This window comes from Enoplosus armatus, chromosome 15 (genome assembly GCF_043641665.1).
Source record: "Enoplosus armatus isolate fEnoArm2 chromosome 15, fEnoArm2.hap1, whole genome shotgun sequence".
Classification (NCBI taxonomy): domain Eukaryota; kingdom Metazoa; phylum Chordata; class Actinopteri; order Centrarchiformes; family Enoplosidae; genus Enoplosus; species Enoplosus armatus.
Window position 1 is genome coordinate 6,217,932 of NC_092194.1, and position 144,179 is coordinate 6,362,110.

The following is a 144,179-nucleotide window of genomic DNA, read 5'->3' on the forward strand; positions in this document are numbered from 1 at the left end:
CAAAGTGACTGTTTACTTACTATTAGCTGTGAAACGAGCTAAAGTGGTTTAAGCTGCTGAACATGAATTAGTCGCCGCACAGTGATCCCCGAAGGGACTCAAAGAACGGAACAGGAAGTAACAAACACCCAAGGCCGGTTCCTGCCCCTAAAATGCCAGGTAACGGTGGAAAATGATGTAGCTGGCAGGCAGTTTTCATGTTAGTTCACAAACCTACAGACTAACTCATTAGCATCCCAGGTGGCAGAACCAGCCCAGGGGCTGGACTCTGAGAAATGCTTAAGGATGGCAGAGGTGTAATAAGGTGGTACAAATCAGTAATATCTCCCCACAGGCGCAGATGGAAGCTGGAACACCACCCTGCTAGCTTTCATGCTCTCTCAGTCTCAAAGCCCCGGCTGTCTGCTCAGGTGTCACACTGTATCAGACTGATTCAGCTGACTGGGGTCACAAGCGTTGGGCAGCTAAACAGGTTACACTCGTAGACTGCACAATCAGAAATGTACGTATATCCACACCAGAGACAGCAGCTGGGCCTATTTAATACTGAATGGTATTGTTTCAAAAAATGTGTGATCACCTTGACCACAGCCTGGATTACCAACTGGGGCCAAAGGCTGAAGGATCACTGTGAGGCAATTGATTTTTTTTTTGTATTTAGTGAATTGCAAGTTATGAACAAATTATGCAGCACTAAAGCACAATATGAACTGAACCTTGAAGTGAGTTTAAGTCCAATCTTTCTCTGTATCAAAAACTAGCTTTGTGTGTATGTGTGTGTGTGTTTGTTTGTGTGTGTTCACAATATATCTGTGTTGTGAAACAGCAGCTCGGCTTCTTCTCCTTGACTGCACTTTCACACACACACACACACACACACACACACACACACACACACACACACACACTCCCAGTGAGTTCTCTAATGAACGGAGATATTAAGGAGTTGTCACCTTTCACACTCCTCAGCATGTGACAGACAACTAGCTGTCACTCTGATCATCACTGGGCTAAAGACACACACACACACACACACACACACACACACCAGGGACACCATCCATCATGGCTCAAAGTCACCCCCATCTCTCAGGGTGAGGCTGACTGTGTGCCACCGCGATGAGAGAGAGTTTATGAAGACATCTGTCTGGTGTTTCATTAGAGCTGACTCTCATGTCATGTGGATATTTAAGGCCCGCGGTCACGGCCAACGTCCCCTCTCGTCGTCCCTCAACATAGCGCAGTCATACGGGGGGAGAGGAGACGGACAAAAAGTGACCGGAAGCTGCAGGACGTGAGGACACTCAGAGAGATGGTTTAACTTTGTTTTGCAGAAAGCTAAGGAGACATAACAAGGGCATGTGGGGTTTTTTTTTTTAAATTCCTCTCCCCACCTTGTTGCAATCTCCTGCAATCTATATGTAATCAACTTTCTTTATCATTTGTCTCCTATTTAATGTCGGCGTCTCAGAGAGATCAAAGTCTGTTTTCCAGGAGAGACTTAAAAACAATAATTCACTTACACACTCCAACAGGCAGTCAGCAGTATATACAATAAAAGAAGGAGAAAACACAATAAATGCTTCGCTCTACTACACTACAGAGAGTTACAATGAGATATCATTATTTTAAGATCATCCAGTGGAAAAAGAATTTCAAAGGGCTTTGCAGCAGGCAGCTCCATTTTAAGGAGCAAAGAGAGAAAGTACTCTCACCAAGATCAGACATTTAGAGGCTTTATTGAAAGCTAACCAGCTCTGTGCAAAATTAAAGGATTTAAAAGACATGAGGTGTACAGAGCTTCACAAGTAGAGCCGCATAGGTCAGACTGCTGTCAGGCGATTATTGAGCAGAGAGAGGGGTAGAGTGACACCAGACTGATTCTATTATCACGTCTGGAAGATAATGTTTTTTTATGCTATTCATGTTGTCAACAGACGTCATGTTAAAAGTCTTTGTCTTCTCTTTCTTTTCAGTGTATTCTTTAAAGAGGCAGTCCACCAATTTTACAAATGAAGGTCAGAATCAGAATCAGAAACTGTTTATTGCCAAGTAACATACATTACAAGGAATTTGCCGTGGTCTGATGGTGCTATTGTTTTGATAACAAATAAGTAGAATATAAAAGCTAAAATAAGAATAAGAATAAAAATAAAAATAAGATAAGATAAATAACAAACAGTGCAGTGACCAGAATAAAGTAAAGTGTCCAGGTAAAGTGTCCAGTAGGGGGTGGGTGCGTTAATGTAACGCAGGGGGGACAATATAACGTATAAGTAGTGTTTGTGTTCGGGGGGGGGGGGGGGTCAATGTAAGTTTGTCAGGTTGACTGCAGAGGGGAAGAGGGGAGGGGGTCAATCAGATGGTGTCCGGGGTGGGAGGGGTCAGCAGCGATCTTCCCTGCTCTCCTCAGGGCCCTGGAGGAGTACAGGTCCTGAAGAGATGGGAGGTTGCAGCCGATCACCCTCTCTGCAGAGCGGATGATACGCTGCAGTCTGCATCTGTCCTTGGTGGAGGCAGCAGCGTACCAGACGGTGATGGAGGAGGTGAGGATGGACTCTATGATGGCGGTGTAGAAGTGAACCAGCATTGTTTGTGGCAGGTTAAACTTCCTCAGCTGCCTCAGGAAGTACATCCTCTGTTGGGCTTTCTTGATGAGGGAGCTGATGTTCAGCTCCCATCGGAGGTCCTGGCTGATGATGGAGCCCAGGAAACGGAAGGACTCCACAGTGTCCACTGGAGAGTCACACAGGGTGATGGGGGCGGGTGGGGCTGCGCTCTTCCTGAAGTCTACAACCATCTCCACTGTCTTTGAAGCGTTAAGCTCCAGGTTGTTGTTGTTGTTGCACCAGATCACCAGATGGTCAATCTCCCACCTGTAGGCAGACTCATCCTCTCCAGAGATGAGTCCGATGAGGGTGGTGTCGTCCGCGAACTTCAGGAGCTTGACGGACTGGTGACTGGAGGTGCAGCTGTTGGTGTACAGGGAGAAGAGTAGGGGAGAAAGAACGCAGCCTTGAGGGGAGCCGGTGCTGATCGTCCGCGAGTCTGAGACGTGTTTCCCCAGCTTCACGTGCTGCTTCCTGTCAGACAGGAAATCTGTGATCCACCTGCAGGTGGGGTCAGGCACGTTCAGCTGGGAGAGCTTGTCCTGAAGAAGAGCCGGGACGATCGTGTTGAAGGCAGAGCTGAAGTCCACAAACAGGATCCTGGCATAGGATCCTGCGGAGTCCAGGTGCTGGAGGATGAAGTGTAGAGCCAGGTTGACGGCGTCGTCTACAGACCTGTTGGCTCTGTAGGCGAACTGCAGGGGGTCCAGCAGAGGGTCTGTGATGGATTTGAGGTGGGACAGGACCAGGCGTTCAAATGATTTCATGACCACAGAGGTCAGGGCGACGGGTCTGTAGTCATTTAATCCTGTGGGCCCTGGTTTTTTAGGGACGGGGATGATGGTGGAGGCCTTGAAGCAGGCTGGCACGTGGCATGTCTCCAGTGAGGTGTTGAAGATGTCTGATCAGACATGAGACAGCTGATCGGCGCAGCGCTTCAGGCAGGATAGGGAGATGGAGTCTGGTCCAGCAGCTTTTCGCGGGTTTTGTCTCTTGAAGAGTCTGTTCACATCTCTTTCAAGGACAGACAGAGGTGTCGATGCTGGAGGAGTGGGGGGGCACTGTGGGGGGCAGCTGTGGTGGTAAGAGGTGTGAGAGTTCAGTCAGGTCAGTTAACTAGTCATGAGGAGCACTAATATAATACACACATAATGTTTTCTGTGGCTCTGCAGGAGCTTCGTGGAGTCTGAGAAAATAACCCTGATGATGACAATGTTTAGAGTTGGTGTATAACCCGCTTCTGGAGAGCTGCAGTCTAAAGTCTAAAGCTAAGCTAGCTGCTAGACGGCCTGTAGATCCCTCCAAAACGAAGGCCTGCGCAATTACTTTTTCAATTAGTAATGTGTAATGACTCATTGATTCCAGTTTCAAAGTAACCTGCCCAACACTGATGACCACACAGTAACTACCTCACTGTAATATTAGAGTAAATATTAGAGTTAGCCGCCTGATCGTTCTGTTTCTACCTGCTTTTAAGAGAGGATTAACCGAGAGATAATGAGTTTGATTTTCTTGAGACTCCCGATTCTCAGGAAACAGCAAACAAACAGCAGACAGTAAACAAAAGCAAAGCCACTTTAAACATCACAGTCCCCGCCGATGGGGCGATGCAGCAGGTCTCCATCCTGTCATCGACTGTTAGGCCATTCATCAAAACGTCACCAGCAGGCGGGAGGAAACGTAACACCGAGGCCTGCTTGGATATGGTGTGCTAAATCTGAATGTACAGTATGTCAGTGTGTACACAAGTGCTACAGCAGCCCATCATTTTGTAATTACCAGCTGTGTGATTTGTACCCGTCGAAGGGAAAGTGAGCGTTAACCTAGTCAATAACTCACTGACTGCATTTGGTGGGCTGAATTAGATTTATATCCCATTAAAGACAGAAGTGACCACGTCTCCTCGTCCCTATTCATCTCTCTCAGTCCTGCTTCACATTACAACCATCAATCAATCTCAAAAGGCCACGATGAGTCTTCTCATGGTTCAGTGTGACACAGGGCGCAGACTTCATGGTTCAACAGTTACAATATTTGTAACTAATTTCAATGAAATCAAATTGTGGCAGCAGTCAGCTGGACAGTCAGAAACCGCTCTCCGCTTCACTCATTCCACTTGTTCCCTGCATGCTAAACGCTTCAAGGAATACAGTGGTTCGACATTTTGATAAATGCACTCTCAACTAACTCTCTTGCCAAGAGTTAGATGAGAAGATCAATACCACTCTCATGTATGTACGCTAAATATGAAGCTGCCGGTTAGCTTAGCATAGCTTAAAGACTGAAAAACGGGGAGACAGCTAGCCTGGCTCTGTCCAAAGGTGACAAAATCTGCCTACCGGCCCCGCTAAAGCTCACTAATCAACATGTTACATCATGTTTGTTTAGTCTGTACAAAATATTATGTGTGAAAACAAGAATTTTTTAAGTACCAGATTATTTCTTGTCCCGGGCCAAGAAGGTCCAGCGTAACGCGTTATGTCTTTTGTTTGTTTATTCCATACAAAAATCAAAGGACATCTGATAAGCTAAAGGCAGTGCATTTCACCAAATGTCAAACTGTATCTTGAATAAATGATTCAAGAGTGAAGAGATTTAGGACTGTGCTGTATGAATCATAATTTTGTGACAGCTATTTGTTTTTACAAGCAAATCATTTTGTCCACACAATTAAAACAGATAAACAAAAACTTTTAATATGTCTTTGGAATTGAGAATGAAGGAGACATTAAATATAAAAAGCAAATGTCTGAACTTAGTTCGCCACAAATCCGAATTGAAATACAGCATCTTAAAATCAACTGATTTTATATATTGATTGATTCTTTCCTGGCATTTCTTTCAGAAAATCAGCATGTCAACATTTTCAGACAGCAGTTCAGACCTCTGACAGTTCACAGTGTTAATAAAATTAAGTCAGGCATTAATCACATCTCAATGGAAACAAATAGTACACTTTGGGAGTCATAACTGATTAGAAGTTATGATCTATTTCTAGCTCCATGGGTCATACCGTCATGTTTTTGTGTCATAAAATATTGAAGTATATTGTTACCACCTGTACTGCAAGGCCATGGTATCATGAGGCTGACGGTGAACAGTCCTATCCATAGTTGTTGACACAGATTACACTTTTCTGATTTTTGTCAGAAAAGAAAACATACAGAAGATGAGATGGTGTGAGCAGTGTGAAAGAAAAATCCATTTCACTGATGTTCCCTGATCTGCACACGCTCATTTGAGACTATTAGTTAGTGTGTGTGTGTGTGTGTGTGTGTGTGTGTGTGAATGTGTGTGTGTGTGTGCAGACTGGAGCAACACGTACAGTAATTAGAGTTTTATTCTGCAGCAACTGAGGCCACCAAAGTACACATGGACACACACACACAATCTCACACTTAATTATACAATGAAACCAAATCATTATCCTCGAATCTCGTAGCCTGTGACCCTGCCTTCTGTTTTCATTTAATTGTACTTTCAATTCAGAACTTCCCAAAATCTTGACACAGGTCAGCCACTGCACACTTCCAGGAGAGAGTCAGCAGTAGATTTTAATGAGGACTTTCATCATAAGCTATGAAACATCAATTCAAGTGAGAGTGAGATCGATTGATCAAGCAATATTACTGTCTTCTGTCTACCATATTACCACCAGGAGGTCTCACAACTCACAAACAAATTGCAGCTTAATGTTTGCAATGTTACACAACTATTCAGATCTGTATATTTCAGTTTTATATACTAGGATTTCTCACACTGTTTTAATTAGAGAATGAATTTGGTATGTGCTAATACTTTTCTTTTCTTTTTTATATATAATGTATTCTGGCATCATCCTTGTTGTTTGTTCATATGTTGCATTTTGTCTGGCATTAAAAAGCTCTGTCTACATTAAAAATACTGCGGCAATGTTCACTTGGGTTTGCAGGAACTAAACCAAGTGCAGAAATGGGAGCTTTTCCAACAAAGGTGTTTGGTCTTTAAATAGTTTGAAATCTCAGAAGCCATTAGGTAAGCTCAGACAGACAGACAGACAGACAGACAGACAGACAAAAAGAAAATGGCAAATCCAGAGTGCAATAGGGAAAGATTTCATTGCTTTTCATTGATGCAATTATGGTTGGTTGACCTCTGAAACTGTGCTTTTAGAAATCCATGCATGCCATACTGAAAAGAAAAGTTTTGAATGTCTAAGAGATGTGTGTTGAATGGCAAGACTTCATTGATCCATGAGGGGAAGTTCACAAGAAAAAAAGAAACTACATTTTTACGTTGCAAACATTTCACAGCAAGCATTACAAGTATAAAACGGTTAACAAGACTAAGATTCTGCAGCCATGCTAGCAGCTCTATGAGGATGTACTTAGGCACAGCAGTGCTTTGACGTAAATGCTAACATCAGCATGCTAACATGCTCACAATGAAGAACATGCTAAGCAGGTATAATGTTTACCATGTTCACCATCTTAGCTGGGCATCTTAGCATGCTAACATTTGCTAATTGTCACTAAACATAAGGTTTGGTCATAAACCAAAAGTGTTGCACAAATTTAAATGTTGCATGATGATGGTGTTAATTTCATGACAGGTGAGTCTGGTTTTACCTCACATACTGCACTGATCCTGTCACATCATGCATACTGTGGCATTGGGCAGTACCACTGTAACACTGAGCAATTGTTTTATGTGTCTATACTCATCGAATCCACCTTACATAAAGGATTCAGCTGGTGGCCATTTCTGTCATAGCGGAGCTGAACTTCTCATTTGCTTCACACCGCAGAAGATACAACAAGCTTTTGTTTCTCTCTCCATCTCTGTCTGCAGATAGCTTGTCGCCTCCTGTCAATGTGACCATCAAAGCGGTGAAAGCAAACTCTGCTGTGGTGACATGGGACATCCCCGAGGGAGACCCCGTCATTGGCTTTGCCATCACACAGCAGGTGAGCAACACACATACAGTACACATGGATGGATGGATATATATATATATATATATATATATATATATATATATATATATATACACTACCGTTCAAAAGTTTGGGGTCACCCAGACAATTTTGTGTTTTCCATGAAAAGTCACACTTTTATTTACCACCATGAGTTGTAAAATGAATAGAAAATATAGTCAAGACATTGAGAAGGTTAGAAATAATGATTTGTATTTGAAATAATAATTTTTTCCTTCAAACTTTGCTTTCGTCAAAGAATCCTCCATTTGCAGCAATTACAGCATTGCAGACCTTTGGCATTCTAGCTGTTAATTTGTTGAGGTAATCTGGAGAAATTTCACCCCACGCTTCTAGAAGCCCTCCCACAAGTTGGATTGGCTGGATGGGCACTTCTTGCGTACCATACGGTCAAGCTGCTCCCACAACAGCTCAATGGGGTTTAGATCTGGTGACTGCGCTGGCCACTCCATTACAGATAGAATACCAGCTGCCTGCTTCTTCTCTAAATAGTTCTTGCACAATTTGGAGGTGTGCTTTTGGTCATTGTCCTGTTGTAGGATGAAATTGGCTCCAATCAAGCACTGTCCACAGGGCATGGCATGGCGTTGCAAAATGGAGTGATAGCCTTCCTTATTCAAAATCCCTTTTACCCTGAACAAATCTCCCACCTTACCAGCACCAAAGCAACCCCAGACCATCACGTTACCCCCACCTTGCTTGACAGATGGCGTCAGGCACTCTTCCAGCATCTTTTCAGTTGTTCTGCGTCTCACAAATGTTCTTCTGTGTGATCCAAACACCTCAAACTTCGATTCGTCCGTCCATAACACTTTTTTCCAATCTTCCTCTGTCCAATGTCTGTGTTCTTTTGCCCATATTAATCTTTTTCTTTTATTGGCCAGTCTCAGATATGGCTTTTTCTTTGCCACTCTGCCCTGAAGGCCAGCATCCCAGAGTCGCCTCTTCACTGTAGATGTTGACACTGGCGTTTTGCGGGTACTATTTAATGAAGCTACCAGTTGAGGACCTGTGAGGCGTCTATTTCTCAAACTAGAGACTCTAATGTACTTATCTTCTTGCTCAGTTGTGCAGCGAGGCCTCCCACTTCTCTTTCTACTCTGGTTAGAGCCTGTTTGTGCTGTTCTCTGAAGGGAGTAGTACACACCGTTGTAGGAAATCTTCAGTTTCTTGGCAATTTCTCGCATGGAATAGCCTTCATTTCTAAGAACAAGAATAGACTGTCGAGTTTCACATGAAAGTTCTCTTTTTCTGGCCATTTTGAGCGTTTAATCGACCCCACAAATGTGATGCTCCAGATACTCAACCTGCTCAAAGGAAGGTCAGTTTTATAGCTTCTCTAACCAGCTAAACTGTTTTCAGCTGTGCTAACATGATTGCACAAGGGTTTTCTAATCATCCATTAGCCTTCTGACGCAATGAGCAAACACATTGTACCATTAGAACACTGGAGTGATAGTTGCTGGAAATGGGCCTCTATACACCTATGTAGATATTACACCAAAAACCAGGCATTTGCAGCTAGAATAGTCATTTACCACATTAGCAATGTATAGAGTGTATTTCCGATTAGTTTAAAGTTATCTTCATTGAAAAAAACAGTGCTTTTCTTTCAAAAATAAGGAAATTTCTAAGTGACCCCAAACTTTTGAACGGTAGTGTATATATATATGTAAATGCAAGTATAAACTAGACACACACACTCATTTAATTAAGTTGTGGTTCATCTCTGTTTTTTTGCTGCCATGTCCAGTTCTCTTTATTGTATCGCCCCCCTTGCTCGGAGTCAGTATGCATTATGGAATTATCACAGGATGCTGGATCCTGTTGGACTGCCTGTCGGCTCTCCGACAACAGCAGACTCCGACAGCTCTATGAAAGGAGGAGAGCGATATTATTTGCTGCCATCGTGCTCACATAAACATACCAAGTCACACACACATTACTCGGTTCACACACACACACACACACACACACACACACACACACAGATATTAATCTCATTACTTTACAAGGTGACATCTTGTGACTTTACGGACACAAACACACACATACACACTCATTCACAGGAGTTGGGAGTGACAGCTGCAGGGTCAGCGTGGGTCACTTTCTCACAGTGGTACCGAGGTGTGTGTGTGCAGAGAAAGTAGAAATGCTGTAGAAGTGAACAGTGATGTTCTAAAGGTACAAATAACACAAAAAAATTAGCATCAGAAATATACATCGGCGGATATTGTGATTACTGTTGATACATTATACTCATTTCTTTTTTCTTCCCTTCATCTGACCTTACTGTACCTGTTGAAATGTATTTTCACCACATGAGAGTGGTGTTTATCTTCCCAAGAAGGCATTCCTAAAATGTTGAACTAGTGCTTTAACAGTGAGGAGTTTATGTATAGCCGTCTGACAACAGTAGCATTTCTCTCAATGTCAAACTATTTTCATGTAACTAGTGTAACTTTTATTCAACCAGGACTTTTGTCCGAGTAGGACACTTCAGAAGTGTCATACCAGAAGTGCCCATAAATGCCTTTTTTATTTTATTTTTTTATTTGTTGTAAAGCTTGATGACAGAACACAAAATATCTGTCCTCCGGCGGTAAACCATGTTCACCATCCTCTCCCGCGTCATACCCCAACAGAAGAAAGACGTGCGCATGCTGCGATTCATCCAGGAAGTCAACACCACCACACGCTCCTGTGCATTATGGGACTTGGAGGAAGAGACAGACTACATTGTGCATGTCCAGTCCATCAGCATGTCTGGGACGAGCCCGCTGAGCGAACCCCTGCGCTTCCGAACGCCGAAGGAGGCCGAGACTCAGGCCTCTAAGGGTAAAGGTAAAGTGTCACACAGACAAAACACACACACACACACACACACACACGAACACTTGCTCAGTCACACTTAAAGACAAAAAACGGCACATTTCCTCACTCTGTTTCTGAGTGCAGAGGGGACTTGGCCTTTTGACAATATCTTGACTGATTTTGTCTAAAGACCAATAAAAATCAATAGACACACAAAGCGTGAAATGAAATTTTACAACAGAGTGCTTCTGAAGCCCCCCCCACTGACCACTACTCAGGAATGAAGCGTCCGAGGGGGGTGCATACTTCATTGTGTATTGACGTGCCTCGACGGGCCTCACCCTGCATGCACCCACCAAAACTGCACGGTAAACCAAAATGAGGAAAGGCATTCATCAGACACAGAGAGGAGGTAGTCAGAGCTGCGAGGGGTGGCGGATCGATGTGCTTTTGGCTGCAGCCGCGCTCCATCTATCCCTCCTCTCGTTTACACTCATCTCTCATGTGAGCTGCTGCTATACTTCCATACTTCCCGGGCTGTGGAGCCAGAAGGAGTCTGAACTTCTGTTATGGTGGCGAGCGCGCCAGCAGAGACATGTGGAATATAAACACAAACATTGCAGAGCACTGAAGACGTGCTCTTCTCACCACTGAGGTCTAATTAGCACAGGAAGTGTTGTTTCTGCGAGGGGGGAAGAACTTACAGAAATCAATAACTGCACTGGATTCAGATAAACAAGTTTTTTTTTTTTTCAGGTTTCATCCTTTTGTGTACACGCACATGCTTGTTTTCTTTGAGGTTGCAGATATGATTCTCTCTCCTGCTGTTTTCAAAAGCCGTAAAGACAGAACTCGCGCACAATGTACAGAAATAAACACAAGTGCCTCGTAACCACAGACACACTGGTGTGGTAATTCATTTTTTATGAGGGATAGTGAAGGAAAAGGAAAATGATAAACTCCTTAATGAAAAGGTTTGGCTCTTATGTCCGTACGCTACCGCTTGTTTGACTTAGCGTAACTTTAACTTAGCTTAGCATACAGACTGAAAAGAGCTAGTCTGGCTAGGTTACGAAATCCACCTACCAGCACCTCTAAAGCTCACTAATTAACAGGTTAAAACCACATTTCTTGGCCGGGACGAGAAAAAGTCTGGCGCCTACAATGAATAATTGTCGTTTCTATACGTCTTCAGATTCAACAAACGTGATATAATGTGTTAAGTAGTGAGCTTTAGAGGTGTTTGAAGGCAGATTTTTTTTACCTTTAGACAGACTGCTTCCAGTCTTTATGCTAAGCTATCATAAAGTCAGCCGGCTGCTGGTGGTACCTTTGTACTTAGCGTACACATATGAGAGTGGTATCATTCCTCTCATCTAACTCTCAGCAAGAAAGCGAATAAGCATATTTCATAGAATGTTGAGTTATTCCTTTAAAATGAGCAGGTCGTGGCTGTGACCTTCCTGTTTTTTTAAATGAGGCTGTTGAGTCGAAGGCAGTAGATGCCTCTATGCATGTTTGTTTGCTCGTTTTATTTGGATGGCTGTTAGAGGAAGCAGTGCTCTGCCTCAGTTCACTCATCCATTACCCAAAAATGTATGATTTCCACATATTGGCAGGCTCTGCACACACACACACACACACACACACACACACACACACACACAGAGCGAGTGTACGTCCCTATTCGCTGCAAGGCAAAAAAAGATTTTCCTGCTTCTCTACACATTTCCCACCTTGCACACGTTTCACAAAGCAAATCTCCGCAGAGAGCAGGTCTGTGCTTCATCATCCTTCGCTCGTACTCAACAACGGCTCCACAGTTTAGCTCAACAGCACACATCCCTCTCCATCTCATCAGCAGCGCTCGCTCAAGGATGTCTGTTTAATTAGCTTAGCGGCGTTGAAACAAGGAAACCTTTTGATGACAGATGAGCAGATGTTCTTCAAGTCAACATTTTGTAATGCAGTGGAAACCCAGTGTTGTTAGGATTCAGGCTCCACCACAGTGTCAAAATGAATGTTAGTTCATTTTCCATATAAAAGCAAGACAGTGATGTGTTTAAATCCACCGGGATATGTTGGGTTTTTATACTGAAGGGCTTTATTTTACATGATTTGCCCATTTATTTTCCCACGAGGTAGAAAAACAACAGCTACTGCACAGTTGATCACTAATCATTTCCTTCACTATTTAAGACCTTCTTAAGAGATTAAAATGATGATCCCAAACAGTGGGGGGCTGTGTGGTTAGTGTACAGGACTGATGCTCAAAATGAGCCAGAAAGAGAGAAATAGAGTTACTGCAGATAACTGCGCAGGGTAGAGCGTGTGGGAGAGAGAGCCTCTCAGTACAGCTGTTAGTCCATTGTCTCGACATGACAGGCGAACGTCCCTGGAAGAAAAGGGAGGTTTTCACCATCCTCGCTCAGCTGCTCAGCTCTTGTGTTCTGCCGTATCATGCTGATCTCAGTGGAAAGAGCAAAGGATGAGCCCCGAAATGCTGGATTATGCCACGTTTCTTCTAATTTCCTCTTTCACAATGGCTTTAAGCTTCGGGAGATCAAAGGAAGCGAGAGAGATGAAAGAATAAAAAAACAACCTGTGCACAAAACAGGAGGAAGACTCGGGGGGGGTGGGGGTAGACAAAGGGAGGAAAATAAGAAATCCTGTCAGTGAGCAAAAGACTATTAAATTCTACTGTGAAAACACACAAACATGGAAGATTAAAAAAAGTACAGCAAACAAGGCTCACTGGTCTCCTCAGATCTGATAAACAGAGAGCTTTCCCTTTCTGGCCCACAGGAAAAATCTCACAAACAAGGACGGAACAAAAGTTTCTCCTTTCTCCTGTCACACAGGAGTTTGATATGCATGTCAAAACAGTGCTGCGGCAAATTACTGTAAGACATCTCCCCAAACAGCATCCCTCAGCTCTGCTGCATCCCATAGGACGAACAAAGCCACTCCTGGGTTTTCTCTCACACGCTGTAGCCTCTGAAGTAGAAGTTGCAACATAAAACACAAAGGAAGCATCCTATACCTTGAAGGTACAGCTCAACAGCTGGGAAATACATTCATTCGCTTCTGCTGTATACAAAACTACAAAGGAAAAATATCCAAATGAAAGGAAACCTTAACAGAATGTCCAGGTCTGTAGGTGGAGGGACGTCTTGGACTGCCCGTTTCAAATTGATACTTTGATACAGTAATATGACATCAGCTTTACAATGTCATGATGACGACACATAATTCAGTAGTAATGTAGGTACATCCTTTAAGTACGAAAACTAAATATCAGATTATAAAAGTGGCAAAACAGCGAAACAGTCTCAGCAGCAGTGTCTTTTTTTCATCATATCAGAAATATTCCAGCGCTGATACAAACCTGGAGCCTCTTCTGGGGAACGGTCAGTGTGCATCAGAGGTGTTACAGCTGACCAGTTGGCAACAGTGTCAGGCGCCTTGGGCTGTTGCGCTTTGATTAGTTAATGCTGGGTAACAGAGGCCAATCGATCAGCAGAATTGCTTGTTGCTAAAAGCTACTGGAGCGTGGGGTTCCTGCCACACCGGGCCCTCCAAATGTCACCCGCTGCGTCTAATAAAAGGACAGGAGTGCTCTCTACGCTGCGGTGAACTTTAGATCAAGCCACTGACTTCCACAACACTCAGCAGTGCAAGAAAAAAGTTACTGCATGTTGTTGCTTTGTTTGATAGAAACCCGTGGGCATCTGCAGGCAGACTGCTGGACGCGCAAACAACGAGAAAACACATACGTCTCTCTTTGATATTTTTCTCCTGACGGTCAGAGATTATGGTGGAGTTTTATTGAGGCTGAGGTGAATTGATCCTGACTCCAGTGATTAACTTTTTTCATTGCTTTATCTCACTGTGATCACGCTCTAGCGCAAAGGATCCCCAATGGCCTTAACTATTCTCTTGATGTTCTGCCTCTCTGTGATCTTTTGACTCCAGCAGCCGCTCACAGAATCAGGCCTATTAGTGATCACGCAAAACACATCTCTATAGCTGCTCGTGTGCGCGGCGCGTCTGGCTGTGTTTGTGTAGTTTAAGATGAAGGCAGTCTTTTGAAAATCACCACTTCTTTTTCCTGCTGCAGCCAAGGTCCTTATCAGCACCTGTGCTGCAGCTCCCTGCCACCACTTGGCTGCACCTGTAATTTAAGACATAATGGCGACGGGAGAAGTGCCAGCATTCCTTATGGATGTACAAAGTATTGACTGAGATCACTGAGATGTGAGGAGGTTCAAGATCTCAGGAGTTAGAATATAGAGCTGCAGCTGTCTGAAATAAAAGAGTATGTCGGAGCAGAATAGTTCAAGTCTGCTGTTGCTCTACAGCAACATGCACTGAGAACGTGGACGGCAGAATCTTATCCTCACAGGAACAGCAGAAAGCAGGGGGTGATGGGGAAAAGATTACTTTAAACCATATTTGTGGAGATGAGGTGGTTCCTCCAAAGTTGTTAGAGTAGCCCCTACAAATATTGACCAGTTAAATAAGTACCCAGTTTGCAGACTTCGACTCCACTACATCTCTCCATCACGCTCTGTTCTATATGATCTTACAGATTATGATGCATTGCTGTAGATTAAACTATATCAATATATAAAGTAGTTCAAATTACCACAACCTGATAATACTTACTTACTTTTACTCAAATACGGTTTTTAATGCAGGCGTTTTACTTGTATTTTCACAGTGTGGTATTAGTACTTGTACCATGTGATAGCTGAACGTTACAAACCCCCTCTCTGATCACAGCACCCAGATCTGTCGACCGTTTTACCTCTGAGGAGATGGTTGACGCAACGTCGTTATATCAAACACAGGGTTTGTGTGCTCATTCTGGGATAGAGCAACCTGGCAATTCTTATCACGAGAGACCTGGAAACACAGCGATGCTGACTGAGTTGCCTCCAAGCTCACTGTGCTTGAAGTGTCAGTCATTAGACTCGGTGAAAACCCCTGATTTTGAAGCAAAACATTTTGCTGATATGTTGTATAATTGTGCTGTTTTTGCTGCCAATTAGCTCCTCGTCTTCCAAACAACGACTTGCCTGAAGACTCGGGAGCACTGCCGCCTCAGTGAAGGCATAAAAGAGGCTGCGATGATGCAGAAACTTTATGACAGACCAGTGAGCATAAAAGGGAAATTATCCAAACCCCAGGTCAGGAGAGGCCACCTGAGACAGTGAGACAATACAAGAGAGAATAAAATTGGAAAAGTTGCTCTGACGAACATCAGCAGCACATTAACCTTGTTTCTTTTATGGTTTTAATCAATATATGTGTCTCGTGCAAACATGCTACATGTTAAGTAATTGCTAATTTCGCCATATAATACAGAATTTGACATTTTTGGTCAATCCTAATCCACTCCCAGTAACAGTCAGATTAACATGTCGCCCCTTGACTCCCTCAGACGAAGTGACGATGGAGGAAGTGGGCCAGACCACCCAGCTGAGGGCAGGAGAGCTCATCATCATCGTGGTGGTACTTATCATGTGGGCAGGTGAGGACAACAATGTGTCCTGAGCCAGGATCAGATATCTTCTCGCACGGTGTCATAATCTTACCCCAAAATAAGAGAAAATCCTGCGCTTTGTGTCCAGAGGATGACCATGAATCCGTTGTGTCTCTCCTCCCAGGTGTGATCGCTCTCTTCTGTCGTCAGTACGACATCATCAAAGACAACGAGCCCAACAATAACAAGGACAAAGCCAAAAACTCCTCAGAGTGCAGCACTCCTGAACATCCGACGGGGGGGCTGTTGCGCAGTAAGGTATAACCCACCCCCCTCCTCCTCCTCCCCCCGGGTGCCTCCCCCTCAGCGGAGCCGGGCAGGTGAATGGTCCCGGCCACTTCTAGACTTTTTCCACTGACGCCTCATGCAAAATCATAGTGTCATCTGAACCGCAGCCTCAGGCCTCAGCTAAACACCGCTTCAACATATGCATGACTCTCAAACAGCTAACACACAAGTCACGGCTTCTGATAAGTTCTGCACAGAACCCCATACCATATCCATTTCCTGTGTTCAAACCAGCGCAGGCAAACAAAAAGTCAAAACAGATCTTTATTCCTTTCACTCTCTTGCTCTAAACCTCAATAAAGCAAAGTACAGAGGCATCCTCATGCTCATTGAAGAAGCTTATTGTGTGATTCCTGTGAGTCCTCCAGCCGTCTCATACCTGTCGTCTTCCTCTCTCCTCCCACAGTTCCCCAAGAACAACAACAACAACAATAGGATGCCATCTGTCAACATCATTGAGGTGTGACTGCCAGGACGTCTTCTCTTTATCCAAAAGACTTTGTGTTCTCACAGACAAGCGGGGCCCCTTTTTAAGCCCATCTGCTTTGTCAGGATGAGGCTGGGACTCTGGACTCCCTCCCTTGGTGGCACTTGCTTTGGCACGGGGGGGCCTGGAGCTGAAGCGAACCCAGCAGGGCTCCAGGGGGGTCAGACATGGGCCTGGCCGGTGCAGGTCTGAGAGCAGAGTCGGCCGTGGAGTGAGTGCGGTGAGGGATCGGTGGCTGCACCGTGCTCAGTAACTACTGTGCCGTGGGGCAGCAGAGATCAGGGCCGAATGGCTCCGGCGGTGGAGAGACTGCAGATAAATCAACCCCAGGGACCAAAGCCGAGGAACAGACCCATTTTATCTCTCTCTCTCTCTCTCAGTCTTTCAGTGCATTATCATTGACCACAAACCTGGACATTTCGAAATCATCCCCTGTACTTTAATCTCATCTTCTACACATTACTTTCTTCACAGCATCCTGTTTCCTACGCTTTCTTAATTGAAGGTAAACACTGTAGATGATTCAAGTGTATCGCTGTAGATTTACTTATTTGACTTTTGACAAGGTGCCACCAGAGCAGTCCTGTTGTTCTGGTATCCGATTTTTATTTTTATTTTTTTTAAGATCCTTCCCTCAGGCAGAAACTCTCTGCCGTCCTGTGGGAAATGTTTTCATTCTGGCGAGCTCGTCTCGCCCCACCACCCCCCACCCCCACCCCTCAGGGAATCCAGACTCCACCTGGCTCCTTTAGGAAGCCATTTCTTAGATGTGCTGTGATGACGCCAGAGCAGCTTTAGAGGGATCACTCGGCTCACCACCAGAGCTGAATCACACAGTCCTGTCGGAAAAGACCGAACCTCATTTGCTCATATTGAAAGGCGTCTCCTGATGTGGACACATACATGCAATGAAGTCCATAACAGGCCAGGTCACATTTGCTTTTGTCCTCTTAACTTCTTTCATGCTTTCATTTTAGAATTCTGAAATGTTACATTCCACATCCAGGATGAGCCCTTTAGTATTTCCTTGTGTCTTTCTCTTTGAGGGTTCTGGGGAGGAAATAGAGCAGTGCATTCATCTAATTAATGAACCTTAAAAGGCACTGGACTCTGGAGGAGTGGACTTGCCTCTGTAGAGACACTGAAGAGATCCCTTATATCAGCAATAACGGCCTTCGGAGAAGCGCGGAAAGCAAGGACTCAAACTCTGTAGCCTCTTCGTCCAAACCTCGACCTCCCAGCATGCAACGTTCAGATGGATGAACGAACTGCACATCAAATATGAGGGAATTCACCCCGAGCCTCATTTGCAGGTGGTCCCTCTCCTGAACTGTCAGAGAAAAAAGTTTCAGTGCTGTTATAAAAACTTTCTGATGGAGAGCATGGGGGGGAGAAAACTTTTTATGAGCCCAACCTTCAACCCTGAGACATTCTTATGACATCCTGAACAGAAGGGCTTCTATCGACACTTTTTTTTTTCACAAATCAAACTACATGTTGAAGAGGCTGAAAACAAGGAGAAGGGATCAGCTGTCGCCATACAGCACTGTGCACTGTGCACTGTAAAGGGAACTTGTTTTAAAGAAAGCAAATGGTGTATTTGAGGGCTGATTCAAACTCAGTAGTGCTGCCTTAAAAATAATTGTATCTTATGATTTAACCCTAAGACAGAAGGCCCCCCCGTATCTCACATTTGTGTCAATATTCATTAGCTTTCACATGATATTTAAATGTGCGTGCAAAGTAAAAGGAAACTGAGGTACATCTGCAAGAAATGGTTGGCATTTAATGTGTAAATACATTTTATATTTCATTCTTGTTTGTTGGTGTCAGTTTAGAGATCCTTTAATGAAATATGACAAAGACTAATGTGGAAAATGTATAGACTCCTGATGTAAAAGGGTACTGGTGAAACTGTAGGTGATGTTTGTGTTAATTCATAACACTCCTCTATTATGTATTTCTATTACATTATGTCGCTGTGCTGTTTATGTGCAATGAGAAAATACTCCTTTTTTCTGCTGAGGAAAAGCCCTGGGTGTTTTAAATAAGCATCCAGTCATAATGGTTGAGAGCCATTCAGCTGCCGGAAAATCTGACAGGCAGCATGACGAACACATCAGCTCCTCTTGTTCTGCGCGGCCTCCACCTCGGCCCGCGACACTCCTGACTAGTCATTCATTGTAAAGCCAGACAAATACATGTGTGCACACAAACACAGCAGGTCACAGCTGCCGTAGCCTGGAGAGAGAGGCAGTAAAGGGCGGTTAAGAGAGAGCAAGGAAAGATGACTGGCGCAACGGCAGGCTTTTATCACCCCCTGCCTAAATGAGGGTGGAGAAGCTCCTCCAATAAGCCAGTCCTCCGTAAGTAAAGTCAGAGTGGGAGAAGGGACTGATTAACACAGACGGCGAGCTGTTGCCAGAACAAACTTGGTGAAGCCCAGAGTGATCAGCACTTCACCGAAAACTTTTGCAGCTGGAGGTTGAATCCATTTTTTCCCCAGGAACACTGCACCAGTAGCCGGCTCCCCAATCGACAGGCATTCATCCACACAGTAATGGATAAGGATGATTGTCCCCCCTTGGATGATTTCTTTGAACTAGGGCCATATCTTGAAGTTTGGCAACAGTATATTTCTCAACGGCACTCCCTGTAGGCATATTTTTTATTTACTTTCCTCAGTTGCTTAAATGAGCAGAACTTCAACATCAGAGGTTTATTTTTAAAGCCGACACAGAGGTTCCCTCTCATCGTCAACTCCAAATGATGGTACACTCCTCTATGTTGCCATTGTAAATATTGTAGTCCCTCTTACTGATTTAAATGTAGGGCTATTGTAACCATCCACTTCTGCGGCAGGTTGTTGTCCAAATTTACTGTTAATAGTTTTGGGACATTTTGGGAAACACGTTTACTCACTTTTGTGCAGAGAGTTAGATGAGAAGATTGATACCACTCTCATATTTGTACGATAAATTCGACGCAACAGCCGGCAGCTCGTTAGCGTAGCTTGGCATAAAGGGTTTTGTTACCCTTCCAGTCTTTCTGCTAAGCTACCAAGCTACTACTGTGCTAACCAGCTGCTGATTTCAGCTCCATAGAATACATATGATATTGATTTTGTCACAAAAAAAAGTCTTGGCACAAAAGGAGCATATTTCCCAAAATGTCACAGTGTTAAGGGTTGCAGCGTCTGCATATGAGGTTCTCCTGCACAGAGGTGATAATCCAGCAGCCTCAGTTTGATGGAAAACAGCTGTGGAATATGATTTGACTTGACATGGATGTAGGTTTGTTCAACTACACAGAGATCTTACATGTTGGGGGAATTAGTGGAAGACATCGTCTCTAGTTAGTGTCCACACATTTCATACCTGGTGGTGGAGTGCAGTCTGTCATACGTGGAGCTAACTGGCCCTACTGCTAAAGACACAACCTGTGGTTTCTAGCTGTAAGGACATCCAGCCACTGCTGGTGTTTCTGGTTAGAACAGGTTAAGCTGTCAACCACAGATGAAAAACCTTTTTCCTTAATCACACTCCACTAATGGTGACGACTGTAAGAACTCGACATTCCTCCTCAGCCCCGTGGTGGCAAACCGCTCTTTTAACAACACACTGAGGGCTTCCTGTCAGTGTGAGAGGCCCACGGTGTTTTCTCATGCTACTGTATCTATCATACAGTGCCTGAGGAATACTGTATGCCTGACTGCAGTAATGGACGACTCTGCGTCGAGACAAAAAGGGCAGTAAAGAAGACACTGGATTTTTCAGAACAACTTGCACAATGTGTATTTTGTACGAGACTAGAAACATGCCTGGAACCTGAAACGCATCATTGTGATAATACAGACAAGTCTGACTATTATTTGAAACATCGGAATGAGACCCACAAAGAAGCATGGTTTAGAAAAATGAACTGCTTTATTAGTGCTGTCATGTTTATATTCATTGTATGAAGTGTACAGCAGTCATTGCTTAATGAGGGCTAGCATGGTTTAACTATTATGCACAAGGTTACACAACTTCAGTTATGAAGACTATGGTGTATGCTTACTTGTGTATGCTTAAATAAAATAATCTGATTTTTTTCCACAAAACTATGTGTTTGATCTTAATTGGGAACAATAACATTAAGTGGTGACAATCAAAACAAAACAGGAGATTGTCGAAACCTTTCTGGAGGGTGGTGAAATATTTTTTTTTCCAAAGAAAACAGTTTTACAGGACGACAGGCTCTCTCTCTCTCTCTTTAGTGAATAATACATGAATCAGACTTCACCAGGCTTTAACTGTCAAGAGTTTCCTCCATCAAAAAAAAAAAAGCATATAGACCTACAACTGCCATCTCACTGTTACTGGGGAGGAAAGGAGTTCTGCCTGAGAAAGACATGATCCCTCCTGATCAGCTCACCCCAACAACGTGGTTTCAGGCTGCTGCGTTTACTGTCGATTCAGCAACCTGTGTAAGGAAACGTGGCAGAATTTGCAATGACAAAATCAATAGCAAAACACAACAGATCACTTGGATCTTACTCAAGCCCCACATTAGACTGTGTTTGTTTGTTTGTTTGTCTGTGCATCAATACGAGAGCAATCGTTGGCTTGACTGCTTGGCTGAGCAGCAGAAATGACTTCCATCGCTTTTGTTTTGGGTCGTGCAGTCGGTGTTTGACAAAACCCAACACACACGCAAGAGAACCGTGAGGCACATCCGGCGAACACAAGCGGCGCAACGTTGGAAGGTGTAGAGAGGTGCTGTGGCTGCACACGTGCCCTTCAGTCTGCACAGCGTTGCGTCACGAGGCCTTCACTGACACCCACACACCTCTGCCTTCTGGGTGGCTGGCCAGGGACAGGCTGCCCCACTATCTGTTCAGACAGGATTACTTTAACAGCCTGCATTATTCAGTGGATGGGACCCATGCTGATGAGTTCCATGTATTTGGGCTCCCCGGGGTCACTTCTGTCAGCCTGTACCTGTACCTGTGTACAGCGCTCAGATGCTGCAGAGTATAGATTCAGGATAAAGCTGACAAAGATGCAGCAGAGGATGACAACTGTAGTGTAAGCTGAACAGGCTAGGCTTTATTATGTGTACTTCATCAGCAGCATCCTCTCGCCCCCACACAAACCCTGCTGACTCCAGGGACGGAGTTCTCCACTCAGCGCTGGTGGCACTTACACTTTTCTTACACCGTTTAACCCCAGTGCAGAGAATCCTCCAAGCAGCTGAGTTACACTGTGGTCACTGCTGCGCTATAATTAAAGGGTCAATTCACACAAATCACTAAAAGCATTGTACCATTTAACCCCTTGTGGCAGTGTTTAAATCACTGGCCAAGTTTTTGAAATATCCACCAGTGAGACAGTGAAAAAGGAGGTAAAATAATGGTAAAAAAAAAAAAAAATTGTTTTGAAAAACTCAAGAACAGGGTTTCTGGGTTATGGATAATTCACAGCCCAGCTTTCCTATTTTACTCCAAAGGTATAATGTCCAGAGGTCTGTGGATAATCCATATTAGCCAGGACCTTATAATGGATACATTTCCCCCATTACAACCTGTAAGGGTATGGCTGAAACATGCTTATAAGAGGATGTGGGTGAACTGACCTTAATAAAATATCACTTCCAGGTGACACTATACTTATCTATTTCTGCCTGCCTAAAACATATTAAATCACATTATAAATTCAGAGTTGTGTTGCCCGTCATGTCATAAAAAGAGGTTATCCAGTATTTCTATCAGTTTCCTCCATCTTGAGCTATATGTGCAAGGATGCCTGTTTACATAAATCACCAGAGGTTTGTATGCAGGGCTGGACTAAAACCTCTCAAACATTTCCAGGCTTACATAATATATTTACATAATAAATTACTTTGCCCCGCACTCTACCTTAAACCAATTTCTACCCCTCTGATACATACAATAGGCTTGATGTTGCAGGGTGGACAATGTAACAGCAACACTTAATATAATGTAATCCAATATGTCTGCTAAATTTGTTCAGGTTTATACGTTTATTTTCTATTCTGCTAGAAACAGATGGGAGGCTATCATGGGAAAGAAATGAACAACAACAGATAAGAAACATGCAGTACAGGCAACAACTGTTCTTATGAATGGTGAATACCTTTGGAGTCACAACAAAAAGTACAACATTTCAAACGGCTGAAGTACAAAACGTACTTAAATACACATTAAAACAGGCATAGTTTCAAATACAGTAAAAAGGCAAGACATTTAAAGGTGCTTGAAACCCTCAAGTGCTCGTTCCTTAGCATCATTTCCAAAACATCAAAACCCCTTAAAACATGCATTAATTTTCTTATACCAGGACATGAATAACAAAAAATAGAGAGGAACACCGAAACTGACAAACCAAAAACACACACCACAAATTCAAGAAAGAAAAACAGTGCAAACATTGATATGGGGCCTCTTTGTACCTGGTACAACATTACATTTTTTTTCCAATTAGGACCAGTATGCTGAATTCTTTTAAGGTTAAGTGGAATCTGTTCACAACTCCTAATTTAGGGAAACAGACTTCTTTCAAAGATTTTTGGGACCTTGGCAAAGCGCTTGTGTGCTGTACGATTCTTGGCCTGCCATTCATGGAGGGCCATTGTTGGCGTCTCGTTTCCAAACCGTCTTTGGTAGTTCCTGTAAGTAAACACAGATCCCGGGCCACATATTTTTACGTTGGTTGAAACATATCATCGCCACACCTCTTCAAAACTATAAAGAAACCCAATGATAATGATGTACCTGCGTGTGAGATCAGAGGGGTGCTGCCACTGTCTGCCATTATTGTCTGGTGTCTTGTCAGCCACATGGGTCATCAGGTTCAGCAGCTCAGTCATGACATCTTCAGGAAACACAAAAATGCTTTGTACTCTCACATTGCTATGAAAGGCTGTCTCAGAGTGGATCTCAGGGTCGTACCTTTTTCTGCTCTTGAATTCTCATTTATGTGTCTTGTGACCAAATCGACATACAGTCGTTTCTCACGCTCCCAGTCCACCTCCCTGTCGAATATCACCGGCCTGACAAAAAAAAAAGACAATATCTCTATACAAACACTCTTAATCACATTCCATGCTTCAGACACAAATCTATAAGCATAGTGAAAGCACAACCATGCTCAATAAATATGAGCCTACAGACACAGATGACACAGAAAGGCAGACCGGTAAAAAGATGAGACTATTATCAAGGACAGACACAGTTGCCCTTACGCCAACTTCCACATTGTGTTTTATATGGTCCTACTGCTCCCCCTAGAGGTAATAGAGGCCACTACAGTTACCTTTGTCTCCTGGCACTGCTGACACATTTGGCACTCTGGGAACCTCGGTTCTCCTTTGGGCTTGGCTTGTTGGGCTTAGTGTTCTGCTCTGGCACAGGAAGTGCTACTGGTTTACTGCTGGACGTGTGCTGACTGGGAGCCACCACAACTGATTTCACCTTGAAAAAGCACAGAGGTTGTGTGTGTGAACATACAGTGCACACTATATACTGTACAAAAGGAACTGAGAAAGCAAACACAAATGCATGTGTGCAGAATCACATCAGTTGAAACAGCTTACCTGTACATTGAGAGGTAACGTAGTTTCATAGCTGGTGTCCAGGGAGCCTTCCTCTGCAAGTGTGGTTTGACACTCATGGATAGGCTCAATCATACCTCCCTGCACCTCCTCTGACACCTGTCTACCCTGCTCACTACTAGCATTAACTGTGACACTGTGACACACTGATGATTCAAACATGGGGGGGCCAATACTCCACACCTCTTCAACATCACCGTCTAAAGGCTCTACAGGAGAGTTCACAGACTCCGATAGTGGCGCATTTAAAATAGGACACAAATCACCAACTGTGAAGGAAATGTGCTGTCCAGACAGCGCAGCTTGTTTATGACAACCTGGCTCAGATAAACCTTCAGGATGGCACTCATCCTCTGGAGCCTCAACCTTACCTATCCTGAGCAGGGGGCTAGGGGCAGCTGGAGGTACCAGAGGGTGTACTGACTGAGAGGGGTCCTTTCCTGTTTTAAGGTCCTTTATGTAGGACATGGAGAAATAACCCTTATCCTCTTCTACATCTCTTACATTCAGAGACATTTCTTTCTTCAACTCCTCTCGTCCTTCCTCCACTTGCCCATCTCCTCTTTCCAACTCTTGCCCGTGTGCCACGGAAACGATGTCTGGCTTATTTTGAAATGCGTTGCTACTTGGACTTTTGCAGCTCTCTTCATCATCAGAATATCCTCCAGCAGTAGAAGCGCCAAAGGGATTGAGGCACAATATGTCATCAACGTCACAGTCAAAGGCAGGTGCAGGATTTAAGAGGAAGTTCTTAATCTTTAAACTGTGTGGTGCAGTCCCCTGACCACCCTCTAACTCTGTTGAGGACCCACATTCCACATGCTCGAAGTGTAGCTGAGAGCTCACAGTTTCTTTTTTTCCACTCCTAATAGCTTGTGTCTTATCCAACAATGCAGGCTTAGAAATGGCAAAAGGGGACACAGAGTCCTTTCTTGCGAGGGGGCTACAGTAGTCCATGAAACACCCAAGGTCTGGGGACAAAGCCTGTGGACTAGAGGCCATTTTTGCTGGAGTCTGACAATCATCATCGTGACTGGAATCATCCAATTTCCTTTTTTCAGCGCTATTATTCACAACCTCAATTTTAAAATTTATGAACGGACTAGGAAGCTTAGTCAGGTAATGCAGACTAGCATTTTGGTCACAAGTGATCATCCTTGAAAATTTTGACAGAGGTTTCAAGTGTTGGCATTTGGGTGGATTACGCCTATTGAAAATCATGTCTGTTGGAAGAAAAAAAAAACACATATATTGGATAATTAGTTAGCTCTTAATTAAGTATTTCAAGAAAAGCAAACATATTTCTCATTCATTAGATCCTACATAAGATCCAACAAGATTCTGCCCCTATTCACCTTGGACTGTATGCTCCATGTCCACCACCTCTTGCCTGGTGAAGCCACTCTTAATTCCTGTCAAAGCCCCGTGTCTGAAACAGAGAACACAAAAGTCTCTCACAGCACAGCGTCGAAGAGAAAGGGTCTTTAGCGCTTCCTCAGAAAGGCTTTCAGATAACACTCAGATGGAAATCTAGTATGGTTTTGGAACAATGTTCTCTCTCAAAAGTAAACATGGTCACTTTAGGTTCTAACATCTTGTTTTGACTTTGTTATTATTCTAATGCTGATTGAGCAAAATACCCTGCTGGTTTAGGTCACCATATTTACACAGAAATGTACCCATTGCTTGGAGGCCCATTAGTAAGAAGTACATCATGACAAACCCAAACACTAAACCCACTACCCACAAAATGACACTTGTTAGTCATTTTCGCGAACGCTTAAAGTTTCAGAGATGTACTTGTCATGGGAGTTAGCTAATTTATGGTTAGCTAACGTTAATTTCCCTCAACGTAGCACGACGTTTGCAGCTAATGTCAGCTAAAGCCCAAACATGAAATACGCTTGGTGATGGAAAAACTTTAAAGTTGCACTTCAGCTAGCGAAGTTGCAAACGTCACTACATCGTTACCTTACCCAGATAGTAGTAACAGTCTCTAAAGTCCACCAAAGCAAACTTAGTAAACACTGAAGGCGGTTCTGAAAGTACAAGGCGGGCATTAACACTAGCTAGCAGCAATAGTTTCTTCAGACTTTAGCTGATGTTAGCTAGCTAACCTCGTTAACGTTACTAATAATTTACAAAAGATAAACTGTAAGCGACAAGTTGATGCCAGCCAACTGAAATTAGTGACTGACTGTTCTACCAAAATGTAACAGCACTAAAATAAACTCACCAAAAGGAGATGCATTTGAAAGTCAGCCAACCACAAAAACTGCCGCTCATCACAAACACACACGAGTCGATGCCTCTGGCACACGCGCAAGTGCCAGATACAAGAACGTGCAGACGCAAGTTGAACGTGGTGGTTGTTGTGGTGGGGGGGGGGGGGGGGGGGTGTTCAAGGTCAAACTTTGCACTAAAGTTACACCAAATTGTAGTGTCACTTCGTTTTGTTTGTTCAACTATTAGCTACCTCTGAATTTACAAAACTCAGCCATGTTAGAAGAGCAGCCGCCGCCTCCACAATATGAAATCCAGTGGTGGAAGCTAACTAAGTACATTTACTCAACTGTAATTAAGTGCAAATTCGAGGTACTTGTACTTTACTTTACTTTACTTACTCTACTACATCTCAGAGGTAAATGTTGTACTTACTTTTTACAGCTTTAGTTACTAGTTACTTTTCGGATTACAATGTTTCATACCCTTCCTGTCCAGTGAAAATTTGGTGATTTTGAGTTTTTCTGATCAGCTGAAGGATAAGCTTCCTTTATGCGTTGACTTTTTAGAGATACGTGATACTCACAGGACAGCGACGCTACAAACATTTCATGATCTTATAGAATATGATGCATTGCTGTAGATTAAACTACCCAACAGTAAAAAGTAAAACCTAAAAGAAAAAAATGAGCCCAATCTTAAACATCTACAGCAGTGACATACAACACACACATTAACGCAGCAGCAACATGAATCCAAAATCATCATATATGATAGTAAAACACTGACAAGAAGCATTTTCCTGCAGAATGAGTACTTTTACTTTTGATACTTGATACTTATTTTGCTGATAATACATGCTTCTACTTAAGTAAAGTTTTGACTGCAGGACTTTTACTTTACTTACACAGTGTGGTATTACTGTGCTTTTACTTAAGTAAAGTATCTGAATACTTTTTCCACCATTGATGACAAATCTGACTAACTAAAAACACAACACACGGTGGCGCCATCTTTCAGCTTTACAGGGTTTTGGCTGTACTATACTATAAATAAAATTGTATTGCATTTTACCTTGGACTCACACTAATGCAGCACTGAGTTTCTGCCTTCCTAGATACAAGTTGGTCTGAGAGGGAACATGTGCTTATATTTGTGATTTGGGTGGAGCGACCCTTTACATTATGATCAAAGTGTATTAGTTGATTTAGACTAAAGATGCAAAAAGCATAAGCATTGATAGCGTATTACTGGGCTTAGGACTTTACAATTAAAGAACAATTTCATACACAACTGTACTGTCATTGAGTCATGCCATGTAACTTTTTGTTACAAAAAAACAGGCCAAAGACGACACTGAGAACCACAATTCAATGCAACAGTATCATTTAACTTACAGTGGTATGAGTGCTTGTAAAAGTATTCACCCCCTTGGCCATCAGGTTTTGTTCTATAACTATGAATCACAGTGGATTAATGAGGCTTACTGACATGATCAAAGAATTGACTCCGATGGTAAAAGTGAAACCAAATCTTTACATATTGAGATAAAGAAACACATCTATAACACAGTGTATAGAGGCGCTGTATGTAAGCCTAAATAATTTTCTTTTTTTAAATGATTACATAAACTCCATGTGCAAATAACACAGCTTCAGCGCTCATACTACATCCCCTGTAGTAGTCTGAAAAGTATACATATCAATATATTAATTATATGAATACATAGGTATTTGTTTTTGTGCATCAATAATTATTTTCTAATGTATAGTTTTCATAATTATATTTTGCTCTTTTTATTTTTTTTGGTTGTAACAAGTAACAGTGATTTAGTACACAAACAGCAGTTTGCAGTAACTCTAACAGAGAGACAGAGGTGAGTGAGATGATGTCTTTGGTGGTGTGAGAGGCATACAGCTTCAGATGAAGCTTCTTTTGAAACTTGTGAACATTTGAAACGTTCTCAAAAGCCTGTTTTTCTTTACGAGGAGAAGTTCCTGCATTGCATCAGCATTGTTTCCTGCAAGTGCAGCTGCGCACTCACATGACTTCTGAGTTACGATGATGTTTAGACTGGATTTCCCCGAAGTTTGAACCCTTTGTGTTTTAGGCAAATCACGGGATATCATTGTTGTCTTGGCAACCACTGTACAACACACGGCCGGCTCCATTTTGATGAATGGTTCCCAGAATAGCTAAAAAATACTGCACAACAGGTCCCCACCCGAACCTGTAGCTGAGTCATCATCATTATCCTAACAAAAGATAAATACATCATCACCCAGTCTTCTCACAGATCGGGGCTCAGCATGTTCAGTTAAAAGCATTCCAATCTCATGAAATGTCCAAAATCTGGTCATATGTACAGTATGCTTCCTGCCTCAGTCACATTCTTGTCTACCAGCAGGTATTTACCAGCTGTGACCAGTTTGAGCCTGTCTTTGAGACTGTGGGCAGTGTACTACTCCACAACTTCCTCCACAGGTTTATGTAACTATTCAAAATGACTAAAAGTTATTTCACCTTTAATTTGTTCGGGCATTTCATTAAGAGTAAGATGTAGATACATATATATATAGATACATACAGTCTGCCAAGATATGTAAAAGCAGCCCGTGGTGGTGAGGGCTTCATTCATTCATCAAATCTCTATCACACAAACAGAACCACAGCAGCACATTACTTGTGAGTCTTCACCACCAGAAACTCCTGTGCTGCAGGGGATCATCAGAGTTGTCTTGTGTTCAACATGCCACAGGTTCCATTATGACTAATGGGGGAATCCCTGCAAAGATGCTGACTTTTATTGAATTTTGTTTTGCCATGATAGCAGCACGGCTCTGGGGGTGGCACAGACGGTCTATCTGTTGGTCTACCACTTTAGTCCAGACTCAGGGTAATACGTTTAGTGATCCCTTTAATTTTAATTAATAATTTTACTTTGGTTTGTGACCAAATTCCTGCAAAGCTAATGACATTCCCATTTGTGTATGCTGCTAATATTAGACTTGGCATGCTAAACCGTTAACACTGAGATGATGGGCATGGTAAACATTATAACTGCTAAACATCAGCATGCTGACATTAGCGTTTAGCTGATATCACCGCTGCGCCTAAATACAGCCTCACCGAACCACTATCATGGCTGTAGGCTTGTTAATTGATTATTTATGATAAAGTCACTGCAGGTGTAAAGTTCATTGAACTGTAAGTTTAGAGAAAACTCTTATCTTTGTCAATACAAAATGTGCAGTCACCGCCGGTTGCTATTTATAATCTAGATAGCATTGCTGTTTACATAGTGCGTCACCTACACAACTACAGCTGCATATCTGGTGACTCACAGTAAAGAATGTAACACTAAACCTATTTCTCATTGGCTGAACCAGTCACACTACATAAATGTTTGCATAGACACCCGCTGATAATCATAATCGCCACTAGAAAGCTGTCACGCCACTTGCCTCATACACTTAAGGTCATGACTCCAATGAATCAGAGGTGGAGTAGTGTGTTAAGACCAGACTGTTATCAAAGGCAGGCTGCTGTTTGCTGCCTGGAGCACATGCATTGTAGATTTCATTCAACTGTTTTACAGTCAGTAAGAAGTAAACTTCATGAGAACATTTAAGGTATATTGTATAGTTCCAGTAAAACCTGTATCAATACAGTGTTCACTACTTTTACAATTTTCTTAACATGTAAGGTACAGTTTTTAGTTTCTACACTGTTGTGACTTCAGTCTTTAAATGCCAAGACAGAGAAAGTAGTGCAGTCTGTGTAGTAGTGTAGTTTGTGAAGGAGCTGTGAGAAGGCAAGCAGCTAGCCTTCCCTGTGACTCAGCTGCTGGGAGCTTTTTGCCTAACAGCTCAATGACTTCACTTCCTATCATGGGACATGAGTTTACCCACCTCACCCACTTTCACTGGCTGAGGCGAATCACCAGGTGTTAGACCACATCCTTCAGCTACTGTTAGATTTGACAACAATACAAATAAAAACAACTCTTGGTTTCAAATAGTAGCTTTATAATGTTTTTCGACAGGGAAAGCAAATCACAATGAAACAGCTGATACAGAAAATGAGACATGATTTGATGAATGAATTCATAAGGCAGACAAGAGTTAACAGAAGGACTCATGAGGTATAATTTAAGACCAAAAAACATACATAGACATAACCTCCTCACAATATAATGCAGTCCAATACAACTGTATCTTCACGAAATCTCACTCCACAAAACGTGTATTGGATGGAATTACATTTCACACATTATTGCATCCAAACCCTGTAGTGTGTATATATATATATATGTATATATAATAAAAATCATCTAAGTAAATGTTTGCATATACATATTTAATACAATATTTATATCTGCATATAAATATAAGGTATAATTTAATATTTCATACTTATTTATTTATTTTGTGTATTATCCAACAGTATGGACATATATACACAGTATATATGAATAATGATATACAGTAGAAATATTTCAATAACATATACAATATTATATTTAAAACCATCTGTATTTCTCTGTGCAAAGGAATGACTAAGGTATGTTAAGGCGTTAACATTAAGAGGGGTTGCTGTAACGCTACACGACACTGAAAGGGCACTCCCTGGTGCTGCATTACGAGTCTCCTTGCTTCCACAGCTTTGGGTCAAGTTAACACCAATACGGGGGTCCTGGCTGGACCTGGGGAGGTAACTGCATTGCTACTGGGCCTCAAGTCCTCAAAGTACACTCGCTAGTGCAGCAAAGAGCCTGTCAGCTTCCACAGCCTCAAGAGCTATTCATCTGTGCACCAACACGTCACACCAAACTACTGTCTGTGTAATTACTATCAAGGCTGAGACATACGGTGCTTTGTTCGCAACACAAGCTGTGTTACCAAGCTGTGGAAAATGGGCAGGTAAAAATGCTGAAAACCTTTGTCACTAAAGAGGGGACTGATAAAAGGCCACTTGTGGACTATATTGACAATTCTTTTAAGTGAGAGTTTGGCACATTACTTACAGTGCTAAGATATAAACTGTAACTTAACATCTGTCACTCTGACTTTAGTCTTAGCTCAAGTTAAAAGTGATACAAACATATATAATTTCCCAAATCACATTAATGTACAGCTTTAGATGAGACATAAAAGCAAAATATATACATAATAAAAGTGTTTCCCTGGAGACTTTTCTTACAGCAGTGGCATGTTGACATGATGGTAGTGGTGGATGTGAGTCAATTTAGAACTGATTAGCTACGTCAAGTGTTATTTGGGCCACTAAGCCAATCATCCGTTACAGTGACAAAATGTAAACTGTGACATGAATGCATAAGATAAATCAGATAGCTGATATATGGATTTAAGAGGGAATCTGGTGCATTGTTTCTAACAGGAAAAAGAGGATTTCCTACTGAAAGGCACACCACTACTAAAGGAATGTAGGGGAAACACTTGAAAAAACATGAATGTAGTTTTCATCATGAATACGTAATAATGCAGAAGTAGATTTAAGGGTGCCACAGTATATTTGCTAAGAAACTACTCTAGATGAAAGTTTACCTTTACATCCATGATAATGAATTGAGATAATAAATTGAAAATGGAAGACACATTCTCAGGCAATGAAAGTGCATCAAATTATGAAACCAAACAACTGACAAGAAGAATTTGATAAAGTCATTGTATCCCTTGTGGAAAGGTGCAAAGAAGAAGGTCTTTCTACTTATTCCCCACCTCCACATCAGCTGCTTTTGGGTCAACAGCAGTGTAAATGTTGCTGCAGCTCCATTTCCTACCAATGACAACAGAGCATTATTTAAAACATGCCAGATGAAAGCAATGCATGTCATTTTATATATTGACGTAATTAAAAAATACCTTAAGTTATCTCTGAATTTGTAGAGCAGGACAACAAGGAGCCCCACCAGCAGCAGGACAACGAAAGTAACAACTATAGTAGCAATCAGGTGGTGTTGAATCTCTGTCAGGAGAAAAGAGTGTTTAAGTTAAGTTAATCTACCAACAGACAACATACTATTGTACCTCAAAAGTCCAATTGTTCATTAAAATAACGTAATTATCATGCCCTCTACACTCATCTATAAAGAACCCCAGCAATAAACAATCTGTAGGAGGCAACATGGGCTTACTTTATAGAAATGAATACATTCACAGATGTATGCTGCAATTTATTGGCAAATTCATAAATGAGTTAGTCAGGCAGGGTGTCCTGATAGTGTCACACAAGGTTGACATCCATACGTGTACTACTATACCTGGTGGAGAGTGGCGGATAACAAAATAAGACAAACAGTGCTGCCTGAGGCCTGAAAAGGCATTTGCTTTTGGAAAAAGCCAGGTTAGCTTCTTAAAAAGGCAACTACTTCCTCTCTGCTATTTATGAATGGAAACTGCTTTGATGCAGTCTGTGGTGATGCCATTGTGATTTCACACCCTCAAACACTCAACATTCCTGCTGTAACTCCAAGTGCAAACACATGACATAGCATTAATCCCCTTTCACACATGCAGTGTTCAGGAATGGGGTCATGTCTGAACGTGAGCAGGGATTGATATTCAGGGTATTCTGTACCGCCAATTTCCCACTTCAAGACCTAGTTAACATTTCAGGGGAAATGCCGGTATGGTTGTGTAGTGAATGCAGTAACAGTGTACGGACAAGCACGTAAAGGGCTACTGGTCTGGCGAAAGACACGGACCAATCACAAGACTCCGCTGATGACGTATTGGAATCCGCGACTTGTTTACTGTTGCCTTGCCAATACTTTTGCAGGTGATTTGATAACAAAAAACATTACTTGTCTCACAAACTTGTTGAAAATACATAACAAGAAAATTAACACCAGACAAAACCAGCTCTGTTAACTGAGTTAACAGTTTGAGTCAGAGATAGAGGCTGTATTATGTGTAGCTCTGATTGTGTTTTTCTTGCGGTTGGTTTGTAAAACAAACAGCCAGCGGCGGTCTCTTAGTGGTCTGATAAACAGTCGATGCAACACATTTAGTGCCGCTATTTTCCAAGCTATTGTAGCTGTCATAATTCGAGTGAGCGCTGTTTCCATGGAAATGCCGCCATCGAGGTTTTCATAATACAGAAGTGGGTGTGGTTTCATCTAAAGTGGGATGGAAGTGAGTCTTTTGCCCCTGACTATTCCGGCATTGCCATGGCATGTGTGAAAAGGCGCAAGGTGTAAATGTTCCTGTATGTAGCTGCATATGTGGATAGTGAAAACCACAAGCAGTGCCTGAAATGTCATCCCAGTAATTTACCGGGAACTATGTGTGAAAGAGACTTTACATTAACAACAATGCTTAGACTGCAGAGCAAAAAGAGTGAAAGACTGAACAGACGCACTGCTGGCCTTCCAGCTCCCTTCAAATCATTTCTTTAAGTTCATCCCTACCTTTGACTTTCTGAGTGCTTCTGGTATAATTTAGAGCGCAGTTGACTGTAAAAAGAGGACATTCTTATATCAGAACATATATATACATTTCAGTTCAAAACAGATGAAGGAAAACACTCAAAATGATCGTTAACGACACATCTGGATAATCTGACACAAGGTAAATGGCAGAACAAAATGTTTACAATGACAAAAGAAATAGATATAATTTAAAATGCCCCTCACATACAGAGTTAAGTCTGACAGGAAATAATACTCACCCATGCAGTTAGACGTGTAATCGGTCCCCTATGGACAAGAAACAAAAGGGCAATACAGTGAGATTATTATTGTCTGGAGGTTAGCAAAAAGATGATATTTTTAAATTAATATCTTTATCTTTGGACTAAAAACACTTACATATAATTCCGAGAATATAGTTCTTCACTAGATTCATTTGTTTTTTACATCTCTTATATTTTTGAATAAAAATATTTTGTTTCGTGAGTTGGTCAGATTGCAAAATGTTAAGAGTGTATTACCTCTGATATGCAGCTCCATTTGAGGATGATCTTGTCAAAGCATTTTGAGGTGACGAGAGTGCTGATGTTGTTTCTCAACACCTCAGGGATTCCCTCCCCGTGAATTGCAAGCACATGGTTCTAAAGTCAACATCGACAGGAAAAAGACGACCAGTCAATCACATAAATCATACAACAAAAACCGTCAGGTGCTCAGGTCTCTTCCAACAAGAACACAGTTCAACAAGCTCAATTACCACACTGCAAGTAACTGATGTCTTTGAGTCATATAACTGCAAATGGACATGTGAGTGATATTTTGTAATGTTTCAAAAATGTATCTGCCTTTCCACAGCACGCACTGTACTATATCATACTACAGTATATAACATCAGTATCTGCTGCACTCCATTCAGGTGTGCCTATGCCAGGGCACTGCTACTGTGCACGGTGACCTATTGGCATTGCTTACTGGCACATTCAAATAGAGTGGAACCATTCATGTAATAACAATAATAACAATGTTATTGGTTACAACTGTGCTTTTCGTGCTGTGAAAAATCAAAACACCCGTCATGAGAAATATGTGAAACATAGAAAATGTATGTGTGTATGTATGTATATATGTATACTATTGTGTCTTGTCTAACTTACAGTTTCATTAGCCCACGTGTACTCGCACTTGGATGCCTTGCCACCTGAGATATGAGGCATGTCTGTGATGTTGTACGTTGTTTGGCCATCACGCTGAGTGACAGTGCAATTGAGGTCCCGTGCACTGCAAAGTTGTAGAAAGGCACCTGGGGACAAAAAGACAAATATATCACCAGCAGTAAGATTTGGTTTTGAAATGCTCTTGGCGTCTATGCTACATAGACTGTAATAATACAATTATGTCAAAGGCTATGTCAACAAATAACTATTAAACTGGCAATTCTAACATGCACAGAGTGTAGGCTTCTGTTCCTACCACTGCCGCTCAAATGATCTTGTCATTTTATATTTTCAGTCTCTGTCTCCAGCCACTTCTCACTTCCCCAGGACTCTCCAGAGTCTCTCTCCGGTTTCTAATTCACCTTTTCCTGTCCCGATACTGTTAACGTGAGGATTCTTGGCTACTTCTGTTTGGACTTGTTGCCCTGGCCTGTAAGCCTTTGTATCATTTCACCATTAAAATCACTTAACTGCTCCTGTCTGCCTGCATTTGGGTCCTTTTCCTTGCTGCCTCATACACACCTCATGACGATTTGGGAAGGAGGATGTAAACATCATTAATCCCATTATTGTGGCGATGCACTAGATCGCTGTATTTCTTAACATTTAAACTGAAACATGGATTTTTAATTATTCTGAAATACACATGGGACTACACCCCTAACACAGCAGCTTCCCTGCTTTGCACCCTCTAGTCAACATCCATCGGCATTGCAAGCCAATAAACCTCTACAGCGGAATACATATCTGGATTCCCCGGACTTCCCCGGACTTCCCCGCCTCCCTGTGGGTCACACCAGGCTCGATATACAAATTAAATACGGACATGGTGTGAATATACTGTAAAAAGGCTACATACATAGAAACTACTTCAACCGCTACATAGAAAAGACTCACAAACACAAACGTTTTCTTGCCATATCACAACAGCTAACATACTCCGAGTGAACTTCTTGAATGTCGTGCGGTTAACATCTGAGTGCTAAAATAATGTCGCTATTTGACAAGTTTACTTCTAGAATAATATTTTATAAGATATACACATCATTCATTGAGTATGACCTCATAAAACAAGCCGAGTAGTTTCCTCGCGGATGAACAGTGACGCGATACAGCAGTTTGAGTCACAAGTTGAGACTAACTTTGAACACGTGTCTTGGCTGTGTATGTTACAGGTTTTGGTTTCAATTAATCATCTAAATGAAACATTACTCACACAAAATGAAGCACCACGCTGCGATACGCATCTTTCCCGCGGCTGAGCTATCCCCCTCTAAAAAACCTGCGGCGTACGGAGCCGGCAACGATATCTAAGTTTCCATTAGTTTCCCCGCAGTGCTACTCCCCACCTTCAAAATAAAACGTAGGATATAAACGTATGCTGCAGTTTTTCTCACAGGAAGAACAAGAGCGTAGACCTCTGGCTTCTGACTAAGATGAAATATAATTGCAGATGGACCATCAGCTTTTAACCATCAGTGATGATTGTTTGTCAGCAGCTATTAGATTCAGAAATGTTGGGCTAAAGAGCGCGTCAGGTCGGGTTGTTGTGTTTATTTTGAAAATAAAACAGGAAACGAGTTTTTTTTTAATTACATTTCTTGCTTTTTGTTCTGTGTACATTGGCAGGCTGATGCAAGGTGCTGGAAGCTTCTGTCATCATCGACATATGATGATGAAACGTGACGAACTGTGTTTAATTGAACAATAGTGAAGTCGTTTTATTTAGACTAGTTTGACGGCGAATTTCGCATAAATGTCACATTAAACATGAGAATATTAAAATTAGACAATTTGACCGACATCTGGTGAATAAATGATCAAATAAAACGACATATTGGGGGGAAAAATCCTGTGGCATCTTGTTGCATGTTTAATAATAATAATAATAATAATAATTAATTAATAATTAATTTTTATTTTAACATAAAATAGATGTTTTGCAATTATTTCACCCATTCATCCTTCACTAATAAATTATGATGAAAATATATACTTTACTCTGTTTGGATTTATTCACAATTCTTTGTTTTGATTTTTTTTAATGGTTTGTTTTGTTTTATTTAGCCTATTGTCTTTAAGCTAAATATGAAGCTTGTAGTATTAGTAGTACATTTTATGCCACTTTATACTTCTACTCCACTAAATTTCAGAGGAAAACGTGTTTCCTCCACTACATTGATTTGACAGTTGAAGCAGCTAGTTTAGTAACTGGGCATTTTACACTGAGGTATTGCTCCTCAAGCATCTGCCTGAATACTGTAGACCAATGCTTTAACTTTTGATCCATCATATTTCACTCTTCTTAATCTTGAAATAGTCATGATGCCATATTCGGTATTACTCTTCTTCATTAAGCAAACATTTAATTCCATGGACATGATGAATGCTTCAGTCTTACATGTGTGCATGTTGTCTTGATTGAATGACCCCCACTGGCTCCATGTTGTAACCTTCACACGTTCTCCTCCTCGTCTCTCCGTGTGCCGCATCTCTGTCACCTGCCGCAGGGGAAAAGAAGAAGTCGGAGGGCTTTGGGGTGCAACAGAGTGACATGCTGAACAGCGAGACAAGACAAGACAAATTTGATCACAGCAAATGAGGACGTGGCCCTCAAGATTCTCAAATCTGAAGAGAGCAGGGCCTCTAGAAGTAGATCATCAAAGTCTTGTGGTTGTCTTACCGTGCTTGGTGTCATTTCCCTTTTCTCGACACGCTCGGAGTGGTCAAAACAAACGGGGTGCAGTTCTTTGAGAAGTTTGAGCACAAACAACATTTCTGTCTAGCTTTTGAAGTGCTAGACAGGAATCTTTATCAGCTGTTCAAGGGCAGACGCTGGAAATCGCTGTCTCTCAGTGAGATATAGCACAGCAGGTAAAGACTATGTGGCTTTGATAATAAATTAAAACAGAATGCCAAACATAGAAAGAAGTATTCAAAGCTGTATTTCTTCTGGATCTGCATAAGCCTGCACCCTGGTCAGTGGTCTCTGTAATCATCTCTTCCTCTGTCCCTGAAGTTTCTGACGGCCTTTGAGGCGCTGAAAGGCATCAGTGTCATTCGCTGTGACCTGAAGCCAGATAACGTAGTGCTGGTAAACCACGAGAACCAGCCCTACAGAGTCAAACTCATATATATTGGCGTGTCACTTAAGACCTCTGAAGTGAGAAGTGGTTTGACCATTCAGCCTCCGGGTTACAGGTAGGTTCAACCTGGAAGAACCAGGATCACTCCTGAGCAGGCTCTACAGCACCCGTTTGTCTCTATGGTCCACCTAGAGGAGGATGAATGGACATATTATTGACCAATTGACTGATTCATTAGTTGGTGGTCATGTTTTACTCAGTGTGGATGATGGTCGGCCAGATGGATGACACGGAGGAGGAAGTAAGTCCTCACAACGAGGCTGAGGAAGAGTACCAAAGTTGAAGGTGCTCCAGGTCATCCTTTGTCTGTGACGGCATTTCAAACCTGCCTGATGGAGCGGCGGCTGCTGGAGCTGAAGACACTTCTGGCTCACCTGGAGAGAAACCAGCTGCAAGATGCAGCCAGTAGCAGTCCGGCTGCAGAGACTTCAGCCACTCCAGCTCCAAAGATTCTTCGGCGGGGCTATAAGAACCATTTTGGAGATAAGAAGTGAATGTGAATTTCTGAACTGATATCAATAAAGACATTCACTTTTGTTTCTTTCCATTTGTGCTTTGGAGATGACATGGTTGTCAATAACAACACTAACAAAATGACAGAACAGCTCATTTACTTTGCTGAACTGGTGTTAAACATGTGCTTACACTGAAAAACTAAATGAAGCACAATAAGCATATTTTAAGGGCATGTAACTTTAGCTCTGCATTGCCTTTGTCCCTGTGTGAAGCATTCAAACACCAATATAAAAATGTTTTACAGCATTTACTGCTATCACCAGTAACAAATGAGACTTCGATTTCAGATTTTCTGTCAACAGCAGGAGATAAAAACTGTGAAAGATCAACAGAAACATCGATGATTGAATTGTTCAGTGAAACCAAAGAGATTCTTTCACTGACAAAGGAACATCTTCATAGTAGTAGTACCACTGCCTTTAGGCAACACATTATACGAGGTATGAAACCTCTCAGCTAGAGACATTCAAACCTCCCACAGAACTCGTGATAAAGTGTTTAGATATTCTCTGTCAGACAGGCTTCTGTGTGATAGTTTACACACACATTAGTAGCTATTAAATAGTGCTATTAAAAGAGAACTTTGTGAACACTGTGTTACAGCACCAGTACAGTGCCAGAAGGTTTAAGTTTTGGGCCGATTGTCCATTAATGAGCTTAACATATTTCTGAACGGGTGGTGAGAGCTTCCAGAGGAGCAAACCAAACCAAACTTGTCGGTACTAGATTCAGATCAGAACAATCTTTCACCGCTCAAATGTTTCTTCCAAGCTTGTGCACTGGCTGCAATGAGACTAAAGATGCATGAAAATAAAAAGGTACATCAGAGCTGACAAAGCAAAAATTCAACAATCTGATTTTGGAATGAACACATCACACATATACAATTTTCCTTTTATTGAAATTTATGTAAATTAATGAATTAAATAAAATCCATATATTAAAAACAACACTGGGAACCATCCCCGGAAAAAAAAAAAAAAAAAAGTAAACTAGCAAAGTCAATGCAACAATATAATTTAACATACAGTGGTAGAGTGCCGATAAAACACATTCACCCTCTTAGACTTATTTGTTTTTTCAACTACGAATCCCAGTTGATTAATGCGACTTGCTGCCGTGGTCAAAGAAAAGACTGAGATATTAAAGAAGACAAAACAACTCTGGACTTGCCTCCCTTTACCATCCAAGTCAACATAACAGCAGGGAAAATCATACCGAATCATCCTGTGATTCAAAGTTGTAAAACAATACGACATGAACAAGTCCCAGAGGACGAGTGAACAGAGGCACTGTATAGAAGCCTAAATAATGAGTTTGCTGCTTATTGACATTAAATTCCCTTACATGAAATGTGTGCTTTTAAAATGGATAAATGCGGAGTGCAAAAATAGATTTTGCATTAGAAAAAAAAATAAGATTGTCATTTTGTTCTCATCCATTTTTCACACAAACACTCTTTGACCAACACATACACAACTTTTTTTTTTTTTTTTTAAAGCTTTTGTTGCCCAACGAGAGGCTGAATCCTTGAAGCACATAGGTAGTAACTTTATTATTTTGCCCAATACTGGAACTGGTGCACTGGTGCTGTCACCAGTGACTTCTCCCTCTAATCTAGTTGCATGTCTCCATCTCGAAGTAAATCAAATATGTGACAGCAGCCTTGTTGACCTTTACCTTAATGACACTTAATGAACTGTTGAACCAAACTCAATCACGTCAGTTCTCATATCTCACTTTGTATATTTATATACTGTACATCCATACACCCACACGTTTCTTTAAAGCAATGTACACAAGCACATACCACAAACACATTACGCACAATGAATGGGTAAACAGACACAAAAAAAGGAAGTAATACACTGACTGTAACAAACATTAAATGACTGCATGAGTTTTCATAGAAAAGGGATAAATTGGTTTGTATTGCTTTGGCCTGTTCTGTGAGCAGCCTGCTCATGTCGTCCTTCTCTGGTCATCATGATGCAGAAGCATCAGAGAGCCACTAGACTGCAGCACTGAGAGGACTTGGCAGCAGGGAGAAGGTGGGAAACCTGTCACTTCTCCACTTTCCATGTTTTACCACCACCTCTCCTCATCTTTCCCTGTTTTCCTTCTTGGCAGAGGCTTCACATTAGAACCCCAAAGTGTCTTTTTGTGCAGTGAAGTCTGTGTCCTCTTGGTCCCATTTGCCTGGGGACAGGCACTCTTCAGTGTTGAAGTCCTGAGGGTTTACCCCAATGTCCAGGACCTGGGGGTTAGTGCGAGACTCAGCGAGTCTGGAGGAACAGAGGAAGAGAGACGTTTAATTAGTAACCTGGATAGTGATCAAGATTACTGTTGTTACTAATGAAAGCTTGTGAACGATGGTAGGTACACTGTGCACAGAATGTATGGACATGAGTTATAAACATCCCTCTTTGTAATGAAAAGAAACATGATAAAAAAAAAAGCAAAGCCACATGTGGCCAGATGTGGCAATAAAATGATTCCCTTCGTGAACTAATCATGGCAACCCGACATGAGACCGCCCTAACACACACACACATACAAAATGCCTATTTAAACACCATGTTAACATGTTAGACCTACATGTGAACACACACCATTTCCATTCACCATGGCGTCTCTCATTCCACTAACAGAGTGCAAGTCTGGTGGATGTGAGGCGGAAACACATAAAACATTTGTGATGAAGACGTGGACACAGTGGCAGACTACATCAGGTCCTGTGGCAGTGAACCTTGTCTTAAGAAGCTCAGGGGTGGATCAAACTGTGGAATAACACTGAAGAGCCCCCCCCCCCGATGTATCGCTAAGTAGGTCTTGTTAATGGTATATGGCCATATAAGAAAAAGTGAAACTACATGAGTCTTAATCAACCTGGTTGAACACTGACATCCAGACAGATGAGCGGGCTTGAATAGTGGGTTGACTAGGGGAGAATGAGGTGGAAGTCACTAGATCCAGTGAAGGGCATTGTTACCTGAGTAGGATTCAAAGCTATCCAGACTGCGGCTGGGGGTGCAAAGGAAACATCACAAGTCAGGCAACAATTAAACTCTGAACTCTGAAGTAAAAGGATACATTTATGTGGCCACAGTACGACTTCATGTCCAAATTCTGATGCCTAGAGTTGACCAACATAGGGCCATAACATTAGGGTTAACCATAATTAGTAAACATGCCCATTTTACCTCAATCTCTGCAAGATAGAAGATTTTTTCTTCACTATGGTTAACAGGCACTTCTCAGGCTTTTACATATACAACAGTGGTCAACACACCAGCAGGTGGCAGCACAGTCTCTCAAATAGCAACACCAATGATCTCGTCATGTGAATTTATCTGCAGTTCATAGTGAAAAGTACAGCGCCAAAACAGTTCATCTAAGAGAATTTAAATGTCACTCATCAACTTGGGAAAAGCCCCTTTGAACCTCAGAATTAAAATGTTGCAGTAAGGGAGCAGATGTTTTTTGCTCCATGATCTCTAGCATGTTGGTGTTTACATACTGAGTACTTTGATCAAATTTAGGAGGGCATAATCTATCAGTGAAAGACGCACGACTCTCTGCTGTTTATAGTTGTTTTTTTTTATATGAAATAATATTGTGGGGGAGCTTACTCAGAAAGAACAGTGATGACAAGGCACATTTATGTTACTCAACTATAAACCATTAATCCAGAGCTTATTTCAATCCTCATGCAAAACTGTATGTGCCACACACATACGGTGAAGATAACATAAAATCCATCATTCTGTAATATTCTCATTCACAGAATCAGGAATTGTCTCTAATTTTCTCTTTCACTCCAACACCAAAATCAACCAGCACGATCGGCTTATCCTGATGGACAAAGACGTCAACCTGGCCTTCGGTCCCCTAAATTTCCTTCAATTACAGAAATCTACAAGTGGATGCATCTCTGCGTATGCTGGGAGCATCCTCATTAATCACAGAGCGGGAGATTAACGGCGTTGGGGTGTAATTACAGTGTGTGCAGACAAATAATCACCCGATAAGGGGGCTAAAATGTCCTCTTAGCTCTTGATTACAGAGGCTGTGGAGCCCATTCTCCCTTTCTCTAAATGAAAGCGAGAGAATAAGAAGCCCACTGTCCAATTAGCAGGGGGCATGAAAAGCAGAGTTACGGAAATAAATGCACCATTAAAGTGTTGAATGAGTCTTTGCGGCGGTCCAAAACAAATATCTGTAAACAGTTGCTTTGTGCAACCTGACAGCAGACCACCACAAATTATCAGAGTGTGCCACTGAAACAGACTAAAAAGAAACATTTATCACAGTGGACTCCAGCTCCATTCTGCTTAGTTTGTTGACGTAGACAGAGTTTAAGGAATTCCAATCAGCACAGACAACGGGCTTCCCTGCCAACCATGAACCTGCTAATGATGAGACCTGATCTCAGAGGAGTTTTTCTCCTTGTGCTTTTGTTCCACCACAATGGTAATACTCAAAAGAGTACTTATACCGCAACATTACTTTCCTTTGACTTTGTGATATAAATATCAAGCAATGTGTCCCTCCGCAGCACCCAGTTGTAATCACAGGCTTTCTGAGCTCATACGAAATCAGTGTGTGGGCCTGAGATGATGGTAAACGGAGCCTGAGAAAGCAGCATGACTCGGCGGGCGTTGGCTGGGCCCGGGCCTGCAAACTGAGCCTGTCTGCTCCCTGAGGGAGTGCACCGGGCCGAGCCGAGCAGAGGGAGAGGCAGCGTTTATTACGAGAGCCGCCCAAACCACGGGCGGCTATTTCAAGAACAGCTTGTGTGGCTGCTTAGTAGAGCCCGGGCTTTAGGGAAAATCCAAATCCGCACTGGTTCTCACCTTGAAAAAGCCTCATCCAGACCGTCCTCCAACTCCTGCCGGACAGAACATACACATATTGGTTAAAAATAAAGTTTAAGTAAACAGGGCTTATTCATGTTAATACATTCACTCACTCACACACACCCCTTGCCATTTTTCTCTAGCCTCAGATGGGGAGATTAATCCAGACTGGCTACTTGCAGCCCACACCCTCTCCAGCTATGTGACCATTTGATAAGGCCAATTCTGTTCAATGGGCTATTGTCTCACTCTGCATAGCAGCTGTACTACTGTAGACTCCACTCCTTTGAATACGACAGGTACAGTACATCACCGGGCACTTTGGCTAAATAATCAAGTGTTTCCTGCGTGGCATTCTTCTCTTCCCATTTTATCAAGTCTAAACAGCTGAAACTTACTGACCAGCCCGACTCTTGTCTTACCCATACAGTATTGTTGTTCTCTGTTGCGTGATTATGCACCATAAAGGGGTCCGATTCAGTCTGCTTTGTTCCTGAGTGGACCAGCACCGCATTGGCTCCCTCTGCCAAATCCAGAAGCTTTCCTGTGGCTACCTCTGTAATACAAAACAAAACACACAATTTACATATAAATGAATTCAAATTCACATGCAACCTTCTACATTCACCGTTAGATTAAAGCCCTAGCCCAGAGACAACAGTGTAATAATGAGGATAAATTTGCTCCAAGTAACAGTGCAGCACACATGCACAAAATCTATGACGCCACGCTATTTGCTAAGGTCCACTTCTCCTTATGAAGCCTCTGATGGCTCACCGATACATCACGATGCAGCCATCTGTGGATTGTCACTTTGTGATAAGTGAGCACGGGGTAACCCCCTGACTTGCACGCCTAACCACGGTGACACCACTGATCTGTAATGGGATTGGCTTGTAATGGCCTTGCCTGATGATTAATGGATGTCAATAATGTGCGTCAACGCTAATTTCTGTCTGCTCTTTAAGGCTAATGTGGTCCACAGAGAACAGTGAAAACTTATCTGCATGCCGTTCTTTGCTGAAACTTAATATTCTTACATGAGCTTCTCCCTATTTTCTATGTTCCTCAAAAGAGACACTCACATATAACTGAGTCAGCATGCAATAGCAGTTCCCTTCAGCCTGTCCTCTCTGTCGACACCGGCTTAAAGGCATTCACAAAAGGGCATTTAGTGTATTCTGCTGTTATGAAAAGGCAATATTGTGGGACAGGGAAATTCATGGGGAAAGAGGGGGGGGGGGTCAACAGCTTAGGTGTTTGTTAAGGTGGAAGTGGGGCCCTGGGAGCCAACACCCAGCTGGCACAATTAAAGAGAGATGCAACGATTAGTCGACTGAAAATTAAAATCGGCAACTATTTTGATACAATTTCAAGTTATTTTTCAAGGTTTTTGTCAGTTATGACAGGAAATGAAAGGTCTTCTGATGTTGGACAGTTGGTCAGACAAAACAAATGTGAAGACGTCGCTTTGGGAAACTGTGATGAGCATTTTTCGCTATTTTATAGAATGATTAATCAATTAGTTTAGAAAATAATTGACAGATGAATTGAAAATAATCCTTGGTTGCAGCCCCACATTTAACCCGTGAGGACGAGGAGACTGAGTAAAGGATGATCGGTCTCAAGCAGGCAAAGTACCCTGACAATTGGGGTGACACAGGAAGAAGAGGCGTTTATATTTTGAAGCCACTGCGAGAGGCCTGGCGCTGGGGGAGAGTTGGAGGTATCATGTCTCATGAATAAAGCTGACTCACCTCTGACAACACCACTGATCCTGAGACTCCCTCTGGCTGATCAAATAACATGCCACCGAGTAAAAGTGAAGGGTACATAAATGTAACCTTCCGATAGCTCTAAAGCCCGGCTGTCCCCAATCACTGCTTTAGAGCTCTGGCAGGAGAGAAATGCTCAGCCCGCTTCAAAAAGGCACTCAGAGGCTTCTACCATGTATTACTCTGCTGTACAATTATGCCAATTTGCTTTACAAAAATACAATCCATTGGCAGCCAAATGAGCCACTGCATGGCCAGCGGGATAATGTCGCTCCAAAAACGCACACCAAGCCTCACTGTGGCCAGAATGTGCTTCCAAGTCCTACTTTGTTTGAGTCTTCTCAATGGGGATCATCCTTAAAACCGATGTCAGTCGTAAAACACTACGCATTCAGGGCCACAGCCCCAAATAAAGTGTCTGAACAGATTTAGAGAGATCCCTCTCTGGCTGGAGGCCACCTGGCTTGGGGGGGGGGGGGGTACAAAGATGATGTTTTCAGATGTTTTTGGAGTACTAAAAAATGACTGTCTCAAACTGAAACCTCCTGCACCAAAAGGATGACGGAACGGCGGCTGCTGGCATACATAATGTGACAGGAAAAAGGCATGCACAAAAACAGACTAACAAAGAGAACGCATTATGAGGAGTAAGTGTACAACCATTGTGCCCCTGGCAACAGGATGCTCCTCATCTCATTGTATTTTAGGCTAGGGACAATACATGGAGCTAATAAGGCCTTAAGGTTGTTTGGCTCACTGGATATCAACAGCATGTTTAGAAAGCATGAACCGTGTCGCAAGTCCTGGAATCTTAGTAAATCTCATCGAACAACAGTCCTCTTTCATGCTTTTTATACAAACAGTCGTGTTCTGTCTGACTATGGAAACACAATTACTGTTTGTCCATGAACAGCTCTCCATTATGATAAAATGTCATGGGGATCGGTGGACCAAGATTTGTTTTTAATGGATCCACAACACGGCAAGGGGGCTTAATGTTTTCAAATTAAAAGCGAGCCTCATCATTGCCATTATCATCATACATAATCACCTAAAAATGTCATTTGCTGTTCATTGTAACAATGCTAGTGAGGAAGAATAACCCAGAGCACGCAGATTGTCGTCAGCTGACCTGCAGCCTCAATGTAAGCAAACCTTTGACGTGGCTGAATGCTCTTCCTTCCCCCGAGGCTACGACTGCTGTGACACAGAGGGCCAGAGAGAGAGAGGGAAAGACGTGATGATGGGTGACATGACTCACCTCCTCCCTTCAGGCTGCCCAGGCTGGCCGAGCTGTCCGACTGGGAGTTGCTGGCTCCTTCTCCATCTGAACCCGACTTCACTCGCTTCTCTTTCTCTGTGCGGGGGGAAATACGGGGGGTAGAGGCAGACAAAAAGAAATAGAGCTGTGAAGACGAGCGAACTATGATTGGGTGAGTGCACTTGCAGTGCATCGCTAAATGCACTGTTTACTTTTCTGGCTGCTGAAAATGTGGGTATTGAAATGTTTCACTAACCAAGCACATAATGTGTGTAAACAAATTAGCAGCAGTAAATTGGCAGATAAGGTTAAGGCCATTACTCAAGCCATCTGCCGACTGAAGCCTACAGGGCCCGGGCTTCAAACATTGTAACACACGTCGTCCTTCGTACAGCAGTTAGTACAGTAACTGCAGCATTTAAATAGATCTGGGTCAGGTGGATAATAAGCTCTGCTCACTCCAAACATTCTCACCTGCTGACAAGAAGGTTTTCCACACAGTGCAGGTCACCAAGTGCAACTGACAACAGCTTTCATTGGATTTCCTGCACAACCCTCTCTTGTGGAAGTGGAGATGTTTCAGGGCCCATATCTATCAAGCATTTCAGAATCACTCGTCGGAACTGAAAATGGACTAAAAACACTCCGACATCAGAGTGGGACTTGAGACTCGTCTATGAAGCCTCCTACACTGACTTTCAGCAAGGAACAGGACCACTACCAAGAGAGGGTGAGACGTCAGCCGCATCCAACCACATTGTTTTTTAATTCCTATAATAGTGCAGCTACATCTGTGCCCTGAGGCGCACCTCTCCATGAAAAACATGGAATCCTCTCTTCTACCATCCAGTTCACCTTTCGGCAACAGCCCTTGTTAACTTATGTGTCCATCACAGTCTTGGGAAATGCACCGTAACAATAATGAACATACAGTTTATTATTATGGTGTATTCTCTTCCTTCAAATATTATAGCCCCACTACTATTTGAAATAGCCTTACTAAAAAATTAAATAATGTATAAGATCATATTAAAATATTTTACCTGTTGTAATTAAGCTGTGATATCCATTATGGAGCTGACATCTACACACCTCTCCTCTCACAGAATATCTCTGCCTGAAAGCCATCTCCTGACAACTTAAACAGGTTAGTGCTCATAAACATCAGCAGAGAAGGGAGCGCCAACAGTCCTAGAAGTAGGACCAAAAAAAATGCATCATTGAGAACGTTTGGCCAGTTATTCTGAGACACTTGATATCTATGGGCCCAGATTTTTATTGATTGACTAACAACTCACAAATGCAAACATAAACACCCATCTCTGCCTTAACTAAAATATCACCAGAAAGTCACACGGGAAAACACAAGACCTTCTGAGCAAGAGCGATAACTCCCAGAGGGGCCAAGATGGCGACTCACTGTAACTCAGGCTTTCAATACTGTGGCTACAGATTAAATGTCAATTTCTGTCTATCCGTAAGAGAACTGCTTACAGCAACGAGATGTTTTTTATTTCATCATCATCCTTGGTCTAAAAAAAAACCCATCCCATTTCCCATGAGCCCAGGTAGCTTAGTGATGGCAGTGTTACAAAACTTTCCCCCGTGGCCTTTCCACTGCATAGTTTTCAGCTGAGTATCAAACTTCTGCTAAACACGGCAGCAACTTAAAAATATGCCAGTTCAAAGCTAGCTGTAGTGTTTACAGTGAATATTCTATGAGCAGAGACGGGAGCTGTAATATACAGAGGAATGTGGGTCAGGAATGTGTGGTGGGTTGTGGAGAACCACTGTGGGTGGTGGAGGAGAGTTTGTAAGATACAGAAGCAGCAAACTAGACAGACATACAGAAGATACCCCCTCTTCCTGCCCTGATCCTCCGGGGTCTTGTAACTTTAATGAAAGGATTTTTTTCCTCTCTCCCCATCTCTCTTTCTTCTTCTTCTGCCACAAGAGAACACCACTACCTCTCTTTGAAAAAAACATTCTTCCTTTCCCCTCCATAACCCCCCACCAGCTCAGCATCAGTTCTCCTTCATCAGTGACACCGTAGTGAACTAGAAGAAAAACAGCTCGGCAAATTAAACGGGTTACTAGAAAACGAAGGCGAAGGAGAGGTGAAGAATGGCGAGAGGAGGAAGGAGCAAGCGAGGCTGCAGATTTTAATATTCAACTCAAAAATACAAACAACTAAAAGAAGAGGCGTGAGGCAAGGAGCCTGTGGCCTTGATCTTGGGAAAAAAATAATCCCTCCCCCAAAATGGAAATGTGCCCACATTAAAACATTCCTAAACACCACAGAAGAAGAAGAAGAAGAAGAAGAAGGAGTAAATAAAAGAGGCAGCCAGAATTTTTATACAGTGCAAGTGTGTGTCTCTAAAGGACTGAATAAATAAGCTCGCCTTGGCGTGAGACAGCATCAATGGCACCGACACTGAATCTGTCAGGGGGGCTGAGTCTCACTGACACACGCGCACAATCATTTTCCTTTCTCTCGTACACACTCCCCACCCCAACACCCCTCGGTGCCCCGCCTTTCATGCTCTCTTGCCCTCTCTCCTCATCCCCCATCCCCCTCATTCGCTCTCCTCTTCTTCACCCTTATAATAAACCGAAGCGCGTGCTGCAATGGGGAGGAGGAGAGGGGGGAAAAAATTACTTGACGGGGGAAGGAAGAGGAGGGGGAGTGGTGGTGTTGAAGGTGCCAGGTGCAAAACAAGACAGACGGCAACAATGGATAATCACAAAATTCAAAGAGCATCTACAAGGCAACACACATGTAAAGATGAAGGAGATGGGAGGAGGGGTGTGGGGGTGCAGAGACCAATATTATGTGGCAAGAACTGCTCATTTACTCTGGAGTCATACATGCAGTAAATTACATGCATGTTCTGCTGAGCTGTACAAAAGAACGTGTGCGACGCCGTCCTTACACAGCACTCTGATGTGTCCACGGTGGTGCCTGAACACACACAGTCTGCTTATCTCCTCAGCGTAGTTTAAAAAGAGGTTGAATGCTTTTACAAGTTTGACATAAAAACAGAAAAATATAAATATATAATGGAGGAGAAAAGGAACATTTTCTGCAGTAAATATAAAATATATCCAAGGGAAAATCCAACACATCTGAGTCCTGTTCTCACTGTAAAGGAAGATTTACTCCAGGCAGCCCACCTCTGTCCCAGGCTAACCTGAAGTCCTCTCCACCCCTCCCCCCTCGCCATGTCGATACCTAGATGAGTCTTTAACCATGACGGAGTTGCCTGTAATAAAGAGGCGTCACTAAACTAAAACAGGTCTCTCTGCTCTCTGGAGGGGGACTGGTTCAATCAATGAGGACATTCCTCTACGCAGGAACAGCCCAACAGTTCTCCAGTATTTCACATGAACCCTCTAGAGGGTGTCAAGGCCAAGACCAGGAGGACACAAGATCATTGTTTGGCCACTAAGAAGGAAGGTAAAGGACACATACAGTAAGTGGAGGGAATAACAACAGCAGGGGAGGAGAGGGAGGAACGTTTTCACTCATCCGTCACACTCCTCTGGTCGTCGGGGGTGACCATGCGTACCTTCCTTGGCAGCCTGCCAGAATTCAAACGCCACTCTGAAAGCCTGAGCCACTGTTAGGGTTACCGCCTGGGCCTGTTGGAGGGAGGCAGAGAGACAGACATGAGTGAAAGAATAAAAGGAAGATGAATCATACTCTCATATGCATCTCATCTACGGGAGGGAAACTCGAGGAAGTCGAGGAGCTATGACCCTGATAAAAACAGGAAGTGACCACCAACACAAGACACTTCACAGACACTTGAAGAGGAGGAAGAGAAACCCGTGAGCTCTATGACAAGTTGTTTATGTAACTGGGAGGATACGTGGCCTTTTGGCCAGAACTAAGTTAGTGAGGGGAAGGAAGAGGAGGGAGTGGCTCACTCGTTCTACAAACCTCCAGGGATGGAGAGAATGCCAGGGAGGGATGACAGCCTCCCCGCCCTTCATGTTCTCACTCCTTGCATACATACAAGTAAAGTATGGCTCAAAGAGGTAGTGCAGTGGGTCTCAGGTCTCTTTGCAACATACTGTATCTGCATAAAGTGCTTTCCACAGATTGCCTGGAGCAAAAGCTGAATCGAATACCTGAATGCAGAATCCTGCACCATAAAGAATCTGTAGCCTACGTCTGTAGCTACAGCCTGAACCCTTATTTAACAATGCATTTATTTATAGGAAATAGTAGCATTAAAAAGGAACAGTTCAGGGAGCAGGGAAGTTTGCTTATTTGCTTTCTTTCTGGGAATTAGTTGAAAATATCACCACTTACGTGTCCATACACTAAACATGTAGCCACAGCCAGCAGCTCAACATTGCGTTACAACTGGAAACAGAGGGAAACGCTAGCCTGGCTCTGTCCAAAGTGGAAAGAAATCCACCTACCAATATCTTGAAAGCTCACTAACTGACACGTTATATCTCAAAATGTTGTCAAGTTCTGGCTTTTTTGCAGGGTTTTATGAGGGGTTATATGCAGGAATATTTCTTGAATTTTCTTGGATTTCTTGTAACCTGTCTGAAATCATGTTGTCAATGTGAGGTTTCCAGGCAACCAGCAGACCCTCCAGGAAGTCACTGCTCCCAGCCAAGGGACAGTCCAGAGTCAGAGTCAGGCTACATCTTCTATCTATCAGGCTGTCCCAATAAGTCCCTGAGGACTCTCCAGCTGATCCAGAATGCTGCAGCACGTGTACTGACAGGAACCAGGAAAAGAGATCATATTTCTCCTGTATTAGCTTCTCTGCACTGGCTCCCTGTAAAATCTAGAATAGAGTTTAAAATCCTTCTCCTCACCTACAAAGCTCTTACTGGTCAGGCACCATCATATCTTAAAGAGCTCATAGTACCTTATTACCCCACTAGAGCACTCCGCTCCCAGAATGCAGGGCTGCTTGTGGTTCCTAGAGTCTCCAAAAACAGAACAGGAGCCAGAGCCTTCAGCTATCAAGCTCCTCTCCTGTGGAATCAGCTCCCAGTTTGGGTCCGGGAGGCAGACACACTCTCTACTTTTAAGAGTAGGCTTAAAACTTTGCTTTTTGATAACGCTTATAGTTAAGGGCTGGCTCAGGCCTGCCTGGACCAGCCCCCTAGTTATGCTGCTATAGGCCTACACTGCTGGGGGACTTCCCATGATGCACTGAGCTTTCCTCCTCTCCCTCTTCATCTTTGCACATTCATCACAGTCCAATGCATGTTACTAACTTTATTTCTTCCCCGGAGTTTCTTTGTGCTTTGTCGACTCGCAGGTCGCTGTGGATCGTGGTCCTGGTACGCCTGGGTGCTGCTGCCGCCATGGGCCTGCCTGACTCTCATCACTACAGTTATTATGTTTAGTCGTAGTTCTGTCACTATTAAAGCTCCTATTATCAATCTCAGCTAATATTACAGCTATTTCTACTGTTAGTGCTGCCATACATCTTTGCCTATCTGTGTCTCTACGTCTATCTCTCTCTGTCTGTCTGTCTGTCTGTCTGTCTGTCTGTCTGTCTGTCTGTCTGTCTGTCTGTCTGTCTGTCTGTGTCTCTGTCTCTGTCTCTCTGTCTGTCTGTCTCTCTGTCTGTCTGTCTCTCTGTCTCTCTCTCTCTCTCAAACCCAACCGGTCAAAGCAGATGACCGCCCACCTAGAGTCTGGTTCTGCTCGAGGTTTCTGCCTCTTAAAAGGAAGTTTTTCCTTGCCACTGTCGCCAAAGTGCTTGCTCATGGTGGGAACTGTTGGGTCTCTGTAATAACATTATAAAGAGTCGGTCTAGACCTGCTCTATTTTGTAAAGTGTCATGAGATGACTTTGTTGTGATTTGGCGCTATATAAATAAAATTGAATTGAATTGAATTGAATCTTTCCCTAGCCTCCAATCGTCATGCTAAAGATAAGCTAACATACATATTTAACAGACAGACATGAGTGGTATCTACCTTCTCATCTAACGTATTGCCTATTATGTTCAATTATTCCTTCAATTAGAAATGAGAAATTGAACACACTATATCTAATAATAAGATCCTCTTTGTGTCCACTTACAGAAGGCGAGTATGTGCAACTCTCTCTCACATGAAGTTATTGGACTACTTTGTTTAAACAGCCTACTTGTTCACACAGTGGGTGTCTCAGAGACACATATCACTCATTTACTTACCATTTTTCTCTTAGGGCACAGGAAGGCATGACACTCCAGGGTCTCATTGTGTTGGCTCTGGACGATGTAGGCAAACACTTTGTCATGCATCTTGTCTGCAGTGCAATATGATATTCTGAGGGGGAAAAAAACAAAACACTTTAATAAAAACTCTACAACTTATGTATGTATATATAGAGAGAGAGAGTCGTCACAGATCAAGCGAGGCCATCGTGCAACTCCATCTGCACTAAGCCCTTAAGCTAGTCCAGCAATCTGATTCAAACTGTTTAATCTAGCATTTTCTTAACTGCCATAGAAAAAGAAAATCCCTGGCATTCTTGAAGCCAGCTGCACTCATGATCAAATACACACCCCAGCTGTGTTGCAGGTACCGAGCTGAACAATGTCATGAATCTGAACTGAACACAAGTGCAGTGGACATCTGTGCCGCCTCGCCAAAGAGATGCCACTCCTTTCTGCCTTTCAAACAAGTTACGACATCACACTCCCACTGTGTCCACCCGTTTAACAACCTTGACACATAGAGCCTTAAATTAGAGCTTTTAGATGGGGCCCGGCTCCTGTGAGGTACATGAAAAGACTCACACAGACAGAGCAGATTGTTCCTGTAGAAGGTCATCTACTGCGCTGAGATTTTTCGGCGTCGCATTAGAGAGAGAGAGGTATCAGTCTTGCTTGTCAGTCTCAGGTGCAGAGTAGGGCTTTAGATTAAGCTGTAATGCTCCACAAATAGCTTTTCTCCACTATTTGATCATCATGTTATTACCCTAATACCAAAGCGACAGGTAAACTGGCCAGTCGGGGAGGGAGACGCGAAACGATGGAGGAAGGCTATGATGAATGTCTACCATCTGTCCTTCCTGTCCCCTTCCAGCACTGTGCTCCAACTTCACTGTGGGATAGTCACACACTCAGTTAACTAATGAGAAGGAGTATTAGGTGTGGAAATAATAAATAAATAAATAAATAAATAAATGCGAGGGAGGAAAAGTTTGCAGAGGTTTAAGAATCACAGCTGCAGTCTGCACAACACGAGATTTACAGGCAAATGTTTGGAAGGGAGGGCGTCAGGGAAATTGGGTGTCTAGGCAAATTCATTTCTTTTATTGGTCGTCCATCTTCTTAGCAGATGTCTGGGGAGGAGAGCTCCAATGGGGTGCAAGATACTACCAGCTGCTTTATGTCTTCGCACCATCCTGAGGTCACAGCTGGACTCACCTCATGCAGTCAGCCTTTTAATTGCTGTGATAGTTGCCTCATATTCTTCAAATGAGAGAATCCATCATCAGCGCAGCATTTTACTGAAGATGGATTGTAAAACAAAAGGGGGGGGGGGTGTATGTATTGGGTGTTTTTTCACACATCTAAAAAGAAAAGCTGCTGTATGATAAATGTATCTGATATTTGTGATGGAGACATTGTCAGAGGAGCTGAAACGATTAGTAAGAGGTTTTCAAACTGTGAGGCTTGGCCCCCCTTGGGAGGTACGGGAGAGATGAAGGGAGGGCGCAGAGGGAGAGACACGAGGCAAAGATAGTGCGCGAGGTGAAACATACAGGTGCATGTCTGTATTCTAAAAACAACAGGAAGTTTGGCACACTCATTTGGCCCGTTTACTAACACGGTAAGCAGCAGCAGCAGCTGTGACACACAGCTCATGGAGGCAATTAAGGTACTTCAGCTACTTCTTCTCAGAGTCCTAACCCAGTCAAACCTGAACACACAGACATGATACACAGATGTTAAGATTCACAGATGTGACTTACACTTCTTCTTCTTCAAATACACATCCATAAATCTGCTTAGAAATCATAAAAAAAGACATGTTTTTGAAGTCCAGAACCTGAGAATCATAATGTTTTTAAGTTTTCTTCAGTAATTCAGTGATAGTTGTTTGTACATCCGTGGGTACATCGCAAACAGGAACTGATAATGGCTAATTCGGCATACTTTTAATGGAGGGGGGGCACAATATCAGTCTTTGAAAGCTCCTGGATTAGTCAATAAATGAACTGACTGGAAACTAATGAGAAATTTTGATAATCAACTAATCATCTAAGTAATTTTTTCAAGCAAAAATGTCAAACATTCTCTGGTTCCTGCTTCTAAAATGTGAAAATTAGCTACAGCTACTGGATGAGCTACGAGACTCAGACAAAACCAAATAAGTACACCAAATGATGAATCGAAACAATAATAAACAGATTGATCGTTAGCTGTATCCCTAATTGTCAGTGAATTCAATTTACACAGAAAATACTGAAGCAGAAACTGAGCAGGTGGGACAAATGAAACTGTTCTCCCAGTGAAGAACAGTGACACTGGTCAGTGTAGACAACTTGTCAATCAAACTGTTCGAGGATAACTTTAGGAAACTGTCAACGGTTGAGATTTTGTCCTCAATCTGCCAGCTTTTAGAAGAAATTATTCAACATAAGCCTATTCATGCTTGGAAAAATGATGGAAAGTCCCATCTCTCCTTGATATGTAGACTCATAAACGTGGAATTTTAGAAAAGTGATTCAAGCTTGGCTCATAAGCTTGAGGCCAATGGAGGTTAGGCAGCTTTAAGTGTGCAGGCTGTGGCAGGCAGAGTGAGATCTGTAGGCATTTACTAGAGAAAAAGAGTGTGTGTGTGTGTGTGTGTGTGTGTGTGTGTGTGTGTGTGTGTGTCAAGCTCAGACATACAGCTGTTGTAATGCTCCCAAGAGAGTTGAGATTGATGAGACATACTGCTGATAGACTGAGTACTCTCTCTCTCTCTCTCTCACACACACACACACACACACACACACACACACACACACACACACACACACACACACACACACACACACACACACACACACAGACAGACACACAGACACACAGACACAGCCTTGAGTACCACACCTTCTTACACTCATATCCATCCAGCGATGGATGATAGCAAAGGGTGAATAACAACTTTTGTTTTATTGTGGGTAATAAGGACAAGTTTTGGGTGAAAGTATTTCAGAGTCAGGGACACAGACTGTTGTTAGGAATAGTCGAAAGAGGAGGACTGACCTGTATATAGAGATGTTTTCTATCAGCTGGTTGGAGGCACTGTCGTAAAGGATGATTCCTCGAGGGGAGACCGTTAATGTGACTTTCTGGAGTTTCTTTCCGCTGGCTTTGGCCTGGAGGGAAGCGAAGAAGGAGACAGAGAAAGGGTGGATGCCACAAAGAGTAAAGGTGTGTGAGTGAGACAGAAAGAGATAAATAAAAAAGGAAAAATCTATCTCAAGTGTCAACCTTGCGTTAACATAAATTACAACTCGGGCTGCTAATTTTTAATCTGGACAGTCAATCAAAATCCACTGATGCCGGGGACACCGATATACTGAAACAATGTAGTTAGAAAGCAAATTTCCTGTCATCGAGCTTTCACAGAATCCAGACTGTAGGTCGAAAGATGCCAATCAAAAGATGAGTTAAATAAAGATGGAATAAAGATATGACAGACCTTTGAACCAAACATTGTACAGCTGTTGGCTTGATTAACAGAAGGTAAATATGTATATGCCATAAGCCAATTCACAAAGACATTGTCAAAACAAATCTGAATAAAGATTCTTGAGACATGAAGTTTAACAACAATAAGCATGTGTGTGAGTGAGAACATCCAACCCGGAGTAAACTGAATATTACTTTACACCGAGTCCACCTATTACACAATATGACAAGTTAAAAAATATCCCATTCAGCCGTCTAACATCCTTTTCAAAAAGGACCACCAAGGGCAGCCAACAGATTAGGCCCTATCAGGCCCTCTCCATACATCACAGTGTCCCGAGTCCCACCATTCTGCCGCCGCTGACTTCATTATCCACTGAGCTGCCAGATCCAATAACATTAAGCCCTTTCTACCATGATAAAGCTGGCTGAGCCATATACTCAGCAACAGTGTCCAAACTAATTGCAGCCTCCTCTAAATGTCAGCCTGGGCCTCGGGGGGGAAAGTAGGCAGCAAACCAGTCACCTTCCACTGAGGTGTCAGTCAGCTCATGAAAGGGAGAAAACTTCTGGATCACTGTGTGGTGGAGGTGATGACGTGGGAAAGATATTCTATGTGTTTCTGGGAATAGCTTTCTGAATAGGGGTGTGTTGACAAGTGGTATTGGGTGCCGTGTGTGTGTGTGTGTGTGCGCGTTGTCCCTCACCGTGGCCACTATCCTCTTGACGGCAGCCGCAGACAGCTCCTCTCCTTTGGGCTGCTCAACCATCGTGACCCCCAGGTACTTGAGCTGGAACACCATGCCCTCCAGAAGGGTCTCCCTTGTGTCTGACCAGTTCTCTGGAAGCTCTGCAGATGAGACACACACACACACACACACACACACACACACTGGTTACACTTCTGCTCACCAACAACCCTGTGTGTTGTACTGTAAGGCAGGCAGAGAGATACTCTGTCAGACGTGTGTCAGTACAGCACATCATTCTCTCAGTCCACTTGCAGGATGGTGGACTCAGCTGCATTAGATATGACAGCAGCCAAACCACATCCTCATTATGGGTGTGTAATAATGAGCACATGCTTCTGCTATTCCTCCTTGCATGAAGGCAAAAGCTAGTGCAAAAGCAAGTGCTCTTATGGAATGTATATTTATGTAAAAATTGAGCAAGGGCATTATTTACGGATACCATCTTTGTTTGGGTTTGGAAACAGAGTCGCAGTCGGTAAAAGGGTTCACATCTTTTATCGGGCAGCAAACAGAATATTTTTTATTCATAAAGTCTTAACCCCAGAATTTCCAGAATCCTTTAAGTGCACGTATGCTGCAAACACAACACTTTCTGCAGCTGCTTCACAGTTAAAGTCTTCAAGAGAAGAGACACTGCTGGCAGCTCCGTTGAGGTTTGTAAGGTGTCAACTGAGGTTTGAAGTTTTTCTGCAGATTTTTTGACTGCGGGTTTACAGCTTTACCTAAGTGACCTGGTTAGGTGAAGAGACGCAGGTGCTTACTTGCAATTTAACCTAAAACCACTATAGACTCTTCAATCACCACACATGATGTAAGAATAAAAAAAATCAAACATCAGTATTTGGATTAAGCATGTTTTCACAGTTTTAAACTAGGTGTCAAATACATGTTCAAGAGATAAAACTGGTCTCTCTTGACTTGTTGGCCAGAACTCAATCCTGCCAACTACTGATGGTGAAGTCATTCATAAAAGATCATCTCCTCCAGCCTACTAGAAAATGACACTTATCCAGGACTCAACACTGTGAATATTTCTGGAGAGTGAAACACGGAGGCTGTGTTTTTTCTTTTATGAAAGGAATGCTGCGTGAGCTGCTCAAGGTGATGTCCTTCTCTTCACATTATAGCAGTATGAAGAAGGCTGGGGGTGCCTGGTCACAGGACTACACCACAGAGACAGAGCAGTGAAAGAAAGAAGAACAACTTCTGTGAACTGACCTTTCAAATAAAACCAAATCATTAAGCCCCAAGTAAGATTCAGCAGCTTTCAAACTGACCAAACATGAGTCAGCTCGGAATCAGCTGTGCAAAGTTTTCTGATACAGGCAAAGAGGAAACAACATTTCAGAGTGGAAGTTCCCACAGTAAGACAACAAGTGCAAGTATTCATCAATTTGCTTCAACAATAAACATGCTAACTTCTCCTTGAAGCTCATAAAAGGTTTATGGACGGGCCACTATGAAGTGTGATGGTGAGTGGGGGGGCAGGGAGATCCATTAGTCTCCTCTAAAAAAAGGTCCATCAGAAAACACATCACTCCAGGGTGGTCTTCATGGCACCCACTGTCTTCAGGGTGATCCAAATAGAATCCTGTGGTAAGCGCCACCATGTTTTTGCCAAAGGAGTTGTGCAGCCAGCTATAAATGTGCTTTACAATACTTTGAATGAATAGTTTAGCCTTCTGTCATACATTTTATACTAAAGTTGCTTCATTGATAGACAGACTTTCATAATCGCTTCATTGTTCAAGTCGCTTTTTAAAGCAAAAATGCTGAATATTCACTGGTTCCAATAAAACAAATGTGAGTTATTTTCAGACAGTCTGATTTGGGGGTTTTGGCTTTGTGGACAGACCAAACAAGACATTTAAATGTGTCAACTTGGGCACTGAGAAATGGTGAAATTTATATAACAATAACAATTTATAGATCAATTTGAGAAAACAATCATCAGATTATTTGATAAAGAAAAATTATTAATGTGCTAAAGGTTTGAGTTGTTTTCCCCTTCATAACTTGAGTGCTTAAAAGCTCATTGTAGGCACAGCAAAAAGTGTTGCTTACTTGCTCCTGTTAACTATTTAAATTAAGCTTGTATTGTATTTTTTAGCTTTTAATAATGAAAGTTATTGATTAGCATTTCCAAATTTACATTGTCTTACATTTAAAAAAATGTACCAATAAAATTAAATGTACAATAAAAGACTTACTTCAAGGTGTTTTTACAACTAAACAATACTATTCATCTGCAAAATGGCCAACAGTCAGCCCAGTAAGTGAAGTGTTTTTAAAGCGGTTTGAATGCATTTATATTTGTGAACACTATCACTTGGCTTAAGAACCCATATCGTTTAGGCAACCATAAACCACTTATAAAAAGGCTAACCCATAATATTCCTTTCTTCTCCAGCCAAGCCAACCGTGAGTGGTTATGGAGAGGAGTTTATAATGGTCTAAATGCAGCTCTGACCAAACCCATACTTAAGTAATGGGTGAGTCTGACAGTGAACACCCACTCTAAGGTCAAGGTCTTAGAGCTCCTAAGTGTGGGGGAACAGATCAGGCTGTCCTCCTCTGCTGATCCTGTAGTTACATTAGTGCCTGGATAAGTAGCACGGTTACTGTAATATAATCTGTGGCGAGGAATCATTAGCTCCTATTCATGACCTAAATCAAGTTACCAAGTGGACGATAAATGCCCATTACGAGGTGTAGCCACCTAGGGCATTTGCAGAGAGTTACACAAATATGACGGAGATAACGCAGGCTTAACCTCAGCTGGCATGACATTTCTAACCTTTAGTGCCTGCTCGTGTTGCAAAAGCAACCGTGAACCCGAGTCCAGAGATTTTCAGTGTTTACAACAAGGCAACGCTGCTGACAGGTCTGCTTCACTGGATTTCAACAATCTGTCAGATGTGCTTTGAAAATGCTCTGAGTGAGTCAAGGCTTAGGGGAGATGTCATTCACATAATACACACAGCTGCAGCAGGCTTGTGCTGGTCCAGCGGAGATATCAGAAGCAAGCCGCTGTACTTCAACTGCCCATACTAATGCTTGTAGGAGGAAAGTCTCTGGGGATGACCAGCAGGTCACACTGACTGCAGCATCTTCGGAATCCCCCATCCCAAGAGATCCCGAGGAAGCTATTGTAGGACTAGACTGCGCAGATGATGGGCAATCTTTAGCCCAGCCTGCCTGAAATAGACAAGTAGATGAATATTCTGCAAAAAATTAAAAAAAACCTTTGCAACCTCACTGTAGCTGATTTAGTGAGCAATGAAACAACAGCTTTCTTCAAAAACAGACACAATGGCACTTCAAATGAGCAACTCATGAACCGCAGCTATTTTTAGACTGGTGCATATACCCAGAGTGCAGCTTTGTATGGAATAATAATCCATTTTCATATTGGTCACATTTGCATTCACACAACCAACCCCCCACCCAACACCAACACCAGCATCAGCCCCCTCCACGGCAGCCCTCTGCAGCTGCGGTGCTGATTAGAGCGAACTTCAAAGGCTTCTTGGCTACGCTGGAGCTCTGGCTGGTCAGTGAGCGCTGCTCGCCTGGGTGACACCGCCTGTAAATGAGCCAGAGAGAGCAGCACTGGTGTGGAAGGGGATAGGATTGGGTTGCAGGTACAGGGTCTCGCAGCTGCTGCCAACATCAGTGAGTGTAAGACGTGTGATGGTTTGTTTAGCCAATCATCTTCAAAGAATAATGTGGATAACGAGCCAGTGGGGTTCATTCAATCTAGTTCAGCAAGTCTTCACAGGGGCCAGGTGTCTACCCCAGATCCTCTGGAAATACCTTTTACTGCTGCCCAGCTCACCACCTTTCCACACACACAAACATTGTAATTACATAAATATCAACCACACTACAACAGAGATGCTCATGTCAGATGAGGGAAATATGTGTTAACGGAAAAAGCCTCAGTGAACAGGAACAAAACAAATATCTGCTGGTTGACCGCCAAATGATGGGGGATTGAAAAATAAGAATTTACCACTCACAGCATCTGTCAACATTGGATTAACTCCCAGATGAGACTCTGCTTGATGGTCGGTCTTCTAAATAAAGAATTAAAGCTCTCAAACAGAATAGCTACAATCTCCTTTGCTCTGTTGTACTATACTAACAAAAACATTTGAAAAGTCCTAGACCCAGTCCTACATATTCATGAATACGTATGATGTTCACACAGTGAGCTGGAAGACTAAAAGACAATGACTCTGTCAGAGACACCAGGCCTTTACCAATCATTGTTCATGTCTGTACTTGTGTTCTCATGGACTTGTGAAACATCATCAGTCGTGGTCCAGATACTGCTCCAATTCACGTCACATCCAGCCGAGTACAGTCCAAATGTACCAAAGTGTTATCGAGAACGCTTTGAGAGAACTTGTGGTAAATGAGTATCCCAGCATGCATTTTGCCTACATCCATCATCACCCCCAAGGAGATGGGTCTTGGTATTTTACTGCTGGCACCAATGTCTCAGTAGTGTTATATGATATACATAATAACTTTTGTAAAATAAACGATGGTCTTGGAGTCTATATATAACATTTGTTGTTGCCAAATGAGTTTGTCTGAAGGTCAAGTTAAGGTTAATATGTTTTGTTGGACAGTTAATGTTGCACAATAGCGCCAACTCTGTGTATTTTTGGCTCTTATGTGTACAGATCATGTCACACTTAAATAGAAATTATAAATACATATAAATAAAGGGAAGATGACCACCCTAAACATAAAAAATCTGTCCAAAAGTTATTTTTCCTCCTATGTCTCCTAGGCAGCCACTCATTGAAGCGTCAATCAGCCTGTAATCACACAGCCAGTGTGAAGTCCTCTGCCAGTCAGATGGAAACCTGCTCCCATCCCCTCTGTCTCCTCCTGCTCCAGACAAGTCCCAACACTCCACCAAGGCAAGGCTCGGACAGGAACAAAGAAAAATACATGCAGCTACTTCCTCGCTCTGCAGTTCACCTCATCTGAACTGTAGTCTACAAATCTTTAAAACCTCTTTATCACACTGTCAACTGAGCGGACAGGCTTAATAATACAGGAACATCAGACTTCTGGATCAAATGTTCCTGTAAATGAGTGCGATAAGAGGTTCGTTCACAAAGAATGGGTCTCATGGCATTTTACACTGCATGAGAATGTCAAAGTGTTTAACACACGTGTCAAGTTCCTAAAATATGTGATATTTCAATGCGTTTCAATTTTCTTACCATTTCAAGGAAAATAGTCTGCACATCAATAAAAACAAACTTCTCAAAACCTAAAGGAATTATTAAAGACTGAGCCTACAACATATCATAACACCTTTTCCCCATCACCTCTGCTTATCCAGACTTTTCCCTGATATGGAAAAGGACACCAGTACAGTTACTGCACGCTATACTGTAACAACCAACTGTGGCCAAGATTTTCAGAATCTCTGCATGTTATCAGAGCTGTGGGGTTCAACGAACTCGTGAGCAGAAGTCAGGATAGTCTGTCTGTGGAGTGTTAGGCCAGGCTGTGGTCCTCCGACCACTCTGGTAGTGGAGGAATACGCACTAGGAAAGGTCTTAGCCTCTTCTTTAAGATCCGTCATTTGAGTCTATGCATAAGCCGGAGTTTTCATGAAGTTTTAATGAAGCTAAAACTACAGAGGCAGTTAGGTCCTTTTGATGCAACAAGAGATCTGGAAAGGCAAGACAGCACAGAGGTCTCGGGAATTATAATCAAAGGGATTTGAGGGCTGAGCCTGTGCAGCATTAGAGCATGAGAAGGGGTGGTGGATGCGGTGGTGGGTTTTTTTGGTCAAAGCCAACACAGAAGAAATGAAGCAGGCGATTTGTACAAGGGAGGGTCAGAGAGGATCACGATCGCTCTCCCCGTCAACAGCCAGAGACAGTGACAGTAATGAGGAGAGAAGATATGCTCTTCCCGGCCTTGCCTCTTTAAGAAGGGAAGACGACAGACAGACAGTCAGACAGACAGAGGGGGCGGGAGGGAGACAAGACAGGCAGAGGCAGCGAGACATTCATAAATGAAGAACAAGCAGATAAAAGAGAAAAAAGGAAGCGAGGTAATCGTGAAATAAAGTCAAATACCAGGAAAAATATGCAAATGAAGGCAGCGAGTCAAAATTCCCACCATAAATTCACATACATACACACAACAAACGTAATGGACAATTAGGGAGGTGCAACAGTTTAATCACTGTGGAAACAGCAGGGGCACGCTGCTATGCTGTGAGTGCAGGCTAAATAATGTAGTTAATAATCTGGGGCTGGCAGAGAGGGAGGTGTGCATGCAGCGATACAGGCATGAAAACACAAATCACCACAGTGCCATTCTGACAACTTAGTCCTTTTATCACTGCGATCTGGCTTGCTCCCAGCCAACATTAATAGTGTTTCTCTGCTTGAAAAGGAATGTTTATCTAAATACAAGATATGATTGCCCAACAGTTGAGGACAGACAAAGATGAATTAAAGATGAAAATGCCCACTCTTCCTCCCAGTCAGTGACACATTTCTCAACCGCAAAACCAATTTGAAGGTGACAAAGCTGAGCAGGTGTCATGACTTGTGTGACTGAGTCAGACCTACTGCGACTTTACACAATTTTTATCACACCACAGTAGGAGTTAAATGTTCTAGCAGTATCCGGGAAAATCCTTTTACATCCTTGTTCTTGACATCATTCTACAAGTGATAACAGATTATGTCAGTAAAGCTGTGAGTACATGAGTAAGCCACAGCAGTTATATATTCAACCGAGTCTGTCATGAATGATTATTCAGGGACTCTAAGGAAGGGGCGGGGGACTAGCAGCAATGTGGCCCAGCTTGGTTTAACACACAAACACAAATAAAAGACTGTCAGGTCAACAGTCAAAGCCCACACCACCACTCCACAGCTCCAGCAGGCTCCACGAGTTGAGCCTGCTGCAACAGTTTCCCCCTTTGTCGCGATTTGAAAGGAGCTTCTGAGCACCGAGAGCTCTCTGTGTGGTGTCGCATTGGCGTCAGTGAATGAGTGAGAGGAGAGAATCCCAGCGCATTCATCTGAGCCCTCTGAATCCCAAACTGTGAATGACTCATTGTTTTTGGTCCGGCTGGACACACTCCTGCCCACCTGCATACGTTCTCTTGAACAAGATGGGGAAATGAACACATCTCCACTGGGGCCTCTGGTGTTTTGAAACAAGGACTGAAACCTGGAAAATAACAGTGTTTCAATTCTTGTTTTGGGTGGAGATGCACGTCACCCTGGGATACTGGGAAAAGGTGTGTACTCTGAGAGGACGACATGAAAGGCAGCCAGAGGATCAGTGTTAAACTATGGACAGAGGTAACACTATTTGCTGTCCAGGGACGCTTTGTGCATCCATGTGCAAGTCATGGGCAATTCCCTCCCAAACAAATTGACGTGGGAGGGAACCACCTTATGTCAAAGACAAGCCTGTCATGTATGGGTGCAAACAGCAGACCAACAATCTCTGAAAGTCTTTAAGAATTTCCTTTAACAGCTGAGCACTGTAGTTTTTACAAAACAGTGCATTTATCAGGGACTATTTTCAGCAGCGGACTGATAAACTTTTTGTGAGCTAGTGTTTCCAGCAGCAGGACGGTGTATTTAGAGTCAACTCAAAATAAACTACAGTACCCATGTTCATTGGAATCAAGGAACATGTCACTCAGTGCAAAAGTGTGGCTCACCGATGTGTTTTTAATGGTTTCTGTACATCAATGTCAGGCTTTGGATACACACACAATACTCAGTAGGATCAATCCATCGTTTGTTTATGGACTCATTTGTTGACAATAAGAAAAATATATACAATTACCAGACTTGTGCTTTAAGACAATTCACAAACAACCTTCGAAAACAAAGGGTCTAAAAAGATCAATAGTTCCCAATTACTATGATACAGCTGCAACTGCGACCAATCACCAAAGCAAAATGTGCTCATGTATCTTCAGCTATTTAAAGGCCTCAGCTGACCTCGGCCTGCGCTGAGGTGACCTCCTCTTATCTCACAACAACAAGACACGTGTGAAAAAAAAAAGACCTATTCCAGCATTATTAGATTCCAATCAGGACACTTTGGGCTAATTTAAAAACTGCCGACTCAGATGAGGAAAGACGCCTGGAGGGATACACAGAGATGCAGCACAAAGCTTGTCGAGAGAGAGAGAGAGAGAGAGAGAGAGAGAGAGAGAGAGAGAGAGAGAGAGAGAGAGAGCGAGCGCCTGGGACCACCTCTAACTATGCCACTAAAAAAGTTCAGTCCTACATTTCTACTGCAGACTATCTTCAGTAGTTGAGTCTCGTGTAACCATGTTATGTAATCTTATATGTTCTGTTCAGGCTGTTGATTTCAGTGCAGGTCAGAGATGAGCATCACCACTTCTTATAAAGAGACACAGCCATTACAGGAAAAAGGCTGAGATAGAGCCCTGTTAAGAAGAGAAAGACTGTTAGTCATAGGGAAAAAGTGTGTTACTACACATGGGGCGATTGTCACTGTCTGTCCCTGCCTGGTACAAAGACTGATCCAGTACTATTGTTCCCCCTCTTAACTTCAGCGTCTGTGGAGAGGATACAGGAAATGTTTTACTTATCATCAAAAACCCAGTGCAAAGTCTCTCTGTGCAACACAAATATACCAATAGCATGAGATACAAATGACCAGAGACATAAACTACGGGCCAGTTCACTAAAGGAGCAATCGATTCAAAGTAAGTAAGATGAACAGGCAGTGGGGATCCTTTATGCCCAGCAGCCCGTGACCTCTTTCTTCTTTGTCCTTGGGCTCTATGGTGCTCCTCTGGTTTCATCTTCTACACCAGCAGGCTTATGATATCCTTAAATATCTGTGTTGGAGCATTGCCAATAATACAAAGGAAGTGTTGCATGACTGTGTGGCTATCAGTATTTAATTTGATGACCATCCAAAACAATTCCAGTTAGGTGAAGGAAAGGATTTGCAGAGGATAAGAGCCTTATAGTCATGGTTTAAGTCATAACATTGAGACACACGTGTCTTTCAGTATTTGTTAAATCCACTCAAAGATGGAAAGTGAGAGGGAAAAGAAATGAGTGGTCAAGCCAGTCAAGGATTACAGCTGATCACCAGCTGACACCAGAATGTGCTCTCAACAAGAAGCAGGGTTATGAAACGGATCCTTAAAGCACCCGGCGCACAGCCAGGCTACACAGGAGGAGCTAGTTTCTATTGCAACTCAAATCATAATGACAAATAAGGGTGCTGTTCTTATGAAATGGGCTGGGTGCATCTAAAACCCTGGACCTGATCTGAAAACCTTGATCTAAAAGACAGGACAGTCAGAAGTGATCCAAAACAAAATCAACAATAATTAGAACCTAACCAAAACGTGCCTGACCCAAAAAGACCAAAATAGAGACAGAACATCTTGATGCACCACCAATTTACGGGCAGCTGCAGGCAAAAAAAGCAGAGCCAAAAGGATCAGTCGACAGACATAAAAATAATGTGATGATAATCAATTCATTGTTTTAAGCAAAAATGCAAAACATTGTCTGATTCCCCCTTCTCAAATGTGAAGGATTTGCTGCTTTTCTTTGTTAAATATGTTAGTAAACTGAATATTTTGGGGGGGGTTAGACTGTTGGTCAGACAACTGCGATGATTAGGACCTCCTGGTGGGAGAAGATAGTGAGTCCATTCGGTTATTAGACATACTGACATACAAACCCGAGACCAGTGATAGAATGGGACCCTGCGTGGTCCCAATTAAACTGAATATAAATTTGGACCCGAGTCATCGGGTCTCAGTTGCGAAGAACCGAGAGGACCCACAAGGACCTCTACACCAAAACTAAATAAACCCTTCCTGTTTGATTCTCTCTTTAGTCACATATTGCCCCCAGGGCTGATGAATATCCTTCTTGTTCAACCAGACAGTGTTTGACAGCCAGAACCACAGATTTGCGCAATGTGTCCCTGAGATTTTGGAGTAGTGCATGTCAGCTCCTCTGCAAATCTCTACTCGGCACCCTTACAACATGATTCCGTGCTTCTTTGCAGAGACATGTTTCAACTTTTAATTTTGGCAGCAGTGACAGACACACAGGTGGATGGGAGAAAGACCGGTCAATGAGAGGTAAAGGAATCTTCCCCTAATAAAAATAATCCCCCGCTTGCATTCCTACGGACTTCATACACAAGATGAGTTCAGGGTTAAGGGGGGGGTCATGTGAGGTTTCATAAGATTTCACTACCACTGACACAACATAACAGGGATCTTCTCCAAGAAAAAAGAAAACAACACAACAAGTTTTCGAACAAGCACCAGTTTGAGAGGGGGTGCAAAAAAATAACAAGTCTTACCTGAATTGCATGCTCACCAGAGAGGAGGGAGGGGGAGGACAGATTGCTTCACCAGCTACTTGAGTTTCAGCCCTGTCTACTGACCAAACAGCTTGACTGACAAGTTGGAAAAAAGGAAGACTACTATTTCTACTGTAGGTGCCCAATAATGTCTTGCTCATGTTTCAGGAGCTATAGAGCAATGCTCTTATCATGCCTGCAGTAGTATCTGGTATTATTAAGTCACTTGCTCAGGACAGATTAAAGGGAAGGAGTTGTAATTGCTGGGGACACTAAGTGAATGACCAACAACGTCACATCGTCTAAATATACTTAATTGGGATCTGTAGGCTTTCCCCTTGCTGTAAAAGTCTCAGATGGCGTTTATTGAGTCACCAAGATCTCCTACTGACAATGAAGCTAAAGAACTGTGAACTAACACACTGACCATATGTCCACGCACATGGCTGAAGGAGATTACATCAATTATTTCTTACCAGGAAGGTGAACTGGTTAGCCACTGTGCTTCCTGCCCAGACGGCCCTTCTGGCTTCACAGGATGGCACAGTCTTTCAAATTGCTGCAACAAAGTGGGGCAACTAAAATATTTTCTATTTCCTTGATGAAGAAAAACAATCTTAGTGGGGACTTGGTTTTCTAATTTAGTTTCTGCCATAAATGTGTTTTTTTAATTAGAAGATGTCTTTTGGAGCTTATTTTGCAGTTTATACAGAAAGGGAGATTGTGTTTACTCTGAAATAATAACACATGGGAACAGATGTACATTCTAATAATCACAGGCAACTGAATGCAACATGGCAAAGGGAATAACAGATGCAAATAGATCGGCTTTTGCTTCACAAATTCATCATACTGCAATTTACTGCTCAACTTAGCCTGGCCAGTTACTGGTGTAATGATAACAATTCTGATCCTGTATCCTACTTTTCCTGCTGTGTCAGCTGAAACAAGAGGAAGTCAAACATCCATTTCCCCACAAGATTAAAAACTGTCCTCTTGGAGAAACCGTGACAATGCAAGATTGTGTCACACATGATTGTGACTCCATACACCGACTCCACACACAGAAACAGCTTACAGACACAGAAGATCGAACAGGGCTATAAATCAGTGAGGACTTTACAACTCCATAAAGGAATCCTGCAATAAGCAATCTCTATTACAGCCTGGCAGCCCCCTTTGGATGACTTTGAGCAGGGGACACAGCACTGACCTACCAGGGCAGGGCCAGAGGTGCTGGGGGGACTGGCCAGTGCAGACCACACACTGTCTGCTGTAGAAGAAAAAAGGTAATTATGACCTACTGTGTCTGTCATTAACCATCGGGCCATTTAATTTGAAGCTACAGATGTATTATTTACCAGCAACACCAACTTCCGTCACTGCAGTGACACTATCTGAATAATGTACAAAATGCAAATGAGTCAAGAGCCACACCAACTACCATCTCCGGTGGCAGTATCAACAACATTGGCTCACACATCTAGGTGTTAAACATGACGCAGTCCAAATGGTTAAGATCATACGTACTCCCCATTAGCCATCTGTATGGGTCGACTGACATCCTGATATGTAGCTGCTTCAATATTGACCCCACAGAAGACAGCTCCTTGACCGGGAATGTGGGAGGGAACTGTCTCTCTTCAATGCAGACAGGGATTTTCTGCCTCCCACACTTTTCAGATTGGCAAAAAAAAACAAAAAAAAAAACAGGCCCCTTCTGACCTAAAAGGACGGTTGGTGTTGCATACCGTTTCCCCCTCTCAAAATGGTAACTATTTGTCAGCTCTGCAGACTGCCAAAAAGCAATGGAGCCGTTTAAGACCATACAGGAAATGACATAGCTGACACATTCTTGCCCGTGCAGAGGCACAAGGCTGCAAAAGCAAAGCAAAACAGGGCAAAGCAGGGAACGTCTACTTCAAATGTTGACATGCAGTGATCGCGTTACGATCCAACAATGACAGTGGTGCTAAAGGAATGCAGTGCTGATGGATGCCAAAGAAGTCAATAGGCTGCTTTGACAAGGCCAAGCCTACACACAGCAGGGAGAGACAATCTTACTGGAGACATGTGGCAAAGCTTTGGCTGAAATTACAGACCTGTCTAAATCTAGGGATATTGTATTTTTGAGTCTAAAGGCACACTATTACAGTAATTACTACAATTTTTATTCTGTGGTCCAAATTACAACAGTATACAAAACAGGGTCCACCTTGGAGCAGGAGCTGACAGACATCACATGATGGAACAAGTCGCCTTTTATTCATGAGTCTGCACTTCACTGGTGGCTACTGAAACACAGTTAAGTCTAAAATTATATCAACAGATTGGGAAAAAAGGTCAACAGTTACTTAAACAGGAACATTGTGGGAGATGAAGTAATATGATTATGGATATAAAATGATTGACAGGACCAGCTTCTCTTTGCTTGACTGTCTCTCTGTGGCAGCCAGCAGAGAGAGGCAAGGATGTGAATGTGGTGTCATGGCAAAGCTCACCATCAGCCTGAGCCTCCAGCGTTTTGGGATTGATTGGTCGTTGGCCCTCTGTAACCACCACTGCCTGGTGGTTCAGATGTGGAGGGACTGTGCTGATTGTGCATCACTCCCCACAGAGAGGAGTGAACCAAAACAAAGCATCGATTGCACTGTCTGGCACGTGTGACATCTTGCTGCCAACTGCTCTATTGTCTATGAAATAAAAAAGGTGGTGTGTGGGGGGAGCAGGGGAAAGTCCCCCTTTGTGTAAGCAAACATAAAAAAGCTACCATAGTCAGTGTGATCATGCTCAGGCGCCTGGGTGATGGTTGTACACAGTGGAGGAGCAGCAGCTGAAGCCAGGCATCATATGGAAAACAAGTCAAATCTAAGGTGGCTTTCACGATAATTAAACCCTAATTAAAGAGCTTGGCATTAGGACTTCCCTATAAGATCTAGACTCTGCACCACTCCTCATACAGCCTCTCATTTTTTTGTTTCACATAGTGTATCGCCTAGCAACAGTGCGTTGCTAGGATTGTGCAGCCTTGCCAGGAAGACCATCTTTTCGTGCCTTTTCACTCCCGTGACTCCCCTACTTCTCTCTCTCTCTCGACAGTCCACATTAGTATTTTAGCTCCCCGCTGAGCCCGTGGTGTAAATTTCAAAGCCGTGTCAGTCGGTCAGTCGGCAGAGTGACGTGGCAGACAATCACAGGGTTTCACGGGACTCTCAAACTTTTGTCGCCACAACATGCGTCCGCTTTTGGTCCGGGTGAATATAAACGAGCCACTCATGGGACTTTGTTGGGAGTGTGGAGAGCCCGTTTGGGAGCTGAACTCGCCGCTGTGTGTGCGCAGTAGAGCCTCAACAGGAGTCCGCGTACGAGCTGCGGGGCGCTGCTGTCACTTTGAGCGTCAAGTTCAAAAGCATAACAAACACATTACCGACTTTACATACTCGCTCTAATGTTAAAAACTGTTTGTTTTGACAAGTTACCAGGTCTATCAATCGTCCCCCCACGCTGACAGCTATTTTCTCCCCAACAACTGTAGCTGACGTCCACAGGCGAGTTGTAAAGTGACGCTAAGTACACGCCGGTTGTAAATGTTAGCTCCTTGTCGAGGCGGCTAGCTTGGTTTAGCCAAGTTAGCCTTGGTTTAGCCAAATTAGCACCAGTTTAACGCCTTTATAGTAATGTATTGAACAACTGAATACTCACTTTTATGTCTGCCTGAGCCCCACGACTGTTTGGCGATACTGGGGCTCCGTATAATTGCCCTTCCAGCGGATTTCAAAGCGTCCATATTGTAATCCAAAAGTGGGGCAAAGAGCCCGACAAGCGTCTGTTCGTCTCTGTCGAAACACTTCGCTTTCTTTAAAACAACCCTCTCCCGTCCAAACTTTTTTTCGGCTGGTGTTTTCTCCCCTCCGCACGGTTAGCTTTCAATCGATGGTAGATTATCATGTTCGTCCCCCTGGGCGGCGTTAGGTATGTAAATTAACCGGATAATGTGCGTGACGCTCGTTTGTGGAATCACGCGAGTGAGGTTGTTACAGCAGCAGCGGGCGCATCCTGGGCGGGCGGTGCTGCTGTTTCTGTTGTTCCTGTTACCACACGGTGCAGATTCACTCCCACCCAGTGTCTTTTGTGACAAATGATTTGGTAGTCACATCACGGGCTGTGGTTGGACCTCTCATGTTTAATTCAGCCACATGGCTTCTTCTTTATTGAGCCTCTAAATTCATCGTCTATTCAGTGGGAGTGTCAGTAATGTCACGGCCAGAAATAGTTTGGAAGGGGGAACTACTTCAATTCAGTTGACTCACCTTTTCAGGCTGATGTAGCTGTATACATAAGATAAATACATATTAAGTATCATAGCAACAAACTTCTGACCATTATACTGTTAATGATATTGTGAATGTTTTCCTTATGGTAAATGGCTAAGTGTCATCATCCACTGACTCCACAATCCTATTTATTGTCTCAAAAATGTCCTTTCAATGCCTGTTTTTTGTTACATACTCACTTAATATAATATTACTTCTGATCAAGTGCATCCCATTCGCTCGCTGTATGTAACCCCAGCCCCCATGGCCCATCATTCAAGTGAACAGCTGCCGGGGAGGAAGGCTGTGAGGGGTCTTTCCTGGAAAATAACTACTATATCAGTGAGTCATTGTTCAAAATTGAAAGCCATGGAGTCCTTGCTGGACATCTGGAGGAGGTGTGTGTGTGTGTGTGTGGGGGGGGTCTCCTGATGAAAAAAATATGAAGTTAGGGAGACCTAGACTTGACAAAGATGCCTCATTTCACAGTCCTGAGGAGGAAACCCTGCTGGCCAGCCAAGAGTAATTCATGTCATATTGCCCTCTCTTGTGCATGATTAAAAATGGTCAAAAGGACAAGATACATCCAACTAACAGCTATTCTGACAATTGAAATTTATCTGAGATCAAAATGACCCTTTGTGACCTTTTATAGTCCAACTTTCTGCAGAGCGTTAAGACTTTTTAGATGATGCAAGGAAACAGTGAGATAGGCCTACCAATTTATTTATTATTTATTTAGTTGAACATCGGACATATTTCTTTTCTTCTTAAACTTTTTCTTATTTAGCAATTTGATAACACCCTGATTTATATATAATGTTGCTGATTATAGACTGTTTTTAGGCAAAGTTCTTGTCCTGAGACAACATTAAGCATTTTATTACGCGAAAATCATCTTCAAAGAAAGAATTGTGTTGGTGCCAAAACTTTTGTATTGTATTGGGTCCATTATTAAAACATTTAAAATCTTCCCCAGCCCAGTTTCTATATTGAGTTTCACTGAGCTTACATCATCACCCACTAACTGAATCAGTCAGGAGAGTGGCTTTCAAAACATCTTGCCGTACCAGATTTCGTAGGAGCTGACGAGCTCAGATACAAGAGTGCAACAGGCTAACAGGTCCCCAAGGACATATTAGGCAACACCACCTCTATCTTCAATCTGAAGCTCAGTTAGCAGTGACATAGCACTGGGTTGGTCCTGTGCAAAAAAATGGTTCCAAGGTAGAATTATCACCGCATCAGTGTAGCACTGTAAACTAAAAGATCCCTCTGTACTCAGGCAGGTGCATTCCTTCTAAATCACTGCTCCTTTGTTGGCAGCTACAACCAGACTTCACTGAAAGGCTAGAGACAAAGAGTCTCTCTCTGCTAGTAAATCTATTGGAGCATGCAGGACATACCTCGACGTTTAAATACACACTCTTTAGCGAGAGTGTAAATACACACTCTTTAGCGATCACCTGAGAAAACCAGCTCATTTTTTAATCGGTTTCTCCACGTTCCATGTTTTCCGGAGGGACAGGTACAGAAGCAGGGGGGATGGAAAGTGTTTTTCCACCAAGAAAATTGCTCATGGACTTTATGTTAATGGAGTAGGTCAAGGGAAACAGGAGAGCTGTACCTGGATTTTCTCATGTATGGCTTCTTCTCTTCAAACAGCTGGATTTACTGTAGATCTGTCGGCCTAATGGCATCGCGAGTACAGCGGTGCCAAATGCAGTCTGCTAGACAAGACCTATTATAATCTGTTAATTCCACATGCTTGACTCTGCCAAAACAGCATGGTGCCAAATTGGAACAAGGAGTGCAATAAAATATTGAGGATTGAGTGTAAAACAAATTTATGCCTAACCTAGCCACCGGTTAATGCAGAGAAAATGAGCGGGAGCTTTACCCACATTTGTCTCGCTGCAAAGGTTAATCAAGCGTTTGGGGAAGCCTGGCATGTGGCAGAATGCTGAGCAGAGGGCTTCTTTCATGCATTGAAATTCAGTGTCCTTGGCAAAGGGATTCTTTATCTTCCTCCCAAAAATGTCCAAGTGCTTTAGATGAAGGAATTATCACTCAAATCAAAATGTGCGGCAGCCCATAATTTGTTCCCTTTTATGGTTCCATCACTGACTGAAATCAAAAGGCCGGAGGTCAGCAGAGCACAGAAACCCCCTGATGGTGATTACTTGTGAATTTGACATGTAGACAAAAGAGGGGACTGTTGGACGCTGGGCTTAGTTACTCTTTTTAACATCAAGCACCAGCCTTCCCCTATGGCATTATTAAAATAGGCCACAGTCCCAACTTCATTTACTTACCAGTGGTCACCATGTTTTGACTTGCTGCGATTAGTGGTTAGCATGAACAAATTATTCATAAATTGCTTTTGTCAGAGCTAAATGGGATTTTCTGGTCTTGAAAAGAGGGAATTAGCGCTTCTTGAGAGAGTTAATAACCGGAGCCTGTGTGGACAGAGATTATCGCTCTTAACCTACATTATGTACAGACACTGCCTCCTAGTGGCAATAAGAGGATAGTGCATCTAACCTCCATTATCAGAATATAGCCTGATTAACCATTTTATGATCCGTTTTAAGATTTGTTTTTTTTCTTTTGTTTGTTTGTTTTTTTTGGCAAATTTCAAAATCATGTTTCTATACAACCCATATTTGTTATATTGTTTTACTTCAGCTGTACTAATGTAGCAAACTCTTTCATTAGAGCTAAGTCACTCAGTAAAAGGAACTATGAGAGAAAGGTCAAAACTGAAGCAACAGAGACTGACATATCCTGACTTTTAGTCTGTAGTATGGGTCAAGCTCCAAACACACTGGATCCTACATTTCCCATCATGCAACCTGATAGCGTTTTGATCCCCTTCTTCTTTTAAACTCCACATCTTCAATTAGTAAAGCAGGCCAAAGCTGACCTAACCCTGATTACAAAGTTTGGACGAATAAACTGAATTTCATGTGTAAAATTTGCCACTTTAACAAAACAAACTCACAGTCAGAGCTGACAGGTTGTTTTGAAATATCTAGACATATGGTTGGAGTAGCAGCAACAAGCAGAGAAAAAGTCATTTTGCAAGAAAAAAATGTTTATTCCTTGTAAACCTCACAGAGCGAGAGCACAGCCAAGGTCAGACCTGGGGAGAAACAGAGCAGTGACTGTGGGCATAGAAAACAAAAAACAAACAAAACACCTCTCTATACTTCCAACAATCAGTTGACCAAACTGTAATTTTCACAACATTTTTTTCCCCAGGAGCCAATAACAGCAATCTGAGCAAAAAAAAAAAAAAGCTTCTCCATTTACAGTAGGTGAAAACCACACGCACAATAATAACCATTTCAGATGATGGTGAAACCACATCAGACTCAAGCGGTTTTCTCCCTGCAGGAAAATAACAATAATACCAGAAACAGGAGTAAGGAGAAGTGCTTTAAACAGCCCAACAGTTGCAAATACTGTAACATTCACAAAAAGAAACTCGACTTTCTAGTCCCTTACTTTTAACTACACAGTCTACTACAAACAGGTGACCACTTTCTCTACCTGCTTAACAGAAACTTCCATTAAGTGATATTCAATTGGATATTTGACAAACATGTCAGCCAATGTATTTGCAGTACATTCTTGAACACATTACAAGAGAAAAAAGCATTCCAGTCTTGGCACACAAACTGAAGTGGAGGATTCAATCACTAAATAAAATCATTTCACTGCTATTTCAAAGTTGGCATTCCCAAAGCTTTGTTTACATTGCACAGTCCATCTTTACAGTTTTCCCTTTCAAAACAAGAATTTTCTACAGTGCAACTTTAAATTGGAAATCGAAAAGAAACGAGGGGGGCAGCAGCTAAACCGAGGGATTAGCAGTAGAGATGAGCATCTGCGAGTGGCAAGTGACGGAGCCGGAGACCTGTGTGCAGTAGACTCTGTGGCGTCAACATACTGATAGGCAAATAGGAGTACAATGGAAACTCTTGGATTTGGTATCTGTTAAATGTGGCTTACATAAGGGACAATGTTGCCCTCGAGTGGACGCCATGGATCAGCTTCCCCAAATCAGCAGGGAGTCCAAAAACCAAATCAGCATCCGAAGGCAAATTTGTCCCACTTCACTCGGCGAGGTCGAATTCTTATCCTTTCCAGCTTAGCCAGATGCTTCACCGCTAATTCAGAGGGGTTGGGTCGTATCTCATTATCAAGCTCACTCTATGTCCTCAACTCAAGGCACTGTGATCATGACAACTGTTAAAAGACTATGCAGAGTACTGAGAGGCAGCTCCACTTGTATACACAGACTTCTCTTACTGGACTCTTTCTTCAACTCACCAAAAAAAAAACCTCTTTCAGAGAATACAGCTAGGGAAACCAAACTGCTGTTTTCACTGATGCCGAACATGAAGAGCTGCTTGGGTTCATTTAATTCTAAGGTCTATGTTTCTGCTTACAACACAAGATCTTTTCCAACTTGTTGCAATCAACGCTTCCAGCCTGTTGAAATCACTGTGAAAACACTTGGATCTTAAAGAGTGAACAACGAGAAACACACAATACACTTTAAAAACTATTTCCCACCAAACCCCCATAGCAGCTGGGAGCAGCGTTGATTTGGTGTCTTAAAAAAATAAATTAAAACATAACAGGGGCGAGAGTCTGTGCCAACTTGCACTACATTCCTCTGGTTGTTCAGATGTTGCCATACTACCTTGGGAGAAAACAATCTGTCAAAAAAATCGGGATACAAGTCAGGCTGTATGACTGTATGATAAAGGAGAACTCTGTTCCATTTTTTAGGAGGGAAAAAAATCAACCTAAAATAAAAAAAAGCAGCTATTCCCCAGGACCAAAGAGCAGGTAACTGGTTGCAGGTGGTTGCAGTGGAGGTGGGAAAGGAAGAGCAACACCCTTGAGATGAAGATACATACCCGATTCTGTGAGGTTTCACTAGACACTTAAGAGAGAGAAAAAAAAAAAAACGGGACGTCCTAGTTGACATGTGATGTCCGTTTTAAGTTTTTTTTGTCTTTTGTTTTAACTACAACAAATACAGTCACACAATACAACATCCTTCTGACCTGGCAAGGAGAAAAATAAAACCCAAGAAAAACAACGTTCTCAGCCGCAGACATGCCGAGCAGGTGGGTGGTGGGCCTGCAGGAAAAATAAAAATGATGGGAGGATGGAGGGTGGAGGGGAGGAGGGCGAAGTGTTCACTTTTTGAGTGGCTGGTAAACGGAGGCGTTGGGGTCTAGGCCGGAGGGATTGGTGTCCATGAACTTGGAGGAGTAGTGGGGGGCCACGGGAGTCATGCTGCTGGTGTCGGCTGTGTAGGAGATGCTGGGCATGACGGCCATCACTTCGGCTATCTTCTGCTTCAGATCTTTTATCTCCTGGTCCTTCTGCAGGATCTGACCTGAAAGCAGACATCAACACGTCAGACCAAACGCAAGTTAACTTTGAAAATATGGTTAAAAACCAAAAACATGTGTAACGTGTGTTGTTTATGGAAATCAGGCTGACCTTGTGCAATCTCCAGCTGTCTCTTGGCGTCTCCCAGCGCAGAGAACAGGTCCAGTTTGATCCTGGTCTCTGCACTCAGGCTGTTCTCCAGGTGCTGGGTTTTGTCCTGCATGGCTGACAGCGCTGACATCAGCACCTCTGTGTCTTTTTCATTCTCCTTATATTTATGAAGCTCCTGGGAGATGGACAAGAGATACAGTTAAGGGATTACTGTCTGTGGCTGGATGCTTTACACACTGCTGATTGATGTTCTATATTTGGCTGGCGAAGTAGATATGTGGGTAGACCTATGTAAATGCTGTTTGACATAAATAAAGGCAGATATTTGCTTTTTTTTCCTTTTTTTTTTAGCTTGTTAGATGTAAGTAGTACAGCACAGCTGCAATGGGTCACTTTAATTTACTTCAGTAATTGACGTGAATAGAAATGTATTCAGTGCAGCAAGAACAAATAAACAGCCAAATCTTTGCCTAGAATGTAAATTCTACACACTTGCATACTTACCTCAAGCACTTGGCTTCCAGATTTCATCAAATCCTGATTCTAATACTTGTGATATTAATTCAGCAGTCATATGAGTAAAATGATGAAGTGTTTTGTGATTGCAAAAGCTATTTGCATGCATTGACAAATGCAGAACTGCTAATGTACACTAGACTGCAATAGGTTCGAATTTCAGGAATCCAGACTTTCACGAATCGCTGAGCAAAATCAAAAAGCTTCTTAATAAATGGCAAGTTTGAAATCACACACTGTAACTCCACTGCGCCTGGCAAAAAGACAAACAGCTAATTTTTATCTGTACTTGTTGGTGACAATTCTTATAAATACTTGAATTAATAAAAACTCCTTACCTGAACTTTCAATTCAAGCTCTCTGATCTGGTCCTCCTTTAGCTTGATGTCCATTGTTAGTTTCTTACACTCTGTTTCTAAGTCAGTGATCCGCCGTCGCAGCGTGTCTGTGCACTCCCCTCTGAGAAAATGGAGGGAAAAAGTAATTTATATTGATGCTAATAACGAATCATAAGTTGAAAGAAAGAAGCAACGAGTCTGTTGTAAAATGGTTATTGAAAACTAAATTCAGATGTCAGATGTGCAACTACCTGGAAGCCGCTGCTAGTGCTACTGCTCTGGCCGCTGTGGCCTCCTCTAACTTCTTTCGCTTCTTTTCGTCTGTAAGCTGTTTCTCGGCGGTGGCTCGAGCCTCCTGCTCTGCTTTGAGCCTCTTCTCCAGTTGGCCCACTGCCTGTTTGTCCTTTTGCTTTGCCTGCACAGCATTATGGAGCCTACAAGTGCACGGACACACATATCACAGAACAGCACATTAACAAACAGGAAATACAGGGTGGCAGGATCAGTACTTCTTACCTGTGCTGTATGTATCCATCACTGTTTCACAGGTAAATCATTTATCTGAGCAGCCCATCCAAACTGTTTGGTATTTGTGATTTCATCTCTTCATCCTTTTGAAATTCAAAGTGCCAATAGATTGAAAAGTTTGCACCAATCTGAGGGACCTCTCTAGCAGACATTTCCAAATCAGAAATTAGTTTTTGTTTTTTTCATCAGAAAGTGTTGATGTGATGATTTTTCTGACGACAACCGATCTTTTCCTACAGTATTAATTTATACTGATGCATGACAATGAACACCCCAGCGCCCCAATTAATAATGATACCCAACCAAAAGGATCACTAGTGTGACCTTGCTTTGATGCGGTGAATAGTAGCCCTACTCACTTGTTCTGCAGCAGCTCGTTCTCCTGGCGCAGTTGGCCCAGCTCAGTGCGTATGGAGCGCTCAGCGCTGCCCAGAGAGCCAATCTGGCTGCGCAGGTCCTGCTCAACCTGCCGGCTGGCCTGCAGGTCTGCTTTCAACTTCTTAACGTCCTGCTCCAATCTGTCCCGGGTGGGAGAGTGAACAGAGAAGAGACACAATGACATGCTGCTTATATGACATTCAACATGATTAAATATAATAAAAATATAAAAAGTGCATCCTCACATTCCAATTAATGTTATCAATACATGTTTATAGTTATGGACACATGATTCCAGATATTGTGGACTAATAGTTGATCCATAGATTATACAAATGCCCCAGACAACAGTAGCTACTTCACAAAAGTATTCCCTAAATTATAATTGCAGTGTCATATTCAATCTATACAGACTTCTAATACTACTACTGATAATAAAATAAAGACTAGCCTAAGTTTAAAATGAGTCAAACATACAGTGTAATCAAGACAACTACACATTTACTTTGTGCTTTTGAGTATTGTTAAATGTTATTAGTTCTAGTCAAATTTTCAACATAATGTCTCAGAGTTCAACATTTATGATAAAAACAAGCAAAACCTTCTAAATTACTGATATTGTGTATAAATGTTTATCTGTTGTCATCTGAGACGGTCACCAAGAAACATCTGCAACAAAACTCCACATTGCAAAGAGTAAAACTGCTGACAAATTTAGATACAAAACACACAGGGAGACATAGACTAAATCTACTTTACAACTGAGAAATGACTCCCTCAAAAAATACAAAAAACATTTAAAATCATGTGTTCTGAAGATTGAAAACATATCAAGAGTGAAATGACATCTTTCAACACACTCAGTCCAATTAAATCCCACCAGCAAAAAAACCCTCTTAATGACTATCTGTTTGCAATATGCGGTTTCTGTTACATTATGTGCTGGCCACCACTAAGGATGTCACAAGTCCTAATGTCACCATCAGTTTTTGATCCTTTGTTTGTTTGCTTGCTCCAGGTGCAACAGCTGTTAAACTGTAACTGTAGTGCACTCCATAAAAACCACTTAGTTTTGTGAGTGAAGCAAAAAAGAAACAAACCATAAAATACACAGCAGCCAGCCTAAGAGTTTCAGTTAATCATACGCCAGAGTAAAGCAGCAAGCGATGCGAGAAAAAGAAAACTAAGACACATATACCACGCCTGGAAAGTGCTGCTATTAGATGAAAGGTTTTGAACTTAAGTATTCTGTTCATGCTGGAGATTAGGGGTTGTCCAAATCCTGTTCAAACCTTTCTACCACATCAGATCCTCACTGACACTCCTCTGACCAGACATATTATACAAAATACCATAGGCCTATAGGATACTACAAAACAGGAAACCACCAAAAGTCAGCTGTGATGCAGGTTATAATTTCATAATGCAGACCTATTGAGCTATAAAACATTTAGACTACTTTACTAAATTTAATGCAGGTCTGCTTTAAGTGTGCACGGCTAAATGAAAAGCAGCTGTATCATACAGGGGGAAATTAAATCTATAAAAATTATCATGGAATGAGTCTTGATATCAGTATCAAGATCAAGGCCAAATTGTCACCAGGACATCCCTAGCCTCAACAAGTCAGTGGAGGAAATGCTTGCAAGACAAGGCTTAAGATAATATGCGACCACCTTGTATTTGTCAGAATAGTTTATTTGTCAATGAGTCTAATTGAGTATGTGTCTTGATGAATACTTCTGAGCAGGTGCTTCTTACCTAACAAGTGCCTCTGGCTTGCTCAGCTGGTTGTTGGGGATACAGTTATCTGTGGGATCCCTGTGGGAGCCACCTGACGTCCCCTTCCCAACTGTTAACTTGTGCTTCTTCTCATTCTTCCCCGTGGAAGAAGAGGACGATGGTACAGAGGGCACGCTGCCGTTGGTAGCACTATGGCTGCGGGGAGAGGAGTTGAGCGTCGCGGCATTGCTGCTTGCATTTTTGTAGTTTTTGGAGGAGGAGGAGGAGGAGGAGGAGCAGGAGGAATTGTTGTCCTCTTTAAGTAACAGGTTCTCTGTGCTGCCCAGCTCTGTGGTCAGTCTCTTGTTGTTCATATGGTTCTCCATATACTCCATCTCCTGGAGTTTAGAGTCCACTGATGATGGCAGGATGCTGTTGCTGTTGTGCTGCTTTTTAGCCTCCCCGCCGCCCCTTCCCTCTTTCCCTTTTTCTCTATACTCTAACTCCGGCAGTGGTGCCGATGTCTTTTTGTTGGCTGGGGCGCCATTCTGTGACACTGGAGGTGTGTCCACTTCAGATATTCCTTTAGCTGCTGCTGCTGCTGTAGAATAAAGAGGGAAGGGCATACATATGAAATATACATGACAACTGCTATAAGACTTCATCTCCTCATCTTCGTCTCTTGAAGTTCTCCATCCTCTCTAAATCACTGTGTAATTCTCCATATCTTATATCTGAAACCTTACTTCATGTAACCAGTGAGAGCACTGACAGAGGACTCACATGTGCTGCATATGTGTTACTTGTGTGAAATGACCAGACTTTAGCCAGTGGAAAATCCTGCGAGAAAACTAGAGCTCCTTTCAAATCCAATCCTCAATGACCAGAGCCAAATGTGATCATTATGTGCATGGTGTGTTTGATTAAACTGTGAGACCACAGACCTTGGATAGAGAGAGAAATGCTGCACATGTATATTGGTGTGAAGTTGGCAGATCTGTTTCCAGAGTCCACGTTTATTGTCAACCTCTATTAAATCACATGAACAGGACAAAAATCTCTTGGGAACTGTCTCACAACATAATTCAAACACATACTCATCTGTATTTATCAGTTGTACAAAAACCTTCATTACTGGAGAAGTGCCACAAATCACTTCTGCATCACCAACAGGCATTAATACCTTTTTTCAGAACTTTCTGGTAGCTACATGCCAACTCCGTCATCAGTTGACTGACTGACAGGCAGATCTTTCCACAACCCAATCCATAGATATGTCATCGCTGACTCAAGGCAGCGAGCTAGCTAACCAAACAGTGAAGCAACAAGATAACACTATATGCCTAGTGGAAGAAATTTCTATTTTGTGATTTCTATCTATCTAATTAATCAAATAATGTGATTTTATTGTTCAGTCCTAGTAGATAGTGTATGTGATTCTCAGGTGCTTCATGTGTGCATACAGTACGCACATATGTGTGATTAATCTTACCTTCTTCTGCTTCTCGCTCTTGCCTCTGAAGCATCTGTTGCTCTGGAGGCAAAGCCTGCTGCAGGAGCTGCATGTAAAACTCATTCTCCTTCTGCACCTCCTTCTGCTTCCGGAGGCGCATCTTATAGCTTACATAGCTCTTGAAGCCGAAGCCCAGCGTGACCACTGGGTAACCAATGCTGCAGAGGTGGACACAAGGAGTACACTCATAAGTCTACTCTTGGGTCAAAGATCGAAATCACAAAGTACTGATTCGATCAAGGACACACTGCTGCACAAACTGTGCAGTTATAAACATGTAATTCTTCATTAGAGGATAGCAACAGCGCAACTTTACAGCACAACAGGTTAAAGCCAAAATCCAGATCCAGCTTGAAGGTCTCCTTCGATCAAAATGGCAGAATTTTTTTAGCCTTACACTGGTGCACCTTTAAACATCTTTCAGGATTTTTCACACATGTTTAGACTACATGCTTATAATGTCTCTTCATAATAAGAGACTTGAAGAGAATCCCAGAGAAACCTGTATATTGACATATTAAAGTGCATTTATTCTTTCAGGGAATCCAGGCGTACACTGATTTATCATGAAAAAAAATGGGTTAAGGGAAGAAAAAAGAGGCACGTGGCCCACCACATAGCCATCATGGGATATTATTGACTTTATGTAGTGTGTAGCAATGAATGAAGCTTTGTGAAAATTTAGATTACTTAATATAATGCTGTCTTTACTTCACATCATTCCATCAATAATCCTAGACATGCCTTTCAGTCAAAGCATGTCTGTAAGGGACAGCTTTCCACTGCCTCTGGTAAAAAAGAAAAAAAAGAACAGTGCCTCACCAGTGTGCAGCAAAAGGACGACACAAGTCCACGTGGAAGTTCTTCAGGTCTTTGAATCTGATGGCTGCCTCTATGTACACAAAGAGTATCCATAGAGACACAGTGGGCAGACAGACACCTCTCTCTGAAAAAACAAAGCAGGACAGAGATGTTACAAATGGGCATCGAACATCAGTACTGAGAGTATCACCTGAATTATGTCCACAGCAATGTGTACCAAAAACTGGCAAAGTTGGCACAGAACACATGGTCATTGTTTATGTATTCTTTCATGAGATACTGCTTAAATCATTATTTTGTGCTGTACTCAGACAAAGTTCTCACATGTCATTCAGTGGCACAACAATGTCTCTGCTTGTTGTTATGTCAGCTAAACAGTTTGAGGAAAAATGGATACCCAGGCCTGCGATCATGCAAACACAACTGGCTTGGTCCTAGTGACCATTAGACGATGTGGTAACCAATGTCACTGTCCCAAACAACTTAAGAATACGGACACTGCCAGGGTTATAATGGACTCCTGTTGTCCCCCTGATGTGAGAGTCGCTCCTGTGCTCGTGATCTCATTCAGCACATCCCGCTTGTTAACAAATATGCTTTAAATTTTTGTCTGTGGTTGAGAGTGAATGGTCCAACCATCCAAAATACCACTCTGCCCAGTGTACTGAAATTCACCAGGTAATGTGTAATCTGATGAAACAGCATCTAGTATACACCTGCCCAAAATCTAGTCATGAGAGTAAAGACTTGTCCCTCGCACACACGGTCAGAACAGGTAAACCATCCTTCTATACAAACCTTAAACTTCTCTACCCTCTGTATGGGTCTTTACAGACAGAAAATTATCCCTGAACACACAGGGTGGTCAGCATACAGACACTACTCATTGTCTCATTGGTTGCAAGAAACTCAGACACTTTCACCACCAGGCTGTGGAGTGGTAAGAGATATTAATACTCTTGTGACATCCTCTGGATGAGAATGTCACTGGTGAGTAAAGTTGGAGGGCTCAGAAAGCAACTGGGAACCACTCCGTGTTTCTCCCTCCCCCCAAACTAGCACTAGGATTTCAATCTGACACCTGGCCTTTGGTCAACACTGGGGGATACCGCTAAATCAGACTGACAACTAATCCGCAGAGCGCAGCTCACTTACACACACCATGCAAATTTCTAAGAAGCAAGCCAACTATTTGTAAATAAGATAACACAATGTGCATGGGTGTTGCACAACGCTTTTCACACCTGCTTTTCCCTGAAGCACAAGTGAAAGAACAACACAAAACAGTGCAAGTTCTAAGAATTAGTGTGATGCATGACTTAAAATAGTGATTCATTAATAGTCCATCGTGTAAATACAGAGAAGGCTTCTTCTTTCCTTCTTTTGCTTGCATTGTTAAACAGAACTAATGTAGAGGCAAAGGTCGCAGCCATGAGGTGTCTTTTGTTCCTGATTTACAGTATGAGCCTTTCGCAAAACATCCTTCAAGTTAATTGCTGGCATTTGGCAAGTTCTCATGTGCAGTATTTACACTAACAAATATAAAGACACCTATACAAGGGATGGCTTTACCTGTGTGCCAAACATACTGCACCCACACATAGGTACTGGCAGCGAAGAATAGCCATTGCACTGGGATGAAGAGGAGGCAAATGATGTCCGAGGTAAACGCAACACACACAAAGAATACTGAGAAGGCCTGTAGGGGAGAGGAGAGGTGGTTATGATAAACCAGAAGCACGTGCTGTAAAGAGAGATGAAGGTTGTTTGTTCCAGTTAGTATTTCATATTCAAAACTTAAAATCATTCAAACAAATGATATCATGAAGGGTTATATATGAATATTACATTTTTGGTTCTCTCTTTCTGCATCTCTGTGACACAGACACACCAACAAACACACACCTACACAATGCATTTCAATAAGAACAAGCTGTCCAGCATCAACAATGACCTGCAAGCCTGATCAGATCTGTAGTTTGCACATGATGTCAGATTAGATCCTAAGAGGCAAACAAAGTAAAGGTGAAAACAAATTCTCGGATTTGTTTGGGAAGGCCCTTGTCTCAAGAAGCTTCCAGTCCTTTTGTTTGGGGTTTGGCTGTCTCAGAATCAATGTCTCCCATTCTGGGATATTGTCTGACTCTCTACTCCACAATATCACTTTTCCTGTGGCTAACTAAGTAAATCACTGGCAAATGACTGTTCAAATTACTCTTTTTTTTATTTGGGTTTCAGGTTTAGTCTGATTTTGGATTTCATTACTTTGAATACAAAGATGCACCACTATGTGTACGGGTCTTTCCTCTCATCGCACTACTTTCCTTGTTCTGGATCATCTTTTTCAGACACATCTCTCTTGAACAAACCCTGTTAGAGGCCCAGGTAAGCATGTAGGTACATGGCTAACAAGTCACATTTCACCAATAGAAATCTATCTTGGTTTATTCAGGTAGTGCTCCATGTAACTCATGTTCACGTCACGCTCAAGAAATCAAGTTACTGAAGAGAGGCAACAATAACCTGGTTACTTATTTTCACACATAAATGCAGTGACTGTGACAGCAGCACTGTGGTGTCGAAGACCTTCAATACCGAACATCTCGATGGGAAAATCAGAACAGGGTGATGATCTAATTCCATAATTAATGCACATGTCTTAGCTTGTTTATTTTAGTACAATATTTAAAAGTTGAGTGTTGAACACAGAAAAAACAATGTTATCCACCTTAATACAAGCATAATAAATATCAGGACACTCACCAGCCCCTGGTATCTAAAGGAATCGTACACACTCCGGATGAAGAGCCAGAATGGCCAGAGGTACTCAAACCTGAACTCCAGTACAAAGTCTGCCAGTAGCACCAGTGCCCACACCACCAGGAACTTCAGGTACAGGAAGGTACTAAAAATGAGAATAAAAATTGGATGACTCAAGATGTTTTGGAACACAAATGCATTACAACATTCAAAAGTGTTTTATATTGGCAATATGATTACTGTTAACAAGAACTGTACTCATCTCTACCCTGAACAGTCAGTATATGGCAAATCATCACTAAGTCAATACATCAAAGAGAGCTTTATACTTTAAGTGAGTGTGTGGGGGGTGAATCAAGTGTATGATGCATGTCTGGAGCCTATTGTTGAGGTTTGTCAGATTAAATGCCTGTATGCATTACACTTATTCTAAGTGGCTTATGTTACAAAAATGCAACTGGGCAACTATACAGAACATGTACATCTAAATCTACGAGACTTGTGAAGCTATTCTGGAAGAGATCTATGTCTGCACTTTGATATGTTCTTCTGTGATGCTACTTTGACGTTTGACAACAGTGTCAAACTACAGTATATTCATGTCAACGTCTGTGGAGATAACGCATATACACAGAATGTTGCAAATTGTTGCTGGTTTAATAAGATAGATATTTGATACAGTTGACTTTTTTTTATTGATAGTGCACTGAGACCCAGAAAAATACACAGCAGGGGTGTTCTTTGATCTCAAAGCATGACTGTTTTGTGATGGGGGCACCTGTTCAATAATTCAAGAACTGCCCTACATCTCTAGGTCTAGATGCCACGTGTGTAACTAGTGGCCTTTAACGTTTGGTTTATCAGATACATAGAGGTAGGACCTGTCAGGTATGGCTGGGAAAGACAACTAAGCAACTTTTAGTTGTCCAAACTGAGTAGTGCAACATAAGCTCCTCAGAAGTCAGACTAACTGCAGACAACTCATGTTAACCGATAATGTTAAAATACGTTACACTATTAATGGACAAGTAAGGCGAATGTAGAGAAGCTGGCAATGAGCTAACTTCAGTTACAGTAGCTAACAGGGAAGCGGCTAATTTGACACTGCCAGCAGATGACAACAGACGTGGGCAAACGGTAGATAGACAGAGTTGTTTAATATCCAAAACACACTGCAACTTATTTCAGATAGTAACATTGCTGTGAAAGAGACCCTATGACATGGTTAAATACAGGCTGTTCCAGGGCCTACCGCTACAGCTAGCTTAACAGCTAACGTCACTTGCTAATACACAACGAAAACATACCGTTAGCATACACTAGCAGCTAGCTAGGTTAATAAGCTAGCTAGCGATGGCAGTTCATTGGCATCAATGGTAACGTTAGGAAGTTTCGCGTTCTACAGCTATCAGGCAGCAGGCATCTCCATTCAGTGGCCCCCGTTATTGTCGTGAAGAAGACCCCTTCGTCAGGCTCCATATAAGTTACCTGCCGTATATACCCTCAGTGATTCGGTTCCGTTTTAACGGCCGTCGGAGTTTGCTGCAGTCCGCATTGCGCCGCTTCATCCTCCTCCCCTTGGCTTTGGCCTTCGAGTAACGACTGTAATCTTATCCAGTTTTCTTGTGTATACGGACAAAGACAAAAAATGAAGTGCCTGTGGTATATGTCGCTGTTATTATTTTTTCCCCACTGGAAACAAAGAAATAAATAAAGGACTCTATTCGGGAACCTCCTCCTTTTCTGTTAGCGCAGACTCAATAAGCCCAAGCCGCGCTGTATCTTACGTCCAGTTGTCAGACGGCTGGTATATCCAATCAATCTATCCGCCGAGGCTTCTCTCTTTGACGGATACAGAGATGAGCCATTTACGTTGCACCGTGGCAGGTCGCTCACTTCTCCTCCACCAAAGACAACAGGGGAGAGCGAGGGGGCGGGGGCCACTGTGTGTGGAAGGTCTCGCCGTTAAACCAATCAGATTTTTGTGGACAAATTGGGCATTGCTGATTGACCAATGAACTGATTGCGGAGGCGGGTTTTGTTCCTTGGGTTTATTATGAGCAGAAAATATGCCGTCTTTGGGACAAAATTCCCTTTGTGCCAGATACAAAACACACATCCCAGCATACGGGGGTTATTTATATCCTGGTCTTTGTGAGTGGTCCATTGGCAGACTTGCCCCGAGGCCTTGTATGCCATCAATGTTTTGTCATGTGTGCATAGTGTACGCGCGCGTGAGCTTGACTAAAAAGTGTGCAGTTATCGTTACTTATGATGAACTTTACCCATGGCTCGTTGTTTACCATGGTCTTTAGGACCATAACAAAGTGGCATGATTAAAATGAAATAAATATTTTTAAAGATATATGCAGTGACCTTCACGGCAGAAATACAAAACTAATCCATAAATATTTGCTGGGTGTGATGGCATTTTTTTTTTATCGACCACTGTCTTTTTTTTCTTTTTCATCGAAATCAAATTTCGCTCCTGACTAGTCATGACAGTTATTTTCATGGCTGATAAAAACGAAAATGTGCTTGGGGTTGCGCCCTATTCAACGCACGTGCGTCAGTTGGAAGAGAAGTGCGCAGGGAACATCTCCAATGGCTCCTCAGTACGCACCAAGTCTGCGCTCTCGCCTGGCACCTTTGCTGCTTTTCCTGCAGCTAGGGTTCATTGCCATATATGCCTTTTACATTGAGATAGAAAGCAATGTAAAAATAGACGGGATTACCTTCAGCAACTTTTTCTCAGGTAAGTAGTAAGTTTGGAAGGGGGGAGGGGGTGAGACAATGGGGGTTGAAAGGTGGATATTTCATGTGTCTTCTGCACAACTTATTAATGAAAATAGCATTTTAGGCTACTTTATATAGGTTCTTTAAAAATCTAAATAAAGCTACATAGTGTGTATGAGTACGGGGAGGGGCTGTAGTTATCACTGTTGGGCAATGATAAGCTCATACAGTTGCTGGTTCTTTAGGTGCAGATGACCTTGGTTGTCTCCTGAAAACCGGACTGTCAGCTGAAATACAGCAGAAGTGACTGTATTGTCTAGCACTGCATTGTGATTCAGGTGTGTGAGTCTACTACTTAATTTCTCTTGCAGAGTTCCAGGATGTGAATGTGATGGTGATTCTAGGTTTCGGCTTCTTGTGCACCTTTCTAGTGCGGTGTGGTTTCAGTGGCTCTGGGTTCAACCTCCTTGTGGCTGCCATGGCCACCCAGTGGGCTCTCATACTCAACGGGATTGAATCCTGGTATTCCAGAGGAAAGTTCAGGATTGATTTGAGAAGGTAGGTCATCAACTGAGGCGGCCATTTTGCCATATTTTAAATTTGACAACACACATCTGTTTGAGCAAATGATCTCTACTGAATCTATTTGAATCCATAATATAGTTTAGTAGTTGCCGAGATGTGCGCAGCCTCTGCCCTCATTTCAATTGGAGCCGTGCTGGGGAAGACCAACCCTGTCCACCTCATCCTCATCGCTCTGCTGGAGGTGTCAGGGTTTGTCCTGAATGCGTGGCTCCTCCAGACTCTGCATGTATGCAACTTTTAATCCTGTGTTTCACCCTTACATCAGTTATTCAAGCCCAGCATATTCACATATTCACAAGCATGTTTTCTAACTCCAGGTCCGGCTTCTGAACAGCATCATGCTGCTTCACATCTTTGGGGCCTTCTTTGGACTCACGCTGACTTGGATCCTTTATCGGAGAGGATCCGAGCAGCAATTTGAAAAAGAGAAATTTGACCGCAAAACAGGATTATTCTCCATGTTGGGTAAGTAGCAGGCCATGTTTTTCTGATGTTACAGTTAGATAGGGTTTGTAGGATGGTGCAGCAAGTGAGGTGGCTGTCATTCAACTGGATATTTAAGTTCAAACCCTGCAGTAGTAAGCATTCACCTTGCTAAAGCAGAATCTGAATAATTCTCTGTTCTGCAGGGACTGTATTTCTCTGGATGTTTTGGCCCAGTTTTAATTCAGTCCTTGTGGACGATCGTACTCCTGGGAGGAAGCTGGGGGCTGTGTGCAGCACCTACCTGGCCCTGGCTGTCAGTGCTGTAACAGCCGCTGCTGTGTCTGGGCTCTCCAGCCCCAAGGGAAAACTCAACCCGGTATGATCTGACACCTGATATGTTAACACAACAGTATGCTCTCTCATGAACAAAGACCCTATTGGCATGAGTGAAATCCCTCTACCTGTTGCAGTACCACAGGAGCCACTAAAAGCTTTCAAATCAATCTGTACACTTAATACCAGTGAGATCTGATTTATAATGGGACATATGTCTTCACTCCTCTGTCAGATCCATATGCAGTCATGCATGCTTGCTGGTGGTGTTGCTGTTGGGGTTTCCATGTCAGTGGTGCATCAGCCATGGGAAGCTATGACAATTGGATTCACTGCTGCTGTTGTATCAACCATTGGATTCCGATATCTCAAGGTTTTGATCATCACATGTACACGTACCCCTTTGATTAAACCATCTATACACCATGACTCCACTCCTCTTCCTTTCCAGATCCACATGCTGCTTGCATTTCAGTGCCATGATACCTGTACTGTCCTGAGCACGCATGGACTGCCTGGTCTAGTGGGATGGCTAGCACACCTCCTCCTACAGATTAAAGACTGTGATGATCACACAACGTAAGAATGCAACGTCACATGATACACTTACACACAAAAGGTGTGCGACACCCTGTGTAATTGGTCCTTTGTTTCATAGGGCAATCCGGTTTGCTGTATTTCACATTTGTACTCTTCTGATCACTATCACTCTAAGTCTGTCCATGGGAATCATCACAGGTGAGTTGTCTCTCTAGTTTCCATTATCAACAGCCTGGCGCAATCATACTCATACATTACTCCTTTAGCAACAGAATGCCATCAGCAGTGAAATTTGACAGAATTTTAGTAAAATCCAGGGGTCACCTGAAGTCACCTCTTTTTACAGCCTGCAACAATACACAGGTTGACAACCACAGGTGTATATCAATACCGTATTATACAGTGTGTCTGCCGTTTGTAAGCTTTCCTAATGACTTTTGTATGTCATTGTTTAAAGGGCTCCTACTCAAGTGGAACTTCTGGAGACCGCCCCAAGACAAGAAATGTTTTGATGATCAGGCTTTCTGGGAGGTAGGCAATCAAGTCTTCATCTTCTTACAAACAAAACATCTAGCTGAAGATAATTATGTATATGCACTGAAATGATACTATCAATTGTATACAGTGATACTAAAAAGTACTGCACTTGGCATTATTTTATTTTGTTGTGTGACACCTTGACAAGGTAAATTAACAAAACACTGGACAAAATATTCTCATGTTTTGCAGTTTCCCCACCAGGCAGTGCGCAAGTAAGAATATGGAGAAAGAAGTAGACCAAGTCTGATCCCGGAAGTACAAACTATTGTTGGTGTTCATTCATGTACAATGTATACAATTTCATACATTCATTCTTACTTTTGTGCAAAGCAGTTAGTGGGTGTTTTTATGTGCGACAATTCAAGGTTGAACCGAGGAAGCATGAATGCAAGACTCATTTACTGCTCAGTATGTTTCTGTTTAATGCTGCCATGGTTGTCAGAAACTGACCTCATGGTTTGAATGTTACACAAGCAAATGGATAAATGTTGCAGTCAAATACAAATCTCCAGTACACATACGACACCCTACAGTTGTGAAACCTTTGTGGAGTTCAGGTCAGCAGTGGGAGCTAATTAACCTTCAACAATAAATCTGGATGACAGCCAAGTTTCAGAGCTGACATTGTGTTATTTCAGGAAAAATACAAACAACCCCATATGTTTACATTCAGTAAATGTGTACAGTATTATGAAATATCACCCTCAATGACATTTTGTACCATAATAATTAATGTCATTTCCACTTAAGAGACAGTTCAAATTAAAAGGATGTCATAGAAGCAAGTATACCCAAAACAAATGTGGACAGTTGAGGGAAGTAAAGCTCCCAAAATACACTTTTTTTTTTTTATACACAAGTTGTAAACCATTATAACAACATGGCTCCACAGTCTGAGTGCAAATAGACACATTTAAAGATGTGCCACACTTTCAAGGACTCTATGAAAAGTTGTGCTTAGTTATGATTTAGCCATTGTACAGCAAACAATATAAATTAAACATGTTAATTTGAAAGCTAAAAAAGTTTATATATAAAGTGAATAACCACTAAAGCGTATTGTCTCATACAAGATAGAAAGCAGAGTTAAACAGTGGACATAAAGACACACAGAGTCCATTACTGCCACAGATCCTCTGTACGTCCAAACTTGAAGACCAAACCCCTAATCAGAAGACAGGAGGAAAGTGTAAGAAAAATATTTCCACAAAATACCCGGGCTGAAGTGTAAGCATGGAGTTGACGTAAGACACAGCTGAGTACTGTTTACTTACCCAAAGAAAATGAACGCATTTTGGAAGAAAATGGCAATACCAGGGTACACAACTGGCTTTTCTGCAAAAGACAACAGATTTACAGGTTACAAAATGAGGCTGTACACAGTACCACATTTAGTAAATGAGGAGCTGTTCGTGATTGGACTGTGCAACATTTTGCTCGCTTCATACAGCATATGTATATTAAGTTACTGCAGCACACTGGCTTCTCTTTAAGATCTACAGAACTCAAAACACACTTCTGAGTTGCTCAATACTGTAAAATGCCTCTCAATGTCACACCCCAAAACAGTCAGTGCACGCTGCGATGTGCAGTAAGCAGACAAACAGGACTTACGAGGCACTACGAATCCTCCAAACAGAATCCACATGGAGGCGATGAGGGAGCCAAAAGCCAGCATGAAGCCAAGGAAGAGCCACACTCGAGCGCCTGCAAGCAGAGATAAGAAAGGGTGGGTTACTGGTTGACTCCACACAGCACTTCTTTATGGGTCTGTGTTTTACTGCATGTATGTTGTAATGGCAATACAAGAAAACAGAAATGAGGGTGTAAAGTACTGTAGAAACAATGATGTGACAGTGTTAAAATATCCAGTGAAGAAACCTTTATTATAAAAAGGGAAATGGAGAAAGTGTATCCTGTCACACATACCTGTCTGTCCTATGCAGCCTTCGCTGTAGCTGTCTCCTCTCACTTGGCCATTTGAAACAGCATTTATCCTAGATGGGTCACATGAGATAAAAAAAAAATATTACAAATGCATCAGAAGCTACTTAGCACGTTACTTTTACCTGACTGCTTATGTTATCATCACAATGTCCACTTTGTTGGTGTTTCAGAAGCTTTCAGCCCAGAGTCATGACCCTCCTCAGCAGATGGAGTTGCTCAGTTGTCATGGAGATGGTTTAGTAGTTATCATGTGACCTAAATATGGAATTTCAATCACGTGACAACAGTCAGTTCATGGCCGATGAAAGATTAAGGAGGCCATCCACATCAGACACCAGAGAGACCATCCTTGAACACAGACAGGGGTAACGACCCCCACCCTCCAAATGCAAACCACCAGCTATCACGTGACTGAAACTCTATACTTAGGTCACATGATAACAACTATGCCATCTCCCATGACAAATGAGCATCTCCATACGCTGATGAAGGCCTGGAGATGGGGCTTTAAGCTTAAAAAAGACACCAAACAATTAAACCTTGTGGTGAGAATGTTTAGTCAAACTGAAGAATGTAACGTTTCCTATGACAGAAACAGTCATACATGAGAAAGGCCACTGTAGCGATGACCCCACAAGTGTGATAGGCATGATGAAACTGTCCCTCATCAGGATATTTCACTGCTGCATCGATGATGATCCACCAACCAGTGAAGAACTGCAACAACAAGGTCCACAGTTAGCCTGAGGACTTCAGTGGCAGGTATGAACATGCATGTCAGCAAATGTGTAATAAATCTGCATCTTGGTTCATTTATAAACAGAAATTACACAGCTCTGCATACATTAATCATTAGTAACTGGAGGCAAACACAGACCAGGAAGACAAATCAGAGTAGCCTACATTCCCCCTCTGTAGAAAATCAGAGACGTACCAGAACTCCAGCAGCTATAGATGCGATGGTGTTTCTTCTCTCCCCCCAGTCCACATTACACTCGCAGTCTCCGCACCGGATTCCGTCCAGGAAACCTGACATGACTCTGGGAAAGGGCGTTAGGTCCAACAATGAGTAAAAGTGAAACAACATCAAAAACTTTATAGAAATACTCTCGACAAAACAAAAGTTCATTATATATAATACAATAATTGTGCTCCTCCACAAACTGACACCAGAAGTCTGAAAAACAATGTGTTGTTACATGTTTGTGCGCAATCGCTGTAGTGTCAGCATGATGCTCAACTCCCTGGCTTAAATACCAAGCACCAACAGTCGCCAACTCCAGATTTTACACCAAAGCGCTCTAACGTCTATTCGACAACAAGGCTGTCGAGGTATCCACTGTGTGGTTGTAAAAACATTAAGTGTATTCTTCATATAGTAGATTAAAAACGCGGATGTGTCGTCGGATTCTTTTGTTCATCGCTTTGGCACTAGCAAACATTTCCTTGAAGGTTTCTGCTTGCTACGAAGTCGCTAAAAATGATAGCATAACTCAAACGACAACGGTAGTATCAAGCAAAAACACACACCCCAACAGCATAACTCGGCTGTAATGTCATATTCAAAGGAATGCTTACCTTTTGTTGTCGGTTTTTGATGTGGACCCCCTAGATAAATCCGATTTAGCTTCCGAAAGAGCTCGGTCATGCACATGCGCAGTTGATCCACACCCATTTGACGTTCCCTCTGAGACGCTGTTGATATTGCTGCCTTCAGGTGTTGTGGACAAAATTGATTTGTTCCTTTTTACAAGTACATGCGCCACTTAAAAGCTACTATACTTGATATGTTGGGATATTCATTGCTGATCAACGTAGGTAGTTCCACTTTGTAACGGGTTCGTACTAAAAGTGATAAAATATAAAACAACTTACAGCATACGCATTTTCTTCAGTTTAATACAACAGTGCAGTATAAAGTACTGCATATATGCGGTAGCTACGTTATATACAGTCACTAAACTATACAGAGTCGACTTCATGGTTAATTTCTTCGTTATTTCTAGAGAATACGCTTAAATTGCCGCACACAAGTGGTGTTTACGGGTCGTTCAGTTGGAAGTACGAGCTTAGCTCTACTTCGTGAAGGGAGCACTGTGGGTGAGCATTTTGTAGATACCGTCTACTTTCACATTTACTTATGAAGTTATTGCTTCATAACTGAAACAAATGCTGGACTTGATCCTGAAAAAGAATACACAAGTACATTTGCCACTAAACTAATACATATCTAAACAAAAATAAAAAACAATGAATAGTAAATATAATTCAGATAATACTGAAATAATGAAAAGATACATAAACATGAAAGAGAGGATGTTTTATGTGTATTATCTTCCCTTGTATATAGGCCAATTTGCATTTGACTCTGCTTGATCTGTGGTTCAGTGATACGAGTGCAGAGTAGCTAAATACATGTTTAAACCATGCTGTTTATTGAAACAAAGGGAGAAAAGTTTACACTTTTGTTATCTCAAAGGAAACAACTTTCTAGATCATCATCATAACATTTGCTTAGATTACCAGTAGGTCTATTTGCTGTATGCTCTGATGGGAGATTTGTGCCTGAGGCATCATGTGTGAGTCATATGGGGCCTTCATGGCTGCTGGTGACCCTTTTATTATTCACAAACTGTAATGCCTGCAACTGTGAACAGAGTACAATAGAGCACATATCTGGGGGCTGTAGGGTCACTTTATTGTCAATTATTACATGGAGAAGACATTCACGACAAATATTGGAGTATAAAGATATCAGGTATCAAGTTAGTGGTCCATAAAAAATATGTTTAGCTAATTTGTGAAATTGAGCAAGAATTGTACAGTTACTTTATAGCTATGCAAACCAGTGTAAGTGACTAAACTCTTCTGTCAGATGGGGAAATAGAAGATGACAATCATCTTAAAAAACTCAAAGCAATTGCAAAGCTACAGATATGGACAGAATGATGACGCCAAAGTATCCAATGTAGCCATAGGCACCATTCATCCTCTTGGCTGGATCTGGAATAAAGCAGAATGATGAGAAACAACAATGAATACAATGCATACAATACAATAACTACTAAACTTCAATACAATTACTACTAAATTCTGAACACCTAATATGTATTTTTTTCATCTCCTTCCCTCATATGCTATCTTCTGTAAATTATTAACAAAACTAGGTGAGGGGCAATAAAAGTGCTCAGGCAATCGCTGTACTGTCACCTCAGTGATGCCTGGACTGCAGCCTTTACACTTGTAATGCTACAATGTTATGAGCATTATTTTGTGGAAATGAATTGTTACGACTTAAATCCCTTACAAGAATGATAGGTTCGAATTACTAGCAGTGCAGTGGTAGATAAGAAGGTGGATGAATTATGACCTTCAATCAGTGATCATTACAAAGCATAGCAGCCACCAGTATAAGTGAGTATACTACATGTTTTATTCCTTAAGGGCTCTTATATTCATATAACTTTGAACCATGTGCTATTATATTATTACAAAGCTAATAATAAACATAATGCCAGTCTTACCTCCTGTGTAGTAGCCCCAGGCATAGGAAAACCTGCTGGTCACCCATATAGCCCCCAGCACAGATGCTGATTGCTGAGATTATAAATAGAGAAAAAGAGCATTACAAACAGCTGGGAAAGACATGGGTGATACTATGGAAATATGCTTAATCATTGTGACACTGTCTTTTGGACTTGACTCTGTTATCTGGAGAAATTATGCCAAAGATCATGAGGATTGCTTGCTCCTCCCACAATGACATTGTGTTGTAACAACTTTAATAGCCCGTAATACCCTTTTATAAGCCCAAAAGAATATAGACAACACACACAAACCAATTCGTGGCTATGCATGATTAAATGTGTAAAAATGATACATACCGGGTAGACAAGAGCTGCAATGGTCTGGAAAACAAGCCACTGAGGGTACACCTCGAGGGTGTTCTGATGTGCTCTCTGGATACAGTTGAATACCTGCTCCTTGTCACTGTACATAGTGGGATACTGCAAAGTAAAGGGGAGATCAAATATGCGATCAATTAGCCAGAGACACAGATCTAAAACGCTTCCAATACACTTATGAGCGTCCAGTATTCACTGTACCTATACTTGTTAACTACCTGAACGCCGTACTTCTTCCTCGCACCCCCAACCCTGATTGCTAAATAGCAGAGCATAATCCAGCTGTAGATGTAGGTAAATATGGCATATCCAAAGCTGGGCGGTAAGACGGTCAGAATGTCCATCTCTGCTCGGTATCTTTGCCTGATTTTACTAGAAGACGGTGGCGTGCGAATAACACGTCAGGCGACAGTCCAGTGGAGTAGCAGCAAAGTAAATTTACATATCGCGAGAACGGTTGCCTGCGAGATTATATTTAAAGGGCAATACCACAAATATTTTTATTGCATAATCAAGTTCCGGCCACAGGCTGAAACATGAACAATTTCCCCCTCTAAAGAGCCTCAATGATAGTAATACTAATGCATACGCATCACCGTCATTATCGTCATGACTTTAATCGTTTTATGACACCTTAAAACATTATAATTCAGACATTTTGTTTCTATAATACAGGAAACACAATTACGCTGATGTTGTAATGTCTGACATAAATGGATAAATGGACAATTGTTATCATGTATAATTAATTTCATTTTATTTCGCTTCAATCAAAATAGATCAGGGTCCTTCTCTCATAAACTGAATTAAAAAACGGTCTAAAATGCAACTCAGTAGTGCACTGAAAGAATTGCTTGTTAATGGCATTGTATAACTGCATTCTTAAAACACTGTGTTCCCTCAGACTTCCTCAGTTTTGTCACACCAGGGTGTCTAATGTCAGCTGGTGAGATCACTCGCTTTAAAAGGAGATGGTAGTATAATTATGTTAGATTAATAACGGGCTTCCCTCGTACCCTCCATCATATGCAGGAAACATGGTGCAATGGATACTGATGCAGGCCTTGCTGGCTCAGCTGTTGGACAACGTTTCCCTGACCAAAAACATATATAAACAATAAGTTCATATTGTTCATGTTGCGTGAACATACTCAAACTCTACAGAATTTAGGACATGGTTTTACTCATCTCCACTACACGCCAGGGTGGAGCTTGAATGTATAATATATGCATTCACAATAGGCAATGGAGGTTATTTTTTGTAAATACTGCATTCTACCGTATACCATATTTTTACTCCGCTCTGCTCGTTTGCAGGTCGGCCCAAACAAACGATTGGAACCTGTTAAACAACTCTGAGTCTGAGTCTGAACGAGCCGATACCGAATCGACTTCCTTTAGACCCAAATCCAAATTGGCACATTATTAGACAACAAGAACACATGCGGCAATGTCACTTTTGCAGAATACAAATCGTGGAAATTAAAAAGTAGCAACTTTCGCCAGGAGCAAATCGACTCATTTCGTTCGTACCAAACAGAGCCGTTAAGACAGCGAGTCGTTCAAAAGAATCAAATCGTTCGGGACAACACATGATTGAATCTTCCAGGGGGCGCGTAAAGCTCGTAGCTCCGCCTGCCTCGCTTTCATTAGAGTGACGACAACAGAAGGTTAACTCCGAGGGAGAGGCAACGGCTGCGCTTTCGTAATTACTTGGCTATAAACCAACACATAACACAGTAATTTTAGAGTTTTCTTCGTAAGGTTTCCTCTCGTGATACGTTTTTGAAGGTGTCTTTGTTGACATATATCGTTTATATCGACGTTATCAGGACAAAGGATTCAAGCTACGGTCAACCTGGTAAGAAAAACAACGTCAGCTAAGGTTAGCTTAGCATAACTTTGTTTTGCCAATCTACAGTCACGTGTAAACCGTTGCTTTTAATCGGCCTTTGTGAATAGTAAAGTATTGTTCGTGTAATTGGAATGTTTGTCAAAATCGTGTTTTAATGATAATTGAGGGGACTGGATATGAAGGCCTTTGGATTGATACCAGACGGCAGCTTAAGCTAGTCAGGCTATCTTTAGCTTGCCTCATGGTGGAAATTTCCAGTACTTTGTGGTCAGCCGTTGCAGTTACGCAACGTGGCTTTGTTCGCTAGGGGCGGCATTGAGAAACAACTGTAATGCAACAACAGTCAAAGGCTGACACATAGACTGTGACTGATATTATTAAGGCACTTCTCTGAAAGATGTAATGATGCATGTTATAGCTACAATTACTGTAAAAAAAAAAAAAAAAAAAACTTTTCTGAAAGACACTTTTGTTCATCTCATTTCAGCCTGTGCCAGAAAACAAAACAATGACTAAGGGAAAAGATTCACACTCTGAAATGGCCCACGCTCGCCAGAGTGATGGCATCAATGTAATCTTTGACCAGAACAGCCCTACCTCTTCTCGCTCCCGGTCCAGAAGCAGCGGTGGCAGCAGCCGTCACTCTGGCTCCGGCCGGAGGGGACGTGTCAGCCACAAGGGACGTTACAGGTCTTCTTCGTCCAGCAGCAGGTCCTCCTCTCGCTCCAGGTCCCGCTCTCACCCACGTTGCCACAGGCGGTCCTCCCGCTGTCGCTGTGACAACCATCGCAGAGATGGTGGTGGCCGCTACAGAGCCCACTCTCGCTCCCACAGACGCTACAGCCCTGACTCCAGGTCTTCCAACCGTATGAGCAGGCACAGGAGGCCTGTGGGCCGGTTTACATCTAGGGTTTCCCGATCCCCATCCAGAACCTACAGAAGCTGCTCCAGGTCCAGATCTTCAGGACGCTCTATCAGTCTGAGTTTGGATGGTAAGTTGATTGGAGGGAATAGTAATTACTGTGTATTTGTAGTTATATAAACTTGGCAAAAATATTACATTATGCAATGGATTAAATCTTCCCTTGAAACTTGTTTGTGTTCTCCAGGTAAAAGAGAACTCCTTAAAGCTGCAAAGACCAACGCTATGAAGACTGTAGGAGTGGAGAAGCAGGAACTTCCCGAGAGTGTAAAACCAATCCTGTCAGAGCAGTCGGTGGAGTCCAAACAGTTGTCACCAGAGACAATGGTGAGACAAGACCCCGAAAAGACTCTGTCACAGGTGGGTGTCTGAAAGTGATTTTAAGCTTCACATCAAGCAAACCACACACAGAATCTAATTAAAGGCCTAGAAGTATTTATTTTTTCTATCATGGACTAGATGTAAGGACAAGGGGTGTTGAGTATTTTAGGGATAGCTAATAGTTTTTCATACCACTTATGCATTACAGTAACAAAGCAGTACACTGACCATTAATAATTTTTACCACATGTACAGTTTTTTTTTTAAAGTTGCAACAAATATACAGCATATCAAGCTCAGTGCAATGTCTACAGTTGTCTATTGATAAGCTTGAGGCCTGTGTTGTGTTGAATCTGCTGTGTCTTGTGTCAACCTTTGGACCCCTGAGGGAACACACATACTCTCTGTATTTATTCCTGTCTTCATAGATAACATGACAGTGGTCTCCTTCACTCATCGGCACCTGGGAATAAAGGGCTGTCATGTGACTTGGGTGACGACAATATGTGTTTGCGTGAAAGGTTAACTGATAACTCTTGTAATGTTCACAATGTTTAGTTCATCAACTAGAGGCTTGCAATTAATCACACACACATATGTAGGTGACCTCGCATTCAGACATGATGCACACACACAAATGCTAATTACACACATAGCTACATAGATGATGCACAGGAAATTCAGATATTGTATTACACTGACTCCACTTCATATAGATGGGCAGTAGAATTTTGACATTCCAAATGTATTTATGTTTGCAGTTGAAATGGGTCGTTGTTATTTAGCAGAATCCTCCACTCGCTGATGGAGCACAGGCGTGTGGACTGCGTTATAGTGACTATTCCTGTCAAGAGAGCTAAAAACAGATGAAGAACTCCTCTCCGTGTGTCAAAGATAAGTTGGTACATGAGCTGTGTGCTGAGGGGCTGGGAAACCTACGTCACCATCATTCTGCCACTGTAGACAGAGAAGACATCCTTTTTACTTTGATATTTTGTTTGTATTATTTTTTTTTTTTTATCCTGTTTCAAGATCTGTCCTTGAAGCTTTCATGTAATGGTTGAGCCTAGCCTTTTAACAGCGGGGGGAGGGGGTGCATGAGAGCTGCAGTTTGTTGAATTTAACTCTAAAATAATGATCTATGCAATAGAAGTGCTTGACAATACAACAATGGAAGCTATAATCCATGTATGAGCTTCACAAACTGTCAAAGCTCACTCACCATCAGTCTTATACACATCTAACTAGGTCTGTTGTTTTTTTGTTTTTTCAGAGCAGTGACGTGGACTCTGACGATATGTCCAGCCCAACAATGTCCCCAAAAAGGAAAGTGATCTCTTTCAGCATTAATGTAAGTGACTTGAATGTTTCTTCCTGTTTTTTCCTAAACTGTTAATGTTAAAAACCAAACACTGCTTTACATTATCCTGAACACTTGCGTCTTCTAATGTCTTGTTTTTCTTTCCTAATCTTGTTCTGTTAGAATTCTGTGGTCAAACCAACAGCGGCAGCTCCATCTTGTCCTAAGGTAACTCCGAGAGTGGACAGCTACGAAAGCAGGAAGCCCTACGGCCACTGGGTTCCAGTCAAATCAGGCCAAACCTCCAACAGACGCAAACACACACTTGCCAAGTCACACTAGTGTGGCGGAGTACATGGACCCTGTAAATACTGTGAATATTTTGTACATATGCTGTTCCATCATTTCATGGCCGACGTTTTCTTTCAGATGTTAGAGTTAAAGTGGGAAGAAGTGAAGAATTCGCACAGGTGGGATTATTTCTTTCCCGTCATGGTGTATTGTGCTGTTCCTGGATTCAATAAAGATATTTATGATAAAATGATTGTTTCATGTCTGTTTTTGTAACTAGTCTCAAATCACTGATATACACTCAGTGACTCCATTTTGTGTCTTGAAAAACAGTTGGGAGTTGATCAGAATAGAAGATTTCAGAGTTTCCAATAGTGACTAAAATGCATGTAGAGAAGTTAGACAATCATTGTACAGGATGGCTGCTACTTATTGTAGTAGAAAATAATTTATGGTGCGATACGCCGGTGTTATGCCAAAAGTTCAGTTTGGATATCCGTATTTGTTTTAAAAGAACTAAATCACAATAGCCTGGAAATTAGTAAGTTGTCACAACAGTGAGCTCATGTACAAAGAGGTATTCAGCTGAGAACGACAACTAGGTGACACATTTGCTTCACTGCAAAGAAAATACCGAATTTGTTTCCTTCAGTTCCCAGTAACATGGTTTCCCTGCTTTTTAAATAAATGTACATGTAAGGATCACATCCGAATAAGTCAACTTGGAAAATGGTGACAAGCTGCAATTTCAATGATGACCACATGGTGTCAGTATTATCATAGACTTGTAGAAACTGACTTTTGTGCCTGGGTAATGTTTTGTATTGTGAGATACTTAAGACTGAGGTTGATCTGGTTCCAGACCTCTGAATCACCTCCAACATCTCCAATTTGTTTGCTGATTTTAAAATATGAATGGAGTGAATTCAGTCTGATAATCAGGCTAGCTGCAGATAGATAAAAAATAATGACACCAAGGTATCATATACTGCTGTATTACAGTACAGAAGTGTTACCCCTAACACCTTAAATCATCAAATTGTACTGTCGTCTTTTTCACGTTAGACATTGTACACATCACAGTAGAAAAGCACGGGTGTGCTTAATAGAAGGAATGATGGCTGAATTCCATTTAGCTTCAGGGTCCTGGTATCGTGCATAATTGTGTTACGGGGACATTTGAATAGAACAGAGCCATCGTTAATGTTATAAGTAACCCGTGCGCTTTCCTTACTATGACACATCAAAATGTCTGCTGTGAGTAACACCTGTAATAATGTCTCAACCACTATCTCAGAATCACAGCCACCCTCAGAACTGTTTTTGTAGGTGGCAGTCAGATGATCATTGACCATCTTTCACCATCAGCTGTCTGCTTCCACAACATTCGAACATGTTCCTTCTCGAGTAACTTGATACATCCTGCTGTTTTGGCGGCTGTGCTGCTTACCCTAAAGCTTGTATCTTGACAGGCTCTTGGCATATGTTAAAAATACTAGTGAATTATTGCTAGAACTTATCTATCCGGTGAGATAACTATCTATTGAGTAAGTAATACATTTTAATCCTCCCGAGATTTTTCAGGCTGATATCCAGATACATGTCACAATCCGTTGTAATAAAAAGGTAAAATCACACCGTTTTAAATATGTCTGACTGCCAGACTGCGTGTCTCCTGCTGTAAACTGACCTGTAATTCTGATTAATTACTTTGATAGGGGAGAAGACATGCAAATACATAACACAGGGAGTCAGTGGAATTGGAGCAGAAGAGATACTGAAGCAGGGTTTGTCTTGTCATTCTCATCTGACACACGTGGTCATCATGTATGCATGTGTGCTATTTCTAGGCTTTTGTGTCTGTAGAAAAACTCCATTGAGACACATTGTTGTTTACCCTGAAACTGGCAGTTGGCCTTGAAAGAATCAAACTTGTCAGATTATCTGTGAGACACAACAGTGAATTTATGTAGTGTTGTTCCTAATACAACTCTCAGCCAACATCCTCGGGCTAATCAAGATAAGACGACAAAAATATCCCGATCATAAACCTGAACACTTAATCCACTCCCTAACGGCTCTGGAGCAGACTCGGATATCAAAGACCTCCCTACCTTCATTGGCAAAACATAAACAGCTTGTGTCATTGTGCCTTTGCACACTATCCTTTGAGGGCATCCCATAAATTTATTATGTGAAGATTGACTCATCCAGATTAAATATAACAGAATATAATAACTGACATAAAGAAGTTCAGTTCTGCCTGTCTGCCCTGTAGAGGGTGCAATGATCTTAAACTTCAAAACAATGATTTTAAAGCTATGGTGAAATCTATTGAGTCCAGGTTGTCTGCGTGCAAATGTCTTATCTGATCATTTTCAAATCTGTATTTGCCTATTAATTCACTGTTGAAACTCTGTGTTGCTGCTATTCACGGCCAGGTCTCCCTTTATAAAAGAGATCACTGATCTCAAAAAATAAAAACAAATAAAAATCTTCACTCAGGCAGGAGTTCAGGAATGGGAGACTTGCATGGGAACCTGTTTTCATGTCTTCCCCAGTCACAAGGCTTTCCTGCTCATGTCGCAGCTTGGGGCAAGTTGGTTAAAGTGAGATGTAGATGATAGTCAATAAATTGAATTGCTCTTTTGTTGGTCCATATTTCTATGTGCACCTTCACTAAAACATTCTTTTGGCTGGCATGTTCTGCTAAACATGCCCCGAGGTGTGATGGTAGTTCATTCTCACGCTCAGAACGTCTGTGTCGTGAGACCACACGCAGTAAACCCACAGAAAAAAAAACCCAACAAGTGTGCAAGATAGCTGGGTAATTGGAAGTGGTTTATTTAACAAGACAGGGTACGTATAATCATAAGTGTTGTTTTAACTTCTGATACTGTACAAAAGAACACACACATCTTACGGGTAATTTAATCATCTTTCAGCTCAAAAAATCATCAGCATGATAAAAAAAAAAAAACTGCCTGACACTACGAGAGTCCATTTTAGCATTTTAACACAAGTACTGAGAAGAAAAAGATGCATCCTAGACTCCTAAATGAAGTGAAAACTGAAGCAGTCAACATGTCCACTGAGGTGACTGGGCCCACTAGACGGCCGTGCCTCTCTCCAAGTTTTGTTTGATCTCTGCCGTGTATTTGCCGTAGAAACGCTCAGCCTTCTTGTTGAACTTGGCATTCCTCTCGTTAATGTAGTCGATGTCTGCGTCGTCGTTGTAGGCCCTGCGTCGGCTGTACTTGGCCCGCTTCTCGATCCTGACAATTGGCAAATAAAAGCAGCTTAGGGGGAGGATTTCATAAACCAGTATGGCCACTATCCATGGCATATCCAGTGACGACAAAATTGGCTACAGGCAATAATTTGGGGGTGTGCATTTAAATTTGGCAAGGAGAGTGGCGATGGAAAAACCTAACGCACACACATACACACTCAGAAGAAAATACTGTCAATTTCTGAGCTCCCAGTCCTGATTCACTGCGTCTTCAAAGCATTGTTGTGCGTCATGCCCTGGCAACTGAATCCTTGTCTAATGCCCCACAGTTGCATCTCTAACACAAGCCTTAGACTGTCTCAAATATAGAACAGCTCAGGGAAAGACCACGGGAATGAAAAGGTGAAAGGGACTTCTGTAGCAAAGACAAAGACTTTAAGAACCAGAGGAGGAACTAAACAGTTTGAAGCAGTGAAGATACCATTTGATCACTTTGCGTTGTGACTCTTAGTAGCCTCTTATGTGGCTTTTGCCAAACCATCGACCCACACCCGCCTACCAAAGCACTTAGTATGGTTACGTGGGGTAACCATAGGACCGCTTGTTTGACATAAGGCCACGTACATAGTCTGACCGGGAGTCAGTTTATGGTGGTCCACTTGGGTAAGTTGCCCCAAGCATCACCCCATGCCGATAATAATAATAACTGCACCCTATCAGCTGCTTGCATCAGGATTTCCATTCTGAGGCTGATTTTTTTTAAGATCAGATGGACACAAAACATCCCCCTCTTCCAAATTAGCAAACAGGCCACAGACTCACTCCTTCCATACATCATTTATTAAAACTGAGACCGTCTCATATTCCCAGACTTATCTGCACACTACATTTGCGGTGTGCCAGGGCCGGAAAAAAGGTCTGACTGAACCCACTGTCTTCCTGAGATACATGAAAACACATTTTGGGTTGTTTGAATTGCTTAATTCTTAAGACTGGATCCAACATTTGCGCGTATTAAGCAAATCACGTCATGGGGGATGAAATACTACTGAGGAACATTTTACATACAACTAATGACCTGCTTTATGTACAGTTCATTATTTTGTTAAAGTTCTCCATCATTAGAGTTTAGCTTCTTGTTATTTCTCCCTGGCAACAGCCACAGAGAGCAGAAATCAAAGAGCAGTCAGTTTGTATGAAGGTTTATCTTCGCGGTCAGCCCAGTTAGTCAGGCTGATACTTAATGGGCAGGCAGAGAGCGAGATTAAATGAACGGCCGGTCAGGAGAGGATATGGCATTTCTCTTCTACTGTGCGTTTTTGAATGTTACTTACTGTTTCTCAACATCTTCCACCATGCGGTCAATGCCGTCCTTTGTGGGGACATGGGTTCCGTGGATCAGGCTATTTGATGTGGGGTGGAAGTCCTCACCACTGTGGAGCACCAGCAAAGGAATTAGAAACGGCATAACCACAGATAATGACCATTTTAACATACTTTAAACTGACTTTTCTATTCCATCATTGTGATCATGGCCATCCTAATGAGAGAAGATGATGTGGCTTCGGGGGAAAATGAGCTGGTGCATCCTTCACAGTCCTGGCCTTTACGGGTGAAAGACCTGCAGGCGCTCTAACTCTTCTTCCTTAGCGTTCATGCCTTGTACTGTACAATCTTTAAATTATTTTGGGACTGTGCAGCTATGTCAACAATAACCCCAGGGCAAACGAGGGGCTGCGTAAGTGAACATATAGAAAATGCTTTGTGCACATGTGATTGGTGAACTCAAAGATGATTAGGCCAGGCAAATTGTTATGATTCATTTTACTTGACTAGAAATTTCACAGTCACGGTCTTAATACCAGAGATGTCCTCATGTATCATTTTTACTGCCCTGTTAGTGGGAATGCACAAAACTCTAATAATGTCAGAGGACATTTGCTCTCATGTTGAGCTGTCTGTGTATCTAGATAAAGTATTAAAAGACACAAACTGCCACAGCAAAGGAAGACAAAGGCTTTACTCACCATTCCTCCCTCTGCCTTTCGTAGCTTTCCAAGTCTGGTCTAATCTGCTTGGTGAGCCTCTGGTACTGTCGAAATTGGGCCTCGGCGTAACCTGTAGTACATTGTGTGAGACGGAGAGAAAAGGTTTTTGACTGCGTTATAATAACCGGAACAAACAGCAAACAGGCACAAGACTCAGCAACACAACCTGCGGCTGGTTAAGGGGGATGAAGAGGCAATGCCCATCCTCCCCTTCCTCTCTTGATGCCCCTCTGGTGATAATTTTCTCCCCAGAGGTTTTAATTCAGAGGAAGTTTTGATGCAACAGATGGCAGCCATATTTAGGAGACACAGTACAGTCTTTTTTTCAGTAGATTAAATTGGGAGCAGTTTGAGATGATTAATATTCCAAGGGGTCCTTACATGCAACCAGTATTGCTCTATACCCAGTACTGTGTATACTCAGGCAGTGACATTTCACTGGGAGATAAAGTGAGAAATCTTCTCAAACGGTCACATGCCATGGCACAGCAGAACAGAATCACGGTGTGCCACTTGTTTCCTCAAAAGTAAACTGTATTAAATTACTATTTACTAAATTAACACACTGAGGTTCTATAGCGTGACGGGGGGGTTAGCGATGCCTAAAATAAAGCTGTTTGATCCAATCGCCATTTGCTGACGTGACTATAACAATGACTGCAAACCTTAATCACACGAGGTGAATGTGTAATTGATCCATGCTAGTTGCAGCACGTGTTGAGAAATCAAAAGATGGCAGCCTTATTGTTCCTCCTACTGACACAAGGTTGAAAGTTCTGTGTACATGCTTATCTGTGAGACTAAATGGGAGCCAACATAATGTAAGTGCAGGACATTGTGTCATTATGCCTCAAACTTGGGTGTTGGTTAAGGTTCTGGTCAGATGTGAAATATGATCCAGGAAGTCCAGTAGGAAGAAACAAATTCATGCGTTTCAAGACGCATCAGATGCCAAAAGATGGGATTTTTATCACAGCGCCAACTATTTTATCTTTCATCACGATTCAACAGCAGAAATACAGCATTCATATTACATTGTCTGCCTGCATGTATTTGATTGGCCAATTGTGATCTTATATTTTGAAGATAAATTAAAAACACAAAACTGACCAGGCTGACTGACTGTGACAGTGAGTGATTTACTAATGAATTTGTTCATGATGACATGTCTCACACCCCATAAATCAAGTGCAACCAAAGAGTACACTGCAAACAATCCATGTCTGTCTTCACTGGAGACCCTGCCACCAACCTGCAAATCCTGTGTCTGGGTTCTTCTTCTTCTTCTTCCTCTCCCACCGCTCCGCATCGTCAGCAGTGATTTCCAGCAGTTTCACTCTGTCATAGTCCTCGCCTCTGTCAGCACATTCCTGGAAGCCAAATATTCATTTTTTTTAATAAACACAAAGCACTAAATGTATCAGACCAATTGATTTGATATTACACGAGTAAACGTTCTCTAGGTTGAGTTTGTGGCAATATTCAAGACTTACAGGTGGAGGTTATTGGGTTATCCAAGAGCTCACACTGAATCATTATTATCACAGTGAGTAATGTTCTATCACAGCACTTTGCCTTAGTCGGTGCAGATTTACTTTATCAAAACATTTAGCACCCCTCCTCTTTAGCAAACTACAACTATCCTTAGCAATAACATTATGGTGCTTCAGCTTCAGCATGTCACATATATGATTAGATAGCTATAAGTCTAGTTGCTGACACTGCATCTCTGTCTGATCTGTGCTTCAAGGCACCATACATTTCGACAATCTGGTCATCATACTGAACATGCACAGTACTTTACCTTTTTCTTTTGATCTTCAGCGAGCTCCCACTCCAGTCGGGCTTTCTTAGCCTCCCAGTTAGAGGGGAGTTTCAGCCTCTTGTCCTCCTCCACAACCTCTTGGTGATTGAGCTTGCGTGCTTCATTCTGCAGTGGAAAATAACACATGTTGTACAATAAGCTGTAAGCAAGTGTGTCCATCAGAAATACCCATCCAAGCACTCTTGAGCCGACACTAAAACATTCACAGCGCTCCTGTTTTCCACAGTTTGCCACCACCACATAGCCAAACAACTTAGTGGCTACACTAGAAAACCAGTTTTCCTCTATATGACGTTAATGTGGCATCAGGCAAAGATAAATAACTCACCCGTTTGAAATGTAACTCTCGAAATTTTCGTAGTCTCGCTTCTCTCTTCTGGGACGGAAGATTTTCAGTCGGCTCCTCTCCAGTGGCTGTAGCAGACTCCTGAAAGTAACGACAGTTAGCTGCCACTATCTACTGAAAATACGACACACAATGAGACTGTGTAATGGTCAACTGTAGTCTATCACAGACGACATAGCGGTAAGTATCTGGCAGAAATAGGCAGCGAAGGGAAGGAAAAAGCTGTCCCATAGTCTGTGACTAGCTAACGTTCGCTAATTAGCACTCGCTAACATCGGTTAGCTTAGCACAACAACACGAGCTTGTAAACAACAAGTGTGGAACAGACATCCAACCTCCCTTAAACATCACTCTCAATGGAATCATATTAATTGGCTGTTATCTGCCTACAACATCAAATACATCAGGCAATTTGACGTTAGAATAGAGAAATTACTCACCCCACTACAGGACGCCATTGTTGTGCTAACGTTACACCAAAGGTAGTTTCTAAACCGTCTCTGGTTACACGGAGGAAGAAGAGCGGAAGTTTGACGTTCATACCGGATATTACGATCAAGATAAACGTAACTGGTTCGATTTTTCTTATTTTGTCAGAAAATATTTAAATAAATACATGTCAATTTTTAATCTATTCGGCCATGTTCCTCCAAACATGACCGAATACATTAATTTGAAGCATTTTCTGCAAAATAATGATTGAAATTACACAACAACAAAAAAAACCCCAACAACCTTTCAGCCTTTTTTGATTGCCCAATTTTGCCTAATAAGATCACCTTACAGTGTTTTCCTCTGAACTTGAATATTCCTTTCTTTTAATTTCAGAAATACGTCACTCATCAGTCACAAATCTTCATCCTTAGAATCAGTGAAAAATAATTTCAACATCATTTTAATTATGTGAGTTGTACTTTCATACATTCATATGAAATAAATCTTTTGTTTTTTATCTGATGTAGACAAAACCTTTTGGATTTTGCTATTGTAACACTTAGCTGTAGATGCTTTGTTTACAATCTCAAATTACAACAGATCTATAACTTATCTCCAAATTATTTACATATATAACACGAAGTTCAGCTTCTGACCGTTATTTTCCCTTTTTTATGAGCTTGTGCATAGTTCAAGGCTGTCATTTTATGTTTTAAAAAAGTGCAGGAGCAGACAGATCTAGCGTCCTGTAAGAGCTAGGGAAAACAGAAGTAACTACATGAAAAGCAACGACAAGGAAGCTACACATGCAAATTATATGAGGACAGACTACACATTTAAATATGTGTTAGCTTTTTGTCTAACACAATCAGTATTACTATAATATTATAATAGTACCAAAGAGGTGGTGTGTATCACAAAAATGAAATTTACTGGTATAATAGTATAGTTACTTACGACAAGTAGAACAGTTAATAACGATAACTACTGATGATGGCCATGTGAAGATATGTGGCCATTTTGCAACATCCGATTCACCCTATGGTCCACTTCCACTTGAGATGCTGTCATACACACTGCTAAGAAAGTCCCTCCATCGATCCACGGCCTCAACAGTCATGAGAATAGATGGAGATTTTTTTAAATTATGTAATGTCAAGGAAGTTTTTGCATCTTTGATCTTTCAAAGCGCTGGAAGCATTTCCTCGTGAGCAGATGATATTTTGTAATTTACCACAACTCTTGTAAATGACTTTTCACACAGAACAGGAACGGATGTTTAGAAAGTCTTTTCTGGAGATATGCTATCTGACCACTGGCAACCCTGCTGCAGTTTAGTGTCATCGGTCAAATTATTAAACATAAAACAATGTCAAACCTGTCATCACAAGAAACTCATAATTATTTGCTGTAATGTTGCATCAGCTGTGTGCATTTCAGATCTTTTCATCGTGGCACTGTGGAAAAAGTAATTGCCAGGAATCTTGTATTTTACAGTCACGTCTTTGTGTATAATTTTAAACCAGGCCATCTTGCTTCCTTTTGAAGTTTAAATTCATTGAAAAATACTGTTAGACTAATGGAAACTGGTACGATGCACACAGACAGCAATTATGAATATGACTGGAGGTCATACTGTAAGAGGCATGAAAGGTCAAGCATAAAGTCATCAGTGTGCCACACAGAGAGTCTGTTTAGACTCCCCCAAACTCAATTGTTATGGTCATTTTTTGCTACGGAGAAATCTCCATGTATTACCAATCCATCTTAATTTCAACCATAAAAAAACACAAGTATCAATCAGGAGTCTTGGAACACAACCGAGGACCTCCAAATATGACTCTATGATCTGATCAGAAGACGAAAGTAAACACTTTCAAGAGCCATTTGAGCATGTTTGACTTGCCAAAATGTATGTGCTCCCTGTTTGATTGCATTATACTAATAGAGCTCTTTTGGAGGATGTAATTAAGTGGAGTTTATAGTCTTAGATTAAAGCATCCTCTAGATCACAGGCAATGTTAATGGAGTGATGCATTTTCACTGGAAACCAGATGGGAGCACATCACAACAGAACAAAACATCTTTGGCTACAGTGTAACGGGCAGGGCTCTACTATTGCCATGCAAAAGAGAAAACATCTTCATAATGAAGGACTCTCAAACGACAGTAAGAGAGAGAGAAACAGTAAAGTAACCGGAAAAAAAGAGAATGAAGCATTTCCTCTGTATTTAATTCAAATGTACAATGACAGTGTGCAGAGCTACATGAGCATGATGTTTTTTTTCTTCAATAGTTGTTAATGTCGACCACACATCCTTTACAGTTCTCAGGTATTCTCATATGTATATATACATATATATACATATATTAACTACACTCCCCTAACGGTGCGTTCACTCACTGCCCAGGAAGCTCCGACATGTTTTGCTTGGACAGAGAGCTGGTTAGCAAGAACGTGCGTATCAACAATTGTGACTTCATGTTTAATGTTCATGTCATGTATAAACCCAAGGAACGGTATAGCAGCTTCCATTTCAGTGACAGTTAACGGGGATTCAGATAATTGAACAGTGTTTGGGGACCTGCCACACAGAACAGACATTATCAGTCATGAGAATATAGAATCTTTGCACAATACAGGAACATCAGAATCTACAGTATGTGTGAATATGACTATAAGTTTAGGCACATATTGTAACAATACTCTAGGTTTGGTTAAGGCAAAGGAAAAGGAGTCGTTCTGTTCATTAATGTGCCAGTGCACGTCATGGGCACGATAACTGCTTCATAAGTTACAGTAGAGATTGGTTTGATCTAAATTTGAAACCCAAACTGGCTTTGTGACGGGCAACGTGAGGATCTAAGCAACGGTGTCGTTGCCATTTAAGGGATACTGAACTTTAGCGCAGTGCGATGTGGATCTCACGTGTTGGGGCCACCCAAAAATGCTGAACAGCCACTACTCAATATTAACTTTTCCAGTGAGGCAAATCAGGCCTGAAATAGAGTAACATTATATCTGCAAATAAATTGCACTTTAGGGGCACATTCATAAATACAGAGCAGACCTCATGGTGCTTCAAACCATCTCCCATTAATCAAACCAGACATGATATTAGCTCTGTTCACTACATGTGAATGAGATACTATGTTGTTTGTACACACTGACATACAGTTAACTGGTGCTGTTATCTTGCTCTTAATAACAGTTCCTCTAGATAGCACATGGGGGGCAGGGCCTCTTGCTGCGCATGCAGCTGCTTCACATCTGGAAGTTAATATAAACATCATGGCCAATAAAATCATTCCATTTCCTTAATTACTATTCCTGTCATTTCCGCACTAAATGAAAAGTTATTAATTCAGGGCCAACACAAACATGCTTCTCCAATACGAGGAGCTACTCCTGAAGCGTCGCCACCCTGACTACAGGCCGCTGTCACTGGACTGGAACCACAAGCTCCTGCCTCGCTCTGCCAGTGTGTGTTTGTGTGAATGTGTTTAAGTGTGTGTGTGTATGTATAGGGGACGGAGGCCAAGGCGCTGCAGACATGAATGGAACACAAGATGGCGTCTTGTTTTCCATCTCATCCACATGTTCCCACTGGTGCCAGTATAATCATGACAGGCACAGTCCGTCCTGTTTCATCTCTCTCCTCCTCCCTCCTTCTCCTCCTTCCTCCTCCCCTCCTGCTCTTGTTCTTTTGCTGCTTCTCTGCGTGTTCAACACATGCCCTGCCACCTTTTTCTCCACCCCATTTATACTACTCTTTTCCCCTACATCCATTCTCTCCCTTGCCCTCCCAATCCTATCTAGTCCATGTTGGATAGCAGGCTTGTTAACATATAGGGTGATGAAAAGTCTTTGGAGCATTCAGAGAGCATCTGTCTGTAATGTTGCCAAAAAACCCACTTACTGCAGCTATGCATGAGCTAAGGGAGAAATTGCAATCTCTCACACGGTCATATGTCATCAAGCAAATCTTCAGCTGAAACATTGCTCACAGCACATCATCATCGGCCATCCCTAGTAGTCAAAATGCTTCCCATTGATTTCAAAGCTGCTGCTGCTGTTAGGCATATCCAAAGGGCATGGATGAATGGAGTGAATATAGAGCTATTTGAACAGGAAGTCTTGTAAAATGCCTCACACCAAAAGCATCTTTGTGTCAGCACAATGCCAGTGTATGTGCGCCCTTATTGAGCTTGACTCACCAATTACCATCTTCCCTATAGGCAAAACAATGCTAATATCATGTAGACCATGACGTATATATGATTGGACACGGTGCTAGCAGCTCTGATTCCAGCAGAAGCTATCCGTGGGCCAGGAGAGGAAGAGGATTTGGTGAGCGACACATATACTTACACAAAAGACGCATGCATGCACTCAAATACCACCAGTTTTGTAGTCAATGCTTTTGCTCCACCACACACAATTAAAGTCCCAATTAAAGGCCATTATGGGTTTTCCACTAGCAGCAACCACAGGGAGAGCAGCTCCACGGCCTGTACATTGCGGGCACACAGATGTCTCCTGAGTTGTCATCCAAAGGAACTCAGACTGATCCACAAACTTTATGATCATAATTACTGATCAAAATTAAAGTGCAACAACAATATAAACTCAGAGGACGCCATAAAAAAAGTTTGAGCGATTCCGGTAAAAGGGGCCAAGCGGGACTATCAGGGGTAAGTGTTTGTGAGATGCTCATCCTGAGGAGGAAAGTATACTGATATGATGACAAGCAGTGACTGAGGCCACTTTCTCCTACAGCCCATTAAACCCCCATTTACCACAAGAGGGAGGCATTTCCCTGATAGTTTACCAGAAATGTCAGTCCTATTAAATCTGAGTGGGAATATTAAATAAAAAGGCCACATTTTCAAGATTATTCTTAATTATGCAATTGTGTTTCTGTTTCCCATAACAGCAATCACCAGTAGATGCGAGTTCTCACCACAGATGAAAGCACAGGGGCTCCGTATCTGCTGTGAAGCATCCGTACCCACACTCAAGTTCAACACGAGTGTCTTCCCTTAAGCGACGCCCGAAAGTGTCATGGGTTTCCGCTACCGAGTTCCCATCCTCTTACCCAGTGACCTTAATGAGAGAGTAAAGTTCTCACTTGGCCAAACAATACGCTGTTGTAGAGGGCTGCGATAAGAGGTGGCCAGTAACAGCCTCTGGACATGCAGCTGTGAAGGCGAACTGTCTTCCCTATCTGTCCCCGGCCCGACACGCAAAATCAGTTGCCAGATCAAGTAACCTCACGCAGACACACACGTCGAAATGCATGTGAGTGCGCACAGTCACACGCACACACAAAAAGTGAATCCCATTCCCACCCAATTTTGTGCTCTGAGAACTAACAATCTGTTTAGTGCTAAAACTGCAGAGACTCCTTTCATCTCCAGTTCAAGGCACTGATGATCTAATTTCAAATCTGATGATGAACAAACCAGTGCCAAATATCTAAAACAAGTGTCAACAACAACACCACTGTGAACCGCTGAGTGATAAATGAGCCCTTTCTTCTCGGTCAGTATGGTTTATTCTCTGAACTATTTGGGGCTTAAAGAGATCTTTTATATTCATGAACAAACTTATTTTGTGAGGCAGAAAATCTTAATTTAGTCATTTTCAAGGTGGAGAGTGTTTTAGCCTGGGAATAATGTCAAAGTAGAAATTGCAATGTGAGAAAATGTAATACTTTGATAGAATTTGTATTTTACTTTGAACAAATGTTGTAACCATGACAAAATCTTAAATTGAGGTTCAAAGTGCATCCTTGACGTTGGAAATGGCAGCTGAGAAAGAAAACTCACCACAAGGCCCATTTAGTATCAGTTCTGGAGCTTTCAATTATGTCAAGATAGTTATCACATTTCATAAATAAAGTGCTCTGAAAAAGTGGAAAAAGCTCAGTAAGACAAAACCAGAGGATCAAGGTCACATCGGCAGCAGCTACATTTTGAATAAAAGTCATTGGAATGCAATCGCAGCTAACAATGGATTAATACATTTGGCTTAGCTGATCATTACACATTACAAAATCATACAACGGAGAATATTATGCACATATTATGCATATGTTATACACACAACAAAGAATGGTACTCATTGATGATTATTAATGGAGGCATTAAAGATTCATTATTTGACAGTCGACAGTGTTGAGATAGACCAGAAACATGGGGAGAGAGGAACATTTCGGCTATGTGCTATGTTCCTTAACCATTAGGCCACTACAGGGCACCCTATTTATTCTTTATGTTTATCAGTTTGTCTTATTTTATTAGTGTATGAGCTCCTTGTATGCGGCCAGATTTGTTTGTTCTTTTATCTGCTCTTCAAAGATTTACTGTAAGATGTTGTCTTGGGTTGCATTATGTTCTTCATGTTTTGGTTGATAAGAAAAAAGAAAACTTTGGTGAACTTTGACACGTACATTCTTGCCGATGACCGTCTTGACAGTGCTGACCTTTTAGGGACACAATGGAGGAAGCTATCATAATAGCTGTGTCACAGAACCTGTAAGCTTCCAGCACCACCTAATGCATGTGCAAGTTAATCTCACTGAGTCTCTTTTTGGTGTGACTGATCACTAAGGCAGGCAGGCAGGCAGGCGGCAATTAAAAGGCAACCAGAGGGTTATCAGAACAGGTATAGTCAGGCAGAACAGAACAAAGGACACAAACCTGATGTAACATAGACACCCTGGCAAACACTGGTTGTGAGCTTTGTGACCTTTAAAAACTGTGGGACTGATTGGTGATGAGGAAGCGTAGGAAGGTGAGGGAGCTGAGGCGGGACACTCAATATTGACAGCAGGTGAGGAATGGCAGGTCTGAGACGAAGGGAGAGGTTAGCATGCACACAAAAGTGATGAATCAGAACTCAAGGCAGAGGAGGAAAGAGAGGAGGACAGAGCCATGGCATGCAACCAAACCATGACAACCAAATACAATTAATGACAAAAGCAATTGCTGGTGTTAGAATAGGCTGAAAAAAAAAGTTTTTTTGAAAGTGTAAAAATTTCCAGTGTGGTATTGGCACTATTTGGTCCATCAAGTTATAACGGGTCTGTGGGCGACTCGCAGTCATTAAAACCAGACGCACACGTGGGAGCGCTGAACAGGACAGGGAAAACAATGACGGATATTCCAGAGTCAATGAACTGTCTCAGTTGACAATCTACAGTGATGTAGGGTTATGTGTGTGAATGAATGAGGTGTTTTCCCTAATGTGGGCTATAATCTGACCCTCTTGGGATGAGCAGGCAGAGTGCCGTGGAAAATATTCAGCGCAAATTCAGACTGGAGGTCCATTTTTACATCTTGTACATGCAGTGGAAAAGACCAAGAACAAACACAGAGGAATGTAGAGAAAGAGCAAAAAGGAGTATTTGCAGAAATGGAGGGATGAAGAGGAAAGAAAAGGAGAGCATTAGACTGAACATGCTTGAGCCATGTGTAAACAGAGTATATAGAAACCAGATATGGCCAATCCTAAAGGTAATATACAGAGAGAATGCGTTTAGCAGAGTCCATTAAAGCCAAAAGTCTCTGAGGGAACGCTTCTAGCCAGACATGGGACTCTGATGGAGGTAGCCAAGACACTCTAACTCCAGGTTAGCCTCTCACTCTGAGTAATGGACCAGGGTGTTTTCAGACTCCCATGGCCCCTCGCGAGCCCCGCCGAGCCCCCATGATGAAGTTAGAGAGGCAGCAGGAGCGCTACGGCAGAGAGAGACAATGAGCCGTGCCCGTCTCCTGTTGCTGTTGAATGTAATTTCGGATCGTATTGCAGCGGAAGCACAGCTGACAGAGGAGGAATCTATCGAATTCAGCTCAGGCATCACAATAATATTGAGTCTTGTTTATAAACACACATTCAGGATGCTTCGGGAGTATCATTCGTTTGAAAAGCCCCAGCGCTGAGCATAGAGCTTCAGCGTCCTGAGAGCAAACCCTGAAAGAGGTGTTTGAAATGGTGCCATTTGATAAGGCTGCTGCAAACTTGGATTGGGCTAACTATAAGTCAGACATTTCTTCTGTAGCATCTCATTTTAATAGTTACTTAGTCAGTTAACCGATTGACAAAGTCACATACTTTAGGAGAGGAATTTTATTTGTTGCTAATGTATGATACACAATTTGTGTCCACCACATGTAATACGTATATATAATTTCGTATTTGTGAACAAGACTAAGAGTCATGCTAGCTGTACTGTGTGACTGTACTTAGTAACTGCTAAATGCTAACATCAGTATGCTAACCTGCTCTCAATAACAATGCTAACATGCTGATATTTAGCAGGTATGTACTATGTTCAGCATTTTGTTTAGCATGCTAACATTTGCTAATTAGTGCTAAGCACAGTTCAGCAGAGGCTAACAGGAACGTCATTGGTTTATGATTAAATACTAAAGTATGGAAAAAATTTTTTATCTGATGATGGCTAATAAGAGATCACGAGTATTACAATTCATCCAGAGAGGAACATGAAATGTGTGTACCAAATTTCACGGTAATCCATCCAATAGTTGTTGAGACATTACACTCAAAACCTCATGGTGGCATTAGAGGAAACGTCAAGGGATCATCAAAGTCATTAGGATTCATCCTTGTAAATGTCTAAACACAATGTCATGGCAATCCATCTGACGGTTGTTGAGATATTTCGGTCTGACTGACACTGCCGTCCCGAATGTGGCTAAAATCAAGATCAATTAACCTTCACCTGACAAACAAGACAAATCCTCCCTTTCCTCTCTTGTCATTCATTGCGCCCCGTGTCCTTTCCTCAGTGGTTAACCAATTCTTGGCTCGTTCCTCCAGTGCGACGCCATTGCTATTATAATGCCATCATCCCAGCCTGCCAAGCCATAGAGAATGATGTCACTTCCACCCTTGGTCATGGTGGTTTGGTTTTGGCCACTGGTGCATGTGACAATTTGTGCCCTACTAGGAAGCCCTGAAGCTTCCAACTTGGCAACCATCCATGACATCCACACCCTCACCCAGTTTCACAGGGAGACACTCTCTGATGCAGCTGGATGTTTTAATTCACTAGAGAGCTTTTGACTATGCCCTTATAACTCGTGCTCACTTTGATACTTTCATGTTGAATATCCACTCCCTTGCCTTCTTTTCCCGTCATGCTGTACAGCGTCTCCACTCCTGTCATTTACCCCATGGCTTTGTAGTCGTGTTGCGAGGCGGAAAGGAGCAGGGCAGGGCAAGGCGCAGGCCCAGCGGTGGCTGATGTATGGCTTCTGGAGAGGAAACACAGCACAGGCGATGAGAGAATGTGGAAATGTACGCATGGCACGATGCCCGCTGGGCCCGGCCCACTCTGCACTGCGTTTAGAAGCAGCCTTTCTTATTGTGCCAGGTGGGCGGGGGATGAAAGAGGGCACTGGGAGGAGGGGGCTGGTGGGTGGACACAGGCCCGGGATCAAACACCAGAAAGGCAGTGGAGGGCGGTGGTTGGTGGTTGTGTGATGAGTGTGAGGAGTGGTCAATTGAGTGGACGATTTTCATTCATGTGTGATTAATTACTACACATATCAACCATGCATTTTATTTAGTCCCCCTCCTACAGTTAGTGTTTATGAGGCTTCCCCATCTCTGGTTTTGGAATATTACTGAGGCCCATATTGACACATTCATTAAAATGTGAGATGCTGTGTTTCATTTCCTTTTCTGATAACACGCAGAATGACACACTGAAAATAGATCCTGCACTGCTTCTCCTGTAGATGAACAGTTGTTAATGTGATACTTTAAATTGCTAGTCCATGTCTACTAGCAAAGCACATTCTATGAAATATACCACTTCTTCACCACGACCACTGTCTGTAATTTGCCAGTCAACAGCGTCACTGTCCGAACTCTGATTCTGCATGTTGTATTTGAGGTTGGGAATTTCACATACATACTTGCAACGTGACTAAGAGCAGGGGCAGATGCTTTTGTTGTCCCCATAGTGTCTCATTATCCCAAGCCCTTCCAGCTCAGGCATGTGGGTTCTCGGCGGGGAACCCCAGCCCAGAAGTGGCGGTGAGGATGGGACAAACCAACCACCACTCACAGGCTCCGGCCGGATGGGGAGGGAAGAGGACGACACTCGTCATTTGGAGGTTTGGGTCTGATTGCTTCCCCTCGTGAGGGACTTAACTGTCCCCGCTGGGAATGCGGTCCCTTTTACACCCACGCCTAACGACACGGAGAGGGAGAGTGAGGTGTAAAAATACAAAAATAAGTAAGAAATACAGCCATGAAGGGTGAAGCTGACAGTGCAAAACAAGGTCACTAAGTCAAGTCCCCAATAAAATATGTGTGAATTCAGGCTATAAAAAGAGACATACATTATATTGTGGAAATGGTTTGTGAGAGTGGGTACTCATTATGGTGGGGAGGAATTTAGAGGAATTAAAATGATAAATTATAGGTCAAAGGTGAAGCTGTAGCACAATTTTAGCAGTGATAATATTTTTATATCAACAATGGATTGCATGACTCTATCTCTGAAAAAGAGGTCACTCATAGTGATGAACTTATAGAGAATTGTCACCAAACTCTGCAGTTTCCCTCAACTATTCTGAACTGTATAGCGTCTTTCAGCTCACAGTGTTGGTTTTCAGGTCCGAAAGTTTTCTGTTTTGGTTCGCCCTCACCGTTGTCATGTTTTGGGCTGCAGAAGCCAGCCGTTTCAGAGAAAAAGCCCTAACAACCAACTGTACCCTACCTGCCTAGAACCGAACGGCAGAGAGATAAAGTTAGCCACTAGCTAGTCAACATAGTGGAGCATTTAGCTAAAAAGCCAATGTTGTTCCATATATTCTAGATGTTGAAAAAGGCAACTGTTTGCAAACAACATATCAACATAAAAGGTATTAATATGTAAGTGTTGTGTTCACAGCTTGTTTACGCTGCCCCAAGTGGACAAAAGTGACTGCAGGTTTAAAATGTGCACATTCCAAAAAACCCTGATGTTAAAGTGGCGTTAAAGTTACATGCATGACAGAAATGTCAGTGTCTGTCAATGATCGAAACCAGACATTGTTTAGGGGGATTTCTGGATACCTCTGAAATTCAACCACGTTTGAAAGCCGACCATATTTCATAGAGAAACCCGTGGGTTGGAATACATAATCAATGTAATTTTTGTCTTACTCTGCTATGTGCTCTCATACCCTCCTCACCCGCTTGCCCACTCCCTCGTTTACAGTTGAATGCAATCGCTTTATTGGCTCAGTCGTTCCTGTTCTGAAGCGGTGGGGCCTTGCCAGTCGTCGTGGTTACTATAAAAACTAATCATTTCAATTTCCTTGTATCTTATTTCATTCATTTACTTTAATCACAGTCTATGGGAGGCGCCAATGTTTCCCCATGAGTGGCGTCTGCTAAAGAGAGCAGAAATCTAGAGCCATTTTCAGCTGGCACTGGGGCAGAGACATCCATACTACTGTATTTAATGACTGTGCTGGAGTTCAAGCGATTAGAGCTCATCTTAGAAGAGCTGCGTGCCCTTTTGATCTTTGAATCCTGCAAATGAAGTCAAGGGGAGAGACAGAGACGAATCACCTGCGGTTTTGGAAATCATTTAGAACGGACTGACTTTCCAAATTGATAGGGGGTGAAAAAGGTTTGATCTTTGCTAGACCTACAGCTTCAGATTCCCTATCTCTATCTTTCTTTCTGCAAGTGTGTGTGGGGTAAAAAAAAAGAGAGAAGGATAGGATTTCCCAAAAGACTAATAGATGTGAATTCTTTCAAACTGAAAAAAACAAATGCAGCACTAAAACAATGTAAGCATGAGGCCCGCAGCATGTGGACGATTGTGATCACTGAACTGCTTGGCACTGTGGCAGTCCTGGGCCAGCGAAGAATTATGGCCTTCGTCTGCTCCATTAATTAACAACCATTCAGACAGGAAACCAGAGCCAGCACTCCAGTCTGCTTTCATGTCTCATCCCATTTGCCTGCAGAAACCTCATTTTTCACTATTTACTGTATCACTTCCAGACTGATGATCATCAATATTGTGTAAATGAAGGAGGGGGGGCAAATCTTTTTGGAAAAGGTTTGAAGTGCATAATAGTTTGCTGTTGAAATATTGGCCTGTGGTACGTGTTGTTAATGAAACCCTCAGTGGGCTGTCACAGCGTGACATTAAAAAGGCGGCCTTGTACAGCCACACGTCCAGGCGTAACAATAATGAACCTCAGGGACTTTGAGAGCGGGAGAAAAGTGGACGCAAGTGTTTTATGATCTGGCAGCGCCGCGGACAAAGCAAATAATCGCCAGACACAGAGGAGCAGGTAGTTTCACTTAACCTCTGCTCAGGGCTGAGCGCCAACTTAACTGGAAGCACATGGCTGCAGAGCACATTAGATAGAGGGAGGGAGACAGAGAGAGACAGATTATTCCTCTTAACTGACCCACCAATTAAAGATCCTTCACAGTGCTGAGGTGTAAGACAGCGACCGGCCTAATGACACTGTTATCCCACAGTAGCTGGCCTTTTGCTGGTATATGTACGAGCCTACTGTAGACAGTTACTCAAGTTACCCTGGCCACACAGCAAGTGGTAACACACAAAAGACTTGAGGAAGTCACAACTCTGGTTGGTGCCTCGGTGTACCTGCATGGTCAAATGGAGGAGAGAGCATACATCTCGTGGACTGTGGTCTGCTGTTTACTGGATGTCTGTGGCCTGTGGCTTTGTCTCCCTCCCATTAGCGTGTTTGGTGTTGCTCGCATGCCGACTGGCCGTACGGTAAATGCTCCTTATCGGTCGGCCACTCCTGAGGGCACTGCAGCCGCAGAAAACCCCTGAGAGGGCGTAGGATGGATGAGGTGTGCACATCAGAGAAAGTGTATGTTCAGGCATGCATGAGCGTACACATATGTGCGCATGTATGATGACGTTACATGATGATATTGTGTTTGACTGTTTGAGTGCGCATGCTGAAGGGGCGAGGCCCGGCGGCAGTGACCATCCATCTCACAGGCCTGTAGCTGCCTGCCGTACTGCCCAGGTTAACTTCTCCACTGCCCAAGCGCCACTATCAGGTTCCCCCATGTGGTTCCACTTAGACCGCCAGGGGCTCCAGCTACAGTCTGCAGACAGCCTCTTAGGTCACAGGGCGGGAGCGGCGCAGGGAAAAGGCCCCACTGACTGGATATGCGGCCGGCTCGATAACCCACATCATGGCACACACCTCATCGCTAGCAACTGGTGCCTCATGGCCTCTTTGGTGCCTGACTGCCCCCAATGTGAATGTGTTTTGGCCCACTGATCATTACTGGGCTTCTTCGCTTACTTGGGATGATAACATAGGTCAAAGAAAGACAATCTGGTTGTTGTTATTCATTTTAAGATGGATGCATCAATTAAAAAGCAGATGATTTGTTTGAAATGCTTCTTTGACTTTAGTCAGACACAGCAGCAAAATGAAAATTCAAAGGAGAGATTTTGTTAAAGTCATGGTTTATGAGACCAATTCACAATTTGGTGGTGAAATTACAGCTTTCCTCTGACACACCCTACTGTATATGTTCCCAGCTCTTTCCGCCTGAGCACAGAGTCTCAGCGTCCCTCCTCATTGTCCCCCCTCCACCACTTACAGTCTATCACTGCCTGACAGTGCCCCAATTCCAATATAGCGCAGGACATTTGATACACACACCCCACCCTTAAAAACAAAAAAAAAAGTGAAAAGAAAAATATTCCTTGGTCTCCCTCCCTCAGTCCTGAGACTCCACTCCACCGCCATAACAGCAGGCCCTAATTTCTCTTTCCAGTCATGGAATATGATAATTTTCTTATTTGCAAGAAATATCAATTGCTCAAGGCGGACACATAATCATTGGGGAGGAAAGGAGAAGCTACCTGTGTAATGTGCTTAACAGGCTAACCCATTTAGCCGCAGGCGCTGTTTGAAAATGAGAAAGTGCTGATGGTCAAAATCAATTTTCTCTGTGTCCAAATTACTCCCTGCCCGGCTTAGAATTTCACCTAAATGGCCAAACCTTAAAACACTGATGCTAATTCTATCATATTAGAGCCTGGTCATATAGTTGAAGTTATTGCTAATGCTATTTTGCTGTATTTATTGATGTAGCAAGATGACTCGAAGGCTGGGGAGCAGAGAGGTCTGTTACTGCCTTTGTGTTTGTGTGTGTAAATGCATATCAGTACAACTCAATGCATGCACTGTGCACACAACAGTTTTTTAAGATGTTTGCCGCTTATGGGTTCACAAATCTCATATATCATGGCAGAAAAAAAACATATCAAAATTGTGTTTTACTTATTATACAACATTGAAAGTTTCTTGGTCCTTAAACAGCAGATAATCATCTTTATTTTCAGAGGTTCTTTGTTTCTTAGTAACTGCTCAGAAAGGAGTTTATTTGTAAATGGTAACGTCTTAAGAAATCTCCTGACATTATGTGCTAATTACAGCGAACATGAACAAGTATTTGATTAATACTGTTTCACATTTCTACGAAACAGCCATAAAAGGAAATAGTAGTTACACAGAAAGTGGAAGAGGTAGGTTTAGAGTTCACGAGAGGCTATAATTTAAATAATAATTTCCTAATTAATTATTTTGGTAGTAGATAATAATTTCTTGGAAAATGTTCAGCAGTACGTCCCTTGCTCTTCAGATTTTACGAGTTTACAGTAGCGTAAGCCAACCCTTTGGTTTCCTCTAAAGGAGCTGCGGATGTGAGATCAGTGTACCAACAGGTCTGTATGAAGGCTTTTGACCAGCGAAGTCAGCTTGTCAAACAAGAAGTTTGTCCTCCTATGTGGTTACATCTACAGTTTCACTACTGACTGAAAATACAATTATCCATTTCTGCACTCTTAAAGGAAAAGTTTGATATTTTGTGAAATACAATTATTCGCTTTCTGGCAGAAAGTTAGATGAGAAGAAGTTACAGCTAGCAGCCGGTTAGCTTAGCTTAGCATAAGGATGGGAAGCTCTGTCCAAAGGTTACAGAATCTGCCTGCCAGCACCTCTGAAGCTCACTAATTAAAACGTTACATCTCGTTTGTTTAATCCGTGTAAAAACCAAAATGTTTAAGGGCAGAGCCGGGCTAGCTGTGTCCCCCTGCTTCCAGCCTTTATGCTAAGCTAAACTAAGCTAATTGTCGTCTCCTGGCTTTAGCTTCATATTCAGTAGAGGACAGATATGAGAGTGGTATTGATCTTCTCATTTAAGTCTTGGGGGAATGAATAAGCATATTTGCCAAAATTCAACAGTGAGGGTGACACACCTTTTTCCACTGTGGCTCCCAGGCTCTGGCACTGCCTTTCTATAGACATTATACAGCAGTCTGGTCTGTCCTCTGAAAACCTGCTTGTACCGACTGGCCTGTCATTGATGTTTTTGTGTCTGCAAGCTGTCTGTCATTTGCTTTGTTTTTATTAATGACGAGTGAGGTTTGCTCTCGAAAGGTGCAACAGCATTTAAATAAACTTCACTTCACCTACATGTGTCAACCAATGCACCTCTGCCTCAATTTTTCCAATTATGAATCCAGTATCCTGACAGTTCTTTGTAGGAAAATATTTTAGACGCAAATTGCTTCTTAAACAGCCTGTTATGAACTCAATCAAACTGACCTATTTTATTTTCATGTAACTACTATATAATTACTGGACTTTTCTTAGAAAGTTAAATTAACTGGGAGGCCTTTACCGACTGTCCCCCATGTACTTTTACTCCATTTTCAATATAATAACCATATAATAATAATGGTTCCAGGAAACTTACTTTTTCAGGAAAATTACATGTAAACTCCTTTCTTGAAATGTTTAGGAAATGGAACCTGGAAGCTGAAGGATTACCTAATTGTGTCAAGCACAGTGTGAGGATGTCGTTGAGTGACAGAGTATTTATGTTCGCAATGTCAATTCATATATCTTAACATTCTGGATTTACATATAGACTTAAATCAAACCGAAGTTACCATAATCCTTAATGTTTTTAACCCTCTAGTCATCTCTGTAAGAATAAAAGGTGCCACAATTGAGCAGCAAGTGTGTTTATCATTAAAAGCATAATTAAAACTTGAAAGACCCGTGTTGGGACTTGCAGTTTGCTTATGATAAGACTTGCCTTGGACTTGCTTGAAAGGAGAATTTGCTTGAGACTTGCTAGGACAGACCTGACTGACTTGTCTTCCCCCAAAAGACAAAACAGCTCTGGTCGGGACTATAGATCTGTGGATTCAGGGTTTGGTTGGCTTGTGGCCATGGCCCGTCCACCTGGGCCAGCCACATCATAAACAACAGCTGTGTGTCAGGTCTGCTTCTGTATCAACATCACCACACTGGCCACTGGCTGGAGCCACACATAGGTATTATATCCATGAGACTTCCTGCTGGAGGACAGCCCTCTAAACACACAGGCCACTGTCCAGGAAGTTAGGTACCCCACTCCGAAACCAAGACCTTAAAGGGTAACTACAGAGGAAAGAACAACTGAGAAATGTCTGTCAATGTGTGTTCTAGATTTTAAGATGGTTTCAATTTGCTGCTTCATAATAATTAATGGACTTCAACGAGCCCATGCCTCCTCACACTTTTTGGCTTGAGATAACATATCTGTAGCAGCTCTGATTTATCTGCTCAGCCATGTCCACGGCTCAGAACGCAGATCAGCCTAATAACCTTTGTCAGCTCTTTAGGCGTGAAGAAGGTATATTGTAACCATTTGGGCAGAAACGGGCCGGCTTTCCCGATATTGACTCAAACACACTGAGGGGAGAAGGAGGGGAGGCGCGGAATAAAGTGACACTAATGGAACATTGATGACAAAACAAGGCGCGCACAGGGACCACTTTCTAGCATTTTTAATTCTTAATGCCGCCGCCTCAGGTTTCAGCATGTCTTGGGCCGAGGCAGCTGCTTGCGCCCGGGCGGATCTGGCGCGAGGATTAGGATTTCTTCGCGAGGAAATGGTCACGTGATTTACTGTTGCTGGAGAGGCGCTACAGGTGCCAGCGCGCGAGCAGGGAGGGATAAGATGACCAAAAACTCGTCTCTTTGTAACCACACCACGCTGCTCACCCCGCTCTGGAATCAGCTCTATCGTGACTGGGCTGAGAGACCGGAGCGTCACCCTATACTTTGAAAACACACTTTGATGGCAATTAAATATTAATATGGGGAATCATAGCCTGAGAGCTGTATCCACATTACATGGAGCATGCAAATCGCTCCAATCAGTGAGCCAACTGAAATAGCATCTGGAGAGCTGTATAAATAAGACTATGGGTATCTTTAATATCATTAATACGGAGTAAACCAACTGCGGAGGGAAAAAATAATATAAAACTGGGAAACAATTACTGTAATGATCATTATTTTGTTTTAATTTGCAAGGGAGCATGCTGTGGCGTAAGGTTATGTTGACCTTGTGTGTGTGTGTGTGTGTGCGTGTGTCAGAGGTTAACATTAACAATTAAACATAAAAAGCTGATAATGGTATGACAGAAGGGCACTTCTTCATTAGACTTAAATGTCAAATTAAGAGCATTTCAAACATGTAGGCTACAAAGAGAAAGGGTGGAAATTAGATATAGAATTCTCTTTTTCTCTCTCCTCGTCTCTGCTCCACACAAACACAGTCATCTGCCTTTTCTCTTGGTTTCTCTCTCCCCTCCATAATCAGGCCTGGTTTCCTCCCAATAGGAAAACATCCCTCTTTCCTTCTTGCCTGCGTCTGTCAGCGATTCTGTGTGGGCCTGCACTCAAGTCAGCCCGTGGCCAAAAATATCCCCCCATGGCTCCTCCGAATGGGACAGGCCACATAGACCACAGGCACACAGCCCTAAAAATACAGAGGAGCTCAGCCACAGCTCCGCTCGTTCATTCATTAGCACTGAACGGACTGCGGAGCAAACAGAGGGGAGAGAAACGCCGGGGCACCAGGAGGCGGCTGTGCACACGGGGTGATGCAATGTTGAAACATCTCTGTCGGTGTGGAAAAACAATGCCTGTCTACTACGAGACAACTTCAGATCTCATTCACGCCCAAGAAAAAAAGCCCCTCTGCCGAGAGAGCACAACTTCAGATAAATGCCTTCAGATTTCCCCCTGAAGACAAAAACTTATTCTTGCTGCAATTGAATATCGTAGCGTTGGTGGTGGCGTGGGAGAAATTCATTAGAAGTCATAAAACTGTCTCACCAAGATGACTGATAGCCCTCTGGCTGCTCTCACAGATAACCATCGTCTCGTCACATAGTGCCACCCATTATCTCCCCGATTTGATTATAGTGAGAGACAGAAGGTGAGGAGCGCGTTTAATTGCAGCAGCATTGTTTAATAAAGTTATTTGTCTGCATTCCTCTCCCGCTGTTCGGTACACTTCCCCACTGTGTGTGATGCCAACATCGAGTGCTGGGCGGCTGCTTGATGTGTGGGCACCGTTTCTTACACATTCCGTTCCTCTAACTTGCCAATAGACGGGACAGGCCTGGGCCAAATCACATGATGTGTGTGTGTGTGTGTGTGTGTGTGTGTGTGTGTGTACAGTATGAGTGGAAGAGTCTATTTGTGTGTCTACATTTGCAAAATATGAATATGTTTTCATGGAGACTGAGTTTATATAGATGTGTTCTGTGTTTGAGTGTGTCTGTGTGTGTAGCAGAGAAAGCATGCTGCATATTTGTGTTTTTTAAGTGTAAGTGTGTAAGAGCGTGTGTGTGTGTGTGTGTGTGTGTGTGTGTGTGTGTGTGTGCATGTGTAAACAGCTGGCAAGCCTGCCTATGGTGCTGTGTAAACAGAAGTGAAGGTATTCTGGCTGAGGTTACGAGGTGGGTGGGGGGGGTGTGCCGGGGCTGAATGAGGCATTTAGTGCTGACAGTTAAAAATACCCTGAGCGGTGCTGCTGCATCCACGCTGCTCACCCCCCACACACACTCTTCCCTTCAACCGCCCATTTCAGGCCTGATCTGGGTTGCGGCCTAGCATCCTAAACCTGATGTAAGATAATGGTTAACCAGATATATGAGTCCTCCTACACATGAAGGCATGTGGGTTCTTTACGGGCATGAAACAAGTCCTTTGATAGTCAAAAGTAAACAAGGCCTTATCGTAGGCCAATGATGCTGCATCTATCAACACTCAGCAATATTAGAGGCAGTGGATGGATTTATGGGTGCGAAGGCAAAGGGTTGATATTAAAACCTGAGCTCCATAAAACAGGTCATATCCCAGCTCCCACGGAGCAGACCAAAATGACTGAATACATCAATAAATAATATAATATATTACATAGAGCTTAATTAACCTCAACTCAGTTTTTTATTTCTTTCCTTTACCATCAATGCGTTGATAAAATAAATTAAAACGTAATTTATTCAAATAAATTAAAACCTTCTTTTTCGTCTTTCACTGGCTCATATTACTTTACCTATTTTCTGGGGTCCTGGCACGTATTTAATCATTTATGTACTTCCTATTTTCCCCATCAAATTTAAAATAGTCTGAAAGCTTATATGATAATGAGATAGGCGTGTCCATGTATGGCCAGGGCAGGAATTGGTCCAGGTTCTGTGTGTTCAAAAAGGCTTAACTTTAATTATTTCTTTAATAATATTCTAAATTTTAAAATGTATTGATGTCTTCACTTTTGCTATATTTTGTTTGGGGCTCCATACTGCAAATGTTCGGAATAGCTGCACATTTTCAGAAGTCATAATTACCTGGAGTTAGAGGAATATACTGTAAATTCCCACTGGCTCAGGCTAGGCTGCTTATACATTGGGACTGAAACAACAACTTAATTTCACTGATTCAATCTGGCCATTAAATCATTTTAGTCAGAGGCAAATGGAGAGCTGTTTGCTGTTTATCAGGCTGAAAGCCTTCCTCTTGCTCATTTAATGATAGCATTACAGTAATATAGGTGTTTACGATAGGTGTGGGGCTTATTTAGAGTTAATAAAACATTCTCTTTCCTATGTAATGAAGGATGCTGTTTGACATAAGTGCTTTTTGTTTGTTCTGTTTGGTCTCAAGTGTGAGGAGAGGACCATTAACTTGAGACAAACATTTTTACCAGTGGTTTGTGAAAGCCTCTGAAATGTACGGGAGGGAAGGCACTGATGCAACGTTTCTCGCCCATCTTTGCTCAACTCGGCAAGACGGTGGGTGTAATGGCATTCTCAAAATTAAATCTTTTAAAAGCTGAGGGGACATAAACAGAAAAATGAAAGACATTTTCTATAAATTTCACGTTGTACCCAACAGCACAAGTTAACGTGAATTTAGAGGGAAAATGTTTGACGCATAAAGTAGCCTGTGAAAGAAGGTTCTGATACAGTTAAGGTTGGGCCTGGATAAAAGTGACTCAATGACCCATGTTCACATGATTCATCAACATGAAACTCAACAGCACCTTTTCAGGGAATTTGAGATAAGGCCAAGTGTGGTCGACTTGCCAGTCAAGATGAAGACGTTGAAATACAGTAGGTGGAGCTCTAGTAGAGAGAAGGGACCAGTGACTTTTTACTGGGGAGAGGGTTGGTAGAGGGGATATGGTTGACAAAATATAAAACAGAATGTGTGTTTTTGTGTTAAATTTGATAATGTTCCCCTCGGGTTTCCAGGAGCCCACGGATTGGGCTGAGTGCAGAGCGCACGACAGAGCTTCAAAAAGCAGCTATTTAAAAGTCTCAGTTAACAGGACCCTCTAAACAGCCAAACCGCTTCAAACGTCAGCCAAACAAGATCCACATTGTTCAATGGCATGCCCAAAGTGGCCATAACCCAAGCACGGGCCCATAAACAACTTCTAATTGGTTTAATTATCATATAATTTTAAAAATATGTTTTAATATAGGGTCTATCCTTTTATTTACCCAGAGCGAAGTGGAAATAAGACTTGGGCCCAGTAACAAATTCAATATGTTCATTATGTAAACACCTTAAAGAGCTGGGAGAGAGAGGGAAGGAGGGTGAAAGAGAGAACGAGTCAAAATGTAAATAGAAGTGGAGTTTTCATTGAAGTGCTGCGCATATGCAAAAAGACTTAAAAACTAAATGTTTGGTGCTTTGCAAGATAACCCAAACACGCTGATGGATAGATAGAACAACGTCCAAAACCACTTCTGTCTTTGTTGCTGTTTTTCTGAGAGAGCTGACAGATGATGTACAGAGGAAGCCGAGCCGTGTGTTTCACAACGACTGCTTCCTTCCTGGAGTGAGGTTCGAGTGGTATAGAGGGATAAGAGAGGAGAAAAGGTCAAAAATGACAAAGAGGCCGTTCAAGAGAATTTGTCAGCTCCTCCCTTCAAATTGCAAGCTGCAGAGGAGAGTAAATAAACCGCCTGCAGACCGCTGACCCCTAATCAATACTCTCTCTTTGGGCCCTGGCTGTTGAGTGTTGACACGCAGAGGCCAATACGTGCCTCAAACACTGCCCCAGCAACGTGTGAGAACACACTGTACCACATTCACAACACACAGGAATGTTCAGCATGTTTACTTTAAACGCTGCCTCATTGGCAGTCTGATGTGGATCGCCACAAATTTCTGCTTGGCACAACAACAATGAAAACATGCAAATGAGATGGCAAAACCCAACCCTGGTCATGTCTGTTCATGTCTAATGAGTTGGGAGCTGTGGTTAAAATCAGAACACCTATTAGAGAAATACTACATGGGGTTTACTCAAGTGTGTGGCATGTTTTGTAATGAAGAGCTGGAGGGAAGTAAATTTCACAGTTGCAGAGACACATTTGCAAATGAACCGAGAATTTGTGTTATTATTTCTGCGCTAATGACTTTTAAACCTCCAGGAATCATAAAACCTACTGAACAACTGTTGACTAAATATCATTAGTGGCTGTCAGTTGTGCTTTACTGGACAGATGTGTTTTATGTATTATATATTACTAATATATAATCTGATATTTATATATTATAATACTTGTGTTTGACAGCGATTACACACAGCAATCTTACATTTCTACTGGATTATACTCATAATATGCTGAACTAATTATTCACTCTTTGGCTATAAAAGCTTCAATAGTTAGCTGATGTTTTATTGATCCCAGAGATAGAAAAATCATAATTCATTAAAGGTACTGTGTGGAGTTTTTTGACCACAGGTGAAAATGGAGCAACATTTTCGAGAGCAGGTCCCCCGTTTCGGTCGTATCTCTACTATCATACACACAAGGATGCACATGTATGCGCACAAGCACGTGGGTGATTCAAGACACATTTCTGTCGACGGCTTTATTTCTATGATCAACCAACAATGTTGGTAGTATGCCAATGAACACAGCAATATGCCAGCAACAAAACTGCTAGCTGATGTGAACGCCAACGTACAATGCAGGTGTCAAAATATAAATAAAAAAATAGCTTTTCATGAGGAAGGAAATGCATTTAATATATTTGTTAGGCCTCAAAGGTTGGTGAGAAACAATGTTACCTTGTGGTACCTTAAATCATGATTCTTAAACAATCAACATTTTGAGTAACGTTAGCATGATGATGCTGTACGTCAGGGTACTCAATGATGTCAGTTACACAGCAATATCGATCTAAAGTTAGCCAAGATTAGCTAACATTAGCCAATAAACCAATAAGACAGTAAGCTACTGGTCATAGCAGACCATGGCTGTATCAGTAAAACCCCTGAATCTGTAGAAATGAGCTATACTGAATTTTATTGCCTCTGAATGCAACTTTTCATTTGCAAGAGAAATTGTGCAATTTCTGTTTTCAGAAGTTATTGCTATAAATGAAGGATACTCAGTGTAAATCATGGAACAGGCTGCAGCCTGCATGACAGGCCCAAATCTGGAAGAGTATTTCAGGGTTAGTGTTGCATCACTGTGTAACAGTGGAGACCCGTAACATGGATAGTTCAGAGACGCCACTTCGCCTCCCTTGAGACCAAATGTTATCATGCCAGATTTGCGGCCTCACAACAATTTTAGGCAGCGCCAGAATGAGGGATAAATTGCTTTGAGTCATCGGATTCCTATTAAGGAAAATGTTTGCGGAATGATTGGCGTCGATACCAGAACCACTTTTAAATGGTCAGAGAAGATGAAGGGGGAAAAAGCGATTGAGGCATCAGGTCTGTTCCAAGACTAAATCTGACTGTCAACAATGTTAGCCTGTGATCTGGCCCTCCAGAACGACACACACTGCACGCCATGCGTTTAGGAGGGGAAATGGAGTAATAGCAGGAACCTGATAGTGTTTAGATGGTCAATTCAGCCATTCAGCAGATCCAGAAATTTTCTGCTTAACTGCTGAGGAAGACCAGCGCTGTTCTCACTCTTTTGTTTAGTATGCACGTGACTTGAGGATTAAGGCAGATTGTTTAGTTAAACCAACAATTACAGCACAATGTTCTGTTTATGTGGGATAACTGGGAACTAATAGTCGCACCACAAAAGGAACACAAATGCATGCACGCACTGATGCAGCTTTATTTTGGAAGCCCCGCACATCCTTCTTGCTTTGTCTTGGGTGAGCTCCGAAACGTGTGTTTCATTTGCAGCTTCGACCTCGGGATCACGTCATAATTTTCAAAACGAGTTCACTCCTCATTAGAAGCGAGAAAAGTGACGGAGCGACGGGGGGCAAAGAAACTGAGAAATAAAGATAAATGGGACTTGAGGTAGAGAGAGAGAGAATCAGCGAGAATGAAATAGTGGTTCGGTTGATGTGAGCCGAATGACAGGCGCTGGGACACGAATGTGAAAACTTAATGGGCCTGGCCTCTGAAGTGGGCCTCCCCAGTAAAATGAAAAGCCTGTGGAGCTGGCTCCTGTGATGGATGAAGCGTTGTGCTCACCGGGCCCTGACAGATTCTGGGAAAGCGCTTGAGCCGTCTCCGGTCCTGATAAAGAAATAAGAGGAGCGCCAGTGCTGGTCGTCTCGCGCCTGAGGTGACAGAGGAGCTTTAAAATGGTGGTGGATTTTCCCAGCCAGACTGCCATAGTCTTCAAAGCTGAACAACAATAATGTGATTTGCTTTGCACCCTTCTTTTATGACAATTATAGGATCAATACTAAATATCAAGAGCCATAACTAGAAACATGCCGGGGCTTGGTGGTAAAGGTGCGATCCTTCTAAGCCTCTGACACAGCTCTCATACCTCTGACTATTGATACAGAGACTGAGCCCATATCTCCCTATCACCCAGGAGATGTCTTCAGTCTGGTTTCTAATTGGTACCATCTCCTCTCAGAGTGACATCACTGGAGTCGTGGTGGAGGTGATGGGGACCAGATGGTGAAGAGATGGTGATGAGCCACTCGTGAGTCTCTCTTTTCTTCACCGCTCATCCATGTGGTTTTCTTTTGGTCCTTTGCTTATCTTATCTGACAGATCCTGTCGCTGTCGCCATCAAAATGTTTTTTTATTGCCTTTGGTTTCCAATACAACTGCTGTAGACTAAATCAATATGCATTCACTTCAACTCGCACATCCTTCATGGTGTCTAGGATTGATCGTACAAGATCAGTTGTGCTCTCATAGAATAGACTGAGTGATTTGGTCTCAAAAAGATTGTTCTCTGATTTTAGTAAAGTGGCTTGTGGTGGCTGACTCCTTCTGCAGACCTTCGACCTCTAATTAACACCCCTTCTGTCCTCCCCTTCCTCCCCCCTCTATCATTTCCCAAACGTGGTCCATTACAGCCACAGTAGAAAGCGTTGCTGTCCCAGTGAAGGTCGAGCCTCTTCAGCCTCCTCACGTTTGCACGTACAATCACACACAGGCGAAGACACATTGATCCTAGTTGCTGGTGTTCATTTCAGATTCCTGTTAGGATCCATCCACTTCATTGATTTAACCATCTCCTCTGATTAGGCAATTGAGGGGAACATACCAGCGTTCCGATGGGCCTGATCAGGACGACTTGCCCCAAAGGACGGCTGATAAAAAGAGAAGGAGAAAGTGTAAGAGAGACCGGGACAAAAAAACGGACAGAGGCCGGAGTTGACCATTCCCTAAACCTGGTAAAATTTTTACTCTTGCGTGGCACATTTACGATAATAATTTTTGAAACAATGGGTCTTTGATTTCAGACAGCATGGCTTCTGGTCTGTAGCAGGCAACAGTTGATTCTGCCAGCTGAAATGACGACTGCATTGGCAGATTTAATGAGCTGTAGCTAGCTTTCTAATTAAGCTAATGGTGGCTCTGTGAGTTGGTTGAAAAAAGGCTGTCTGCGGCTGCCTTTTTAACGTTTCCAGCGGACTCATTGTAAATGAGAATCTTAAAAGGGGTCTTAAATACGCACTTTATGGCTACATATGATATAATGCTAAAAGACTGAGGCTGCGGCTACATGTCCCATGCAAAAAGTGTGCATCCTCACCAGCTGATGGTCCATGGAAATAAAGAAACACCATTGTCTTGTTTTGCAGTGTAGAGCTGATGATAAAAATGTCTCTGTTTCGCACAAACATGAATGAGAGAAAGGGCTTTTAGGGTGAGGACTAACCTATGTGTTTGACAAACTATCTCGGATAATGCTGGCCGAACGTTAAAGTGTAAACTTCCCAAATCCAACAAAGAGCAGGACTGAGCTGCTAACGTTACCCTACACTCTCAAAGCATCCAGGACCGGCTTCCACTCAGCAGGGAAATACCACACAATAAATGTGCTAGTTGTAAAAGGGGCTTTTTTTAAAATGTAACCTGTAACCCCATAAAGTTAGTTATTGATGTACTCCTTGGCCTTAGAAGTAACACTTGGTTACTACTGTAGGCAGTAAGCTAGTTAGCCGGATATGCTAACAAGTGCAGCTTACTTTAGAGCAGATAGACACACTGTTTACTCCGTTCCTTACATTTGTGTTTTGGCTTTTGGAAAGGCTAAAGAAAGACGCCACCCAAGTGCTGAGCATCACTAGTAGCCTACTATGTACATCGCCTTTGAATGTGGAGAAATCCAAAGGCATGTCGTGCCTAGTTACGGCTGCTAAACTATGATTAGAGAATTGCTGTTTGGAGGATTGGTTTACTAAATGATTAATTAGTGATAGACGTAAAAAGGATCAACAGCAATGCTTGTATTCCTACACTGACTCAAAACAAAGGATTTGCGGTGTACACAAAACATTAGAACGTGTTCTGCTCAGTGATTTCCGACCCAGAGGACAGAGTGCAGACACAAAGCCCGTCTGTGCCCACGACACAGATCCCATGCAACGACCTGGAACTGCTTCTAAACACACAGTCCAGACCACAGAAGTGGATCCAGTCACAGGAACAGAGGAAAACTGTCCAGGCATTCTTCCTTGTCTGTGTCAACAATGACACACCTCTGCTCCGGCTTGTCCCCTCCTCCCTCCTGCTGTCTTTAGAGCACAAAGAGAGAAAACAGGCCTGAGTCACACTGTAAAGCCAAAACACTTACAGTCCCAACTGCTTTCATTCATGGCGCTTCACTGTCTTGTTCAGTCCTTAATCCCAGTTTTGCTTGGGCTCTGCCTGTCTCTCTTTCTCTCTCCGGTCCCTCTTGCTTTCTCTCTTCAGAGGGATAAAGCAGCAGTTGAAGAAGTAGCCCACCCTAGGGGTTGAAAGCTTGTATCCCATCCAACCCTGAAAGCTGTTTTCACTCAAAACATTGTCAGCGTGCCCAAACATGTCAGAGGAAGTTATTTGTAACAAGGGGGATAGGGAACTATTCTTTAGATCTGTCATCGGGCTCTGGAGAGGAAGCTCGCCGCTCACTGGCCGCACGCCTCCGCCGGCCAATCAGAAGGCAGGAAAGAAAAATAAATGGGAGGCTCTGTCCCTAAAATGGACAGCTCACACCGGCGGTTTCATCATCCTCCTGGCGAGTCAGCTGCAATGGCAACAGTGTCTCTAAGAACGTTTGTACTTTCTATTTTCCCTCTCATGTTCCTTCACTCTCATCCTTCCCATTGGTGACCACTTTTAAACACAGCACATGACACGTCATTTGGTAGGTTGGTGTGGTAAAAATGACTTTAAACAAAAATCACAGTGCATTAGATAATCAACAAAATAAAGCAAAAGTATATTGAAAGCATTATCTCATAACAACACCGCAACTTCCAACTTTTTCATACTGCTCTTCATATGCACGTGACCTATGACATTGCACGGCATTAGACTTTCTGGCCTCAAATACATTTTACTCTGCACCATTTGTGATGGAGCTACCTCCGTGCCATGAGTCACTGCAGTGCGGCCAACCAGCTCTCTGGGCGTAAAAAAACAAACTTTATTAAAAGATCATAGGCACGAGGGCCGACAATAGGAGAAGTCATCAATCAAAGGTGAAATGGCTGCCATGGCATGCGTGGCGTGGCGTGGTGGGAGGCTTTGTTGGAAGAGCATCACAGAAAATGACTCATGCTTTTCCAGATTTGTCAGTGCAATTCCCTCACGTCTCCTCCTCCCTCATCAGGAATGTCACAGCAATCGGAGAAAAATATCAGTGGCTGACTGTTGATCACAGACAGAAGAATTGATATGAAGATGAACACAGACATATGCAAATGTTGCACTGTACAAATACCACCTGGCGTGCTGAAACAAGCAACGAGTGACACACCGCTCGGCATGCACGCAAAGCTTAATTCACTGCTACAATCATCTGCAGGCACACACGCATGTGCCCAATCACAGTAACACACACGCACACATAGAAACTCCCCTAAGGCAAGCTGTGCCCAATCAATTGTTGTAACCATTATTCAACATATGCGGCTAATTTGTCCCTGCCAATTTCCATCATGGTTGGGTGATGGCCTACAGAGAGAGATAGAACAAAGCCGAGGCGGTCACATGACAAGTCCAGACCAAACCATCCCAGCCACAAACACACAGGATAAATGTCAGCACTTTGACCAATCCCGCCTCCCATTCTGCTTCTATCAACACACACCAGAACAATAAATATTAGCAAGGATAATGGTTGTGCTAGAGCGAGCAGTGCAGTAATGACTGAGGCTGGACACATCAAGGTTTGCCAGGTAGCAAATGTGAAACGTCTGATGTTGCACTGGAGCCATTTAACTACATTAACCCAGTTAAATGTGCTGGAGCCTGTGGTTGGCAGAATATAAAGAGAAGAGTCACTACCTCGTCCACACACATTTGTCAATGCAGGCGGACAGACTGACAGACGCATATGCGCACGCACACATACACACAGGCTCTGTGGGTAATAGCGGCTGCATGGGTGTTAGAGGGGCGCCACTGTGGTTGGACTGGGCTGTCTGGGAGCATAAAGTGGCCTTCTCATGGTTCCCCACTTGCCTGGGTGGTCTGACACTGGTGTTGGTGTGTGTGTGTGTTTGTGGACGGGGATGGACATACACTGGTCCTGCAAAAGGTGAGATGAGTGAGTGTGTGTGGTTGCAAAGGGTGGCAAGACAGCCTGGGCAGTGCCCACACATGGAGTGCCACAAGTCCCACTGACCATCCTATTAAACACACACACACACACACACACACACACACACACACCCAGCCCTCATCCATGTGGAACAAATATTTTGACAGGGATGGGTAGACGACGGGGCGTCTCCTCTCTCTCTAACTGTGTTACTTCTGGTGTTAGGCCGGGCTCAGCACAGGATGGCCTCGGTATGCCCAAACAGGACCTGAGGAAACCTCAGCCACTTTTAGAGTCAATCAGCCCCCCCACCAACCACCAACCCCACCCCGACGACTCTGGAGGCAAACACTAACACTGAGCCATCAGACGGTGGAGCAAGGAGGACAGCAGATTCCTTGGGTTTCTAAGTTGTGGCCAAAAGGAAAAAAATAAACATTTTCTCCTTCCAATGAGATTTCAACAGGCTGATATACTGCCTGTCGCCCTTCCAGTTACATTGAAAAAAAGTGTCATTCTCTCTCTCTCTCTCTCTCGCACTCACTCTCTTATAAGTGCCAGACTATTTTGGTTTCCCAAAATATTTTCTAAGGCCTGAAGAGCTGCTTTTATATATCTGTCACCCTTGCTGTTTGAAAGTGAGAGTGTCAGCTGAAAAGGACCATTCAGTGGCCAGAATCAAAGTGTGTTGGCCATGTGAAATGCTTCTCTATTGAGAGGGAAGGCCACCTCAGTCCACAGAGCTAAATTATAGCTTCACAGCATCTAATGTCCGTTACCTTAATCACTGGTGGTCATGTTTAAATGAATCAAGCCATTTGAACGTCTGTGTAAAACAGAATAAACAAGGCTGCTGTCGCTTTAAATAGCTCTCAGCTCTCTTTCACCCATTCTCTACAGCAGAGAGTGACTCAGTGGTTCAGCCAGACAATCATCAGTTATTTCCATTTGATGCTACTTTATCTCTTCTAATCCACTACATTTCAGAGGGAAATATTGTGCTTTTTAATCCTCAATCCTACATTTGTCTGACAGCTGTAGTTACTAGTTACTTTGCAGAATAGGATTTTTCATCCAAAACACATGACTTATGATCAACTTAACTATGATATAAAATAGTTAAAACTAGCTCCATCCTAACTAGACTTTAATGGTCTCTGTACAAAAATACATAGAACATTAAAACCCTGCTCACATGTTTACAATTGCGCTTGTAATGGGAGTATTTTTACATTCTGGTATCACTGCTTTTACTTAAACCTGCATTCATTGAATTTTATTACAATAAGCTGTAAACACAACATTAATATGTCATCAACTTATTAAGTTTTCACACCCAGCAGACACCAAGCAACATTACTATTCATTTGGAGCCGTGTTTCTTTTTGTCTGTCTGTCGTTTGGTGCTGGGTAGGTAGTATACAGTGAGTTTATCAGAGCTTTATCAGCTGCCTGCTGTGGCTGGAAACAACTCGGTGACACTGAACCAAAACATTAAAGTTGCAGGCTGTAAAATCAAAACAAATAAGCTGAAAACACTAAAGCGCTCTATAGAGCTCAGGGGAACTGCAGAGTAGGGTGATAATTCTCTGTGGGTTTGTCAGTATAAATATATTAATTAATATTATATATTATATTTGTAATATAAAATATTGATTAGTGCACCTTTAAGTTAACAATTTTTTCACTGTTGTTTCACTCAAACAAACTTCCTCAACTTTTTTTCTGGACCCGGTTACCGTTTTTGAAGGACATTCTTTACCCTCACTGTTGTAAAACTCTTCGGCACATTAGACAAGATGCTTTGTTGTTTACATGTTATTTCTCTGCCTCCTCCGTGCATGCAGTTAAGGGAGCACGATTCATTATTGATCAGGCTCTTTCCAAAAGTCCTTATTGAGTAATAAACAGTCGTTCATAGACAGTCGGTGCATTAGTGTCAACAGGAGCGCCAGGCGGACAGCAGAGGCCTATCAGTCACCATCGCTCCCAACGTGACGAGACTGATTATAGGTTATTATTAAGCTGTATTGATTACTGCCAGGGGGAGCTAAGTGTGCTGGAGAGAGACTGTTGAACTGTATAGGGAGAGACTTTTACAGCTCCCTGCACTATAGTGCACTGTACAGTAGTAATGCACACTATTGGACAGTTAAAGCAGCTTACAATCTTTGACAATAAACACAGAGTTTACTCGCATGTTTCTAGCATTATATTATAACGTGCAGTTTCATGAGCAATTTTCTCCCTGGGCCTATGTCAGGGAAGTCATATTTACCATCAAATTCCATCAGTGGTTTTGAGCTTTTATCGTCACAATAATTATGGCTGTCCATTTATTGAATAAGCTTTTGAAGCGGTAGCACTTTGAGATGCCAGAGCCACCCCAAACACACCACTTTTGGGGGCAGAGGGAACAGCTGACAGGCTTTGGAAGCCATGTGGGTAACCTACCCTGTGCCACTCTGTCCACATACACACACACACAAACACAGAAAATGGACAAACACATACACACACCATTCTCTCCTCCAAACCAATCATTATACCCATCCTGCCCACAGCTTGAGAGTCCTCAGGTCCACAGAACATACTTAGCTGTGGTTGAAGAAGCACTTACATCCACTCAGCCCTGCCATTCCCTGCCCAAGACGATGCTGTTCTGGTGGGGGAGATCTTCTTTTACGAACTTCCTGCGATCGTCCATCATCCCGCTAAAAAGAAATGGGTGGGCACAGTCTCTAACCTCAAGAAGAGCCTAATGCAAGGGGCCTTTCTGGGCCAGCTCCTCAGCCACCGTTGCATAAGAATTGATGCCGTTAATTATTAATGCTCCATTGGGTTTAATATTTAATGGTGGCGACATGTAATTTACACTTACACTCGAGAAATCATGGGGTACAGACCAAAATAAACAAGTGTATTTGTTCCAAAGAGTGGAGGGGGGTGTTACATGAATCCTATCCGGTGGGCTCTGATTTCACTAATAATCTTCCCGGTAAAATAGCAACTGTGTGCTTGATTTGATTCATATTGGAAAAGTTTGGAACCAGCAGATTTTAATGCACCATTTATCAATGAGAAACCCAATCAATAAAATTAAAAAGAAAAAAAGGCCTTTTCGCAAAATTGAAACCCAGAAAGGCAGAATATTCATCGGTTTATACAATACTGCTTTTGATTAAACTATTATGTATGGCTACTATTTTAATACCTCTGAGCTAAAAAAATAAAAATCATAATAAATATTAAATATATACAAGTAGCATGTGGCATAAAAACAAAATAAACCTGTGGCACTGGACTACAGTTTCATCTTCTGGTCTAACATCTCTGCATTACACCCACCACAATCCTTCTACTGCAAGGTTGCATAATACCAACTGTCATTCTGTATCCAGTTATACTGAGGTCCCATTTATCTGGACCACAGATAAACAGCTGTCTGTCACGGGGCAGGGGCTTCAGCCAGCGAGGCTTCAGCACATTGCAGAAACTCCTGTCTGTTTGTTTCTGATTCAACCGTCCCTGTATGCCAGTGACTCTGCGAGGCTGAGCAGTGGCAGTAACCAGGGATTTAAATGAGGTGCTGAACTTTGAGTTAACACCTTTTAGGGTTACTGATGATGTGAACATGTGTTGTGAATTTGGGAGAACTGCGTGCTGCCATAGGAGAGCAGCAGAGTGACCTCTGACACGTGTAACACCTCCTAATTTGTCCTGAGGAGAAGTTAATGAGGCCTACTGGGGAGAGGGTCATTAAAGTGAGAGCACTGAAGGCCTCGCTGACAGAGACAAGGAGCCTGTGTGTATATATGATGAGTTTATGGAGTTAGGAGTCATTTAACGAAGTTTGTGACAATAATATATATATTTTAAAGGGGATCGTTTATGTTTTTTTCATTAACATAACTAATTATGTGCAAAATGTGATATATATACAGTGTTAGGGACTGGAAACCTTCATATATAAGGATTAGGCACAAAGGCATGTGTAATACTGTCAAATTATGAACAAAAACTGAACATCATAAGCTCAACAAAAGCAATACTTACTGCTGGGCTATTGCAGACTGTATTCTGCTTTGCATGTGCTCATGATATTATGTCCACCCCTACATGTATCAGGCTGCAGGTAACAATACCACACAGTTAAATGACCTCCTTACAAGTTAAAGTCCTGCTTTTCCAAATTATACTGAAGTATCAAGTACTTGTTAAGCAGAAATGGCCTCTGTCAGTGCTATATTAGTTATTAGTTGGTTCATTATTATTGATGCACAAACATGTGAGCCGTACATTAATGTTGCAGTTGGCTGAGGTAGAGCCAACTTTATCAAATCTTAATCTGTTGTAGTGTAGTGAATGTAGTGAAGTAGAAGTATAAAGTGGCGCCAAATGGAAATACTCAAGTAAAGTACAAGTACCTAAACACTGTACTTAATGTAAAAATAGAGTACTTGAGTAAACTGAGATGTGTTGTGTAAAAATAATAAAACATTGGCTATAATGACACAATAAGAACTCCAATGTGTGTGGTACAAAGTATGAAATACAAATTAGAATAAAAGCTGGTGTGGCTCCAAGGATAATGTGCCAATTAGTATCCCATCATGCTTAGGGAGTGTCTTCTTCAAATGGTGTCCCAGACAATGGTAGAATCTAGGTCGAGGAACATGTCATGCTGATCTGGTTGGTTGTGCCCTCGTTGCTGGTACATAACTTGGCAGGTACATATACTCTGCACGTAGTAACTGTGTATGTGTCAGTACGCACAAGCATTCACGTGTGTTTTAAGGTGTCACAAGTAAAGGATAAAAAATAATGCGGCACTTATTTTGTCAGATGAATAGGTGGATAACACAGAGCAGAATTTACTACTAAACTCACATGTTCAGCCATCCGTTAGGTCTCTAGGTCTATGATCATACGACTTTTCCTTAAGTTCACCTCTCGTGCACCCGAAGCAGTGAAACCACACCATATGCTTCCAGGGCAGTGTGCTTACCACTGATAAACATTCCTCAGACTGTGGTGGAAACAGATTTTTTTTTTTTTTTTTTAAAGCTGCTGTGTGTGTCTTTGTCAGCCAGGAGCCCTTGACTACGACCGAGAAGGAATGCATGTAAAGCTGAGCAGCTCTGAAGGGCCCCTTTTAGCTGCTACACCACTGGAGGGCACTGCTCTGTCTGCCTTCACACAGAGTGCTCTTTGTTGGGAGATGCTTTTGCCACAGACACTGGGGAAGATGAATAAGGACAAAGTGAGGATATATTAGATATTTGCTGCATCACGTGTAATGAAAGTTCCAAACTTCCCTCTGGAAATAGGGCCTTGGTGTTATGTACAGTATGATCACTCAAAGATATGAGATCCATGCAGGCTCCTTTCTTGAAGCACAGTGTTTACTACTTTATTTCCAGTGCCAGTTCAATTCTAAATACCCCCCAGATTTGAGATTTTGATAAAACTGTATATGTAGTAAGCTGGTGATAAAGAGGACAACCAAACACGTTTTTCATTATCAGTGTTAAAGGTAAAGGGTGTTTCTGTGGTGTAAAGTACTTTGCACACCAAAACGAAAAACAACAACACACAAATGCCACACAGCATGAAGCCTCCTCTACCGCAAAGCTTGCAGCCATGTTTTTCTATTTCCTATTTTTTCCCCCCTTCTTGGGCAAACTGCAGGAGGGTTGCCTACACTGGAATGCTACCGGGTTTGAGTTGTTTCAAATGAAATAGTTTGGCCTCAACACCTCCGCCCCCTCTAGCCACAATGTCACAAACACTTACATCCTTGATGGAGGGAGAAAAAAAGCACAGTGTGCAACGACAGTTGGCTGCGATAAAGTGCAAAAAATGAGGCAGCTGCAGAGCCGGAGCAGATCTGCTGACTCAGGGTTTTGGACAGCTAGCACCAATGCTACAAGTGCTACTGCAGGACACTCCTTGTTTGCTGGAAAAAAAGGATTGTTGAGTGGGTTGGATTGAAGAGCACTAGCGGTTAATAATTACAGAAAATGACAGGATGGATGTGGAAATAAAGTGTGCGAAATTGTGTGTAATATAGGTTGAAAGGCAATGGTGAAGAAGAAGAGTTGGCATGCAGTGAAGAAAACTGATGAAAAAGAGAGCAAACTCTAAAGAAAAGGACAAAAAGAAAAGTTGGAACGTCCATCAGAGACACAGTAGTATTCTGCATGACTGATAG

The 144,179-nt window shown here is 42.4% G+C and overlaps 8 protein-coding genes across 9 annotated transcripts; 3 read left to right on the top strand and 5 right to left on the bottom strand.

Annotated features, from left to right (window-relative positions):
- Positions 1-10,245: 10,245 nt before the first annotated feature.
- On the top strand, positions 10,246-16,211 carry fndc5a (fibronectin type III domain containing 5a). The gene is made up of 3 exons (XM_070920333.1): positions 10,246-10,429; positions 15,846-15,935; positions 16,072-16,211. The coding sequence occupies exons 1-3, from the start codon at positions 10,246-10,248 to the stop codon at positions 16,209-16,211; spliced, it is 414 nt and encodes a 137-aa protein (XP_070776434.1).
- A 23,554-nt stretch (positions 16,212-39,765) lies between these two features.
- ldlrap1b (low density lipoprotein receptor adaptor protein 1b) lies at positions 39,766-71,446 on the bottom strand. The gene is made up of 9 exons (XM_070920244.1): positions 71,265-71,446; positions 57,132-57,274; positions 55,996-56,108; positions 52,945-53,059; positions 50,332-50,404; positions 46,763-46,858; positions 44,149-44,282; positions 43,724-43,758; positions 39,766-41,152 (listed from the first exon to the last, which is right to left on the bottom strand). Exons 1-9 carry the CDS (start codon positions 71,347-71,349, stop codon positions 41,008-41,010), a joined length of 939 nt encoding a protein of 312 aa, XP_070776345.1. The 5' UTR covers positions 71,350-71,446; the 3' UTR covers positions 39,766-41,007.
- A 5,522-nt stretch (positions 71,447-76,968) lies between these two features.
- maco1b (macoilin 1b) lies at positions 76,969-87,660 on the bottom strand. Its single transcript, XM_070920351.1, has 11 exons — positions 87,470-87,660; positions 85,985-86,126; positions 84,794-84,920; positions 83,222-83,345; positions 82,379-82,557; positions 80,926-81,478; positions 79,146-79,304; positions 78,510-78,692; positions 78,259-78,379; positions 77,405-77,579; positions 76,969-77,297 (listed from the first exon to the last, which is right to left on the bottom strand). The coding sequence occupies exons 1-11, from the start codon at positions 87,547-87,549 to the stop codon at positions 77,095-77,097; spliced, it is 2,046 nt and encodes a 681-aa protein (XP_070776452.1). The 5' UTR covers positions 87,550-87,660; the 3' UTR covers positions 76,969-77,094.
- A 925-nt stretch (positions 87,661-88,585) lies between these two features.
- On the top strand, positions 88,586-91,920 carry rhd (Rh blood group, D antigen). Its single transcript, XM_070920171.1, has 10 exons — positions 88,586-88,736; positions 89,089-89,275; positions 89,381-89,528; positions 89,620-89,767; positions 89,932-90,104; positions 90,297-90,434; positions 90,513-90,640; positions 90,720-90,799; positions 91,059-91,132; positions 91,331-91,920. The coding sequence occupies exons 1-10, from the start codon at positions 88,586-88,588 to the stop codon at positions 91,355-91,357; spliced, it is 1,254 nt and encodes a 417-aa protein (XP_070776272.1). The 3' UTR covers positions 91,358-91,920.
- Positions 91,539-94,763, bottom strand: tmem50a (transmembrane protein 50A). Its single transcript, XM_070920172.1, has 7 exons — positions 94,667-94,763; positions 94,023-94,156; positions 93,693-93,805; positions 93,071-93,138; positions 92,756-92,848; positions 92,416-92,476; positions 91,539-92,306 (listed from the first exon to the last, which is right to left on the bottom strand). Exons 1-7 carry the CDS (start codon positions 94,761-94,763, stop codon positions 92,261-92,263), a joined length of 612 nt encoding a protein of 203 aa, XP_070776273.1. The 3' UTR covers positions 91,539-92,260.
- A 988-nt stretch (positions 94,764-95,751) lies between these two features.
- mgst3b (microsomal glutathione S-transferase 3b) lies at positions 95,752-97,403 on the bottom strand. Its single transcript, XM_070920311.1, has 4 exons — positions 97,212-97,403; positions 96,973-97,095; positions 96,613-96,685; positions 95,752-96,091 (listed from the first exon to the last, which is right to left on the bottom strand). The coding sequence occupies exons 1-4, from the start codon at positions 97,335-97,337 to the stop codon at positions 96,000-96,002; spliced, it is 414 nt and encodes a 137-aa protein (XP_070776412.1). The 5' UTR covers positions 97,338-97,403; the 3' UTR covers positions 95,752-95,999.
- A 1,262-nt stretch (positions 97,404-98,665) lies between these two features.
- rsrp1 (arginine/serine-rich protein 1) lies at positions 98,666-101,932 on the top strand. 2 transcript variants are annotated; one of them, XM_070920870.1, is made up of 5 exons: positions 98,666-98,878; positions 99,336-99,840; positions 99,958-100,130; positions 101,365-101,442; positions 101,575-101,932. In XM_070920870.1, exons 2-5 carry the CDS (start codon positions 99,357-99,359, stop codon positions 101,731-101,733), a joined length of 894 nt encoding a protein of 297 aa, XP_070776971.1. In that variant the 5' UTR covers positions 98,666-98,878; positions 99,336-99,356; the 3' UTR covers positions 101,734-101,932. The 2 variants fall into 2 exon arrangements, with proteins under 2 accessions (XP_070776971.1, XP_070776970.1); XM_070920869.1 differs by having other exon boundaries at positions 98,666-98,854.
- Positions 101,933-104,510: 2,578 nt separating this feature from the next.
- Positions 104,511-109,630, bottom strand: syf2 (SYF2 pre-mRNA-splicing factor). Its single transcript, XM_070920496.1, has 7 exons — positions 109,574-109,630; positions 109,116-109,214; positions 108,767-108,892; positions 108,215-108,332; positions 106,942-107,032; positions 106,249-106,347; positions 104,511-104,957 (listed from the first exon to the last, which is right to left on the bottom strand). Exons 1-7 carry the CDS (start codon positions 109,589-109,591, stop codon positions 104,792-104,794), a joined length of 717 nt encoding a protein of 238 aa, XP_070776597.1. The 5' UTR covers positions 109,592-109,630; the 3' UTR covers positions 104,511-104,791.
- Between the last annotated feature and the right edge of the window lie 34,549 nt (positions 109,631-144,179).

Coding starts and splice junctions, on each gene's coding strand:
- maco1b (XM_070920351.1), bottom strand. CDS start 87,549: ATGAAGCGGCGCAATGCGGACTGCAGCAAACTCCGACGGCCGTTAAAA. Junction 86,127..87,469: donor ACTGAGGGTATATACGGCAG/GTAACTTATATG, acceptor TCTCATTTTTAG/TACCTTCCTGTACCTGAAGT. Junction 78,380..78,509: donor GCACTAGCAGCGGCTTCCAG/GTAGTTGCACAT, acceptor CCATTTTCTCAG/AGGGGAGTGCACAGACACGC.
- syf2 (XM_070920496.1), bottom strand. Junction 108,893..109,115: donor GAGAGTTACATTTCAAACGG/GTGAGTTATTTA, acceptor TTTCCACTGCAG/AATGAAGCACGCAAGCTCAA. Junction 104,958..106,248: donor GTGGAAGATGTTGAGAAACA/GTAAGTAACATT, acceptor GCCAATTGTCAG/GATCGAGAAGCGGGCCAAGT.
- fndc5a (XM_070920333.1), top strand. CDS start 10,246: ATGCTGCGATTCATCCAGGAAGTCAACACCACCACACGCTCCTGTGCA. Junction 10,430..15,845: donor TCAGGCCTCTAAGGGTAAAG/GTAAAGTGTCAC, acceptor TGACTCCCTCAG/ACGAAGTGACGATGGAGGAA. Junction 15,936..16,071: donor GGTACTTATCATGTGGGCAG/GTGAGGACAACA, acceptor CTCTCCTCCCAG/GTGTGATCGCTCTCTTCTGT.
- mgst3b (XM_070920311.1), bottom strand. CDS start 97,337: ATGGACATTCTGACCGTCTTACCGCCCAGCTTTGGATATGCCATATTT. Junction 97,096..97,211: donor GGAAGAAGTACGGCGTTCAG/GTAGTTAACAAG, acceptor TTTACTTTGCAG/TATCCCACTATGTACAGTGA. Junction 96,092..96,612: donor CTGGGGCTACTACACAGGAG/GTAAGACTGGCA, acceptor GCTTTATTCCAG/ATCCAGCCAAGAGGATGAAT.
- rhd (XM_070920171.1), top strand. CDS start 88,586: ATGGCTCCTCAGTACGCACCAAGTCTGCGCTCTCGCCTGGCACCTTTG. Junction 89,276..89,380: donor TTCAGGATTGATTTGAGAAG/GTAGGTCATCAA, acceptor TCCATAATATAG/TTTAGTAGTTGCCGAGATGT. Junction 90,105..90,296: donor CCAAGGGAAAACTCAACCCG/GTATGATCTGAC, acceptor CTCCTCTGTCAG/ATCCATATGCAGTCATGCAT.
- ldlrap1b (XM_070920244.1), bottom strand. CDS start 71,349: ATGGACGCTTTGAAATCCGCTGGAAGGGCAATTATACGGAGCCCCAGT. Junction 56,109..57,131: donor TCAAGAGGATAGTGGCCACG/GTGAGGGACAAC, acceptor GCTTCCCTCCAG/GCCAAAGCCAGCGGAAAGAA. Junction 44,283..46,762: donor GGGCAGCCTGAAGGGAGGAG/GTGAGTCATGTC, acceptor TTTGTATTACAG/AGGTAGCCACAGGAAAGCTT.
- tmem50a (XM_070920172.1), bottom strand. CDS start 94,763: ATGGGTGTGGATCAACTGCGCATGTGCATGACCGAGCTCTTTCGGAAG. Junction 93,139..93,692: donor GCTACAGTGGCCTTTCTCAT/GTATGACTGTTT, acceptor TGACCCATCTAG/GATAAATGCTGTTTCAAATG. Junction 92,477..92,755: donor TGGAGGATTCGTAGTGCCTC/GTAAGTCCTGTT, acceptor TGTCTTTTGCAG/AAAAGCCAGTTGTGTACCCT.
- rsrp1 (XM_070920870.1), top strand. CDS start 99,357: ATGACTAAGGGAAAAGATTCACACTCTGAAATGGCCCACGCTCGCCAG. Junction 100,131..101,364: donor CCGAAAAGACTCTGTCACAG/GTGGGTGTCTGA, acceptor TTGTTTTTTCAG/AGCAGTGACGTGGACTCTGA. Junction 101,443..101,574: donor TGATCTCTTTCAGCATTAAT/GTAAGTGACTTG, acceptor TTGTTCTGTTAG/AATTCTGTGGTCAAACCAAC.